At 39.8% G+C, this 137,517-nt stretch overlaps 4 protein-coding genes across 6 annotated transcripts; 1 reads left to right on the forward strand and 3 right to left on the reverse strand.

Moving 5' to 3' along the window:
* Positions 1–306: 306 nt before the first annotated feature.
* Positions 307–32,776, forward strand: LOC125412829 (uncharacterized). 2 transcript variants are annotated; one of them, XM_048453695.3, is made up of 23 exons: positions 307–457; positions 3,132–3,340; positions 5,657–5,784; positions 6,191–6,300; positions 7,041–7,237; positions 7,585–7,827; positions 8,383–8,663; positions 9,258–9,470; positions 10,225–10,327; positions 10,612–10,805; positions 12,942–13,035; positions 14,061–14,203; positions 15,282–15,362; positions 18,633–18,825; positions 19,710–19,837; positions 22,462–22,571; positions 22,761–22,957; positions 24,598–24,843; positions 26,077–26,357; positions 28,086–28,298; positions 30,324–30,426; positions 30,731–30,924; positions 31,754–32,776. In XM_048453695.3, exons 2-23 carry the CDS (start codon positions 3,151–3,153, stop codon positions 31,958–31,960), a joined length of 3,849 nt encoding a protein of 1,282 aa, XP_048309652.3. In that variant the 5' UTR covers positions 307–457; positions 3,132–3,150; the 3' UTR covers positions 31,961–32,776. The 2 variants fall into 2 exon arrangements, with proteins under 2 accessions (XP_048309652.3, XP_085533740.2); XM_085677614.2 differs by having other exon boundaries at positions 404–457; positions 3,033–3,340.
* An 18,460-nt stretch (positions 32,777–51,236) lies between these two features.
* LOC125412832 (guanylate-binding protein 7-like) lies at positions 51,237–69,156 on the reverse strand. The gene is made up of 8 exons (XM_087897513.1): positions 69,014–69,156; positions 59,331–59,527; positions 58,555–58,682; positions 57,372–57,478; positions 56,936–57,150; positions 56,363–56,593; positions 54,271–54,551; positions 51,237–51,936 (listed from the first exon to the last, which is right to left on the reverse strand). The coding sequence occupies exons 2-8, from the start codon at positions 59,506–59,508 to the stop codon at positions 51,688–51,690; spliced, it is 1,389 nt and encodes a 462-aa protein (XP_087753639.1). The 5' UTR covers positions 59,509–59,527; positions 69,014–69,156; the 3' UTR covers positions 51,237–51,687.
* Positions 69,157–75,938: 6,782 nt separating this feature from the next.
* Positions 75,939–92,310, reverse strand: LOC125412836 (guanylate-binding protein 2-like). The gene is made up of 11 exons (XM_087897508.1): positions 91,301–92,310; positions 88,067–88,270; positions 87,460–87,587; positions 86,499–86,608; positions 84,175–84,371; positions 83,597–83,839; positions 81,888–82,168; positions 80,421–80,633; positions 78,641–78,743; positions 77,748–77,941; positions 75,939–76,568 (listed from the first exon to the last, which is right to left on the reverse strand). The coding sequence occupies exons 2-11, from the start codon at positions 88,254–88,256 to the stop codon at positions 76,458–76,460; spliced, it is 1,770 nt and encodes a 589-aa protein (XP_087753634.1). The 5' UTR covers positions 88,257–88,270; positions 91,301–92,310; the 3' UTR covers positions 75,939–76,457.
* Positions 92,311–97,882: 5,572 nt separating this feature from the next.
* LOC125412834 (guanylate-binding protein 2-like) lies at positions 97,883–116,675 on the reverse strand. Of its 2 annotated transcripts, none has more exons than XM_087897501.1 (11): positions 116,464–116,675; positions 111,803–112,013; positions 111,150–111,277; positions 109,551–109,660; positions 106,815–107,011; positions 106,250–106,492; positions 104,762–104,913; positions 103,464–103,676; positions 100,326–100,428; positions 99,438–99,631; positions 97,883–98,266 (listed from the first exon to the last, which is right to left on the reverse strand). In XM_087897501.1, exons 2-11 carry the CDS (start codon positions 112,005–112,007, stop codon positions 98,153–98,155), a joined length of 1,659 nt encoding a protein of 552 aa, XP_087753627.1. In that variant the 5' UTR covers positions 112,008–112,013; positions 116,464–116,675; the 3' UTR covers positions 97,883–98,152. The 2 variants fall into 2 exon arrangements, with proteins under 2 accessions (XP_087753627.1, XP_087753626.1); XM_087897500.1 differs by having other exon boundaries at positions 103,464–103,674; positions 104,631–104,913.
* Positions 116,676–137,517: the final 20,842 nt, after the last annotated feature.

Genomic DNA, 137,517 nt, shown 5'->3' on the forward strand with positions numbered 1-137,517 from the left:
CGGACTGCAGTGAGCACAAGTACCAGGTGCTGAGTGTTGAGGAGGCTGGAACATGTTTCCCTCCATCAACTCATCTCTAACAATATGCCCAGTCCACTGCATGAGTCTCTGGTTCTGGAAAAAATATGCTATCTCATGATTTATGCTGCTCCAAATGGCAGCATACATGAAAATCATACATATTCTAGGTCTTATGGGAGTGCTTTTGAAAACAAATACAGGTCAAAGATCTCTTCAAGATAAATATTTGAAGATTCTGCATTGAAAATTCTTTGTGTGACTGTTGACTCATTGCCTGGACTGGGTGGTTTCAGTTTCATAGCTCTTTGATCCACTGCAAAGATTGCCGGGATTTCTAATCCTATTACCTGGGGAAATACAGAAAGTCTCCCAGCATTGCAGGAGGAAATAACAGAGAACAGAAAGGATTTTTCACCCACAGTGGGATCAACAGCGGGTAAGAGACTGAGTTACTTCTCTTTTCAATGTTCTCTCCAACTATGAAGAGCTCTAGGGTTATAAGCTGGGCAGCGGCGAGAGGGCATTTATAAGGGTTAATTATTTTCTTAAAAACTACTGAGCTAGGAAAGGCTGCTCCTAGGCATGGGCTGGAGCAAGGCATCAGATGAATCCTGTGTGGCATTATCAAGGCAGCCAGTCTCTAAATGCCACTACTGGGCTTGCTTTGAGTTAAGAGACCAGCAGACATGTTGTTGAAACAGGGCAAGGGTATGCATCAGGATTGTCTCTCTCTGTGTTCACCTTGTCTCTGCTGACAGGGACAACATTAAATAACTATGGTCAGTGATGGAGCTTAGTCCTACTCCTACAGAAAGGGCTGCCTGCAGCTGATTTATGTGGGGAAACAGAATGAGACACAGAGTAAGAGCCATTGCCATAATGAAGGACAAAGAGAGGAAACATTTTCTAGGTGTAAAAACACAGTTCCAACTTAAAGAGAATAGCAATTTATTCTGGAGTCAAATGTGAGTGATGATGACCCAGAAACATAGATTTATGTCATCCCAGACACCACATTATACCTTGGTGAGTCTCCAATTTTTATAGTTGTAGAGCAAAGAAAAATTTGGCCCTTGCCTATTTAAAATGTACTGTAAAATGTGATAAAGTGAGAGAGCCTCAGATGCTATCAAATCTAACCCTTTGGGGGGATGAGAATTAGGGGTCTCTTTGTACATTCTAGAAAGGATCTGATAATCACAGGAGGTTAAGCCAAGCACAGAGATTCGCAAATGGCCATGGAGGCAGCTAAAGGTAAACTAGGAAAATCTGGGTCCAGACTTAACAATATTCCATGTAAGTCAGTCAGCCTTGTGGGTTCATTAACACAAGTGGGGCTATTTTCGGGGGAACTTCCGGTCACAGCAGATCTCCTCTTTCAGCAGTGTAGAGACACTCAAACCTAGGACCCACTCAGTCCTTACCCCTCCCCTGCTCCTGTGGGAATCAGACCCTGTGCTTTACCAAAGGGTTTCCTTTCAGAGTCCCTCACAGGGCTAAAGATTATGTCTCATTTGCTTTATCTGCCACCTGCTCATCTCTCAGTCAATTATTCCAGCACTTCTGAAAACCCCCCTCTAAATTTCTGGCCACCAGCCTCCCTCCCTTATTTAAAAATTGTCACCATTGTTGGTTCCCATCTTCTATTTTCCCCACTCTTTCGCTTCCTTTTCTTCTTATTTATTTCTCTCTTCTCTAATAAGCAGGAAATCGAAACAAAAACACCTAAGGGTGTACAGCAGGAGGTAATGAATTTCCTGTGACCCTGGCTTCTCTGGGTCTTGACTTGCTCCCTGCTCGCTTACTAACCACATCACAGGTGCTTTCAGCAACATCCAATGTTTAAAATTTCTTTTGCAAATATTGCAGTATTTTCAATATTTACTTTCTCATCTTCTCTGATTTAAGTTCATTTAGTGTATAGTTAATGAAGCTTATGTTTTTTTTTATTTTAAATTTCCTTTCATTTTACATACTAACCACGGTTTTTCCTAACTTCCCTCCTTCCATTCTCCCCCTACCCCTGTCTCCACTCCTCAGAGAGAGTAAGGCATGGGGAGTCAACAAACCCTGGCATATCAAGTTGAGGTAGAACAGAACCCCTCCCCATTTCATCATGGCCGAGCAAGGTATTCCACAATAGGGAATGGGCTTCAAAAAGCCAGTTCATGCACCAGGGATAAATCTTAGTTCCACTGCCAGGGGCCCAACAAACAGAACAAGACACACAGCTGTCATCAGCATTCAGAGAACCTAGTTCCGTTCAGCTGTCAGTCCAGAGTCCATGAGCTCCCACTAGCTTGGGAGCTGTCTCTGTGAGTTTCGCCATCATGGTCTTGACCCTGCTCTCTTGCTCATATGATCCTTCCTCCCTCTCTCTGACTGGGCTCCAGAGGCTCAACCTAGTGCTTGGCTGTGAATCTCTACATCTGCTTCCATTAGCTACTGGTTGAAGGTTCTTTCATCTTCTCTGGTTTAAGTACATTTAGAATATAGCTAATAAAGCTTATGATTCAGGGTATAACTTTCTTATTTTAAAATATATATCCTGACCACAGTTTCCCCTCTATCTACTTCTCCCAGCCCTTCTCCCCCATATTCCTTCTCTTCTGTTTCCCTTCAGAAGAAAGCAGGCCTCCCTATTAGCTGAACATGGCATAGCAAGTTACAATAAGACTAGGCACAACCCCCAGATCAGAGCTGGGTGAGGAAGCCCAGTAGGAGGAAAACAGTCCCAAGAGCAGGCAAAAGAGTCAGAGACACCCTCCCCTGACTCCCACTGTCAGGAGTCCAATAAGAACACCAAGTCACATAACCATAACATAGAAGCAGAGGTGTGGCAAGATGAATAAAAACCCAGAGACAGAAATTAGGGTTCATTGTGAAGGTCAGAAAGACAAAACAGTCAGCCAATGGAATATTTGAGTATGGGAGTTGTAGAATGCTAAATCATTTCTTTGACATTTTACATAAAATTCTTAATAGTTTTATAATTTTCTAAATGAAAACAGATTTTCACTCACTAGCTCACTGATACATACAAAACTGAAGAATTTTAGTTCTTTGCCTTCGGGCTGCTACAAACTAATTCGGATCCATCCTACTTGAAGACAGGAGACAACCCTGAAAATGGCCTCAGAGACCTGTATGCCAGACCCCATGTGCTTGATTGAGAATGTGAAAGGGCAACTGAGGCCTAATCAGAAGGCCCTGGAGATCCTGTCGGCCATCACACAGCCTGTGGTGGTGGTGGCCATTGTGGGTTTCTACCGCACAGGTAAATCCTATCTGATGAACAAGCTGGCTGGGAAGAACACAGGTGAGTGCCTCCAACACAGCTGTGCTGGGTCCCCTCTGTCTACCTACATCATCAGTATCAGTGTCCAACATACAAGTGTGAAGATTTAATATTTCAGCCACAGCTGAGTTGTTTGTTTAGTTGTTGTTTGTCTTTGAGACAGGGTCTTGTTATGTAACTCAAGCTATCTTTCAACTCATGATTCTCTTGTCTTAGGCTCCAGAGTGCTGGGACTATTGCCCTGCACCATCACAAGAAGTTCCCATTTTTCCTTTTAAAAATCATTTCTTTTCCTAGATGAAAGCAATAGTAAAAATGACTAATTTATGTATTAATAAACTTTAACATGTTATTATGTTTCTTTCTATAACAAGAAGTTTCCACTGGTGTCTAAATTTTAAAAAGTTGCAATTCATATTGTCTACTTTAGATTTTTTTGTATTGTTACAAAATATCTGACATAAAATTTACAACTATTGTTAAACATACAGTTTTGTGGCAGTAGGTATATCTATATTTTTGTGTATCCATCACCCCCATCTGGAGTGGGACAATGGTATGTATTCTGTCAATTATATTTTAAATGAATGCTGATTGACCAGTAGCCAGGCAGGAAGTGTAGGCTGGACAACCAGACAGGAAGTAGAGGCGGGTCAATGAGAAAAGGAGAATTCTGGGAAGAAGGAAGCAGATTCTACAGTCCTGGCCCTGTCACAGAAGAAGCAATATGTGACCACCTCACTGAAAAAGATACCAAGCCATGTGGCTAACATTGACAAGAATAATGGGCTAATATAAGTTATCAGTTAATAAGAAGACTGGGCTAATGGGCCAATCAGTTTATAACTAACATAGACTTCTGTGTGATTTTTTTTGGGAGACTTAACGATTGCAGGAACCGGGTAGGACAGAAAACTCAGACAACACCCATCTGTCTCTAGTACTATTTCATTTTCCCCTAGAGAAATGAAATCCATCTGGAACTGATCTCTTAGCATTATCTGACATTTTATGTTTCTAAATTTGACAGCAGTGGGAAAGTCACATAAGTGGACTCATTAGAATTGTTTTTGTAACTTTGTAACTTATTTATTTTATTTAACATGATAGTGTCAAGACTTACCATTATTAGGGCATGTAGCAATTTTCCTACTTTTTTAGAGTTCAATAATTGTATGTGCATAACAATTTTGTTATCTATTCATCTACACATAGAAACATTGGCTTCTATGATAAATGCTAATATGAATGGTATAAAACTCTGTTTCAGTTTATGCAATTATTTTAGGTTGTATTCTCCTTGTTGCACTGATGAAACACCTGAGTGAAACAACTTTAAGAAGAAGGATCTACTCTGACTCACAGTTAAGGAATATCAGTTCATGACGGCAGGGAAGACTTTACACAGTAGTTTCATCCCTTGCAGTGGAAGCTTACAGATTGTTCACATCACACCTACACAGCAAGAATTACAAGACCCAAGTTAGAGTCACTGTTAACCGCCAAGGGCCTTCTACTAGTCTACCTCTGCCAGTCAATCTTCACCTTCCAGATGTCTACATTTCCAAAAGTTAGCACTACCCACTAGGGACAAAGTACTAAAACATATGAGTCTCACAGTAATGGTTCACACACAAGCCATAACATTCTGCCTTTGGTCTCTATTGGCTCTTGGTTATCTCAGAACACAAAATTCATCCATTTCCAAAATCCTCATAGTCATGAAGTTTTAATGGCATATAAAATTCCAATGTCTCTTCTGAGATTCAAGGAAAATTTTTCGCTGTGATCTCATGGAAAATTAAAATGCCATTTAGACATTTCCAATATATGACAGTATAAAATAAAAATTCCCATTCCAAAGATAAACAGGATAGTTGGGAAGACCATACCAAAACAAGAATAAAGTCCTGACAAAGACCAAACCAAGCTTCATATCCAGCAGTCACAGAGCAGGTAGAGGCTTCAGGTAGATTCCAATAGGTTGTTTAGTTCTGCTCCTAACCATATCCTCCATCTCAGACTGGTGACACTCAGTCCTCCTAGCTTTTCTCATTGTATGTCACAGAGTCCTGGCATCTTCTGCATCCCGGGGTATCCATAACAACTGACACTTCACCTTCACAGCTTTATTCAGTGTACTCAGGAATTCAATTTTTTTCTGCAACCTTGGTGCAAGTCTTGCACACTGAATGACTAGACTGGAAACTAGTTATTTTTTCTGCTGAAACTTTAGTGTCAGTTAGCTGTCCTGGCCTTTAATTTACTAATTTATATCAAGATCTTGAAATACTTCTGCTAACTGTATTACTTTCTTCTCTCTTCTCTGTTTTCCAGGCTTCTCTCTGGGCTCCACAGTGCAGTCTCACACCAAAGGAATCTGGATGTGGTGTGTGCCTCATCCCCAGAAGGCAGACCACACTCTAGTTCTGCTTGACACTGAGGGCCTGGGAGATATTGAGAAAGTAAGAATTGAGGGCTCAGTTTGCAATTTATACCCTCATCTCCTACGTTACATAGTTTTTAATGACATTTTATTTATCTAACATGTGTGTAAGTTTAGCTATCAGAGTAGAGGAAAAATGTTTACAAGAATCATAGAAGAGCAATGTAGTTAACACACAGTGTTCATGGGACGAACAACAGGTACACAGCATTAATGAGAATCATTCCAAACAAAAATGCAAAAACCTTGTCATTTTCGTTGGACATTTATGCTTGAATTTGGATGCCTTGTATAGATAGTAAGCATTATATAAGTTTTTCTAATTCTTTTAGAAACACTCAAGGCGATCATACTCTTGTTACACTTGGTCTGGAAAGTGGCAGAACCAAAACATATTTCTCACCCACATGTGTTCTGACTTCCAGGGTGACAGTGACAACGACTGCTGGATTTTTGCCCTGGCTATACTTCTAAGCAGCACCTTTGTTTACAACAGCATGGGAGCCATCAACCAGCAGGCCATGGACCAGCTGCAGTATCCTTGTTGTAGCACAGAGCAGAAATACACACACACACACACACACACACACACACACACACACACACACACACACACACACGCAAACACACACACACTAGGGGGGGGCAGGGAAAGTAAACGACTGAATCTCTTCTGTTCACAGGATAGTGGCCTATGTGTTTGTACAGTTAAATTATATGTATGTATGCACGCACATGCACACATGAGCACACACACACATTTATCCAAGTGCAGAAGTACATGATAGTGTCAATGTCATGTAAACAGAGACTGCTTGTTTCCCAACTACTCAGACCCAAATAATCACACAGTAACTCTATTAATTAAAACACGGTTCAGCCAATGATGCAGGCATATTTCTAACTAGCTCTTACATCTTGAATTAACACATTTCTATTAATCTGTGTATCACCACGAGGTTGTGGCCTACCAGTAAGATATGACATCTTTCTCTTTTAGTGGCTACATGGCGTCTCACTGACTTTGCCAACTTTGTCTCTATACCTATGTTCAGATTTCCCACCTGGCTTTATTCTATTAAGCCATTGGCTGAAAGAGCTTCTTTAATAACCAATATATTCATAGCATACAGAAGGGAATCCCACAACAAAGTCATACACCTATTAATCGGTTGAAAATTGGGTCAGAGAAAGGCAATGCAAGGTGTGGGGATAGAGGAGACTGATGTGAGGATTTGGACCCTGTTTTTCCACCCCTCTTCCTTAGCTTCTTAGATATGTGACAGAGCTGACCGATCGGATCAGAACAACATCTTTACCTCATAGCAATGGGACTGAGGACTCATCTGAGTTTGTGAGCTTCTTCCCTGACTTTGTGTGGACTCTCAGGGATGTGACTGTAAGGCTTGAAGCAGATGGACAGAGCCTCACAGCTGATGAGTACCTGGAGAATTCCCTGAAGCTCAAACAAGGTACCGTCCTGAGTTGTGACTGGATAATAGGGAGGAGAGTACCAGAAACTGCTTTTTGTTGCAGATGTTAATATTCACTATTTTACTTTCCTACATTATTTCTAAGAAGTGGTTTTTGTATCTGTCTCAATATGCCAATTTTAATGATAGTGTTCCCTGGCAATGGAGGCACATTGACTTTGTTATTTGGTCAGATTATTTTAATAATCCTTTCAAGTTATATAGAGATTCGTACTGCCAAAACGGAGTGGAAAATGGAACAGAAGGAACATTTATTAGAAGAATCCCCAAGGAAACACATTAACACCCTACTAGCTGTGGGGCTATATTTTCTTTAATTTCTGCAGGTACCAGCAAAGAAGATAAAAATTACAACCTGCCCCGACTCTGTATTCGAAAGTTCTTCCCTAGGAAGAAATGCTTTGTTTTCTATCCACCCACTGAGTGGAAGAAGCTCTCTGAACTTGAGAACCTGTGTGATGATGAGTTGGATTCTGACTTCGTGCAGCAGGTGGCAGAGTTCCGTTCCTTCATCTTCAGCTCTTCCAAGGCTAAAGCTCTCCCGGGAGGTGTCAAGGTCAATGGAGCTCGTGAGTCGCCTGCCCAGTCCTGCTTGATAGTATGAGAGAGTACACTCTTTGGTGGTAAAATTACACCCCCCACACTTCATTTTTGTCAGGTTTTCCAAATTCTAGATATCCTAAAGCAAATTCATAAATTTGCAGGTTAGAAAATGACCTGTCTTTGAAAAATATCTGTAAGTTAAAGCAACCAGACTCTATACATATCATTTCTCTATTAACATGGACTTGCATTGTGCAGTTTGGCATCCAAAGACATATACATCTACATTTAGTTTAAATGTAAGTTGATTTTAAAGAGTACAGATTTTAAAGAGTAGTATCTCTTGAGAGCAAAATAGCTTTATGAGGCTAGTGATAATGGGAGCCACAGATACAAAACATTTTGTTTACCTTAAGGTTCTGTTGTACAATACTGAGCTTGGCTAGATTGGAAGTATGCATTTGCTATCAGGCTTCTGGTTAATATTCATGCTACTGAAGAGTGTACTGATTATGTGTGGACATGCTCAGAAAATACGGAAACTACTTCACTCTAAAACAAACATCACCACCTGTTTGCAGGACTAGAGAAACTGGTGCTCTCATACATCGATGCCATCAGCAGTGGGGATCTCCCCTGCATGGAGAATGCTGTCCTGGCCTTGGCAAAAATAGAGAACTTGGCAGCAATGCAAAAGGCCATTGCCCACTATGACCAGCAGATGAGCCAGGGAGTGCAGCTGCCCACAGAGACCCTCCAGGAGCTGCTGGACCTGCACAGGACCTGTGAGAGAGAAGCCATAGAAATCTTCCTCAGGACTTCCTTTAAAGATGAAGACCACGCATTTCAAAAGGAACTATTGGTAATTTTGTGCCATGTTTAAATAGATAGGGATTGTGAAATTTAGAAAATTATAAGGAAATGTCAGGCATTTCTTTTGAGAGGCACTTGTTACTAGATAGTGACTGTATCTTTTCATAATTATTAAAAACAACTTTCTTGTTTTGGACTCAAATTTTGAAGCTTTTGAATGAATTTTACATTTGTATTTGTATAAAAAATGTATATTTACAACATTCATCCTAATTGTACACATATAAGAGATGGGTGGAGGCTCCAGTTTGATAAGATGTCTCCTGTCATCATACTGATTTAAGGTCAAAACTAAGCAAAAGCAAAGAAACTTGGCCAGGCCGATGTTGCATCCCATGTATTCCATTTGTGGTGATGACTGGTCTGCTTTAAGAGGGAACTATTTCAACTAAGTGTTGTAGAAGTAGATGTAATTGTATTAAACACCCTTTAGATGGGCTGCAATAGGAAATCCAGGCTAAGAGCAAAAGATTAGGCCCTGCCATAGGTAAAAAGAGCCTTCATTGAGAATTGCTTCAAGTTCTGTGGATGAACTAAAGTTTTCCCGTGACTCCTGTTTTGCTTTTTTATTTTTGGATTAAAGACTCAGCTAGAAAAGAGGTGGAAGGTCACCTGTAACAAGAACATGAAACTATCATCGGACCTGTGCTCAGAGTTACTTCGGAACATCTTCAGCCCTCTAGAAGAAGCAGTGGCAAAGGGTGCTTATTCCCAGCCAGGTGGATATCTTCACTTTGTTGAGAAGAGAGAAGAGTTGAAGAAAAAGTACCTTAGGGAACCCAGAAAGGGCATACAGGTAATCAAGAGCTTTATCCATTAACAGTGAGATGCTACTGACATGCCTGCATGGAACACCAGTGTGACCAGATGTGATTGCACATGGATCTGAGGTTTTGTATGCATAGTACTTAGTTTCTAAACCAGTCAGAAAAATAATAAAACACCAAGGGAGTCCATTAATGACATAAGATGAGTTCCAAGTGGTCACAAATCAGTGCATTCAAATAACATGTTTTATGAGGTAACTCACAGTTACTGCTAGACATGTGATGTTATAGAGGACAGAGATACAATGGTAGTTGCTTAAGTAGAGATGATACTTTTATAAGTTTAGCCTTTAAGCTGGCTTTAAGAAAAGCAGGACCTATGAGCGCAATGAGGGTCAACTATTCTACTTGTCAGGTGTTACCCCTGCTTTCAATTCCCTTCTGTCTTGGTCTATTTCAATTCCTCTAATTTGCTTTCCCCATAAGGCCTCATTCTTGAGCATCTTCAGCCTACATTGAACCATAGTTCTAGTGTTTCCAGTAATGAACATGACTCTCCATTTGATGGGAGCAAATTTGTTTCGATGTCCCTATAACTTATTACAAGACTCTTTCTAGAAGGTTTCACAATTCTCTGTGTGGCAGCATGTGATAAGGAGATATGAGCTCCAGAATTACCCAATACAAAAAGCATAGCTCCTTTATGAAATGATGGCACAAACAGACAGAAACAAACACTTGTACCATTTCCTTCTGTTAACATGTGTTCTTGGGAACTCCAAGGCTGAAGAGATTCTGCAGGCATACTTGCAGTCCAGCGTGGCTATGGCAGCGACAATTCTACAGAGAGACCAGGCTCTCACAGTAAAGCAAAAGGAAATCGAAGGTGAGAATTGACCCAAGAACTCTATGTCCTATCTCATAAAAGTTTTCGCAATCTTCACTAAACCTGTTGCTATTAAAACCACAACAAGAACAGCAAGATTGTCTTGGCTTCTGAAGTCATTGCTGAGTTTGGCAAATACACTCATCAACATTATGGTTACCTCAGAGGACAAACCCTTCTATGTGGTTCCCTCGTAAAAGTCACACAGCTTGCTCTTCAGAAGTGGAGAACAAGGAAAGAGATCATAATGAAGAGGTACTTACTCTTCTTCCCTTTTTCTCTAGTGGAACGGGTAAAAGCTGACTCTGCACAGGCCAGTGTAGTCTTGCTGGAGGAAATGAAAAAGAAGCATGTGCAGATGATGAAGGAGAGAGAACGACGTCATCAGGAACGAGTGAGGCAGTTGACTGAGAAGATGGTTGGTGAAAGAGCTCAGATAGTGAAGGAGCAAGAGAGGATTCTGGCCCTTAAACTACAGGTACTGAGCTGGGTCATTTCAGCTCTGTCATTCACTGTCCTCACTCCAAAGCACAGCAGAAGGCTAAATATCACAGTCTACCTTAATCTTCCCCTGTAATTTGCATGAATTATTAATCCAAAACGCAATTCATTTCATTAAGCATTGCAGAAACCCCTCCTATGTCCCACCATCGCCCCTACTTCTGCCCCAGTTTACCCAGAAGGTCTCTTCTATGTCCCCTTCCCAGGAAAATCCATACATCCCTCTTTGATCCCTCTTTGTCATCTAGCCTCCCTGTGGTTGTGGATTTTGTTATGCTGTATTTACTGTTAATACTCACTTAAGAGTAAGCACATATCGTTTTTGTCTTTCTGGATCTGGGTTACCACACGCAAAATTATTTTTTTCTAGTTCTATTCATTTGTCTGAAAAATTCAAGAGGTCATTGCTTTTTTATAGCTGTATAGTCTCCATTGTGTAATGTAGCACATTTTCTTTATCCATTCTTCAGTTGAGGTGCAATTGGGTTGTTTACAGGCTTTGACTATTATGAATAATGATTCTATGAAAATAGTTGGGCAAGATCTTTGTAGTAGGATTGAGAATCCTTTGGATATATGCCTAATAATGGTTTAACTAGTTTTTGAGATAGATTGGTTCCCATATTTTTCTGAGAAGCCGCCATATTGATTTCCAAAGTGTCTTACCAGTTTACACTCTTACCAGCAATGCAGGAATGTTGCCCTTACTCAATTTCCTCTCCAACATAAGCTGTCTTCAGTGCTTTTGAACATAGTCATTCTGACAGATGTAAGATGGTATCTCAGATTCATTTTGATTTGCATTTTCCTGATGTCTAAGAATGTTGAACAATTCCTTAAATGTATTTCAGTCATTTGAGATTTTTCTCTTTAGATCCAATGAGGGGTTGGTGAAAATCTTTTCCCATTATGTATGTAGACATATTAACTATGTCTATTGCCTTACAAAAACTTTTCTGTTTCATGAGGTCCCAATTTTAATTGTCAGTCTCAGTGTCTGTGCTACTGGTGTTCTATTCAGGAAGTGGTCTTCTGTGCCAATTTCATTCAAGACCACTTTCTACTTCCTCTTTTGTCAGGGTCAGTGTAACTAGATTTATGTTGAGGTTTTTGATCCACTTTGACTTGAGTTTTGTGCACGGGGATAGATATGGATCCATATGCATTCTGCAACATGCTGACCTTCAGTTATGTCAGCACCATTTGTTGAAGATGCTTTCTTTTTTCCATTGTATAAATTTTGTTGAAAATCAGGTGTTTGTAGGTGTGTGGGTTAGTGTCAGGGTCTTCAGTTCTATTCCTTGATCCATGTGTCTGTTTTTATGCCAATACCAAGTTGTTTTTATTATTATAGCTCCATAGTGGAGTTCCTTTATTGTATAAAATTGTTTTCACTATTGTGGAGTTCTTTGCTTTTCTGTATGAAGTTGAGTATTGTTTTTTCATGGTCTGTGAGAATTATGTTGAGATTCTGATGGGAATTACAATGAATCTGTAGGTTGATTTCGATAAGATTGTCATTTTTACTATGTTAATCCTACCTATCCAAGAACACAGCAGATCTTTGCATTTTCTGACATCTTCTTCAATGTCTTTCTATTCCTATTGGGTTGACCTTTTTCATATTAATGTTCCCTCGGGTAAAAGTAAACCATCTGAATGGACCAATGCAATCCTACGCATTGTAATACTGGACTGTCAGTATTTAGGTCACCAAATTCAAGAATGAGTTTTGTCAACCTTGGGTGCTCTCTCTTCTCTCTCTCTCTGTATCTCTTTCTCTGTCTCTACCTGTCTCTCTGTATCTCTCTCTGTCTGTCTTTCTCTCTCTTTCTCTCTCCCAAGGTATGTATCCCATACCTTGAGTTCTAGAGAACCATCCACGTTAACAATGGATCCAAACTATCTCAGAAAAGGATGAAGAGGATAATGGGTGATGAAAATGACTATAATTCATTATATACATGCATGACATTGTCAAAAAATAACTAACTATAGCAACAGAGAAAAAGTATTGTAAGCTGACTGTAAAAAAGGGTGTTACTTTGGCAGCTAAGAATAAATTCATCCATCTTGTTATTCTTGTACTTTTATTACTCAATTTCCTTCTTAGGAACAGGAACGACTGCTCAAGGAAGGGATGAAAGAAGAGAGTAGAAGGCTTCAGAATGAGATTCAGGTTATGGAAAAGAGAAACAAAGAAAAAGGTATTTTGCCTACTTGTTGTTATATTCTATGAATTCAAAAACAGAGTTTTCTCCTGTACACTCTTTCCAGGACACAGATTTAAGACCAACTCCAAGGCATCAGATGATTATCACTAAATGAACGTCTACTCTTGATGCTTGCATATGTATTTTGCCTTCAAGTTTATAAAGGTGAAGCACAAGTAGAAAGAAAACATGTTAGCCACTAGTCACACACAGTACTGGCTAATACAACCTTAACAGAATCCTTTTGTGAAAAGTCCATCATAAGTTGAGGTGCACTTTCAATTCTATAATCAAGATGCTATTTAAAATAGGGAGTTACTTGCCATAATCTGCATTACTTCCTTATTATCACCATGTTTCTAGATTTCTTCAATCCAGAGCACTTATTCAGAGTTTACCTGTACCTTGGTATGCACCTGGAGTGTTATGCATTATAGAATGAATCAGATGTGACTGAAAAATGTCTTTTCGTGCAGTTCAGAATCTAACCTGCTTTGTGATAATGGTCATGAGAAGAAAGTACTCATGTTCTCCAAGTTAGGAAAGGAGTCTGACTTTGGTGTGTAGACTGTACAAGTTCTTAGCTGGGTCAAGACAACATGGTATGTAGCCAGTGTATCCCAGCCACTGTCAGAAGAATGCTCACATCAGTCCATCACTAACTTTTTAGTCATTGAGTTTTAGCATCTGATGTCTTTATAAAAGACATGAGATGGTTAACTACCTTTGGCTAACTACCACAGCTTTTCCTGCTCTTACACATATAATCATTCTACTACAGTGGTCTCAAACACACAGACACACTAGTGTTTATATAGCAAATGTGTTCTGCAGTTTATAAAACTATTCATGAGTAAGGATTAAATGCAGTCAAGAGAAATGGGATTTTTTTTTTCCAGTGAAAACTTAAGGTGACAGAATTCTTCTGTCTAACAGCAACAATAGCAAAAAGAAGCAGCTGTCACAGAAACGCTACATTAATGTTCTCATTCATTTTTCCTTCTCAATCACATATGAAGAAGCTGAATATGCCCAAGCTACCATAAAAATGTTAGAGGATATGCGCAAGATGGAACAGTATGTAATGGCCGAGAAAGGGGAGCATCATCAGGAACGCATGAAACAATTCACTGAGAAAAAGAAAGAGGATCTTGGATGTCAGGTATTCTACCCCACAATATCACACAGAATAGGTAGAGAACACAAAAATTACAAAACTGTGCCTACTTCATGTTTGGAAGGTGGACTGGTTTGATGTTTAATAATCTGTGCGGCGTCTCAAATTGATAGAAGGGTGATTATTGCTTTATACCATTGTCTTCTGGTTTCTACTTCTGTAATAAGCACCAGAAATGGCTTGGAGAGAATGGGATTATTTCATTTAACAATGCTTAGGTCACACTCCATTTTGAAGGGAAGTAAGGGCAGGACTTGAGTTAGGAACCTGGAGGCAGGCAGAAACTGAAGCAGCGACCATGGAAGAGTGCTGCCTACTGACTTCCTCCATGGCTTGCTCAGCTTGCTTTTGTATAGATTCCAGGACCACCTGTTCAGGGTGGCATCACTAATTAATCACCAATCAACAACTAATTAAAGAAATACCGCACAGGCTTGGCCATAAGGTAATCTTACAGAGGCATTTGCTCAATTGTGATTCCTTCTTCTCAGACAACTTGTCAAGTGGACAAGACAAACAAACAAACAAAAACAGGGTACCCAGTCAGCTGTAGAACTGTGTTGTTTTCCATCAACACAGTGGCTACACCAGAATCTACTGCTGCTTCAGCTAGTAATGGCAACTCTGCAGTTACCGGCTGACTTCTGAGGATGCAACCTGGTGGGACTTCTGCATCCTGTTGGATTTGCCTCCAAGCATTGGAACCAAATGTAGAGGGATCTGGGATTCTCAGGTCCACATTCCTACACAGCAAATCCTCTTACTCCCTGAGTCATCTCACCTACCTTTAGTTCATTTTTCATTCAACTCATACTTGATTACTTTCCTTTTTACTCAATTATAATCCTATACATAAGTAAATATCTGGTAACACACACGCACACACACACACACACATATATATATATATATATATATATGGCATATATAAAATGATATTTATCTGTTTTTTACTATATACTATGAGATATTCATGGTTAATTTGCCATAGTTTGATGTTCATTTTCATACAGCAATTCTTTCTTTCACTGTCTATCTGTCTTTCTTTTAATATCTACCTTAGCACTTTGGAGGAGAGATTTCAATGAGACCAAATTCTTGCAAATGGGGTATAAACAGAAATGTGCATGAAGATTCATCCAAGGTATGTCCTTTGTCGGAGGAGTCATAGACTCTTTTCTTTTCCCTTCTTCTACTGGGTGGAATGCGCTATGATGGAGACTCATTGTGAAACATGAGGTATGAAGAAAGAGAGCAGCTAAGCAAAAATAGAATAGTAAGATGCCCCTTTGTAAAACATAACCAAGTGCTCTTGTCTTGACCCCTATAAATGGCAAACAAACTATCAAATGCTAAACCACAGTGTTCTGATCCTAGTTGGCAAACATTCCAAGACATTTTTGAATTCCACATTGACTATGGCATTATGATCATCAAATATATAATAAATAAGCAAATCATGGTATTAAATAAGACTGGATAGAATTGGATGATGTGAATCTCACTTGATGAATATTGAGCCAAACTTTCTAAGACTCACTCAGCCTGTTCATTCTGCATGCAATTCAGAGTTTACTATATGACTGTAGGAAAACAGTTCCTATGCAGATCAGAGCACATACTGAAAACACGTGACTAGCAATAAGGAGCTCTAGCAGCTTCTCTATCAACAAATCTATCATATAAAACTGTTATAAGAAAAAGGAGATTGTGACAAGTCCCTTTTTATGGTAGATAACTTTGGTAAAAATCAATTCTTCAAATTAGACTTTTCCATGGATGGACTTTAAAGTCTCATATAATTCTTTTAGCCTATCCTCTACTGCTTTTGCCATTTAAAATTAAAAGGTAATTTTTTTAAAAAAAAGTAATTTTTGGTCTCCTCTCAGGATCAGTAAGACAATGAACATAAGCTTTCTATACCAGACATTTCCATATAGATACATTCATTTACAATAATATTGTAGAAAATAAGACACTGGATATTTGGTCATAGACTGGAGTTTTGGTTGCAAGGAGCTCTGGACTCATATGATACTCAAGCGCCGTGATATATTTGAACATTTATAACTAGTTAAGTTTTTCAAAATGATGCCATCTTGGAATTTGAAGCAAGAATTGTTATTACCTCTAAATTGCTTGGAAGAAGATCACATCCTGTATATAATTTTGTATGTCTGGCTTCCAAGATATGAGAGGGGTTTTCCCCATATTTCAAGCAACTTAATTTGGCATTTTGTTGAGGTAAACTTAGAAATTAATAACACTTAGCCACTGAAATATGGCATGGTACCATAACAAATACTTAGACTTACAGAAGTAACTTAAGGTTAATAATCCAGAAGAATTGTAAAAAGCACAGTAGGAAAATTCTAGATTGCTTTGAAAGGAATGTTGATGAAATTTGGACACTGGATTTTTCTGGTGAGGGTTCAGAAGGAATTGAGGAGAATGTCACAGAAAATACCTGCCTTCCTAAGTAATGGACACATATTATTACAAATAAAAGAGTGATAGGAAAATGAATATAAAAGAGACTTTTACTAAGGCACAGGATCAAGTGAGGAGTATTTTGACCATGTGGGCAAAAAAAAAATCTTTTATGCAGTGGCAGAAAATGTAGCTAAATTCATTCGCATTCATGCAGATAAAAGATTCTTGCAAGAAGAACTTGAATTTCAGTGGGGATGATTTGAAGGGGAAGTCTGGTTTCTTCTTTCTGCTTAGAGAAAATGTGTTAGGAAAGAAATTAAACAGGAACCGGCAGGAGATTTTTGACCTGCACATGCAGATTGCTAAGGATGACACAGTCAGGAAAATCCTCTTGGGAAAGGAACTGTGCACAGAAAGCCAATTGTGTGGGTAGAGAAATTTGTGTTGAGGACTTGGGCATGTGATACATGGATGCTCTCGGGACTTCTGCACAAGACAGAAGTGAAAGCGGGCTGCAGAATCAGCAGCTCACCATCCTGAGTTATTATAGAGAACCCTGGTGTGTACACAGAAGACTCATGGGTGCTCTGGGAATGTTGAATCAGCAGCACTTTAGACAATGGTTTAAATAGATTCATATTTATAATTGATGCCTTTATGTCTGTGTTTAGAAATGGATCTTATGCTACATTAGCTAAAGACTTTCACAGAAGTTAGAATGTGTAGTGATATCTCATTTGTGTTTTAATAAATAAAGCTTGCCTGATGATCCAAAAGTAAAACAGCCACAGGGGTCAGCCATACAGAGCAGTCAATGGCAGCCCACACCTTCAATTCCAGTAGGCACACTAGTTTGTCACAGAAGCCGGGCAGTAGTGGTGCACACCTTTAATCCCAGAACAGGAGAGGAATATAAGATGGGAGGAGACAGGTCTCATCTCAGTTTCCTTTTGAAGATTCCTGGAGGCAAGATCACCACTTTGGACTGAGGTAGAGGTTAGAGTCTGTGGCTGGCTGCTCTTCTTTTCTGACCTTCAGGTTGAACCCCAATATCTGTCTCTGGGTTTTCATTATTCATGGTACAAGAATGTAATGGATACACTTTACATTTGGGGCAAATAGGAACCTCACAGATCCAGAAGGCATTCGACAGAAATCCTGCTGCTTCAATTCAGCAAGTCTAAAACAGGGCCGTAGGATGACTCATCCCAACAAAGGCGACTCTTCAAGAGAGAAAGGAACGGTTGCCTTCCAGTCTTCCAAATTAGTGTCCACATCCTGGCCACCAGAACCAGGTTCTCCCGAATGTCACCTCCAAGTTTATTTATTTATTTATTTATTTTTATTTTTATTTATATACTTTTAATTAATTAGTTAATTAATTTTCGAGACAGGGTTTCTATGTAGCTTTGGAGCCTGGCCTGGAACTAGCTCTTGTAGACCAGGCTGGTCTCGAACTCACAGAGATCCTGCTGCCTCCGCCTCCCGAGTGCTGGGGTTAAAGGCGTGCGCCACCACCTCCCAGCCCCAAATTTATTTTTTTAAATGGCATAATTAAGTTATAGGTCTTAAAATGAGACCACGCTGGTTTCCTTTCTTGTGGGCACTTTGTCTAATTGACTTAAGTACTATAAAAAGAGAGGCAGAGGGAAATTTCCAAGAGACAAAAAAAAAGAAAGAAAACGAAATTTCAATGAAATGACAAATGCCATGAGAGGCCTGAGTCAGCTGGCACTCAGAGATGAGCATTCACCCCCAGATCTTACCCACAGAGCACACTGCTGTGCCCACTTACCAAACATGACATTTGACACAAACATGGGACAGAAAACATTGGTGTGGTTTTAATGTGTAGTTTCATGGTTTGATAGAGAGCGGCCCAGGAAACCAGTCCAGCCTCACAAGCAGCAAGCTCTGATGGACATGCCTTGAGTGCCTTCAGGATGCAATATTGTTACTGACAGCCTTTTCGATGTGACAGGTTGTCATGGCATCAGAAACCATGGAGGCCCCCATATGTCTGGTGGAAAATAAGAACAAGCAGCTGTCGGTGAATCGAAGAGCCATCAAGATTCTTAACAGTATTTCCCAGCCTGTGGTGGTGGTGGGCATTGTGGGCATGTACCGCACAGGAAAATCATACCTGATGAACTGCTTGGCTGGACAGAACAATGGTGCGTGTTGTACCGGATAACAGCCAATTGCTTGAACTCCTTGTAGCTTAGGTTCTTGCTGTGGTAGAGTCACATGTAGGAATGCCAATCTAGCTGAAGAAGGAAAATAAACCTTAACGTTGAGTTAATGATAGGCATCCACTCCTTTTCCTTGTTTGACTTCTATCAATGGAATAACTCATGCTGCTCCTCCGGTTCCAATTAATTTGTTTAACCTTCTTTCACTCAACAGTTGTAGATGTTTCTCCTCTTTTTAGAAAATACTTTGCTTGCTGTGTGGAATGTGCCCATCACATTAAGGTGACTTTGGTACCTAACATGGAAAAATCCTTCTGGGCTCCACATTCCGCCATGAGTACCCCATACCTCATTTACCAATTTTTTAAAGTAAAATTATCTTCTTTCAATTTCTTTTCCACCCCCGATAACCTCTATATCTTTTAAGTCACCAGTCTTCTATTTTACTTAAAAATTTCATTTAAACATTTATTTACATATACATTTCTTTCTTGTGTCTGATTATTTCAGGTGTAGCAGGCTGGCCTTACACTCACTGTGTCGCTGGAGATGATGTTAAATTGATCTTCCTGTCTCCACTCAGGCTTTAAACCCTATTTGTTCAGACTTTTTCTTCAGTAACACCCTTCCCTTCACTTAACCCAGAAGATCCTCTTTCACTTCCATCTTGGACCCTTACTTGGCATTGTCCACATAACTGACTTCCTCTTGTTTCTTGATATAGATGGTAAATGAAGTCAGATGCTTATGATGAGATAGAGACAACATTTTATTTCCTGGGATGTTCTGCCATGTAGAAATAGAACAGGTCCTTAGCTCTCTCGTCTATCTGCAGATATGTATCTTTATTCCACTCTTCCCTACAGGCTTCCCTCTGGGCTCCACAGTGCAGTCTCAAACCAAGGGCATCTGGATGTGGTGTGTGCCCCACCCCACCAAGGCTAATCACACCTTCATCCTTCTGGACACCGAGGGTCTTGGGGATGTAGAAAAGGTGAGTCAGAAAGGGAGTGGCAGATGAAGTTACTCTTGATTTTTCATTGTGTATCAATACCCTCCTGCAATTCAACATATAGAATGTAACCTTCTGCCTAGAAACAAAACTATAGAAGTTGAGTTGAACTTGATTCTTTCAGTCACAATTCTAGAGAAAAGAACACCAAGTATTGTATACCATTAGATAAGGCATTTATATCTTTTCAAAAAAGGGAATAATTAGACTTCACTGAACCAAAAGTCTTTTAGAGGCTCAGACTTAGTCCTTTGGTACCAGCTCTGAAAACACTGGTAAGAAGAGGAAAAGGCTGTGCCATGATGCAGTTCTCCTCATCACGTGTATCTGGTGGTCTTAAACTGATGCTATTGATGCATCAATATTTAAAAAAGGATAGGCTCCCAAGAGAGGAAACACATAGTGGTGTTTTGTTGGCATAAACCCCTTGGCAAAAACCTGTGGGAAAGGGATCTGTAGGAGAGGAGTAAGGTAGAGGTAAATGGGCACATTCTCAAAACTTACTCAATTCCATGGAAATCATGTTTCAAAAATGATGTCTCTGCCTTGAACTGGAGGAACAATTCATAATTGAACGTTTGTCATGGAGACATTTCTCATCACCTGCCTAACACCTGCAAGGTGTCAGTCATTCATCACCACTCATCAGAGCTTGCATGATAATTGCACTTCTGTTACCAGCTGCCCAGACCTGAATAATCACACAGAAGCTATATTAATTACCATACTGCTTTGCCAATGGCTTAGGTATATTCTTACCTTGCTCTTATATCTTAAAGTAACCCCATTTCTAATAATCTGTGTATCACCATGTGTTGGATTCTAGGGCCAATATAAATTATTTCTTATACCAGAGGTGTGGAGGTGTGGGAATCAAAACACTATTCACATGAAAGTATCAGGAGGGAGTTCAGGAATCATTCTGATCCTGAAAATCTGAAATCACATCCTAAAAGTCACCCATCTTTATTTTCTAAACAACTTTCATATCAAGGTAAACTGAAGGGGGCAGGTAATACAAACTTCCTTAGCATTCTTTCCTAGGTAGCAGGGGAATGACTTGGGTCACGTCCTGCCTATGTCTGTTTTGTCATGTCCTGAAAACACCTCTTCCACAGGCAACCTAATTTATAATAAAAGGAGCAGAATAACATTAGCATATCCTGACCACTTGTTAGGTTTGTGTCAGGTTGTTTTACTTTAAAAGAGATAGGCAACCACCTCCTGTGTGGAAGGTGCAAATTGTGCCTTGTAATTTGTTCAGATTCTCTGACCACCAGACAATGTAAAATATGGGCCTCCAAAAGTTGGCCTCATAGGCATGAGGCTTACCAGAAAGGTTCCTGGCATCTTCCTTCTTTAGCAGATACATGGCATCTCTCTTACTCCACCTACTCTCTTTCTCTATCTCTTGGAGCCTGTCTTTATTCTGCTCTGCCATAGGCCAAGGCAACTTCTTTATTAACCAATGGTAATAAAACATGTTCATAGCATACAAAAGAGAATCCCATATCATCTCCCCCTTTTAGTCTAAATAAAAGGAAATTTTAACTTTAACGCAGTAATATTACATATAACAAAACAGGTATCAAGCAAAACTTATAGTTACAATATTTCTTTGTGAGGCTAAAGTTTCATATATAATTTATCTTTTATCATAACTAAGGAAAACTATAACTATCTGTCTTGAACACCATCAAAGACCCCAGAAGGATATAATATCACCTAAGTAAACAGGAAATGCATTGTAAGCAACTTCCAAAACTCTAGAATTATCAGAGACATCTCATTACCTGGACAGTCACCCAAAGTTCCTCTATAACATTGGGAGAGACATCTTCAGCCTACAGGCCCAAAGTATCAAGCATACTTTTCTATGAAGCAGGAAATTTAAAAGACTGTTTCATCTAAACACTGGTAGTTTGTCAAGCACTTTCTTTTGTGTCTTGTAGAATGTCTGGAAGGCTCTTTCATGAAGTAGGAACCCTGAAGGAATGTCGCACATTCAATTTAGTGTATAAATGTCTTATAATCCTTGTGCATTGTTAATAAAAAGTTAAAGTTTGTTGAATTTATCTTCTAAATTTACCATTAAAATTACTTTCAGTTTTTGTTCAAAGAGTATATGGATGGTATGAATCATCTAATTGACACAGATAACTCCTTGTTGTTTTTAATTGGATATAAGTAGAGTTCTCAATGGTGACAAGTGTATGGTACAAGACTCAAATGTATTCTGAAGGAATAAGTGTTAGTACCTTCCATTGAACATCTAATTTTACTACACATACTGTGTTGGGTTTTTCTATGGATAATATATTACTCCATCTTATTGTTTATGAAACAAGGAGAAAAAGAAAGAAAGGAAGGAAGGAAGAAAACAAGAAAACACTGTAAAGAAACACATCATTCAAATTCTTTTATCAAGAAAATGTGATTAAAAAATCCCAATGCAACAGTTAAAGATGAAATGTATGTTCATGTCCTTAGAGCTCGTTCCTCTGCAGAACTAATAAATGAAAGCTCAAGAATACAAAGGTTGGATGAGCTTTAAATGAGAGTTAAGAAAAGAGTTAGATCCAAAGACTTACCCATGTGCCTTCTAGGGTGACCCTACAAATGATGCCTGGATCTTTGCCCTGGCTGTTCTTCTCAGCAGCACTTTTGTCTACAACAGCATGAGTACCATCAACAATGATGCCCTGGAGAAGTTGCAGTATCCTTTAAAGAGCCAATGTACTATCTTCTATTGAAGAACTTTTAAGTATGTGACTCAGGTGTGGATGGGCTGCTATTGGAGGGTCAGATACTATAGAAAACAAAGCAAAATGTTTATACTTACTTTTTAAATGAAGAAATTGTGGGGATTGTGATTTTGGATGCCTCTTCCTTAGTTGAATTTTAGTTATGTGACAAAACTCACAGAGCTCATTAGAACAAAGTCCTCTCCAAGATCTAATGCTATAGAAGATGCTAGAGAGTTCATGAGTTTCTTTCCGGACTTTATCTGGACTGTACGGGACTTCACCCTGGAGCTGAAGTCGGATGGCCACTGCATCACAGAAGATGACTACCTGGAGAAATCTTTGAAGCTAATTCCAGGTATCAGAGCTTGACTGATATAGAGTATCTTAGTATGGGGCAGGATCCACTGGACACTACCCATCATTTATATAGTAACTGGCATTAGAGGCTAGACTGAAGTCCATAAAAGGGGGAACTGAGAGTTGAATGGGAATGCTCAATGTTAGGAATTTAAACTCACCCAAGAAGAGCAGAGCCCAACACCAAGCAAGAATACTTAAAGTCAAGTTGTACTTTATCTAAGATGTACCTTAGAATCAGATGAGAAAAAAAAAATGGGAAAGTTTTGAAGACTGAACACTTTCATTTGCTATGGTGGCTTCTGTTTTTGTTTGCTGAAAACATAGATGCTTAGTTGTTAGACACAAAATCTCAATAAAAAGATGCCTATTGGAATAATCTATGTCACATACTAAGTCTAATTTTTTTAAAGTAGAGATACAACTTTATAAAACTGGTACTGGCATATTCTCCATACATGTTTTAAAAATAAACATGAAGAAAACTATCTCCTCAAACGATGGGAAGGAAAGTGTTGGGGTGCTGTTACCCTGATTGTGATATGACAATTGAAGTCATGAACTCAATAGCAATAGTGACCGCATGCATGGGACCCAAAGAAAAAAACAAAGGGAAAATGAGACATAAGAGTGGGGAAGTATTAGTTTGTAATGAGAATGGCATTGTTGGGAGGAAAATAGTCTGTGAATATTGTCTTATAGCCTTGTATTTGATACCTTCAAAAATAAATACTCATGCCCAGAAATACATGGCCAACACAAAATGAACTTATGGCCTTTTTTAAAAGGTTTTTTGGTTTCACAATGCCTTGTCTGGGCATTCTTTTAATATTACAGATCTTTTACTTATATATTATGGTTCTCAAGTTTTTGTGTGGGTTTTCTGTGTGCAAAAGTGTGTGTCTTGGTGTCTGTATGTGTTTCTTGTGCTTTTTCTCTGAATCTTTTGTTCTATTTACTTATTTTGTCTTGTTCTAGGTTGTTGGGAGGGGGCGGATTTTGAAACAGGGTTTCTCTTGTTTAACTCTAGCTATCCTGATCTCACTCTGTAGACCAGATGGGCCTCAAATTTACAAAATATTTCTGCCTCTACCTCCTGAGTGCTGTGATTAAAGGTGCATGCTACCACCTTCCAGTTCTAATTTATTTTTTATATTGTTATTATTATTATTATTATATGTCTGTTTTCTAATGAGGGAAGAAAAGAAAGTGTAAGAATTTGTGTAGGTAGGAAAAGGCAGAGAGTCTGGAAGCAGCTGGGGAGAAGAAAGTATAATCAGCATATACTGTATGAGAACAAACTTATTTCAATATATAATAAATAAAATAAAAATTATGTAAATCATTACCTGCTTGGGTACTTGCCTAAGGCGTGGAAAGCTCTAAGTTTGATGTCTAGTACCTTCTAATCTAAGTCTGCTAGCACACTCCTGCGGTCTCACATTCAGCAGGTGAAAGTAGAAGAATCATCTGTAGTGATATAGTGAGTCCTAGGCCAGCCTAGACTGGGATATTTAAATCCTTGTTTAAAAAGCAAAACAAACCAAGAAAAAAGAAACCAAAAAACATTAAAAAGCTGTGACTTTTTTTTTAATCCATCAGATATGTCCCTATAACTATCTGTTTTTTCTCTCACAGGGCAGAATCCCCAAATCCAGACATCCAACTGGTCCAGGGAATGCATCAGACAATTTTTTCCCAGGCGGAAATGTTTTATCTTTGACAGGCCAGTGAGCGACCCACAGCTCTTAGCCAAGATTGAGAGCATACCAGAAAGTCAATTGAATCCTAAATTCCAGAAGCAATCGAAGACTTTCTGTTTTCACATCTTTACCCATGCAAGTACCAAGAAACTCCGAGAGGGAGTCCTGGTCACTGGGAATCGTGAGTCACTATTCTTCTCGGGGTCAGTCCAGAGTGAAGTCTGGTTTCTTTGGTAGGATTGTCAGTACTTTTATTTACTGTATTATAGGAATGGGGGAATGCAGAAGTTTGTATCATATATGGAAATCCACACTTTTTAATTAAATTTTCTCTACTTAGGAAAGAGAGATTTAAAAACAAAACAAAACATGCTTTATGTTGGATGTTTTGGTACACTATTGTAATGTCAGCTATGTAGGATGCTGAGTTAGGGGATTCCCTAGCTTGATATCAACCCAGTCAACTTAGCAAATTGTCTCAAGATAATAGGCAAAATAAGGTAGACCTGAGCTCAGTGGTACAAAAGGTGCTTACAGTGGTCAAGGCCCTGGCTCAGTTACCAGAATCATAAAAAAATTAACTAGTGGGTCAATTATTTAAATTAACAAATAGATATAAAACAGGGATGTAGACATAGTTCAATGGGAGGATTCTTGACCAGCATGCAGTAAGTATACCAGTAATATAATGCTCAGAATCACAAAACATAATAACTAATAAATAGGTAAATTAATAAATATTAAGCTAAGCTGTGGATGTAGCTCAGTGGAAGAATGTTCACCTAGTAGCCTGCATATAGGAACATAGGTTCAATCCCCAGATTCACTGTCCATTAGCCAACCAACAAAAGATTTTAGCTGATTTACATGTGTCAGAAGAAGAAACAGCAGACCTTGAGTGCTATGCATGGTTAATGAATGAGTGTGAAACAAATTTGAACTTAATCGTCTTTACAGAGCTGACTTTGTAGACACGAGACCTCTGCGATAGTCCATGCTAAGATGGGTCCATGTTTCCTTAACCTCTGTCTACTGCCCTCAAACTCCTGACCTTTTTAGACTGAAGGCTCTACATTTTTATTTGAAAATGGGGCTCACAAATTAAAGATTTTTTTTCTGTGTCATAAGACACTTCATTTGTTTCTATGGGGAAGTATTCTAAGAAACCATTGGTCATACTGCTTTAATCATTTTAATTTTGTTATATGGCGAAGAACAATGAAACCAAATAAATAAGGAATACAATTCAGATTTTTACATGAAAATGATTTCATAGAAGCAGGATGAAGATGGGGACAAGGAGGAAAATAAAAGGAAGAAGAGAAAACTTTATATTCAGTATAATGGGTTTTTCAGGATCTTGTAAAATGGAGTGAAAATTTTCTAGTGGGCCCTAAATACCACATCTCCTTAGGACTGGGGACTCTAGTGGAGACGTATGTGAATGCCATCAACAGCGGGACAGTTCCTTGCTTGGAGAATGCAGTAAAAACACTGGCCGAGCGTGAGAACTCCATAGCTGTGCAGAGGGCAGTTGACCACTACAGTGAGCAGATGGCCCAGCGAGTGAGGCTCCCCACAGACACACTCCAGGAGCTGCTCGATGTGCATGCAGCCTGTGAGAAGGAAGCCATTACTGTCTTCATGGAGCACTCCTTCAAGGATGAGCAGTGGGAGTTCCAGAAGAAGCTTGTGGTGACATGCCTTAGCATTTGTCCTTACTGGTGCCTGTCCTTCTGCCATAAGGCTCTATGCTTTGATCCCACGCTCCATCTTTCCTATCATTTAGGAGACAGGGTTCTTATGGGTAACAGAGTTCTTTAGCACAACTCTATTCTTTTCTCTATTAGATGTTTTTAGTTTTTAACAGTTCTTTTAAAAAATTAAAACAAATACGTGTAAGGGTGTTTTGCCTATTGTATACCTGTGTATAAAATGTATGCAGCGTTCATGAAGTCTAGAATGGTACATTGGATCTCCTGTATCTGGATTAAAGATGGTTTGAGCTCTCATGCAGATGCTAGGAATTGAACCTTGGTCCTTTGAAGAAACAGTCATTGTTCTTGACTGCTGTGCTCTAGTCCAACTTCATTTTTATTGCTATTAAATAAGTTGTTATGTGCTTAGTGTCTTTAATAGTATATTTATATGTCACAGTTCTTCAAGTCAGGTGCGGCATTGGGTATATGGGTCTCTGCTCAGTGTATCCCAATCTTAAATCCAGGTGCCAAGTAGTCTTAGTCCATGTCTAGAGGCTCTGAGAACCCCTTCTGTCTTTGGTGTGTCAGTGGGGCATTCTGTCCTTTCCTCACTTCTCATCTCTGAGTTTTCCTGTCTATAGTCAATTGTAGAAAAATGTTTTGACAGGATCCTATGGTCAAGTAAACATATCTTTTTTTCACCTTTGACAAAATTTAAATATTAAAAACATGTTAAATGCTTCCTAAGCAGTCTATCAGACAATAATGTGATATCTGTCGATCAGAGCTGACCAACTGTTATTTCTCTTTAAAGTACCTCTATAAATTAACAAGTTCATGTATAATTCAGGGAGTGGACATACTGAAGCTCTTTAGGTTCCGGCTGCACTTTTTGGTCAGTAAACTCAATTTCTTGAAGTTGGGCTGTGCTGTATAAAGACGCAGTCACAGGATTAATGTCCATCTTATTCTGGGACAATGAAGGATGTAGATACCAAGTTGGGAACCTCTTGGAGAAGTAGCATCATTCTGATGACCAGAGATGCTGTCATAATGTTTCTCTTTTTCTCTGTCTTTGACCATTCAAAACATGACAAACATCATCCATACTGAGAACAGCAGCATGATTATAACTTAAAAGTATAAATATTAAAATTTGAGTTTTTTTAACTTCATACTCCTCACCCTCATTAAAGGAATTCTTGAAGCACTCACTACTCTGTTCAGAATGAACCTATCCAGAACTGACAGGTGAATTTGCTGTGCAGATATTTTCTCCCACACCAAAGCACGTTCTCCGAGGAAGTTGTGTCCCCTCCTGGTTCAACTTTGCATAATCTCATTTTATCAGAATTTTATTATTTGTAAGGCTGGGATTATAAGAGCATTGTGCATGCTAGGCAAGTAGTGTACCAATAGAGCTACAGCCCTACCCGCTCCATTATCATTCTTATTTATATTGTTGATGCATAGACACTCTTTATCCCAGCCCACAAAGAAGAACAGAGATGCTATGCCTATTTGTCTCCCTTTTATAGCTTTTGAGCTCGAGGCTAAGACAATTCGGAAGGTTTCCCAAAGTCACTCAGAGTTCACCAACCCAAGGCTCAAGCTCTTCCTCTGATCTTCCTCCTGTCACACTGCTTCATCCAAGACTATCACAGTGACACAGTGACACTTTCCTTCTAACAGCTTCTTTCTTGTCTTCCCTACTCATGTGCAGGCTACCATAGAGAAGAGGAAGGAGACATTCATGCAGCAGAATGAAGCAGCATCTCTCCGTTACTGCCAGGCCAAACTGGAGAGGCTTTCAGAGTCACTGATGGAGGACATCTCGTGTGGAGCCTTTTCTGTTCCTGGTGGGCACAGCCTCTACTTAGAAGTCAGGAAAAAGGTTGAGCAGGCCTACAAACAAGTACCTAGGAAGGGAGTGAAGGTGAGGAATGGGGGTGAGTAGGGTGGGTGTGGTCCTACAGCCAGGGGCACAACTAGAGCAGTAACTGCTGCTCCCGGAATCTAATCATCTTCTCTGGAGAGAAATCAGACAATCTTGTATCTTGAACATTCTAGTCTTTACATCCACAAAATACTGTATGATACTAAACAGTTAATAAATAGTCATTTCCTCAGAACAGATTTATAACATAAATCCAATTAAAGAGTACATTAATTTACTTAATAATTTACTTAATTTTTGATAATATTATATATGTTATTACAGAATGAACTTTCATTCTCAGGAAGCTTATGATTTTAGCTAACCGGGACAAATAGAACATGCTTGTTAATTAGGAACTTGTTAATTATTAAATGTAAAGAGGTGGTGGTAGAAGTGGAGATGATGGTGGTGGTGGCAATGATGCTGGTACTACAATATTGAGGACTCATTTTTTAAATTAAGTTAGTATTATTTTTCTTGGTAAAATCAGTTTGTTACCAACGAAAGAACGAATCCGTTTCTAACAGTATCTCTACTGTACAATTGAGGGTGTGGTGAACAGATCAACTCCCACAGGTTTGCAAAAGAAGCAAGACAACTTCACTCAGAGCAAAGCAATCATACAGATAAAAGAGGAGTACACTGTTCAGATTGACAGAGGTCATATAGGTGAGGGTATTCAAATGACCCAAGTTCCACCCCGGGTCACTTTGAATAGCTCTAAAGGCAGAGGCAGTTACTGTGGTCATACTTTGAGTTGTTTTGTACATTGAAGGATAGACTAGGCCATACATTCAATTTCCCTAATGCACATGCCTGTTCTCACAGATAGTGCATCTGATTTTAATTATGTGAATGCTCAGTAGTGCACGGGCCTGATAGTCCTGTGTATGCACTGAAAGCTACCTGAGACCAGATCTATTCTATAGGATGCACTGGCAATATACTTGAATCTAATCTGTCAAAACTTGATTAATTTAGGGGTGGATACTTATACTATTGTTCATAGGGAAGTGTATGCTGAAGTACTGGACGGATTGAGGAATTGGGTGAATTGTTTGGAGAGGGGTATGTGTGCATAGTACACACAGGTAAAGAAATAAGTTTTCAGAGTGCATTATTACAAGACAGGGAAGGTTGTAAACCAAATAAGGTCTAAGATTATTAATATATTCCCTAAGCCTGCCTGCCTCATATGTTTTTGTGGGACTGTGTAGATTTTTTTATATTCTTACTCTTTTGACTCTTTGCTCATTTGGGGGTCTGTCACCAAGCTCCAAGTAAATACACAGAGGCTTATTATTATTTATAAATGTCCAGCCTTAGCTTGGCTTATTTCTTGCCAACTTTTCTTAGCTTAAATTATCCTATCTACCTTCTGTCTCTGAGTCTATATCTTTTCTTACTGGCGTATATCTGACTATCACTCTTACTCCATGGCTGGCTGTGTGGCTGGCCTCTAGTATCCTCCTCTCCTTGTTTTCTTGCATCCTCTTTTCTATTCTTTCCTCCCTTTAATCATTTTCTCTGCCTGTCAGCCTTGCCTATCCTTTCTCCTGCCCTGCTATTGGCTGTTCAGCTCATTATTAGACCAATCACATGTTAGACAGGCAAAGTAACACAACTTCACAGAGTTAAGTAAATGTAACATAAAAGAATGCCACACATTTTTGCATCATTAGACAAATGTTCTACCTTGTAAACAAATGTAAAACATCTGAAAATAATGTTCTACAGGAGAACTGCACACAATTCCGGTTGGGGCTGGTACCCGGACTGGTTAGTGGGTGACATCCCTGGAAAACAAGGTTGGAGAGCTAGGAGGAAGCTGTTACGGTGAGGGGTGGGGTTTATTATCAGCAAAGAGCATTGACTTTGTTACAGAAGCAGAATTAAAGGACTCACATGACAACTAAAACAGGATTCAAATATTGCAGCCAGGTTAGTAATTTCATTGAACAATAACTCTTCATCACAAGAATACATCTTGCCACTTAACATTTTCTCTCTTTTGGTACCCAGGCAAATGAGGTGTTCCAGAACTTCGTGAAGTCACAGATAACTATAGAAGATTCCATCTTGCAGTCAGATAAAGCTCTCACTGATGGACAGAAAGCCATGGCAGGTACAGAGATGGGCTCAGCTCTCAAAGAGTTCCTGTAAAACCCTCTGATTTGAAGACAGAAACATATCCAATACACACAAACATGGATGTCTCTCCTGTATCTTCTTCCCTATCTGAAAACATAATTGGCACTGGTGTTGCATGGTTAACCAGTCAGTAAATTTTTATCATGTATGGCATCAGTGCCAACTGATGGGAAGATGCAGAGAGTTCCTATGGGGAAATCAGCTTGGTCTCTGGCATCAGAATGGTAGCTCTCAATTCTAATTATCGTTTATTTCCTCTGCAATACCTTGTGTGACAGCTGAGCAGGCCAAGAAGGAGGCAGCTGAGAAGGAACTGGAGCTAATGCGGCAGCAACAGTCAGAGCAAGAGCAAGCAAAAGAGGCTCAAATGAGAACTTTGTCAGAAAACATGGCCCAGCTGCAGAAGAAGATGGAGAGTGAAAGGGGGAACCTACTGAGAGAGCAGGAGAGGGTACTAGATCACAAGATAAAGGTGAGGATAGATGGGGATGGAAGTGCCTGGGAGACCATGGCACCCCAGGAAGGAAAAGTGTGTCAAGGAAACCATGATCCCAGAGAGAATCCCCAAGGGCACATGATCATGAAAAAGTCAAATCCACCTAGATCCTGGTGAAGCCATTGATTCTAAAAATGCATTGCTTCCTGTAGCATTAGCAATCTAAAGGGTGATGGGGTGAAGAAGAGAGAAGCATCCACAGGACTGTTCTTGTATACTTTAGAATAATTTCATTTTACTCTAAATGACAATACCTCAACGCACCACCACTCCTAAGAATTCTTGCAGAACTGTCCAGGATACCCGTTTGAAATTATCGGATTAGTTAGTATATGAACCCAAAGATCTGAACCTGGCAGTGTCTTTTTCCAGATATGGTTGGTGTATTCTACAGAACTAGAGTAAAGTGTGGTCTTTCTCCCCACCCAGAGCTTGGCAGCTCTGCTTTCAGGGCAGCAGTTAGTTACCATCATGTGTTACACAGATGGGGTCAGCTTAGCTCAATGATATTGAGACTGAATGAGAGTTAAAGTCACAGACCTCCAAAACAGCATTGTGCTTTACTCTATAGTTCTCAGGGCTATCCTAGTACCAAATCTCCTTCATCCCAGAAAGAGAATTGCAAGCAAATATCAGCCATAGCTACTCTCACTTTTTGGTTCCAAAACTGTGAGGTGTTAGGCAAACGTGTCAAATACTATTTTTTATAAATGGAGGAAACATGTACATGTATGCTCAGCTGCTGATGTTGTTAATTATGAAATATTAGTCGTGTATATTTTTAAAATGGACTCTCTTCTTGTAGGCTCTAAAAGAACTAATTCTTGATGGAGTTGAGGAGAAATATGATGATTTAAGAAGAGAAATAAAGCTAAAAGAAGAAGAGATTGAAGACATTAAACACAGCTCCATTCAGAATATCCTTGACATTGCTAGCAATGTATTAACTGAATCACTTCCTGTGTTTTGTAATATAGGGATGCAGATTCTCAGCTCCTATGTCCTAGGTTAAGGTTTCCTATGAAGTATAGCACGAAAGCCTCTTATGTGGTAGTAATGCCACTTTTTATTATTGATTTTTATTGAACTCCACATTTTCTCTGTTTCCCTCCCTGCCTAATCCCGCCCCACTTCAACCCTACACACACGTTTTTAGTGTGTATGTCATAATGAATTTATTCCGCAGATATTTCAAAGTAAATAATTACCAAAGAAGATCAGAAGCTGACAGCTTCCCCACCAAAACGTAGAAACTCAACTAAAATTTGATTGGGTAAATAGGAATCATTTATGAAAAAGGTGTAGCTAAAGCACAAAGGAAAACAGTCTATCTAAAAATTCTCACCAACATGGCTGCTCAACCAGGAGCTGAACAAGTACAATAAACTTGCCAAAGTAGACAGGAAAAAACCCAAGCGTTCTACCCTATGCAAACAGCTACATATAACTAAAAAATGTTGAGAGCAAGACAAATACTCTTCTTCAGAAAAGAGCACACCAATTGCTTATCCAATATCAAATGGCGAACACTGAAAATATACACACAAATAACACTGTACAGACTGAACAGCTTACATTTAAGAATATACGTGTATATATATATATATATATATATATATATATATATATATATATATATGCATGCAATAACAATTAATGAAAAGAAAAGCCATGAATTTGAAAGAGAGCAAGAAGTATATTGGGAGGGGTTGGAGGGAGGAAAGTAAAGGGATAAATGTAATTTCGAATTAATTAATTATTATAATGTAATTTCTATAATTGTAACCTCAAAAATTAAAAAAGGTTAATAAAAAGTAAATATTTGCAATGCCTGTTTCAATCCTGTGCATTATTTATTATAAACCTTTGGGAGAAGAGACTGTCAACTACATTTTTAATAGGCATAAACATGAGGAAAGTATATGTTTTGATTAAATAAAATCCACAAATTATAATAAAGAGGTTCATGCTTTACTTGTGTTTTGAGCGAGAAAGAAGCATGTTGGCACAGCATGAGTTATGTAGAATTTTATGGAGTTGACAGTCTCTCATGTTTGGTAGAAAGGAGGGACATATTGGAATTATACATCAAAATTTAACATGCATATAGTTCTGACCCGTAAAAATCCACATTCTTTAATTTTCATAAGTCATTTCTCCAGATGAAAATGACACTTGTAATGATAGATGTGTGCCTTAATTAGGATTTCTATTGCTATGATGAAACACCATGAACAAAAAGCAAGTTGGGAAGAAAAGGGCTAATTGGTTTTCCCTTCTATACTACTGTTCATCACTGAAGGAAGTCAGGACACCAGTTCAAACAGGGCAGGGACCTGGAGGCAGGAGCTGATGCAGAAGCCATGAAGAGATGCTGCTTACTGCCTTGCCCCTCATGGCTTACTCAGCTTGTTTTCTTATAGAACCTGGGACCACCAGCCACATGATAGCATCACCTTCAGTGGGCTGAGCCCTCCCCTGTTGATCACTAATTGAGAAAGTGCCTTACAGCTGGATCTCATGGAGGCATTTCCTCAATTGAGGCTGTTTCCTCTCATGACTCTAGCTTGCTCGCATCAAGTTGACACAAAATCAGCCAGGACAGAGATGTGTCACAGGATTAGTGTCTTGTCAAGATTCTGGAACACCTTTAGTGCTCATCTGTTAGATCTTGGTGATGAACATAAGTGGAAAGAGATACTCTATCTCTACCCAAGCTAAAGAGAACCATGATCTGCGCTGATATGAGAAAGTCTTCAGGATTTGCTATCATTGGAAATCATACACACAGTTTGTAATTGCTGCACTGAGCTAAGAAAAGAATGAGTATTTGAATGTATCATTATCAGTGTACAGTAAAATACAAAATAAATTAGTATTTACATCTACCACATGAGTGGAGATAGCTGAGGCAAGATAGAAGAGAACCACCAATGTTCTTAGCTATTCTTTGTTTCACATTTCTCATGAATTTATTACTCTTTCACTCAAATATTTAAAAATGACAAGCATTAAAAATGCAAACAGATGCACAGAATGAGAGCATTCAGGACAGGATGGAAATCTTGAATGTGACTACAGACAGCTAGAGTCAGCCTGTAGGACCCAGAAAGCTTGTGCCATGTCTCATTCTGTTTCAGTTCTGTCAGCGAGGACTTGAGATTCTAATTCCTATATTTTATAATATATGACACCCGTATTATTGCTGCAGTGATCTTTAAATCCATGTTTATACCATTTGTAAAGATGATGAATCACAAAAGACATTGTTTTCTTTTGTATCAACTCAACATGTTGAGAGTCTTTTCAGAGACATAGTGGTCGAGACTATTGTAGAAGGATAAAAGTCAAGTAATTTCCACTTTTGGAAGCTTTCCCTTGACTGTGAGCAACTGCATGCAGCTACGCACACACACCTTGGAACAACTAAGCTTCTCCATTCCATGCTCTTAATTTGAATTTGCTTTTCTTTAAAGTCTTTCATTTCCTGATTTCTAGAGACAAAGTGAGATGGCCTGCCTCTGTGTTGCCATTGTGCCGGCTTGTCACAATTATAAAATTACCTACTTCTATGGCATTGAAAAGCAAAGCAATCTGTGTCCAGCTTTTTTTTCCTGCTGTTTCTTATTTTCAAGTGTTGATCATATTCATAATCATGCCTGCGTGTGTGAGTGTGGATGCATGCATGTGTGGTATGTGTGAGTGTGGATGCATGTGTATGGATGTGTGGGTGAGTGTGTGGGAGGAGGAGTCTGTGTGTGTGTGTGTGTGTATGTGTTGGTAGGGGTGGTTGTGGTGTGTGTGTGTTCCTATGACAAGTTGGGTGCGGGTGCCATGGTGTACTTTTGGAAGGTAGGGGAAAACCTTGGGTTTCAGTCTGTCTTTCACCTTGATTAAACAGGTTCCCATTTTGCTGTATGTACCAGGTAGCTGATCTTCAATCCTCCAGGGATTTTTGTCTCTGTTTTACATATCTCTGAAGGAACATGGGAATTACAGACAAGTGCTCCAGATCTGGGTTGACATGGGTTCTAAGAATCCAAACTCAGGTTGCCATGCTTGCAAACGTCAGCAAGGTGTAGTGAAACCACCAAACAAGACCACTCCATGGATAGAAAGAACACTTTTTGGGCAAAACTGCCAAGCTGCCTCAGCCATTAGAGAACAGCATCTTGGTGAGAAAAGTCCTGTCAGTTTTACCTGGGCAGGTAGCATGAGAGGTGAGTAGGGGTCAGAACAGCTGGGGCTTTAGTATGAGAATTTGAACTCATACCTGATTTTGGGGATAATTAGAAGCTAGATACACATTGCTGTTGGTGATGGAGAAAGGAAGTAGATGCTTTTCTCACAAAGAGAAACTTAACTTAGAGCCATGATTCTTAACCTCTATGTCACAACCTTTTTGAGGGTCAAACCACACCTTACTGGGGTCAGAACTGCTGTCCTAGAGAATACTGAGGAAAGCCTACTTTCGGTTTCTCTTTACCTCATTACCGTCCTTCTCTTCACCTGTAAGACCCTGACCTGTTTTGGATCTAGGTTTCCTCTTAGAAAGCCGTAAGGGGCACTACAGTTTTGGAGCCTGCTTTGTGACCTACCATTCCAGCCATTCGTTGATAAGGGTGATGACAGTCCTCTGTCTACCCTCAGCTCTGAAGGGATATCACATCGGATAGGTGGATGACGAGTCTCTAATCCTTGTCCAAAGTAGGGGTTCAAGTCTGCATGTAATGGTAGGAGACTTGAGGAAATTCTACCAGAAGTGTCTGTTGTATTAACTGTCCCTTGGAAGAACCTGAAAAGACAGGAGCAGTCATGATTATCAAAAATATAGGTAAGAGTGAGAAAATATCTCAGCCTCCAAGATAGGCAGTGGTCTGGAGACCATAAACATTAGTGGTCACATCAACCCAAAGGAGCACTTATCAGGCAAGGGGCCAAGAGTTCATTTGAATGTTTATAGATAGAGCCATATCTCAACTCTCTGAAACTCAGCTGCTCTTGGTATGTTAAGGATTACCAAATGTGGACCCATCCCATGTTGGTCAAGGGCCTTGTGGATGCCCAAAAATGTGAACCTATTCCACATTTTCTGAAGTTCAGAGAGTTTTAGCTTGCTCAAAGTTGTTGACAACAACTCTGACTACAAACCCTGACCTAGAGTGTGGTTACTTGGTGTTTTGGAGATTAAGACAGCCTACAGAGGTGTAGCCTCTCCACTATGAGACCAAACGTATAATTTAAGCACACTTCTGTTCCTTTTGAATTGGGAGGTTTGACCTAGGGAGTGGCTTCTTTCAAGGTACTTGATCTAAGGTAGCTTCACTGTCTAAACAACAGAATGCTTTTCACATGAATTAAACACTTAATGGCTCAAAGTATTGAAGCAAAAAAACTGTTTTAGTTGTTCTTTGTATCATGTTAAAGCAGTCTTTTGCCATCTTCTCCCCTGTGGTATTAGTGTATAAAAGTATGAAAAGTTAAACACGGGTGAACTCACAACTGAGAACTTCATATGTATGAGACACTGAGTGGCCTTCCTGACACGATCCTATGTCTGTGACATTTTTCTTATTCCAGTCCCTCTTACCTAACTTTTCTAATCCTCATGTCCCTCCCTACCCTGGAACGTATAGACTCACCATGACTAGGAGCCCAGCAGAAGTCATCCCAAAAAGGTGGGCCATGATAATATGTCAGCCCAATTTGGCATGATTTATGACATATGGCATGGGGCTGAGAACTCAAGACAGATAACACATGCACTTACATTTGGCCAGCAGTACAAGGGGAAAATGTGATGGATATCACCCACAAATAAGATACGACAGATAGGGCTGGAGAGATGGCTCAAAGGTTAAGAGTACTGACTGCTTTCCCAGAGGTCCTGAGTTCAATTCCCAGCAACCATATGGTGGCTCACAGCCTTCTGTAATGAGATCTTTAATGAGATCTGATGCCCTCTTCTGGCCAGCAAGCATACAGACAGACAGAATACTAAATACATAATAAATAAATAAATTTTTTAAAAAAGATACCATAGGTTTAAAAGTAAGAGGTGAGTACTCATGTAAATAGAGAAAATTAATATAAAGAGGCAATAATTATGTCAAGGGTAAAACTGTAAATATGGGACAAAAAATAGTATTCAACTCTCTGTGCGATTGTTTGGATGTATTTTGATAACCAGAGGAGCTGGGGCAGAGCAGAAACAAATGCAAAGATTTTTAGAGTTTGTCAATACTGTAAACAGTATACTTCCTGCTCCTCTGGCATCGTATCTGCAGCTGCCCTCAGGCTGGTCCTGGACTTGGAGAGGGCAAAGTGTGGTCCCTGCCTTCACCCCCCCAGCAAATGGTGGTACTGGAGTCATGGAATTACAGACTCTGGTGCTGCTGAGCCGGTGGGAAGACTAAAGGGAGCTCAGGGCATGTGTCCCAGCAATGGCCTGGGCTACTGCTGAGACTGTGAAAGCAGAGGTGTACAGATTGTAGTAGGAGAGGCTGCTTGTTCATTTCCTGAAAGCCCAGACTCCTGAAATAACCACACAGAAACTGTATTAATTAAATCACTGCTTGGCCCATTAGTTATAACTTCTTATTGGCTAGCTTTTACGTCTTAATTTAACCCATTTTCATTGTTTTATATTTTACCATGAGGCATGTGGCCTACCAGCAAGGTTCTGGGGTGTCTATCTCTGGTGGTAGCACCATGGCTTCTCTAGACTCTGCCTCCTTTCTCCCAGCATTCAGTTTAGTTTTCCCTGCCTAGCTCTGTTCTATCTGATCAGGCAAAGCCAGTTTCTTTATTCATTAACCAATAAAAGAAACACATATACAGAAGGACTTCCTGCATCACACACTGGAGCCAGCTGAGTGAGTCTTGCCGGCACTGCCATGTGAAGCCAGGAAAGGCAGAAAACAGGAAATTCTGGATGACTATGCCTCCCACAGTCATCACCCCGAGCTGGTCAGCAGGAAGAAGTATGGCTTGATACAGGAATTTCCGTAATTTTGTGATTACAAGATTTAAAATAACCTAAGCTTGTGGACGCAATAGTCTTGAAGCTGCAGTAATGGTGAACACCTGGGAGCCTGTAAAGTTGCCAGCTGCCTCTAACACTGGCCTCTGATGGGACTGCTAAGCATAAAAATATTAGCCTATGCCCAGGCACAGCAGGCAATGAGGGACTACCACCTCCTGGGCCCAAGCACCCAGGCGGGACTGCCAAGTGTCAGAGAGAGCCATTTCCACCCTGCCCTGCTCCCAGCCGAGCTACTAGCTACTAGCCAAGCCAAACAGAAGCCAGTTCCCAGTCTGACACTCAAGCTACAAAAATGTAGCCTCGAAAAGACTGCAGCTAGCTAACATCAAATTAAGTGGAGAGAAACTCAAAGCCATTCCACTAAAATCAGGAACATGACAAGGCTGTCCATTCTCTCTATACCTCTTCAATATAGTGCTTGAAGTTCTAGCAATAGCAATAAGACAACATAAGGGGATCGAGGGGATTCAAATCGGAAAGGAAGAAGTTAAACTTTCATTATTTGAGGATGATATAATAGTGTACTTAAGCAACCCCAAAAACTCTACCAAAGAACTCCTACAGCTGATAACCACCTTTAGTAATGTGGCAGGATACAAGATCAACTCCAAAAAAATCCGTTGCCCTCCTATACACAAAGGATAGAGAAGCAGAGAGGGAAATCAGAGAAGCATCACCTTTCACGATAGCCACAAACAGCATAAAATATCTTGGGGTAACTTTAACCCAGGAAGTGAAAGATCTATTTGACAAGAACTTTAAGTCTTTGAAGAAAGAAATTGAGGAGGATACCAGAAAATGGAAAGACCTCCCCTGCTCTTGGATTGGGAGGATCAACATAGTATGACGCGACCGCCTTGAACCAGCAGTGACGATGCGACAACGGAGCTCTTCTTGTGTGGTTTATTTAGGACCTTGAACAGTTGTTTCTCTCTCGCTTCTCTCCTAAAACATGAGGGCCGGCTTGTTGGGGTTTCTATCCCGCCCGGTACCCCACAACCGGCAAATCCTAAAGAAAATCACACAGAGGATTCCTAAGATTATAAAGCTGATTGGCCCGTTAGGCCAGGCTACTTATTAGTTCTTATAACTTATGTTATCCCATTACCCTTATCTACATTAACCACAGGGCTCAGTGCCTTTCTCAGCTGGGCAGCTTACATCTTTCCTCTCCGGTGGTCTGGGCAGAACTTGGAGGGAGCTTCCTGCTTCCCAGAATTCTCCCAGTCTCTTTGCTCCACCCCTACTTCCTGTCTGGCTTTCTCACCTATACTGCTTGCCTGGCCAATCAGCGTTTTATTAAAATATGATTGACAAAATACAGACAATTCTCCCACACCACTCTCCCGTTTCTCTGTCTGAGGCAGACCTCTCCCAGCCTTTATATAGGCTATGGTCACCTATCCCGGAGTGCCACGTGGACATTGCCCATAGGCTCAAGCATATGCAAGTGACACATGATCATAGCAGGTCACGGGCCATCACCACAAAAGGAGTTGTTTATCACAGAGAGCGCTCACTTTCGGGCTTGCGGAGGGCGGCAGCTGGTGCCATCCTAAAGGCGCAGCTCCACGCAGCTCTCTACAGTTCCCCCTTTTTTGTTTTCATACAAGCAACAGTTAAGAGTAGAGGTCTGATCTCTGTCAAAAAATTAGGAGCAATATACTGATGTCTAGCCAGGTGCTGTCCACCCAGAGAAATGCCAGATCCGCCCGGTGCCCTTTATGCAGAGGTGGGAGATCAAGCACCAACCCACATGCAATCAGACTTGCTCTTCTTGAGACCAACATTACGAGCTCTCAAGTGCAGTGCACAAGCCTTGCAACCTGTGGCAGTTTCTCAGGAAACTGGGAGTCAACCTCCCTCAGGACCCAGCAATTTCACTCTTGGGAATATACCCTAGAGATTCCCTAACATACCACAAAAGCATTTGTTCAACTATGTTCATAGAAGCACTATTTGTAATAACCAGAACCTGGAAACAACCTAGGTGCCCCTCAATAGAAGAATGGTTAAAGAAGGTGTGGAACATATATACACTGGAGATTTACTCAGCGGTAAAAAACAATGACATCTTGAATTTTGCATGCAAATGGATGAAAATAGAAAACGCTTTACTGAGTAAGGTAACCCAGACCCCAAAAGATGAATATGGTATGTACTCACTCATAAGTGGATTCTAGCCATAATTAAAGTACATTGAGCCTATAATTCGTGATCCTAGAGAAGCTAAATAAGAAGGTGAACCCAAAGAAAATCATATAGTTATCCTCCTAGATATTGGAAGTATACAAGATTGCCAGGAAAAACTTGGGTGCACGGGGGTGGGGGTGGAGAGTGGATGTAAGGGGAGATGGGTAGAGAGAAGGGAGAAGGGGAGGATTCGGGAAAGCTTCAGGGAATGGGATGGGTGGGACGGAGGAAGGGTGGATATGGGAACAGGGAAGTAAGTATCTTAATTAAAGGAGCCATTTTAGGGTCTTGCAAGGGATTCTAGAGAGGTTCCCAGGGACAAGAAGAAGTCCCCAGATTGTTCCTTGGGCAGCAAGAGGAGAGGGTGCCTGAACTGGTCTTGTCCCATAGCCACACTGATCAATATCTTGCATGTCATCATTGAATCTTCATCTGGCGATGGATGAAGATAGAGACAGAACCCACATTGGAGCACTGGACTTAGCTCCCAAGGTCCAAATGAGTAGCAGAAGGAGGGAGAACATGAGCAAGAAATTCAGGACCGCAAGGGGTGCGTCCACCCACTGAGATGGTGGGACTGATCTAATGGGAGCTCACCAAGGCCAGCTGGATTGGAACTGATGGAGCATGTGATCAAACCGGACTCTCTGAATGTGGCTGATGATGGAGGCTGACTAAGAAGCCAAGGACAATGGTGTTGGGCTTTGATTCTACTGAATGGATGGGCTTTGTGGATACTCACCTTCCCGGACCTGGGGGGAGTGGGGAGGACCTTGGACTTCTCATAGGGTAGGGAACCCTGACTGATCTTTGACCTAGAGAAGGAGGGGGAGTGGGAGTGGGGGAAGGGAAGAGAAGTGGGAGGAGGGGAGGAGGTGGAAATTTTTTAATAAAAAAAATTATAAAAAGAGAAAAGACTGCAGCTCCAAGCCCAGATAGATGTCTGTGAAAATGTAAATGAACAAGTTAAAGACTGTCAGTTAGGCAGACTTTCAGCTTAGATTAGAAAAATAGCTCGTAAACCACAAACTTTTAATAAAATATCCAATGGCTATCGTCCTATTTATTGTTGTTCACAGGGGATCTAAGCCCTTCGGTGAGATTATTAAAGGGGTAATGATTGTAATTGCCTCAAGCAGCTCACAAAAGCTGACAAACAAAATGCAGTCTCTAAGAAGGTGTGCAATTAACGTGCCCATACTATATGACTTCAAAAAATAAATAAATTAGGAGGATTATACCCTCAGTTGCCACATAATGCCTTAAATCAAGCCTTTTTACTCTAAACTTCTTGAATGTGGATGCCCACGAGTAGTGTGCCACAGATAGATTTTGGTATGATAGCACCAAAGTGATGTTTGCTAAAGCAAGGTGGAAAGACCCTTGCACTGGATTATGGAAAGGACCCGACGCTGTATTAATTTGGGGTCGAGGTCATGTCTGTGCTTTCCTCACAGGAAAAAAATTAAGCTTGATGAGATGACAATGTGTACAGCAGAAGGAGAATGTCAGCCCTGATGACATCGCAGCCGCTGGTGACTCTGTAGAAGAAACAGAAAGGGATTCCTGAACTAGTGTTCCTGACTGGCAACATCATGCTGCAGTCTGAGAGGGGAAGGGAGATTGTGGTGATGACTGGTGAGTCCTAGTTTCTTGATGGACCTACTGCACAAACTTCCAGACCATGGTGTGTCTTGTTTACTTATAGCCAGTCCAAAGACATTGACTGACTATTTAACAGTTTATCCATACTATATCTTAGGACACAGAACTCACTTTGCCAATATGATATTCAATCAGCTGTTGAAATAAAGGACCCAAGAACTGAGACTTCAATTTTCCCCTCTTGGATGAAAAAAGACTCATCACAAGGAAAAACTATAGGTCCTCTTCAGAGATGAGGAGAATAGTCTAAGGGTTTTTGCTACTGCTCAGAGACTGGGACAAATACTTAAAAGCAGCATTGCAATTGGACTCTCACTCATCACAGAAACCTTTTCTTGTCTTGTGAGTAGAACAGATTTAAGATAATTGTGATTTGGCAAATGGTGTGTTTAATGTGGATTGAAGGAAGGAGCAAGTCACACGGCCATCTGTGGGAAGGTTTGAGTGAGAGCAAAGCATCCTTGGGTAATAGCCCTAAGAAGGGTAGAAAGGCTGGGGTGGTAATAAGATGTTGGGGAAGTCATACAGAGGTCTTGACCCAGTGTGAAAGGACTTGTGAATAGCTGTCAAGAGGGGTTTTACCTGGGTGTCAGGGAGACAGTACCTGTTCTGTAGAAGAAGCCACTCCTGGGGGCGATAACTGCTTCTATAGCCTGCATGGGGGATGTGCTTGGCCTTTGAGTCTTAAAATATGGAAGAATCAGGCTTGGAGGAGTCAAGAAGAGGATAAAGGAAGGATATTGGGGGTGTTGGCTGGCCTCTTCAGCAGTCTTGTCAGCAAAAGCATTTTCTGAAGGTATATTAGGAGTAGAGGACTGGGATATGGCAGAGTATAACTACTGCTTGCTTGGGGAAGTAAGAGGTTTACAGAAACTTCAGGATTAGAGGCCTATTGGTAACAGATGTGCCTTTGGTAGTGAGAAATCCCCTGTCTTACCAAACGGAAGCATGCTGATGTTGGATTTGGAATGTATATTTTTTTTAAAGTTTATTAAATTATGAAAGTTTCCGTTTCCGCCCCTCCTCCCAACACCCTCCCACTCCCCCCTCCCCCTCCTCCTCCCTCTTCATCCCTAAGAGCAGTCAGGGCTTCCAGCCCTGTGGGAAGTTCAAGTTCCTCCCCACTCCTTCCAGGTCCCTGAAGGTGAGTATCCGAACAGACTGGATCCCAAAAATCCAGCATATGCAGAGGAAACAAGTCCCAGTGTCATTGTCAGTGGCTTTTCAGAAAGGCTCCGGACCAGCCACATTCAGAGATCCGGCCACATTCAGAAAATCTGGTTGGATCACATGCTCGTTCAGTCCCAGTCCAACTGGCCTTGGTGAACTCTCATTAGATCAGTCGCCTTGTATCAGTGGGTGATCGCACCCCTCGCGGTCCTGAGTTTTTTTCATGTTCTTCCTTTTCTGCCCCTCATTTGGACCATGGAGGGCTCAGTCCGGTGCTCCAATGTGGGTATCCATCTGTATCGCCATCCATCGTCAGATGAAGGATCTATGGTGATAAGCAAAATCTTCATCAGTATGGTTATAGGCCAAGGCCGGTTCAGGCACCTTCTCCTCTGTCTAGAGAACAGTCTGGGGATCTCTCCTTGGACCTGGGATCCCATTTATAATCAAGTCTCCTGTAAACCCTAAAATGACTCCCTTAGTTGAGATATATTCTTCCCTGATCTCATATCCCTCCTTCCTCCCTCCCCCCATCCCAGTCCACCTAGCTTTCCCCATTCCTCCCCTACTCCCTTCTCTCTAACCCTCTCCCCTTCCAACAACCCTCCCACCCCCCCATGCACCCGAGGTTACCTGGGACTCTTGTCTATTTCCAATCTCCAGGCAGATAGCTACATGATTTTCAACAGGTTCACCTTCTTATATAGCTTCTCTAGGATCACGAATAATAGGCTCAAAGACCTTTAATTATGGTTAGAATCCACATATGAGTGAATACATACCATATTCCTCTTTTTGGGTCTGGGTTACCTCACTCAGTAAGGCGTTTTCTATTTCCATCCATTTGCATGCAAAATTCAAGATGTCATTGTTTTTTACTGCTGAGTAAAACTCTAATGTGTATATGTTCCACACCTTTATTAACCATTCTTCTATTGAGGGGCACCTAGGTTGTTTCCAGGTTCTGGCTATTACAAATAGTGCTGCTATGAACATAGTTGAACAAATGCTTTTGTGGTATGATAGGGCATCTCTTGGGTATATTCCCAAGAGTGGAATTGCTGGGTCCTGAGGGAGGTTGACTCCCAGTTTCCTGAGAAACCGCCACACTGATTTCCACAGTGGCTGCACAAGTTTGCATTCCCACCAACAATGGATGAGTGTTCCCCTCATTCCACATCCTCTCCAGCATAGGCTATCATTGGTGTTTTTGAGTTTGGCTATTCTGACAGGTGTAAGATGATATCTCAAAGTTGTTTTGATTTGCATTTCCCTGATCGCTAAGGAGGTTGAGCATGACCTTAAGTGCCTTTTTTTTGGAGTTGATCTTGTATCCTGCCACATTACTAAAGGTGGTTATCAGCTGTAGGAGTTCTTTGGTAGAGTTCTTGGGGTCGCTTATGTACACTATCATATCGTCTGCAAATAACAAAAGTTTAACTTCATCCTTTCCAATTCGAATCCCCTTGATCCCCTTATGTTGTCTTATTGCTATTGCTAGGACTTCAAGCACTATGTTGAAGAGGTATGGAGAGAGTGGACAGCCTTGTCGTGTTCCTGATTTTAGTGGAATGGCTTTGAGTTTCTCTCCGTTCAATTTGATGTTAGCTGTCGGCTTACTATATATTGCTTTTATTATATTTAGGTATGATCCTCGTATACCCAATCTCTCCAACACCTTTATCGTAAAGGGGTGTTGAATTTTGTCAAATGCTTTTTCAGCATCCAATGAAATGATCATATGGATTTTTTCTTTCAATTTATTTATATGATGGATTACATTGATAGATTTGCGTATGTTGAACCAGCCCTGCATCTCTGGGATGAAGCCCACTTGATCATAATGGATAATTTTTCTAATGTATTCTTGAATTCGGTTTGCCAGTATTTTGGTGTCAATGTTCATGAGTGAGATTGGTCTGTAATTCTCATTCTTGGTTGTGTCTTTGTGTGGTTTTGGTATCAGGGTAACTGTAGCTTCATAAAAAGAGTTTGGCAATGATTCTTCTGTTTCTATATTGTGAAATACATTAAGGAGTATAGGTATTAGCTCTTCCTGGAAGTTCTGGTAGAATTCTGCATTGAAACCATCTGGACCTGGGCTTTTTTTGGTGGGGAGGTTTTTGATAACAGCTTTTAATTCTTTGCCACTAACAGGTCTATTTAGATTGTTCACCTGGTCTTGATTTAACTTTGGTAAATGGAATTTATCTAAAAACCAATCCATTTCTTGTACATTTTCCAACTTTGTGGCATATAAACTCTCGTAGTAAGATCTAATGATTCTCTGAATTTCCACTGTGTCTGTTGTTATGTCCCCCTTTTCATTTCTGATCTTATTAATTTGAGTTTTCTCTCTCTGCCATTTGATTAGTTTGGCTAGGGGTTTGTCAATCTTGTTGATTTTCTCCAAGAACCAACTTTTTGTTTCGTTGATATTTTGGATTGTTTTCTGTATTTCTATTTTGTTGATTTCAGCCCTCAGTTTGATTATTTCCAATCTTCTACTCCTCCTGGGAGAGTCTGTTTCTTTTTTTTCCAGAGCTTTTAGGTGTGCTGTTAAATCTCCAATATGTGCTTTCTCCGTTTTCTTTAATTGGGCACTTAGTGCTCTAAACTTTCCTCTTAGCACTGCTTTCATTGTATCCCATAGGTTTGAGTATGTTGTGTCTTTATTTCCATTAAATTCAAGGAAGACTTTAATTTCTTTCTTTATTTCTTCCTTCACCCAGGGATGTTTCAGTAGTTGACTGTTCAACTTCTGCGCATTTGTAGGCTTTCTGGTATTCGAATTGTTATTGAATTCTAACTTTATTCCGTGGTGATCCGACAAGACACAGGTGATTACTAATATTTTTTTGTATCTGTGTAAGTTTGCTTTGTTACCGAGTATGTGGTCAATTTTCAAGAAGGTTCCATGAGCTGCAGAGAAGAAGGTATATTCTTTCCTTTTTGGGTAGAATGTTCTATAGATATCTGTTAAGTCCATTTGATTCATTACCTCTAGCAATTCTCTTATTTCTCTGTTGAGTTTCTGTTTGATTGATCTGTCCATTGGTGAGAGAGGTGTGTTGAAGTCTCCTACTATTAGTGTGTGTGGTTTGATGACTGCCTTGAGTTCTAAAAGTTTTTCTTTTACATAAGTGGGTGCTTTTATATTAGGGGCATAGATATTCAGGATTGAGACTTTCTCTTGATTAATTGTTCCTGTTAAGAGTATGAAATGTCCATCTCCATCTCTTCTGATTGATTTTAGTTTGAAGTCAATTTTGTTAGATATTAGAATGGCCACACCAGCTTGTTTCTTAGGTCCGTTTGCTTGGAAAACCTTTTCCCAACCCTTTACTCTGAGTAGATGTCTATCTCTGTGGTTGAGGTGTGTTTCTTGTAAACAGCAGAATGTTGGATCCTGCTTTCTTATCCAGTCTCTAAGTCTGTGCCTTTTTATAGGTGAGTTGAGTCCATTAATATTAAGTGATATTAATGACCAGTGGTTGTTGACTACGGTTATTATTTGTGTGTGTGTGTGTGTGTAGTAGAGTTTGTGTGTTTCTCTTCTTTGAATTGTGGTTGTGAAGGGTCGCTAGATGTCTGGGTTATTGAAGGCAGTGATGGCAATGTTGGATTCCTTGGGTTGCGATTTTCCTTCTATTACTTTCTGTAGGGATGGATTTGTGGCTATGAATTGTTTAAATTTATTTTTATCCTGGAATATTTTGTTTTCTCCATTGATAGTGAATGATAGCTTGGCTGGGTATAGTAGTCTGGGTTTGCATCCATGGTCTCTTAGTTTCTGCAGTACCTCTATCCAGGATCTTCTGGTTTTCATGGTTTCCATAGAGAAGTCTGGTGTAAGCCTGATAGGTTTACCTTTATAAGTCACTTGACCTTTTTCCTTTGCAGCTCTTAATATTCTTTCTTTAATCTGGATGTTTTGTGTTTTGATTATTATATGGCGAGGGGACTTTTTTTTTGATCCAGTCTATTCGGCGTTCTGTATGCTTCTTGAACCTTCATAGGAATATCGTTCTTTAGATTGGGAAAGTTTTCTTTATAATTTTGTTAAATATATTTTCTGGGCCTTTGATCTGCAGTTCTTCTCCTTCTTCAATCCCTATTATTCTCAGATTTGGTTTTTTTATTGTGTCCCAGATTTCCTGAATGTTTTGTGAAGAGAATTTGTTGAATTTGCTGTTTTCTTTGACCAGAGCATTTATTTTCTCTATGGTATCTTCAGAATCTGAGAATCGTTCTTCTATCTCTTGTATTCTATTGGTTATGCTTGATTCTGTAGTCTCCGCTTGTTTACCTAGGTTTTCCATATCCAGCCGGTTCTCGTTTTGTGTTTTCTTCATTGCCTCCATTTCAGTTTTCAATTCTTGGACTGTTTGCTTTACTTGTTTGATTGTTTTTTCTTGGTTCCTCAGGGTATCATTCACGGATTTACTTATTTCTTCAAACTTTTTGTTATATTTCTCATCCATTTCTATACTCATTTCTTAAAACTTTTTGTTATACTTCTCAACCAGTTCCTTAAGGGAGTTATTCATCTTCTGTTTAAGGGACTCTATTGCTTTCATAATGGCACTTTTTTCCACTTCATCTGGATTAGAGTGTTCAAATCCTTCTGTTGTAGGGTCGTTGGGATTGGTGTTTTCATGTTGTTTTTCAGATTGTTGGAGGAGGTCTTGCCTTGGCGTCTGCCCATCTCTTCATTCAAATGCTCTATATTGGAACTTCTGGTAGCGGGTCAGGTTCCCTTGTTGGACATGGAGTTCACTGATAGAATGCCCACCTTTCCTCAGGTAGGCTATTGAAGCACAGGCACTCCCTCTTTCCGGGATGCGCCTACAGAGCAGGCCCAGTGTGCAAGGCAGCTGAGCTGGGGAAATTTTATGGCCCCAGTGGGAGGGGAGAAATATAGAAATTTGTACCTGGATGGAAGCTGGGATGGCAGGCGGGAGAGCTTAGCAGGGTGGAACCATCACTGCAGGTTGACCTGGGAGTCTATGGGGTCGGGGAAAGTCTGAGCTCCTCCTCGCTGGGCCCCTGCCGCTGGCCTGAAGCAAACTCACCCCTCCGATGGCCCACTGGCTGGAGGCTGGGATGGTTGGCGGGGATGCTAGCAGGGTGGAGCCAGCAGAGCAGGCTGACCTGGGAGTCTATGGGGTTGGGGAAAGACCGAGCTCCTCTTCGCAGGGCCCCTGCCGCAGGCCCAAAGCAAACTCACCCCTCCGATGGCCCTCTGGAAGGAAGCTGGGATGGTTGGCGGGGATGCTAGCAGGGTGGAGCCAGCAGTGCAGGCTGACCTGGGAGCCTATGGGGTCGGGGAAAGTCCGAGCTCCTCCTCACCGGGCCCCTGCCGTAGGCCCGAAGCAAACTCACCCCTCTGATGGCCCTCTGAATGGAAGCTGGGATGGCTGGCGGAGGCGCTAGCAGGGTGGAGCCAGCAAAGTAGGCTGACCTGGGAGTCTATGGGGTCGGGGAAAGTCCTAGCTCCTCCTCGCCGGGCCCCTGCCGCGGGCCTGAAGCACACTCACCCCTCCATGGCCCTCTGGATGGAAGCTGGGATGGCTGGCGGAGGCGCTAGCAGGGTGGAGCCCTGGAATGTATATTTAGGATGTGTTTTTGCATTGAGGGTTTCGACCTGTGCTAAGGTGACAGCTCTAGCAATGGCTCTGTCTTCTGTGACGCGGTGCCTGGTGGTAAAGGGACAGACTCTGTAAGTTAGTCAGAGGAGAAGAAGGTACAGCCCACTTGGCAGGAACCAGTGGAGCTAAGAGATGAGTTTCCATATATGATCCAAGGACAGGCAGGTTGTGGCAGGGGGCAATAGTAAATTGTGGAGTTTTGTAGGCAAGGGATGTTAGGCAGGAATGAGTGAGGGTAGTGACCTTGGGGAGGAGTGTGACAGGGTTGAGAGGAGGGCAAGAATCAGGTGAGATACCAGGATTTCCTAAGGAGGTGATGTGGAAAAATTGAAGCTTAAAGGGGGAAAAATAGAAGCTTTTGTGTGAAAAGGGATCTTTGAAATGGTGCGGTAGGACACACAGAAAGAGGTCAAAAGTGAGTTTAGTGACCTCCTGTGGCAATGAGGAAGCTGTTTCTAGGACACATATTCAAAGTTGCTGTCACCTAACTGTGATATGAAGCTGTTTAGAAAGACACGCAACAGGACCTTTCACCTATTCCCAAACCACACGTCCATTCACCAGTTTTCAGTGGTATAAAAAAAATAAAGGGTTAGTCACGATTTCAGTGGTATAAAGGATAAATGGTCTTGCACAAAGCTCGAGGAAATAGCAGAGAAAAGAGGGTGTTACAGGTCTCAGGGTGGGTGGTCCCCGTTACTTTCAGGCATTGTGTTTAAAAGGTGCTTGTACAAAGGCTTTCCAGCTAAGAAAAAAAAATCCCTTTTTGGTTTTCAACTTTTTGGCTTTTCTGAGCCAACCTGGACAGAGTAGAATTGTTTCAGGCCTCTACATTAACTATACAAACACTAATGCAAGCTGAAGAGAGAAGGGTGGTTGTGCATATTTTTTTATGTCTGCCACTATAGATAAGAAAAAAAAAAGACTTTAGATAATAAGGGCTGAAAATCCATGCAGGTCAACTAAAGGTTGCTGGAAATGTAAAGTTCTTCATCTGTTGCTCACAAACATCCAGAAAGTGAAAGCAAAGAAGAATGACTCAGGTAAAAAGAGTAAGAATTTTCCACTTCTGGAAAATCTGCTCCTTTTGTTAGAGCAAGACAGGAACTTGCTTTTAAAAATGAAATTCCAGGGGGCTGGAGAGATGGCTCAGTGGTTAAGAGCATTGCCTGCTCTTCCAAAGGTCCTGAGTTCAATTCCCGGCAACCACATGGTGGCTCACAACCATCTGTAATGAGGTCTGGTGCCCTCTTCTGGCCTGCAGACATACACACAGACAGAATACTGTATACAGAGTAAATAAATAAATATTTTAAAAAAATGAAATTCCATTGCTTATTTCATAAGGAGCATCCAAGGAGAACTAGCATACTCTACACTTACTCCATGTTGAGAAGAATGTTCCACTAACACTGTACTAAATACGAAACCATTGATAGGATGAGGTCTGTCATTGATATTTGATGTAATGACACCTACGGGCCTTTGAAAGGAGCTGATTCCTGGGACACTCAACACTGCAATGGTGAGAGAAGTGTAGTTACTAGAAAGGGAAAAGAAAGGACTGAGTGAGACAAGGAGAATGTAGGATAGAATGTCAGGAGATGAACGAGAGAGCGCAGACCTGCTCACAAACAGCAAAGATCTCAAATGAACCATACAAGTGGTGGAGAAGATAGGCCATTTTAAACCCAAGAAACCAAGAAAGCCGGTGGAGTGATTAAAACATGTGTGAAGAACTGAGAACATAAACTCTAGAGTTCAAACAGTTCTGAAGAGGATCCATAAGGTAGCATGGAAGTCCCAGGGCAGAGAAAAGGAGGCATCTGTGTTAGTGCTTCTATTGCTGTGGGGAGGAAAGGGTTTGTACAACTCTTAGGTCACACTCCGTTAATGAAGTCTGGGCAGGAACGCAAGGCTGAAACCTCGAGGCAGAAGCTGATGCAGAGGCTATGGAGGAGTGCTGCTTACAGTCTAACTTTATCATGGCTTGCTCAGTTTGCTTTCTTATGTCATTCAGGACCAACTGTCCAGGAGTGGCATCACTCACAATGGGCTGGGCCCATCCACATCATTCATCAGTCAGCCAACACAATAACCTTACAGATTAGCCCACAGATCAGGCCAATCTTAGTGAGTCATTTTCTCAAGGAAGATTCCTTTTCCAAAATATATCTATAGTTTTGTGAAATTAACAAAATATACTAACACAATAGACAAGTAAAATTCATCTCTCTCTCTCTCTCTTTCTCATGCGCGCGCGTGCACACACACACACACACACACACACACACACACACACACACTCCAGTTTGTAAATGGAATATTTTTATCATGATTATTTCCTGAACTTTTCTGTGGAGATATTTCAATTATAAGTAGATCTTCCTCTCTGAAATATGAAATATCAATGAGGATGTGAATAAGTCAAACTGCAACTTCTCTCTGGTGAGTGCTAGGGCAAATGAGTTGTCCACTGTTCAGAGATGTCACTGGTAAACTGCTGTCAGGTGCTCAACCTTGGTATCAGACAGTAGTGGTTCTCATGAGATGACCACACAGTATGCTGGGCATTTGCTTTTATTGTATACATGTAAGGTTTACAGTTCCATAACTGATGTACATATGTATTATAAAATAAATGCCATAATGAGTCTTATGAACATCTGTCACTGTATAGTTAGCTTTTTATGAAGAGATTACTTGTATAGGCTTCCTTAGCTGTCAGTATCCGACATTCTTTGATAAACCTTAATTAAAAACTACACTTGAATTAATCTATTGACATACACACTAAAAACATAAGTCACTATGTATGCTACAGATGCTTTATCCACCTCTTAATAGTTGAGCTGAGTACATTAACTGGTTCAGGGTATACATCCCTCCCCTTCTTGTAATGATGCACTTGCCAGCCTTGTTCTAGACTAGAATGGCCAAGATAAAAGTTATTCTGATTTCTTTCCAGAGAACGTTCTTAGATTCCAGGAGCAGCAGTTACTGCTCTTGTGGTACTCATGCTTTCTGACCATACCTGCCCTCATTCCTCACCTTCACTCCCTTCCTGGGCACTCGCTCATAGTCCTGTTCAACTTTCTTTCTGGCCTCTAAGTAGAGTCTGTGCCCATCAGGAACAGAGAAATCTCCACATGAGATGCTCTCCCTCAGGGACTCTGAAAGCTTCTCCAGTGTATCCAGGCAATAACTGCAAGATGCTGCTTCATTCTGTTGCATGAAATCTTCCTTATATTCTTCTATGGTAGCCTGCCATTTGAGTAGGAAAGACAAAACAAAGAACCTTTTAGAAGAGAGATACCACTGTGATGGATGAAGAAATGTGACAGCCCCATAGCAGACTTGGACAGAAGGAAGATTGTGAGACTTGCTTTATTCCTGGTTTGACCAACTCTGAGTGATTTCCAGAGACCTTCCTAATTTCCTTGGCCTCAAGCTCAAGAGCTATGAAAGTGAGTTGGGTGGTCATGAACTCTGTGTCCTTCAGAAGAAGAGGTTTCCACACATCAATAAAGAACACAAAGTCCAACCAGGAGGGGACACAGCTTCTTCGGAGAATGTGCTTTGCTGTGGGCGAAAATATCTGCACACCAAATCCACCTGTCAGTTGTGAGTAGGGTCATTCTGAAGAGTGGTGAGCGCTTCATGCCTTCCCTCAGGGAGAGTGAAGGGTATGAAGGTAAAGGATGAAGATACTAAAGTGAATCCTTATAAACTGCAATCAGACTCTCTTCTTCAGGATGAATTAATATATTTTTGTTACTTGTAAGATATTCAAATAAAGACTGAAAGATAAACTCTGTGTGTCAGTGTCTCTGGTCATTAAAATTAAGAGGAACTCTTTTCCTTTCCTTGGTGACTTTGATTCATAACATGCCATAAACAGTGATTCTCAACCTTACTAATACTGCAGTCTTTTCCTACCGCTCCTCATGTTGTTGTGAGCCCGAAACATAAATTTATTTTTTGTTGCTACTTCCTAACTGATTTTCTACTGTTATGAATGGTAATATAAATAACTGATATGCAGGATATCTGATATGTAACCCCCTGTGAATAGATTATTCAACCCAAAGGGTTTGCAGTCTACAAGTTGAGAAGCACTGATATAAATGATACTCAAATTTATAAATTTTGTGTGATCTGAAGACAAAGAGCTTATTTAATTATACTAGTCCTCAAAAATCAGTTGTCTATAGTTGATTGTAGACAAGGGAATTCAGAGGGATAAGAAACAGGGAAAGATAGAATACATTTTTCATATTTTGAATATTGAAGGAGTTCTTAGAGTCCCGAGGTGAAAACCCCTTTTGCCCCTTGCTTTAGCTAGGTATACAGCGATGCCTTGTGCTGTATCTCAACAGCATGACCCAATAGATTCACATTGTTTCAAGCTGCTGATGAAAATTAAGTGTCACATTTTACCTCCTTAGCCACTTCACCTTTCCAAAGTTCCTTGACAAATCTTGTTGCTCTTAAGAACCCTACCTCCTTCCATGATAAGAAATACACAACATGAGAAAAAATCCAGGGTCTATGAGGGTGACCCTAGCCCAAACTCCTAGTAATGGTGGATATAAAACCTGAACCAGTAATCTCCTGTGAACAGACAAGACTTCTAGTGGAGTTATCGGGACTGAAACCCAGCAACATAACTTTTCACCTACAATTTGTCCTACCTACAAGATATGCAAGGGTAAAGGTGGTACAGAAACTATGGGAAGGGCCAACCAGTAAGTGGAGAAGGCATCTCCTTCTACCATGAGAAGGAATCTCACCCCTGACATTGCCAGGACAGCCAGAACCCAGAGGTGGACAACTCAGAAATTTAGGATAGAACCAAACATGACTGGCAAAAAGAAGAACATAGTCATTGAAATGATTCCTAATAGTATTCTGCTGTATGCATGGATTTATGCCTAACCCAGTTGTCATCAGAGATTCTTCACTCAGCAACTGATAGAAACAGATGCAGAAACCCACAACCAAACACTAGGTGGACATCGGAATCCTGTGAAAGAAAGGGAAGAAGGATTGTGGAAGTCAGAAGGTTCAGGGATACCACAAGAAAACCCACAGAATCAACTAACATTGGCTTACAGAGATTGAGCCAACAACAAGGGAGCCTGCATGGGGCAGACCTGGGCCCTCTACACATGTTAGTTACAGTTGGGTAACTTGTTCTTCTTGTTGAACTCCTAACAGTGGGGGCAGGGGCTGTCTCCAACTCTGTTACCTGCTTTTGGAACCCCTTCTTCCTACTGGTTTGTCTCATCCCCCATTCAGTCTTAACAGGAGAGGAGGTGCTTAGTCTAATAAACGGTAGTGCTAGTCTAGTAAGGAGTTTAAACTTGATATAGCATGACTGGCTGTTACACACGGGAAGACTGACCTCTGAAGAAAAAGGAGGAGAAGTGGGTGGGAGAGAAGTCAAGGGAGGGACTAGGAGGAGATAAGGGAGGGAGAGGAAAATGTGATAGGACTAGAAAAAATTAATTAAATATTAATTTTTTTTAAATGCAGGGTCAAAGTCACATTGAAGAAGGGCAGGCAACAGTAAGGAGAAATGTTAAGGCATATTACCACAAGTTTCTTCTGAAACTCCCACTTGTCATCCTTGAAGGAGTACTTCATGAAGACAGCAATGGCTTCCTTCTCACAGGCTGCATGCACATCCAGCAGCTCCTGGAGTGTGTCTGTAGGGAGCCTGAGTTTCTGGGCTATCTGTGCATTGTAGCATGCAGTTGCCTTCTGGACAGCTTCTTGGTTTTTATGCTCAGCCAAGATCATCACTGCTTTCTCCAAACAAGGCAGAGTCCCACTGTTGATGGAATCTATGTAGGTCTGCACTAGAATCCCCAGTTCTGAAAAGACATGACAGGTACGATTCCCATTTGTATTTTGTTTTATGGTCTACATGCTTAAATGGCACATTATACTAAAGACACCTTTTTCATTTTTCTCTCTCTTTCTTGCTCTTTGTCCCCATGTACATCCTGTTTCTATGAACCCTCTTTTATGGAATATCATAACCATTTTCTTATTCATTTTGTGTTATATTGTTCTTTAATTCATTACATTATAAAATTAAATGAATGATTCAAGCATTATGTTCAAATGTCTCTTAGAAGAACATTTTAGCACAGAAACTAAATAACGTGGCTTATTAAATGCTTTAATTTGTGAACCCTCTTTCCAAGTCGAGCCCACATCAAAACTCTTTAATTACAAGGCAAAGAGACAACAGTTAATGGACAGTGAGCTTGTTAGAGTCATGGGGCAGCATAAAGGGACAGAAGACAGACAGAGACCATAATCTAACCTACAACAGACAGCATTATTTTTAGTATCATACATAGTAAGTTGTAACCTCTCTCTCAGGGGAAACTAAGGAGTCTTCCAGGAGAAAGAGCTTCCAAGGACTCTTTATAGGGGTGCAGTGGGGGGCTTGGGAGTGAGGAAATTATTGCAACCACAGCCTACATTTTTCTACTTCAGCCTCCTTCCTGAAATTATTTGCCCAAGGTGAGATGAAATGTCTTGGGAGATGGGTTGTATCTACTAACACTCCTTTCTGTGCTGACCACTAACACTGGGCAAGGCCACCAGCAATTTCATAGGAATTCTGTTCTATCACCGAGGCACTCTAGCAAGACCAGCTTCAGTATGGTCACTGCGACACCACAGGGGTGTAATGTCTACAGAGCCAACACTGCACAGAAGAGTTACTCTAATTTGATTCTCAAACATGCACTGAACTTTCAGAACACTCATGGCCTGCTAATTTCTGACTGATGCAAAATAGCAAAATGTCTATTTGTATTGACTGTGTTGCCGGTGACCAGTTTCTCACATGCTTGTGAGGCAAGTGACCATTAATTGAAGTATACCCTAGCTATTTTGTATTTATCTGCTAAATTAATTAATTTTCTTGTTAATTATTTGGTGTCTGTGTTTCTGGGTGTTGAATCAGGTTCTTGTCTAATCTAAGCATCTGTTCTGCCTCAGAACCTTCCCTTTAGCAAGCTACTCAGGTGATTTGTGAGCAGACTTATTTTAATATAAAATAAGTCTGGGTTATTTTGTATCCAGTTAGACTTGGGACCCTTAAAACAAGATTGTTCTCTCATCATTAATGTGTGTATCATCCATCCTTTAAACATTGGTTCTGGTAGGATTTAGTCATTGTGTAAGGAACACACAATACAATCTGAGTCAAATGAAGTGTGTTACTTGGTTTGATTAAGCTCAGCATTGACAAACAGAGCTTGAAATTAAAGAATCTACTTTATACCTAGGATTCCCATAATTATTGGCACAGTCTTAGATAATTACTGAACATTCAAAGTGGGTACATGATCTGAATTTTTAAATCTATTTTAATTAAATGAAATTTAAGCTGAGTATACATGCATATGTCTTTTGATGCCCAATTTGATAGTTTAAATACCCAACACTTACTACAAGTAAACATAGAAATATTGAAGGTAAAATATCTTTTCCCCTATCAGTATAAATGTTCCCAGCCAGAGTTCTGATTTACAAAGGCATTAAGTATAATCTGAGATCATCTGGAATTTAATAAAATTATTAAAACTGAAGTTAGGTAGATGTTATATCATTTTCCAAATGTGTGCTCTCTAAAGCTATCAAGAAGGACTGACAGGAAACTCACGAGCTCCATTGACCTCAACACCTCCCGGGAGAGCTTTAGCCTTGGAAGAGCTGAAGATGAAGGAACAGAACTCTGCCACCTGCTGCACGAAGTCAGCATCCAGCTCATCATTGTTTAGGCTCTCAAGCTCAGAAAGCTTCCTCCAGTCAGTCGGTGGATAGAAAACAAAGCATTTCTTCCTGGGGAAGAACTTTCGAATACAAAACCGGGGCAGGTTGTAATTTTTATCTTCTTTGCTGATTCCTGGAGAAAGTAAAGAAAATATAGCCACACAGCTAGCAGGGTGTAAATGTGTAATTTATGAATATTTCCTAACAGATGTTCTTTCTGCTCTATGTTTTTGGTGGTGTACTTCTCTACACAACCTAAAAGGGAGATTAAAACATTCTGATAACAGTTTAGAGTAAATGTGTCTCCATTACCAGGGAACACAACAATCAAAATTGACATATTAAGACAGATACTAAACAGGAATCACTTCAGAAACAGCCTAAAAATCCAAGAGAAAGTCAAATCCAAGAACCTGCATAAAATGCAAATTCACGGAACTTTTCCCCTCTGTACTCCAATCACCGTTCTCTGTACCTTGCTTGAGCTTCAGGGAATTCTGCAGGTACTCATCTGCTGTGAGGCTCTGTCCATTTGCTTCAAGTCTTAGGGTTATATCCCTAAGAACCCACACAAAGTTAGGGAAGAAGCTCACAAACTCAGCTGAGTCTTCTACCTCATCCTCCTGGTCAAGTGAGGCCTTTGCTCTGATCCGATCTGTCAGCTCTGTCGCTGGGTGGCTAAGGAGAAGTGGTGAATGAGCAGGGTCCCCAGTCTTCTCACCTCACACTGGTCTCATCCATCCCCACACATGATTTTGCCATGATCTGACTCAAGTGTGAACTCATTAGTTGGTATATGAGGTCTCCCTTGTACTAGGATTATTCTGTCTCCTATCTGTCAACACTGACTCTGCAGCATTCCCAGGCTGGGATGTTCTCCATCACAGAAAGGATACTGCAGCTGGTCCATAGCCTGCTGGTTGATGGTTCCCACGCTGTTGTACACAAAGGTGCTGCTTAGAAGCACAGCCAGGGCAAAGATCCAGCAGTCATTCTGGTTGTCACCCTGGAAGTCAGAACATCCCTTTCTAGATGAAGTGTTCCAAAATGTTTTTTGATTCTTGTTTTTGTTTTTTTGTTTGTTTGATTTTGTTTAGAGTAAACTAGAGCTATGCACTATGAGAAAAAAGCAAACTATGGAGCTATGTTCCTGTTAGTAGAACTCAGAGTATGTGTCATTTCTTATTAGGGTCACTGGTAGAACTCACTCATATTTTGCCAGCTTAATAGGATTTTTTATGTCCATTAGTGAATAGTTTTGATTAACAGTCCACATTGGTGGAGATTTCAAACTCTTACAGAATCTTAAAAGCTTCCCTTCACGTAAGGTTTAAGTGCCCCATGTAAGAGTAATAATCTTAAAGTTCTGAGAAATTATTACATATTTAAGGCTTTAAATTTAACTCATTTTTTCAACCACAAATAAAACCAATTTGGAACCTATTTGTCCCCCTTATCCTCTCTTGTCCCTGTCCCACCAACCTTCTTCTTCCTGACTTCCCTTTATTTGATGGGGTACATGAATGTGTATTTTCCACTGCTTAATTAGGTTCATTTGTAATCTTATATAACAACATATTGGGTTATTTAGCAGTGTATGGCAATCTTACTACCCACTACACTATACTGCTAGTCTTACTAAAGGAACAGTGCTATAATTGTGATAGAGACCTATCACAATCATTTTACCCAAAAGTGATAGGTATACATAACTTATATGCATGGCTGAAACCACAGGATTTGTAAGGGGCAGACTGTTTGCTGAAAATAAAGTCTCAGTACTTCAGAAGTACTTCAGAACCTCAGTTATCCTTAACCAGCATTCTCTGTGGGGAAACACTCACAGCATCTTTACATATCTGCATTAACTAGATTAGCTCCCTTAATGATGACAGTCCTGCCCCACATCTGAATATCTTCTGAATATCTTCTTCCACATTAGTTATCAAACTTTTCACCAGTAAACAGAATCAAAAGACACATTGTGATTAAGAGGGAGTTCTCATGTAAGGAAAATCTAGGTACTCCAGAGGCCAACGAGAGTTAAGGAACTTAATCCAATTTACTGTTCCCCTTCCTTACTTTCTCCACATCGCCCAGGCCTTCTGTGTCAAGCAGAACTAAGGTGTGGTCTAGCTTCTGGGGATGAGACATACACCACATCCAGATCCCCTTGGTATGAGACTGTATTGTGGAGCCCAGAGAGAAGCCTACAAAGGGAAGAGTAGGGACAAGGGTAGAGATTTCCTAGCTGGTGCTTCTGGAAATAGAAACAGTAGTTAATGTCAATCACAGTTTAAAAAGAATGTGACATCATGGCCAGAGTTGGTATAAACAGGTAAAGTTGTAAAAAAATGAATAAAAATATTAATCACTAAAAAGAAAGAAAAGAAAAAGTGAAAATGGAATATTCCATTTACATTGAAAGTTTTTGTGTTTCCTCCACAGAGGGTGGTCGCTTACTGTTGATACATGAATATCTTACTATTTTTGTGACTTTGAAATGTATGTAGAGCAATAGTCTGTATTATCTACTGGCTTATTCTACTAAGCAGCAAGAACATTACACTTTTTAAACAGGAAATTAAGATAAATTGAGGAAACAACATCTGACGCTTCTTTTTCTGATTATAGTAAAGTGCACAAAACTGATCTGATTTTCAGATATAGCCAGCACATGGAGCTCTTTAAGATAAATTAATCTTAAGCATAATTTCTCGCTTGTCTCCCCTATGGATTAACAATTACCTTTCAGTTTTTATCTTTGCCTTGAACTTCCTGTTCTAATACCCTATGCTGCAATATGACAGTGTGGGTAGACCCAGGGGACCCAGCACAGCTGTGTTGGAGGCACTCACCTGTGTTCTTCCCAGCCAGCTTGTTCATTAGGTAGGATTTCCCAGTGCGGTAGAGACCTGCAATGGCCACCACCACCACAGGCTGTGTGATGGCCGACAGGATCTCCAGGGCCTTCTGATTCGGCCTCAGTTGTCCTTTCGCATTCTCAATGAGACACACGGGAACTTCTGATGCCATGTCCACTGGGGTTTCTTGACTGCAGAGGAAAAGACGAGGGATTAATGAGAATGCTAGGTTTTCAGCCGAGAAAGCACCAGTCTGTCTGCCTTCAGAATGCTATGAGATTCACCAGACCCCAAGCTATGCACCAGGGAAAGAAATGAAATGAACACTTGTATAATTTCATAATGACATAGTATACTTCAAAAGTAGTCAAAAGCCAAATAATTTAATGGAAACATTTTGTCTGCATTAGGGAATTCTGATGATCCAAAATATTTAGGCATCTTACAGTAAAAAAATAAAATTTTTCTTTGAGTTTTCTCATTGAACAGTTTACATTATTAAGCAGAAAGTAGAATATCTTTTAGTAAAATTCTTATCAATCTATCTATCTATCTATCTATCATCTATATATATATATATATTTATCTTGAATCTTTCTATGTATTATCTCTCCATCTATCATCCATTATATATATGTATGTATATATAAGATATCTATGTTTGTGTATTCATTAAACTAAAGTTTTTGTTTTTAATTTTAATTCTGAATGTTTGAGTGTTTTTCCTGCATGTTTGTCTGTATACCACTTGGTTACCGGATAGGAGCAGATACTAGAAAAAGGCATCACTTCTTTGGAACTGAAGTTTCAGATGGTTTCACATTACCATTTAGGTTCCGTGAATTGACCCCAGGTTCTCTAGAAGATCAACAAGTGCTCTTTTTTAAAAAATTTTATTCTATCTTATTTTATTTTATTATCGTTCTTTAGAAGGCTGTTTATTTTCTAATGTAAGACAAAAAATGGGTGGATCTGGATGAGAAAGGAGATGGGATGGAACTGGGAGGCGTATAGGGAGGAGAAACCATAATCAGGATATATTATGTAAGAAAAGGTGTAGTTTTTGGTTTAAATAACCATGGACGTTACTCCAAAGTCTATTTTATGGAATCAGAAAATTGTTAATCTTAGATCCCCATTTATGTCCTGCCTAAAAATTCTTTATTAACAACTGTATCCAAGCCAAAATAAAGTAAATTTAAAGTGTTTGAAATTTTTAAAAAAAGGCTTATAAAGAAGCATGAAAGGGAAAGGGGTGTAGATCTATAGCAGAATGCTTGTTTCCCTCTCAAAAGACCAGAGTTTGATCTCCAGCATTGAAGAAGAAGTCAGAAGGATGACTACTCACATTGAGTAAGACAGCACTTATGCAGGTTAGAGTTGTTTTTCAATTGGTTATTCAATATAAAATGGTTTGCCTGAAAACAACATATATCAGTAATATTTATAGACTGAGGTTTTATTTAGGAATAGATATAAGTATAGGTATGGGTCTAGGAATAGATAAATGCATATATAGATGCACATATAACAATCAATGATAAAAGAGAACATGAATTGTAAAGAGGGCAAGAAAGAGTATATGGGAAGGTCTGGAGGGAATAAAGAGAAGGGAGAAATGATATGATTATATTATAATCCCAGCAGTAAAAGGAAGTTGTATTTGTTGGCTGTGAGGAAAAAATAACAAGAGTAGAGAAAAACATGTCAAGAGAAAAAAAATCAAGGACTAAAACTAGAAAGAAAATATCAAGAAGCCTAAAATGTAAGTGATCTCCTTACCAAAACAAACAAACAAACAAAAATTTGTGTTTTCTGATGTACATATCTTTCTCAGGTTTTCTCTTTCCTACTGCATTTAAATTTGAAGTGCAAAGAGAATGAGGAAAAGGAGAAGTTGGAGAATAAAGAGGACAGAAACAGAGAACGAGGAGAGGAGAGAAGGAGAAGAGGTGTGTGTGTGTGTGTGTGTGTGTGTGTGTGTGTGTGTGTGTGTATCGAATATATGTGGAGAGGGGGCTCAAAGAAGTAGGTGGTGAGTGAAGCATATACCACAAAATGCAGAAGATAAATTAACAGGCTAGAGAATCAAATCTGACCGTGGCTACAGACTGGTCACTGTGACTACAGCAACAATTGCATCTAGAGATGAGACAGTGCTGTGTGCAGCCTGAAGCTGGACTTTCAAGGTAACAAGTAAGTCCTAGGAGTCTGCTTCTGGTGAAGCATGGCTTATTTCTAAGTAATCAACTTTCAAAAAAGAAAGTAAGTACATAAAGCTATTTCTACAACTCCTTCTGATAAGGGGAAGTGTATCCCTTCTGTAACTACTTCCTACTGAAATTAGAATGTCATTGTCACGATGCTATTTCTACAACTCCTTCTGATAAGGGGAAGTGTATCCCTTCTGTAACTACTTCCTACTGAATTTAGAATGTCATTGTCAGGGTCCAGGAGTCTGGAACACCAGTCAAAGACCAGGAAAGGAGAGAGTCAGGCAATGACAAGAAACATCTATTTTGCTGTTTGCTAGCTCTCTGCCCAGGATCTGCAGTACAGCCTGAGGCCAGAAAAGTGCAGCATGCTTTGGAGCAGTATGGGATTCAGGGGTTCAGGCTGGTTGGAAATTCCCTCAGAAGCATTTAGTACTTCCAGGAAGTCCAAGGTTCACTGGTTCTGATTTAGAAAAGTTTGCAGCCTTCAGTTGGTTTGAAATTTGTCAGGATAAGTATAGATTATGGATAGAGAGTAAAGTTAAGGAAGGTCATCAGAAGAAAATACTTGAGTGAATACTTGAAACTTTAAGGCCTGTGATCCTGGTAGTTGCAAGTATTGAAGTACTTCCAAGACTATGGGAAGCAAAGAGAGGAAGGGAGAGAGGGAGGGAGGGAGGGAGGGAGGGAGGGAGGGAGCGAGGGAGGGAAAGAGAGAGAACCCATCCTCATGAATAGACACTAGGCAGGGAATCTTAGATTGTTAATGACAGGAATACTTATTTTGAGAATCACTTTTACATCTATACTTAGAAGACAACCAAAGGAAATTTAAATTTTTGAACTTGTGATATGATATTAGTAATCAGCACATTAGAATTGCTAATATTATAACTGAACTTTTGAAGTATTAATGCAATAATAACAGAGTGAGAGAAAAAGAAATCTGAAACTTTTCTCAAGTTTTATTTACTATAGATCACTTCTTCAAACATTTATAACTTGTACTCACATACCATAAATTACTTTCTTCAAGCCTTACAACTTACTTAAACTTCAACCATTTTCCTTTTCCATTCAATCATTTACCATTAGACACAAGTGATTGATTACGAGAGCAGTCATTGTAAAGCAAATTCCTTCAAATAAAGGAATAGTTAAGTTGTGCTGAAACTTGTTTTGTGAGTTTATCTCTTTAAAAGGAAGTCTACCAGGAAGGTAGCTGTCTGTGAGATTTTTCCTTATGAAATGAACTGACCAGAAAGCTGAAGCCTTGTGGGAGGAGTTGGGTGCTTGCTGCTGTAAAATTGATAAAGATACTGCTACCGTCAAAATCATCAGAGATCTGAGAAGGATAAACTAAAAGGAAGTATAATCCAAATGTCCTCTGTATCAATTAAAATGACAGACATAGCTATTTGGTTACCCTAGACTTACCTGTTGTAATCTTTTGAGGGGGAAGTTTGTTGGTCTTCAACTGTCACTTGTGACAGCATTAACCTTCAGCTACCAAACTCAGAAGGTCTGAGAGATTTTTTCCATGAAGGAAAAACTTGAGAAAACCTTAGCAAGGAAGAGTAGGGAAGTCAACACAACTGTGTCAAGAGTTTGGGCAGGAACCTGGTGGAGGGTGCAGCATTGGGCAGTTCTTTCTCCAATGGTTAGCTTTACCACAATCCGGGTGGAGTTATCTGTGCCCGCATTGTCTTCTTTGGAGACTTTAGGTAGCAAGGCCTGTCAGAGGAGCTGCAGTCAGCAGTGGAGCTTATGGAGCACAACCCACCACAGCTATGATGAGTGCACCCCAGAGAAGCAAAGTCCCATAGTGATTGTTTCCAAAATGTCCCTTACTTCTGTACCTTCTCCTGCTTGTTGCTGTCATGTTCTTACTGTATTTGGCATGGTGTTATTACTATATGAAAGAATCCCACTGTGTCTAGCATAATGTGATTGTTTCATGGAAAAATCCTACTCTTCATTGCACAATTTATTTGCAGATAATAATGGAGATGATTTTTATCTTGTTTATCATTTTAACAATGCTTAGTTGGATCAATGACTAAAGATACCGGTGTTTAGGACAGTTAGTAAAGATGATTCAGGAAATGGTTTAGGTTACTCTGCCAATTGCTTCAATAAAAGATACCAAAAAAAAAGGCAAAAACAGGCTAGACATCACATTCCATTTTGCCCAGTTTTGATATGAGGGGTTGTGCCTAGTCTTATTGTAATTTGTTATGCCATGTTTGGTTGATACCTATGTTTGGGTTAATATCTGAAGGGAAACAGAAGAGGAGTGGATCTGGGAGATAGGGATGTGGGAGATAGGGGCTAGCAGGAGTGGATAGAAGGCAAACTGTGGTCAGGATACATATTCTAAAATAAAAACACTGCACCATGAAACATAAGCTTCATTAGCTATATACTAAATGAACTTAAACCAGAGAGGATCACAGAATCTTCAACAAGTAACTGCCAGAAGCAGATGCAGAGATTCACAGCCAAGCACTGGACTGAGCTCCTGGAGTCCAATCAATGAGGAGGAGAAGGGATTATAAGAGCAAGTGGGGGTCAAGATCATGAAGGGGAAATCCACAGAAAGAGCTGACCCAAGCAAGTAGGAGCTCGTGAACTCTGGACTGACAGCTGAGAAGCCTACATTGGCTCAAACTAGGCCCTCTGAACGTGGATGACATTTATGTTGTTCGGTCTGTTTGTAGAGCCCCTGGCAGTGGGACTAGGATTTATCCCTGGTTCAAGAGCTGGCTTTGGGGAGATCACCTTGCTCAGCCTTGATGCAGTGGGGAGGAATTTGGTCCTGCCTCAACTTGATTTGCCAGGGTTTGTTGACTCCCCATGGGAGGTTTTACCCTCTCTGAGGAGTGGATGGAGGTGAGATGAAGGGATGTGGGCAGAGCAGGCTGAGCGGAGGACGGGGGGGGGGGGGGGGGGACTGTGGTTGGTATGTAAAATGAAAGAAAATTTAAAATAAAAAGAGTTGCACCCTGAAACATAAACTACATGAACTTAAACCAGAGAAAACGTGAAAGAAAATATTGAAAACTGCAATATTTGAAAAAAATATGCTGATGGTGTTTTGTCACCACAGTAATAACTCCAAGATACCATCCTAATCCAAAATATTTTGGGTACTTTCTGTTGCTTTCTTAGTTTAAAAGGAAGATGCAACAATAATTTGAGGGCTCAGTAGGACTAAGAAGTTTTATGGGTGTTGTCTTAGTTGGTTTATAGTAGTTGGTCGTTTTAATCAAGTTGGTGAAGTTACATGGCAAGTACTCTTTTTCACCTTAGTAAATATGGTTGCTTTACCAATAAATTGCTTATCCAACCATGTGACTTACTTTATACTCACTCTCTCCCTCCTTCTCTCCCTCCTTCTCCCCTCCTTCTCTTCTCTTCTCTTCTCTTCTCTTCTCTTCTCTTCTCTTCTCTTCTCTTCTCTTCTCTTCTCTTCTCTTCTCTTCTCTTCTCTTCTCTTCTCTTCTCTTCTCTTCTCTTCATCTCTTACTCTCCCCACCCCCCAAACTCCTGGCATGGCCTGGTTCAGTCTCTGGGACTGAATTTCTTCTACTTCCTCTCCCAGCTCTGGACTCTTCCAGATGCCCCTGACTGTTCTCTCCATCATATCTACAATAAAACCTTCCCCTCAACCACACCTTGGAATATGGTTGGAGCCACAGGTATTGAGTGAGGTAAAGGCCAGCAGACACTTTGCTATGCTAAATACTCCCACAGTTAGCTGTTTGTCCCAGTTTCTTTTGAACCTGATACCTGACACCTCTCTCCTGTCTCTGAGTTTCACTTTCCATTTCTCTCTCAGGGGCCTGTTTACCCTGAAGCTGACTAATACATCCACATGGTTGTTTCTGTCCTGAAAAGGTCATCAGCTAAGATGAAGGAGAGTCACATAGTTGCTATTTTAAAACATCTATTCAATCCTAACAAGAATTGAATCGAATCCAAGCAAATAAACCATAGATCTAATCCAAGCTGTAGCAGATTTGGTTTTCCAAATAAGAGTTGAATCCAAGTTACTTATATAATAATACTGTAATAAATTAAGATTGCATATGTATAGATTTTTAAACTATCAGCCTTAAAGTAGAAGTTTTAAGTTAACATTTTGTTATAGATTTCACAGATTTTAGAACATACCCAAAGAACTTAAAAAATCTTGAGGTAAATGAGTTTATACCATAGTCTTAAAAGATTTCTTTCAGAACAGAGAGAAAAAAAATCATAGATATAAATTTTTTCAAGTCTGAAAAGTAGAAAAAGCTTAGAGATTATAGAATTTTGGAAATGAAGAGAAGAGAAAGTTTAGACATAAAAGATTTGGGGATCATTTGTTTGTGTAGCAGCAGAAGTGGTTACAATATGAGAGAATTTGAAAATCAAGTGTACCAACTTTTGGTCATTCATTGAACTGTACTGAGGCCAAGCAGTTTGCAGTAAGATAGCAGGTCTTTAATAAAATCTTTTGAGTCTGAGGAGGAAAGGAAAAGGACCAGAGAGAGAATGCCTGGAAGGAGGGTTTCAATAGAGGGAGAAGGCAGTGGCTTTTATCAGAAAGAGCGCACAAGATGGAGTAGAAGATTCCAGGAGCCAGAGAGACTAACAGATGCCCTTAATCACAGTGGAGAAGCATAGCAGATAGAGGAAAAGAAGAGCTAGACTCTAGAATCTGGAGTAGAATATGGTGGGTAGCAGAAGCCAGCAGAAACCAATGATCAGTAGATACCTTAGGAGGGCCAGAGCAGCAGCTTGGTTTGGTCAAGAGGCTGGGCCCAATGAAAGGGGCTCATTTATGCCCCCTTCATTGTGGATTTTTACCTCAGAGTAGAAAATGAGAACATGAATGCTCCAAGGCACAGTTGAGGGGAAGGGTTTTTTGTAGCAATGGCAGAAAGAACAGCCAGAGACATCTGGAAGAGTCCAGAGAAGGGAGAGAAAAGTAGAGTAAACATGTGCAGTAGACTGAACCAGGCCATGCCAGAATTTGGGGGTGAGCAGAGTGAGAGAGGAAGAGAAGAAAGACAGAGAACAGTGAGAATGGGCCAAGAGGGAGGCCGTCAAGCCTCTCTCCTGAGAGAGGATCACGAGAGAGGGAGAAAATAGGACCAAGAATGACAGGGCCAAGAGAGAGGGAGCCAAAAGGGCTCTTGACTGAAAAGGCAGGGTTCTATAGGAAGGAGAGGCTGGGGAAAGAGAAGCCCATGAGTTGGAGAAGTTTAGGGTAGGGAATCAGAGTGAGAAAGGAGGAAAACAGACACTTTGCTATGCTAATTGCTACTTCAGTTAGCCCTTTGTCCAAGTTTCTTTTGGACATGACACCTGACCCCCCTCTCCTGTCTCTGAGTTTCACTTTCCTTTTCTCAGTCAAGGGACTGTTTAATTCTGTTTCTAACTTACTATTTTTACCTTCTCCTTAAAAGAACATATTCATGTTCCTTTCAGTTTCTTACCTGCAGTTTGACCGAACTCAGCACATTCCCTCAATGACAATGACAATGAAGCCCATGTCCCTGAAAACACTGAAAGCTCTAAGAAAAGACAATCCAGAGACATTTCAGACTTTTAGCTCAGCCAAGCATCTGTCGGAGTGAAGTTTGATACAAACCCAGACTCTGGGGACACCCTGCTGCCCGATAATGTTGAGGTATGCGCTGAACTCCTTTCCCAGCATAGCCTCCATTGGTTTCTATCACTTTTTAAAGAAATGAACTGAGCCTTGTGACTCCCTGCATAGATCTCATCACCCTCACTCCCTCTCAAAGTGCAGGTCTCTGGTGATAAGCAAAATATTCATCAGTATAGTCGCGGGCCAAGGCCGGTTCAGGCACCCCCTCCTCTGTCCAGAGAACAATCTGGGGATCTCTCCTTGGACCTGGGATCCCATATATAATCAAGTTTCCTGTAAACTCTAATATGACTCCCTTAGTTGAAATATATTCTTCCCTGATCCCATATTCATCCTTCCTCCCTTCCCCCCATCCCGGTCAACCGAGCTTTCTCCATTCCTTCCCTACTCCCTTCTCTCTAACTCTCTCCCCTTCCAACAACCCTCCCACCCCCTCCCCCATGCACCCAAGGTTACCTGGGACTCTTGACTATTTCCTACCTCCTGGCAGATAGCTAAATAATCTTCATCAGGTTCGTCTTCTTATTTAGCTTCTCTAGGATCACGAATAGTAGGCTCAAAGACCTTTAATTATGGTTAGAATCCACTTATGAGTGAATACATACCTTGTTCCTCTTTTTGGGTCTGGCTTACCTCACTCAGTAAAGCGTTTTCTATATCCATCCATTTGCATGCAAAATTCAAGATGTCATTATTTTTTACCGCTGAGTAAAACTCTAATGTGTATATGTTCCACACATAGATCCTTCATCTGGCGTTGGATGGCGATACAGATGGAGGCCCGTGTTGGAGCACCGAACTGAGCCCCCCCAAGATCCAAATGAGGAGCAGAAGGAGGAAGAAAATGATGAAGGACTGCGAGGGATACTATCACCCACTGATACAAGGGGTCGGATCTAATGAGAGTTTACCAAGGCCAGATGGACCGTGACTGAACGAGCATGTGATCCAACCAGATTCTCTGAATGTGGCCGTATTTTCTGAATGTGGCTGGCCTGCAGTCTTACTGAGAAGCCATTGACAATGACACTGGGACTGGTTTCCTCTGCATATACTGGATTTTTGGGATCCAGTCTGTTTGGATGCTCACCTTCCTGGACCTGGAGGGAGGGGGGAGGAACTTGGACTTCCCACAGGGCAGGAGACCCTGACTGCCCTTGGGGACAAAGAGGGAGGAGAAGAGGGAGGGGGGGAGTGGGAGGGTGTTGGGAGGAGGGGCGTAAATGGAAACTTTTTATAATTTAATAAAATTACTTTCAAAAAAAAAACAAAAAACAAAAAAAACAAAAAAAAAGTGCAGGTCTCTTTGGAGTGGGAGAGAAAGTTGCTTTGGTGAGAAAGTAGATTTCTCTACTTATTATTTCTTTTGTTTTGTTAAATAAATAAGTATTTATTCACTTTCAGGATGGGGTTTCTCTGTTTCATAGGGGAAAAAAAATCACACCAGAAAAGGTTGACATATTTGTTTGTATTAAAACATGAGACCCATAATCATACAAACTCTCACATCAGGAAACACACATGCCCAGCCATCCCAGAGTGGGAGGAATGGCTAATTACAGTCATCAACAAGCAAAGAATCAGAAGTCAACACAGGATGTGACTTTGGGAGTGAATTTTGCTTGGTGCTGTGGCTCTTATCTGCAGGAATAAGAGCTTCTTTTCTGACTCTGGTACCCAGTATTAGCAAAAGGAGAGAAGTTCTTTTTTTTTTTTTTTTTGATTCATAAGGTTCATGCCTCCAGGCATGTCATTTTTTAAAAAGTAATTTTATTAAATTATAAAAGGAGAGAAGTTCTTACCTGCTTTTGTCCACCACTGAAAGGTAGATTTCCACTACTGTCTGTCTCTGCCTGCTCTTCCTCTGATTCTGATGTCCTTCAGACACCCGAATGACAGAAGGAAACACGAAGCACTGTTTTCTCTCTGTGAAACCAAAACTATGAGAGCAACATCTGATCTAATAGCTATAAAAAGATTTCAGAAAATATTGCCAGAAGACTAAGTATTTAGCCATGGTGTCTTGGCTCAAAAGTTTAAGTCTGGGGAGGGACCCCACAAAGTGAAGATTTGGGGTAGTCTAAGAAAGCAAGAAAGAGGACATAATGCATAATTTTTATGAATTATTAAAATAGACACACTTAAGTTTTCTGGGTGTTCCATCAGACATGCAGCAAGCATGTCTAAAGGGCATTTTATACACACAACATCTAACCCAGCACCTGACACTTAAGTTCCTACTATTTTCTTAGGAGAAGCCCCTAGTAGAATACAGATGTTCCAGCTCAATGCTGGCTGCTTCACATGGATTGCATAACATATGCATAACAAATATTTCTTCACAGAAACTCAGGCACCGAGGGGGGAAAAATATGTTCTGTTTGAATCAGGAAATCATTTCGAGGCACTCAGTCCTCTGACAAGGACTACACTCCTCTCCTCTCCTCTCTTCCACTTCTCATCTCTCCTCTCCACTCCTCTTCCAATTCTCATCTCTCCTCTCCCCCACTTCTCTCCTCTCCTCTCCCTCCCCTTCTTTCCTCCCCTCCTTTCCTCTCTTCCCCTTCCTTTCCATTCCCTTCTTTTCTCTCCTCTACCTGTCTCTCCTCTTCCCTTCCTTCTCTCTTCCCCTCTTCCTGTTCCTATTCTATTTATTCTCTAACTCTTCCTTTTCCTCATTCTCTTTATTCTTCAAATTTAAAAGCAGGAAGAAAAAGAGAAAATATGAAAGTGTGTATAAATCAAAAGCACGTGTTTTGATCCCTTACTCTTTAGCTCTCTTGGTCTTTTCTTTCTAGTTTTAGTCCTTGAACTTCTACTTATATTTTGTTAATCCCCAAATCCATGAGAGAAAATCCAGTTCCATAATTTTGAGGCAAACTTGAAGCAAGGTTTAATTAAATACTGGCCAGGTAGATGGACTCTGAACAGGTCCACCACCCCTGGGTTTCCAGGGAATGGCCATGAGTCAGTTTGTGGGGGTTTAAAAAAGCAAAACCTATAATTCATTGCATTTCTCATCAGGTCAAATCAGGGAGAAGCATAGGTCCTGACATTTCCTGTCTACATGTGATGAAGCTCATCCAGTGTAGTTGGTTAAAATAAACTTGCTTAGGTGAGTGAAAACATGTGGCTTGTTATTTCCCAAGAACTACAGCTCCCAGCATTCCAGGAAGTTACTTTGTCCTTGGCCAGGTGGGGTTCACAGGTTGACTTTGACTCTAACAGTTATTCTTTACTCTTGCTAGTCCTCCTCAACAACCAACAAATAAGGCCCTTACAACATCCTTTAATTCTGGAGAATATTATAAAATCATGCTATTTCCTCTCTTCCCTTTCCTCTCTCCAAACCTTCCTATATTCTCTTTTTTGGTCTTTTTAAAATTCAAGTCCTCTTTTTTATTTACTGTTGTTATATGAATATAGATAGATAGATATCTTTATGTGTATATTTATACATATATTTCTAAATATAACCTGTTCATTCAGTATACTATTATTTATATATGTGTTTCTGAAGCTTTGAGACATCATATGATTCAAAAACAATTATTATCATGCATTGTGACTCTTACAGATTCCGATATGATAAAATAGCATCACAAAGTGGAAGAAAATAGCATTAGCATCCTTTATTGATTACTGAACTTAACTTGGTACAGATATGAAGTAAATTTTGATAAGACAGGAAGCCTATGGCAAGCATAGAGAAACAATATGAAGATGACTGAGAGGGCTGGAGTGATGGGTCAGCAGTGAGAAGGCCCTGTTTTGTTCTCAGCACCCATGCCAGGCAGGTCACAACTATTCTCAACTCCAGTGCTAGGGCACCCTTTTTCGAGCCTGGAAGAGAGTTGTGGCTAGTGTTCAAAATCGCTTGTGACTCACCTCAGGTTTTCTTTTTCCTTTAATATTTGTGCACAGAATTTCTTTATTCATAAATGGTAAATGAAAATTTGCAAGCAGCATTCACAAGCACATGCCCACATGCAGACACACACACAATTAAAAATAAAAATTAAACCATTTTTAAAAAGTGAGTATAACTGAAAATGGCATCACAAAGAAATCCCAGAAGAAATAAGATGTAAAAATAAAACACCATCCACTTCAGTCAAAAAAAGAAGATAAAGGATACTCAAGAAAAAAAACATACATGAGAAACACAGAAAGCAAATTTTTTACAAAAAGCAGGTGAAAGTGAACTCCATTCTAGTGAATTTAACAACACCTATTAACAGTCAGTTTCATCTAAAAATGCCCACAACTTTAAACATTGTTTAAAGAAAGAATCTTTGACGACATGGGGAGTTATGAGAGAAGACCATTCGGGTTCACCAGAGTAAACCACAACATGTCCTTGTCCAATTCATGAAACCAATTCATGTCCTTGTATGAGAGACAGAAGAGGAGGTGCAGACACAGGGTTGGTGGCCAGGTAACGATGGAGGCGGAGACACCAGGGAGTAGCTGAGAGCAAAGGAAAGCTGGCAGCCCTAGAACCTGGGAGAAACGTGGCATAGAATCGTTCTTTCTGGAAACATGGAGGGAGCATAACCTGTGAACTCTTGGCTTAGGCACCACCCTACACAACTGTAGGAGGATGATTTTGCTATTTAAAGACACCACATTTGTGACACAGTTTTATGAAATCTTTTACGTCTTTACTTAGTGTATGTATATTTGTATGTGCTTATTGTATATGCACACTGAGTGTGCTATGCCTTATTCCTTTGAGACAGGGCCTCCCAATGGACCTGGACCTTGACTGGCATCAAGTCACAGCAATCTTCCTGTCTCTGCACCCCTCCTCATCACTAGGGTTACAGGTATGAGAATCCACATTCTTTTTTCAGCATGGGTAAGTGGGATTGGGATCTGGACTCAGGTCCTCATGCTTGCATAGCAAATGCTCTTATTCACTGATCCATATCTTCAGACTTGTACTGTATTTTTTTTTAAAGCTAGCATAGAAAACCAACACATATAACTGACTAAATATAGAACCATTCGAAAAATGAACCAATGGTCAAATTGTAGGGGCTAAAATAACTAAAACCTTAAATAATAACACAGGGTCATATTTTGACTTCATCAACAGCTTCTTGCATAATAGAAAAAAATCACACCACTTGGAATGCAGAGGCAGGTGGATCTTTATGAGTTCAAGGCCAGCCTGGTCTACAAAATGAGTTCCAAGACAGCCAGAGCTGTTACACAGAGGAAGCCTGTCTCAAAAAAAAAAAAAAAAGGAAAATAAATTAGAAAAAAAATCACAAGAAATAAGAACACAATTCAAGCTAAAGTAAGCACAAAACCAAGAAAGTGAAGAAATACAGATCACATATTTAGTGGGAACATACAAGCCAGCCGTGTGAGCCATGTGAGGTACTAAAATGGAAAGATAAACTCAAACAAGCAGACTAGAGTGTCAAAAGCATTTTAGGAGATATCTCTTTATGTGACTAAGCGACACAGAAGCATATTAAGACTCTAGGTTTTGAAACTAAGGACATTCAAGACAAAACCACAGGCATTGTCTTCCCTCCTACAAGGGTAAATGCACTTTCTCAGTGGTATTAGTGAAGATGCAAAGAAATCAGATCACATCCATCAGTGAAGAATGTGTAATGGTGCTGGCACTTTGGACTGGTATGCAGTTCCTGAAACTGTTAAACAGAATTACTACTGATCCATCAGTTGCCCCCCTTGGTGTGTGCTGAAGAGAAATACACGTGCCCACACAAAACCTGATGTAAAATACTATTTATAATAGCTAGGTGGTTAAATCAGAGCAAAAGATGAACTGACAAATGAATAAATATAATGTGATGCTAATAACATTTATTATTTGTCAACAAAATAAAGAATCAATACATGTGAACATTAGTAAAACTCAAAAGACTGTGATAAGATTAGAGATAGAAGGAGAGTATGCATTTTATCTTTTTATTTATATAAAATGTAGTAATCAGCTAAAATTACAGAATTAGAAAGCATACTAGAATTTTCCAGAAGCTGGGGTGGGGTGACAGAAAAAATATTATACAAAAACTCTTAATGGCTTGGGGGTTCTGTTGAGGTAGAATTTCTTTAATAAGCATGCCAACACCATTGAGAGTAGCGGACAGGACATGTCCCTCCCTGATGAATCCAGGAAACTCCTGAAAGGCTTCTGTGCCAGGTCAGGTTTGAATTCTCACGTTAACTCTAAAACGACAAGGTAAGGCAGAAAAGCCAGTGAGACTTCACAGGAGCGCATGTGTCAGTCAGTCTTTTGTCTTAAAGGCATTGGTCAACTTGACAGCTGGAACCTTTCAGGGTCAGGGTGGTAAGGCCAATGACCTGTTGTTTCAACAATTTCTCCAGGTTGTTCTGTTCCAGGTAGCAACTGAAGTCATGCACGGAAAAGAGCAATATAAACCATGTTTTAAGTAAAACTACTAATTGGTTTCCTAACTTATTCTACTTTATTTCTATTTAGAATGTTGGAAAAATTAAAACTAAAGAGCTGTGACATCACACAGTATTTCATGCCTAGAGATTTTATCGCTAAGACTTTTTAAATGATACATTTTATGTTATGTCTATGATAGCATGGTAACTTTGACAAAACTAAAATGTGGAAACAGATTGGAGCAAGCCCCAAATGCTTCTCTAAAATGGTCACATTCTCTGTTTACATTTTCAAAGGACTGACATCCTTGTGTTTAGTTCTAGAAAACCACAACTGAGAAAGGGGCTGATGGCCTGGGATGCCCCCTCAAGTTTTACCAGAACATATTCACTTCCTGTTATTCTGTCTGAAATAACAGAATAACTGCACACTGGCTTAATGCTGCTTATCACGGTCTTCATGGATGTGTAATTTAGGCTGCAGTGGAATGCCTTGAAAGGCCACGTAATAATTGGCATGCTCTAAAAACCACATGGTCAGATGGACCCCAGCAATGGTGCCCCTGTGGGTACCAATGTTCTGTAATTGTTATTTTTCTTTCTGCTGCAACAAAATATTTTACAAAGAGAACTTGAGGAATGGAAGGTTTACTTTGGCTCTTGGTTACAGGATACAGTCCACCACAGAGAAAATGTCATAGTGGCAGGAGTTTGAGACTGTTGGCACCTTGCATCTGCAGCCAGGAAGCAGAGACAGATGGAAGCTGGAGTCCTCCTCCGTATTCATTCTGAGAATCTCGCCAATGTAATGAGACTGACCACATTCAATGTGAGTGTTCTAAACTCAATTAGCCAGTCTTGAAATCCTTTCACAGACAAGCCCAGAGGTTTGCCTCCCAGGGGATTCTAGACTTTGCCAAGTTGACACACATTGTTAACCGTTATATCCAGGCAAAGACAAAGTTGAATGCAGTCTATGGAAATTACAGAAAATTATTCTCATCAATAACTGAAAACTTCCTCTCAACTCACTGCCCACTAGAACTAGACACATATATTCGCTAAGCAAATGGTTAAGCATTAAGCATAAGTGATTATGGTTAACCCACTCTCGGGATTTCCACTACAGCAGCCTTTAATAAGAAAGATACATGAAGTTTCCTTTCACTGTGTGGTTTTTGTATTCCTCTGCCTGCCACTGAGCCTCTGTGAGATCCCAGTGGTAGCCAATCCCTCGCTATCAGAATCTCTGAACAAACCAACACCCCTGCTCTTCTCTGTAAGGCCTTCAGTTACTTGCAGTTTCCTAGAGGTCCCACTGAAGCATTTAGCAGTCTGTTGCTATAGATCCTGGTCTGTAAGCAGTAGCTGCAACCCACTTGTCTTGCTGCTCAGTTTGTCCAGACTGTGATGGTAAGACAATATCATCCCAAGCATGGAACTCCTGGTTCCATTACTCCCTCCTGGGAGGTGCCATGGACCAACCTAAGTTTCAGGGCTTGATACATTCCTGAGTTCAGACTCTAGCCTGAATACATGACTCACAATGCCCTCGTTCTACTTCATCACTATCAGTAAAATATTTTAAACATTCCAAAAACATTCTGTATTCTTCCTTACTCTGCTTTGAAAGGAATTTTAGCAAGCTGCAGCTGAACCTACTGGTTTTCCTACTCATGCAAAATGATGAACAAGAAGCTTAGATTGCTTCAGCTCATAGCTTTCATCCTTGTGTGCATGCTTGTTAGGAACTATACCAACTGAGCTACATCACCAACGATATAATACACACTTTGAACAAAGGAAAGTTTTGGTGTATGAGTCAACCTATAAACTCTAATTAGCTGAAGATTTCATTACCCAGATGTGATTTCCAATGTTAAACAGTAAACTCTCCTCTTGTGCTACCCAAAAGGCATTGCCAACCTGTTAGATGCCGAAAAATTCTTGATTTAGCCATCAGAACAGATGCAACTAATACTATAATGTAACTCTATCTCTTTCCAGTTAGAATCAGCATTACAGAATAAATAACTAGCGTGTGCTGGTGAATGTTGGGAGAAAGGAGGCAGAGGCAGAGAGAAGCCATGTAGCCCAGTTGGAGCCAGACAGAACTTTTCCCAGTAAGCCACAGCCATGTGGCAATACACAGATTACTAGAAATGGGTTAAATTAAGATATAAGAGTTTGCCAGAAATACGGTTGAGCTATTGGCCAAACATTATTGCAAATAATATGGTTTCTGAATGATTATTTTGGGTCTGAGCAGCCGGGAACTAACTAGCAGCCTTCTTATAAGAAAGTACAAATTAAATATATATTCTGAAACAATTACAGTGGGCTAATACTTTTTATTAACTTGTGTAAGACATTTATCCTGAGAAACTTCAGGACATGATGTCACAGGCGGAAAATAAAAGGCAAAATGGAGGTAGGGTTTAGTTTTTGAAGGACTGTAGGAAAAAAATCAGAGTCCTCAGAAAAATGAAAAGGACTTCATTTTGAGAGTTAGCAAAAAGTTGCCTGCTCTGTGATTGTAAACACTATACTGTAGGAGAGAAGAAAAGATAAGATTATAAAGGAGAAACATATGTGGCCTGGGGATGGTGTAGGTCAAGGAGACCTCTAAAACACAGAAGCAAAGTCTCTACTCATACATGCATTCTTCACAGAGGGAGACTTCCTCTGACATTGCCCAAGGGTCATACAGTGATCATAGCCTGGAGTGGCAGGTGATTTTGAGTTGACGTGAGTTGAGTTTAATAGCAGTTGTTTCAAATGCTGCAGATTCTCAGTCAAGGTACTCCTTGATAAAGGATTGCTTGGCAGAGCAGTTCAAAACTCAGACCTTCAGAGTATGGTGCAGCCTGGAGATGATTCATAACTCCTGAGGCCCTCGATCTCTTGATGAAGTCTCCTGCTCTCATTCAGGAATCCTTCCTTGAGAAGTTGTTCTTGTTCCTAAAATGGAGATGGAGACTGAACTCAGACAGCGTCCCATATTTCACAGAGTGTCTCACAGACTCTCTGGTAGTTATATTATTTTCTGGAGGAATTTTGGTGTTTTTCTTGAAGCCACAACTCTCCTGTGACTTAGTAAAATACATTTTTTCTATAAAAACACCAGCTTCCCTCTTCTTTCTTGCCTCATCTCTGGTTTGTGTTATTTGAACTCTCAAACACATCTAAGATGGGTATAAACCAAGTGAAAGGTTACTACTTGGTTCAGAACCAGGGCAGTTATTCAATCAGGGAATTTAGAACATGTCCAAAATTTTAATAACAGAGAGAAATGACAGAAATATACAGAAGCAACTGTGGTCTGCGGTCCTAATGGGATATTCTGGGATACCACTGAGACTCAGAACTGATATAGAGGAATTTATGAATAACAGGACAACCTGTAATTTGAGTACTTAACCAATGTGTTTGAGTGGGTAGATGGTTAGAAACTCTTGCTATTCATTAGAATACTTCCAAACACAAGGTCATATTAGGTGTGGCAGAAAAGAAATCCCTGTGGGTCCCATTTAGCAAAGAAAATAAGCTATATATTGTATCATGTATTCTGCTAAAATTGCAATGTCTTCATCTAGCACAAAATAAGAGACCCGAGTTATTAAATGGAAATAAGTAGGAGACATGTAAGTAGCACTGAGTAATTCCTAGCCACTATCTGTGAATAGCCTAATAAAGGATTTCATCCATCCATAAACAGCTCTCATGACTAAAGATAAGCTGTGAGGGAAGGGAAATGTATCAGAGCATCTGAACCATTTATGGCATGGCAAGAGTCATAATCCAGGCTGACTTGAACCAGTCATCTTCCTGCCTCAGCCTGATGAGCTTACGTTTTGGTTTTCTTGTTTGATTTCCAGATTTATTTGTGTTAAGTGCATGAGTGTTTTTGCGTGCAGTGTTTGTAAATGTACCACATATGTGCACTATCTGCAGAGGCCAGAGGAGGGACTAGAATTATGGACTGTTGTAAGTCACTGTGCAGGGTGCTGCTTCTCAGACCTGGGTCCTCCATAAGAGCAATAAGTGCCTTTAACTGCTAAGCTGGGTTTTTTTCAGTCCCCTGCTGCTCTTATTTTTTATTGGCTCACAGGAACTTACTGAGAAGATGTAACTAAGTACCTGAAGTTTGAGAGATATAATTTTGTCCTGTTCTATTATTAACTGTTCCCGTTCCTGCTGCATCTTCATAGTCAACTGCTTCACATGCTCCTGGTAACTCTCTTCCTTCTGCTGCATCATCAGCTCATACTTCTTTTGCCTCTCTTCTAAGTCTCTGTTGGCAGCTTCGGCAGCTACAGCCTTTATTCGTTCCACTGAGAAGAAAAAGCAAAGAATCCAAACATTAAATTTTATGACTTTACTTTTGTTTCTTTTTCTCTACTTTAAAAAATTCTCTTGTCTTTGATAAAATTTCTTGTGATGATTTTTGCAGGAAATAACTACTTAATAGGGAAACAAATAACTATATATATATATATATATATATATATATATATATATATATATATATCAGTGTAAATACAAAACACCATGAATGATACTTATGATCCTTTCTCTGCAATGATGATTTCACATGTGTTGGCCGAGGCTGTTTGCTCATTCCTGGCCACCCAGACCCAAAATAATCACACAGAAACTATATTAATTATGATACTGTTTGGTCTATTAGTTCAGACTTCTTCTTAACTAACTCTTGCATCTTAAATTAACCCATTCCTATTATTTTATATTTTACCACAAGGCTCGTGGTTTACCAGAACCTGGTTCTGGGTCATCTGTCTCCTTCGGCTGCTACATGGTGTCTCTGTGATTCCACCTATTTTATTCTCTATCTTGGAATTCCCACCTTGCTCCATTCTGCCCTGCCAGAGGCCTAAAGCAGCTTCTTTATTGACCAAAGGTAACAGAACACATTCACAGCATGCAGAGGGGAACCCCACATTGCATATGGATCACAACTGCTAAATGTGGCAAGAGTTTCCAAGCACTGGAGTTTCTTCAGCAATTCTCACCTTCAATCTTCTTTGCTGCTTCTGTGAGTGACTGATCCGCCTTTAGAAGTGTTTCAGCCACATCGTCCTTGGAGTCAAAGTACTTTTTCAACATGTTTTCTGCCTGGTAGTATAGAATAAGTTGAAGACAAGCCAATGTGTCTATTAACTGACATTCGTGTTACCAGTTAAGTAGCAATTCAAATAGCTTCTTATGTTTAATTGACCTAAAACTGATTTAGAGACCCCTCTCCAAATCCTAAACTTTCCATATCCCTGTCTTTTAGCATCTAGAAAATCTTTGGAACTAGTTGGATCTTTGATCTCTTTTCTTAGTTGCTTCACATATCTCATATGTGACCATGAGCTGATTGATCATGTTGGCTCTAGTTTCAAACATTGCAACCTCGGTCTTTTGCTTTTCATCTGTGGCATCCAAGTCTCACAGTTCCAGGTCTTGCTTCCTGACTGCTGCAGATAATTCAACTCACAGTAGCCAGAACTTTGCCATGTTACATTAAGAACACTCCTATTATGCCAATGCTCTAAGATGACTTTATAGTTCCTCCAAATGAGCAACAAACAGTTTTCACTGTCCTTTAACATTCACCTTGTCTGGATTGTGACTTTTTTCATCTCTTGTTAATCTTTGCTCTGCCCACCATCTCCCAGAGCATCAGGTTTCTTGTTGATCCTCAAATACACATTAATTTACTCTCATAAACTAGTTCTGTTGCTTGAAATTTCCAACCTCTACATAGCCACTTGTCTTTCTGTCTAGTTTCTTTAACCAGTTTGCTAAATCTTTAACTTATAGTTTATCAAAATAGTAAAATACTGTATCTCTTGTAAGTCTGGAATGTTCATAGGATTAAATTCTTATAAAAGGTATACAGTCAGAAAAGTGTCGTGGTGGGCTTTAGAAATTTTAAAAAGAGTTGATGTACTATTTTTTGTCCTTTTCCCTTCTCTTTGTTTCAAGGTATAAATTTGAAGTAAAACCTGACTCTCCAGCGGCTATTTCAGGGCATGAATGCAGCTCATACATAGAGTCCGTGGACTAATGTTCTAGAGAACAAAAGAAGAGACTTGGGAACAATTAGGTGGTGGAGCCACCACAGCAGCCCTGGGGTCTTCCTGTGTGACTCGATACCCAGAAAAAAAAAACCAAGAAATATTCAGCCATTTAAAAGACATTGATGTTTGTAAATAATTCAAAGTCAAACCTAATCTTACACTCTATTATCAGCATAGAACAGTCTGGAACTGAGGGATACAGATGATACCAGCTGGCATTGCATTCAAGAGTTACTGGTCCTTAGCTGTGTGGTTTTAAGTGAGTCTTGTGCTTCACTCTGCCTCATTTTCTGTTTCTCTTTATGACATACTAACAAGGCATGATTTATGTGAGGATGTAAGAATTAAGAGAAAAAACCTCTAAAGCCCAGGGGGAGCTATCTAAGTGCTGACAGCTATAGGTCATTTGTCCAAGTACTTTGAATGAACATAACTTTTAACTAGTTTTCCTTTTTCGTTAATCCTCTTGTCTCTAGCAACCTGAGAAACCCTTGTCACACAAAACCAAATAAATCAATGAATGAATTCCGCAAACATTTCTGAGATATCCTGTTGTGTTTCCAAGCAGAAAGGTGCTGGTTATCTCCTGTTTTGCTCTCTGCCGAGAAGAATGTAAGACAAGGGCACTCTCCACCAATACCAGGGCACCTTCCTTGCTCTCACTAGCATTCAGAAGAGATTCCTCACTAAGCCACCTTTGCATGGTACCAGCTACTCACTTTACCTGCAGCCCCTTTCCAGGAATCTGGTTATACTTTTTCTCCAGCTCTTGCTTCTTTTGAAGAAAGAGGTAGTAACCTCCCGGTTTAGAGAATGTCCCCTGTTTTACTTCTTTTTCCAGAGGTCCAAAAATAGCCTCCAGCAAATCTGAGCAACGAGCTGAAGACACGTCCATGTTCTTCTTAATAAAGGCCTCTCGCTTGGCATCCAGCAGGGCCTGGGTAAGAACAAAATCACACAGATGGTTGAGAGGAGGGAGATAACACAACAGACCACTGGAGAATGTCTAAATGGGGCCATGCTCTTCACTCATTGTGAGAGCCAATGTATTCCTGAGGAGGGTGCTGGCTACAGAAACTGACACTTCAAATTTTATTTCCTAGAAGCCTTCTCCCCTTTCTCCTGCTTCAGAGAGATTCTCAGAGCACAGACACTGTTTCACGGCAAGTCTCTATCTACTGAAGTCCCTAATGAAAGAAGCATTTCAGATTAGAAAAATTAGACCTAGGCCAGCCTGTGTAGATTTTGTGGCTTCATGAACATGTCATTAGTGTACTAAGGTGTACTAAGGTTTCCTTGTCTATAAGGATGGGGTAACACCACCAGTCCCAGACATATCTTTTCAGGCTGTATAAGTTGATACAGAATACTAGGCCCAGAGTCTCTATAAAAACACTCAGTCAAGGGCAATTGACTATGAAATGTTTCCCTGTATTTTCTCACCATCAGTTAATGAAAGTATTGAAGATAGCATGATGAGTTCTTCTGTGTTTGGAAAGGATAACGGAAGAGTCAGCTCTCCATATGACATCAAGCAAGTAACTAAGTATTAACTCCTGTATTTCCTTTGTGTTGGAGAGTACTCAACTGCTTGTTTACATTGACTACCCTGTTTTGCCAGAACCTCTGAATGAAACCACTTGTCCTTTGTGAAATCCAGCCTTGGTAATCTGAGAAACATTGCCACTGATCAAATGGCAAAGCGTTTGTAAGCATTCTTACAATTGGTTTGTCATTACAAGTGGGGAGCATAAAAGCAGTGTAGTCCTGGACAATAAAAACTACGTTAGAAGTGAATATGATTAAAAACACATTATGTTTAAAATTCTCAAAGAATAAAAATGTTATATTATGTAAAAGTAAATGAAATGATCCTTTGTAAATGCAAAATTTGTGTAATTAATTTCCTCAATGACTGAGATGATCGTTTCCAGAGTGGGGAAACTAACAAAAATGGAATATGTGTAGGTGTAGGTATGTGTGTGTGTGTTTGTGTGGTGCGTGTTTGTGTGTGTGCATGCAAAATGTGACTAGTTATAGTGTCATGCTTTTTTAAATCAAAGTCCAGAAGAATCTAGTCTTTCAATAACCATTGCAAATCTCTGCATATCATGGGGTATCACTGAATAATGCTCATCCCAGAAAAGGTCCAGGCTTTTCTTTGTTTTATGATTTGCGGTACTACACATACCCCTAGTTCCTTCTGGAACTTTTGGTCTACATCCTTGAAAGAATTCTTCATGAAGATTTCAATGGCCTCACTCTCAATAGGTCTCTGCAGGTCCAGCAGCTCCTGGAGGGTTTCCGTGGGCAGCTGGGCCTTATGGTTCACCTGTTCTTCATAGTGCTCAATGGCCTTTTGCACTGCAGCTGAGTTCTCTATCTGGGCCAAAGTCAGGACAGCATTTTCCATGCAGGGTAGTTCTCCACTGCGGATGGCATTGACATAGGTCAGCACCAGGTTCTGTAGACCTGTTACAAAAGTTAAGAAAATGACTGTCATTTGGTAGAAAAAGCATTGTACAGTTTTCAGGATTCTCTGAGGAACAAGAACAGCATAATAATTTATTAACCTTAAGATCCAGAGGATATTAAGTCCTCTTTTTTACTCTCCTTCATTTTTTTCAAAGATAGACATTTCATTGAGTAAGTTCTAGTATTTGGAGAGAAAAGTTGTGATACCAAACCTTGTTTCTTTATTACCCTTTCCTCTCTTCCCACTCCGTTTCTTTCTTCTCATTCATTTACCCTTTTATTCTTTATTGATTTTTTAATAGCCAAAGTAACAGTTTTGCTTTTTATGCCAGTGTTTTGTAGTTATTTTTAAAATGATGCATCATTCTAGTACTTTCTCTAGTCTGTATAAAGGTATCATACCAGACACTCCTCCACAGAGCTGTAAGTAGATAAGCAAAATATCTAGGTTTGCTCATAGTTTGTTGATTGATTGAAAGCATCACACTCCAGTATTCTACCCTGCTCCTTGATAACACAACAAGGTGTTGTATGCAGAATACTCCAGGGAGTGTGGCAGGTAAACCAGAAAACATTACTTTGTCCTCCAAAGTTCCTGCCTGCCAAGTCCTCCATAGAATTTAGAACCAATTGAAATTTCTGGAAATCGTGTTCCTGTCTTTTCAGGATCTCACCATTGCACACATCTCCAGTTGGAGGACTCTCCCATCCACTGTCCTCTTTCTATCACCCGACTCTGACTTTCTTGAAGTCAGAAGGTTGTGTGCTGCTCTGGGCCTCCCTCTGTTGCACTGTTACCTCGGGCATTACCCTCTCTCCTTCTGGGTAAATGCTACCCATTTCTAACTTCTCACCTCACTCAGGTTATTAAACCAATGTGTTCTCTGACTCCCTGGACTTAGATCCCACTTGCATAGACCTCTTGTTACCATGTAGCAACTTCTTATTTTTTATTAACTATATGAATTACTATTTATCACTATGAATTTTGGGGTTTCTTGTTTATTTCCTTTTAACGTGTCCTTTTATTGCGCTGTGCAGGAAGGAGGATGGAAACCACATCTCCTTACCCCTCATTAAACACAATAGTTAGATTTTTAGTATCACTACTAAACATTTTTCTGTACATGAAAGTTTGAAGTAGCAAACTCCACAAATATGGTATTTTCACTTTCCTGACTTTTATTAATTTTTTTAAGTGGGAACCATGAGTGAGAGGAAAAACCTTCTAGGGTTGGATTAGATTCTAGTTCATTTCTCTTTTTCCTTTTTGCTATTACAGATATGAGATGGTGAGAAATGACTTTAGTTCCCAAATAAATTCCATCATGTGATAAACACACTACTTTTTCAATGACAACATCACTCAGTATCCTACAATGAGCAGAAGAGAAGCCCACGTAAGAAGTAGAGGGGATGACATACGTGGCCCATTGACTACGATGCCACCAGACAGAGTCTTGACATTGGCAGAGCTGAAGATGTATGAGGTGAATTCTCTAACTTGTTCTACAAATTCTTCACTCAGATCTTCCTCTGGAATTGTCTCTAGTTTGGAAAGATATTTCCTCTGAGCAGGCCTGTCGAAGACAAAGCACTTCCTCTTTGGAAAGAACTTCCTGATGCATAGCCGAGGCTCATTAAAGCTTTTACTTTTCTTATCAGATCCTGCAAAAATGAAAATTAGATATAGTAAAACTTCAAATGAACTACTTCAATGTATGATACTTCCAATTCTATAACTTGAATGAAGTCTATGTAAGCTGAAAAACACCTAATACAGACAAGTGATACAAACTTAAAGGAAAAAGAAAGGAAACATCCTTTCGCTAAGAAGCAGCAGCTTGTGAAATTTCAAATGATTCAGCGAACCTGTGTTTCATTTCCTATGACAACTGTCAGGATAACACACTAAAAAATCAAGACCTTTGTCAATCAAGCAGAAATGGCATTTATGAAATTGTTTTCCCTTTGTATTAGATCATTCCACCAAACTCGGGTACCTTTTTTCAGTGTCAGTGAGTGTTCCAGGTATTCATCAGCGGTGATAGGTTTTCCGTTAGCTTCCAGCTCCAGGGAGAAATCTCTCAGTGCCCACACAAAGATCGGGAAGAAGCCTACAAAGCTAGCTGAGTCATCTACCCCACTCTGCTCAGGTGACGACTTTGACTTGATAAGATCAGTCAGCTCTGTAACATAGCTGAGATGTTAAATTAAGAAAACTATAAAAGCAAGTTCAGCATTTTTATGATAAACACATTACCAGTGCCTCCCCAAATTAATTTTTTTTTGTTTTTATTTTTAGCTATATTGGTTAGTTTTTGTCTACTTGACACAACTGGAGATTCCTCAACTGAGGAATTACCTCTTTCAGTCAGGCCTGTGGACATGCCTGTGGGGACATTTTTTTCAACTACTAATTGATGCAAGAAACCCCAGGCCATAGTGTGTGGTTGCAATCCCTAGACAGGTGGTCTCTGACTGTATAAGAAAAGTAGCCAAGCAAGCCACAAGAAGCAAGCCAGTAAGCAGAGGTCCTTCTCTGCCTCTGCTCTAGTCTCTACCTCTCAAATTCTGTTTTGATTTCCCTTGATGCTAGACCGATTTCCCTTGATGCTAGACTGTAACCTGTAAACCAAACAAATCCTTTCATCACCAAGTTGCATTGGGTTATAATGTTCACCACAGCAACAAAAAGAAAACTAGGGCATTAGCACATTCATTCACAGAATTCAGCCATTTGCAAACATCTAGTGAACCTCTGTTATGAATCAGGCACAGCCCCGGGGAATAATTTTAAAATAGATGAAAGTATTCTACCATCATAGGGCTTACAATGTAGCAGATGAATATTAAAAAAAATAAGTAAATAAAATATTTTAAATTCTCAGATATTTACTATTATTCTTGATGCAGCAAAAGGCCTTAGCCAAAAATACTAGAGAATAACTGCCTATGTCTAGTTACTCAGAGAATTTCATGTGCTTTCTAAAGTCCTTGATTAGCAGAAATCTACAAGAATTAGAAGAGTCATCTGTGAAAGTTCCAGTGGACATTGCCTAGAGACTAAGAGCAGAGAGTGAGGAGAAGTGCAGTAACTAGGGAGCTGCAATATTCAGAGTCCACACAGGCAATGGAATAGCTTGTCAGAGAAGAAAGTAGAATATTAGGAATTTTGAAATTCTAGACGCAAGAACCTAGTGGCTCGGAAGAGGAAAGAACTGATTTTTGAAATGCTGCGGTGAGACGAGATAATACGACTTCTGGAAGAGCACAGTGATAGGAGAAAGAACACAGCACGACACCCAAAGTTCAGTTCATAGAAATTCTTGCAGCACTGATAATGGCATGGGTGGGTAACTGAGAAGGTAGGGGCTGAGCACACAAGGAAAACGAACTGTGGGAGAATAGTGAAAACCCGTGTCTATTGGTTACCAGTCTCCAAACAGTAGGGGTTAACATATGCAGCAAAATAAGGCTGTGTGGACGGAAGGACTAATCAAAGACTACAAAGAACGGTGATGTGGTCTGTGCCTTGGCTCCAAAGGAGTCTTTCCAATGAACAAGCGACTGTGAGCTGATTGGAGAAACATAGAAGACTGACACGGGGAGGCACGGGCTAAAAAGCAATCACTGTCTCAGATCCCCTGATGAGTTTGTGAGGCAGCGCAATAACATAAGCACAAGCAAGCACACAAAAGCTCATGATGGATAAGCAAAATTGGCCAAGGCAACCGGTAAGAGGATCAAAGGCATGGTAAGTAATGACGTGTGCTTCTAGCCCAACACAGCACACCGGCAGTGAGCGCCAGTTTCAAAAGGACCACCCAGAAACATTCCTGCGACAGCTTCTACATTGGAGTCTCCTTGGTCTGGGTCTGTGCCATTGCCTCTGCATCTTCTCAGCCCTTCCCCCACCCCCAAATGGTGACTGCACAACAGGCAGCAGCAATAAGCCTGCAAAAACTATGAGTTTGGGGATAAATATTACTGATAGCATTCTGTGGGTAGTTAGGAGATAGGTAACATATAGAGATAATGATAATAGTGATTATTGAGTATATGAGTTCTAAATCGTGTTGAGGATTTGGACAAATGCAGGATATTGACCTATTAGATAGTGATGTTCTCAACAGTGTACCACAGGCAATGGGTGACTTAAGAAGTCTGAACTTGTAGCGAAAACAGGCAAAATCACATGATAAGTATAAAAGGATTGGTTAATGACTTAGAATTAGTAAGGTCCTTGCCTGCCTGTCTACCTGATGAAATAATAAAGCTGCTCTTCCTAGGTTTAGTACTGTTCTAGACCACACCCAAAGGATACTGCAGTTGGTCCATGGCCTGCTGGTTGATGGTTCCTATGCTGTTGTAGATGAAGGTGCTGCTGAGGAGGACCGCCAAGGCAAAGATCCAGCAGTCATTCTGGTTGTCTCCCTACAGGCCAGTGAGTGAAGAAGAGTAGCTAAGAGACTTTCCAACAGCTCAAGTAGCCAAAGATGAATCTTTGTTGTATCCCATTAGCTATGGATGGCATCAAGAGTAAGTATTTTCTACTACATAATAACTTTTTATCTGTGTGATGATTTTATGAATATTCAATTCGTGCCAGTTTGGATTTTAGTAACTAATCACCATTATGACCTTTAAGTGTGAGTGTCCTTCACGCATTCATACACATGGATGTATATCATCTTTTTTAAACTGGCAATGCTAAGCTTTATTTACAGGACATACTATGTATGGTAAGGGTCATTTTAGCACTAGTGTTAGCACTAGTGAAAGAAAGGTCCTTCAATAAGAGTTTTATTGATCTCAATAAAACTTGGGAAGAGTAACACATGACTCTCCCTGAACAAAGAGTTGTTGCAGATCTTGCATTGTTGTTCTCTTACTGGCAGTCCTTTGGAGAATTGGCCATTCTTTTAAAATATATTTTATTATTTTTTTGAGAATTTCTGAATTCTCAAAAATAAATACAGAATACTGTATTTTTATTAGGGTCTCACATTGAATAGTCAGTCATGTTTATAATGTGCACAGGCAAGTACATGGTATCATTAGCAGTTTTAACCAAAATATTTGGTGTAGAAAAAAGACTAAAATATCATTATCTATCATTATTATAATATCATCTAAATGCTGATTCATTATTCTTGGTTCTTAGAACAACTCGAAGAATAGAACATTCATTTAATTATTTAGAAGCATATATCCAGGAGTGAAATGGGTTCTTCGAGGTGAGCTATTGAAAAGCTATGAGTAGAATTTGAAAGATCTATTTTTACCTTCTCAATATCTTCAAGGCCCTCAGTGTCAAGCAGAACTAGAGTATGTTCTGGCTTCTGGGGATGAGGCACACACCACATCCAGATCCCCTTGGTGTGAGACTGCACTGTGGAGCCCAGAGAGAAGCCTGCAACGCAGAATGGGCATGGGATGGAGAGGGGAGTACATAATGGTGCTTCTGGTGTTGAGTTGAAAACCAATGCAGTTACACTTGAAAGAGTAAAACAACTGCACGTATTGATTTCAATTACTACCCCAGAAATAGAATACTGATCAATGCATTCATTCCTTACAGCTAGACACTTACCCCTACTATGTGGACAGTCTAATAAACGTTTTATAATTCATCATTAAGGAAGTTAACTTTCTCAAATGTATTTGTTCTTTCTCTAAAATATACATTTAACTTTAAATTTGAAAACAAAGGTGTTGTTTAAAAACCAGTGAGTAGCAATAATTCATCAAAGAGAAATTCCACTAGTGGATAGACATTATCGTTTCTTATTCCTCCCTCTCTCTGACATTCTTTCCTCACATTTGCTTTTAAGATTCAGGCTACATGGGTGGACAGAAAGGCCCTAGCACAGCTGTGTTGGTTTCACCCACCTGATTTCTTCCCAGCCAGCTTGTTCATCAGGTAGGATTTGCCTGTGCGGTAGAGGCCCACGATGGCCACCACCACCACTGGCTGCTTGATGGCAGACAGATAACCCAGAGCCTCCTGGTTGACCACAAGCTGCTCCTCAGTGTTCTCAATGAGACACATGGGTTCCAGCATGTGGATGTCTGAGGCCATGTGTTCTTTTGTCTCTAAGGAGAAGATAATTGGACAACAATTTCTTGTCAATGAGAGGAATAAAAGAGTATGTGCTAAAATATTCCACCTTTGAAATGTGTTCTTTTTACACTTCTAAATGTTCTGGGCTCTTTATGATTGTCCTAAATGCTAGACACTACTTTCATTTAAATGCAACCAATTGAGGTCCATAGATAATCAGAAAAGTTATATAGTGGGTTCAAAAGGCTGAATATACCATTTCTCCATCTTTTTCCAATGTCAGTATCTTATATCTTACATACCCTCAGTAGAGTAACTGACTAGTCTTTCAGCTGTCCTATAACACCCTTTTTAAATCTGCATACCTTATACCTCCTCCCTTTCTTAAATAAGATTTTGATGATGTCCCTTTTCTGCATTATGATGTAATCCAGGATCCCTCCCTAATCCTCACATCTCTTTACCTTCCCCTCATCTTCAGTAGATTCTTGTTCTTTCTTTATCCTTCATTACTTTAAATCCTAGAAGAGTGTATCACATTTATATTGTAGAATATTTTCAGTAATATTTTTAGTTGTTTTTTAAATGATAGAATGAAATTATATTGGTACATACTGGGCAAAAAGGTTACAAGGCTGATATTCTGTAATCTTCGTCGATCACATCAAAGATTAGTGCTGCTGACATGACTTGCTCTGAAAATACTCTTTGGAATATGTTCTCTTGGTTAAGGGGCGACCTATCAAGAACTGTTTACTAGTTTGTGTTTAAATGCACTATTTGAATAGCAGATAAATATTTTGGGGAAATGTCTAAGATTTTATTGACCCAAGAAATACAAGTTTAAAATGTATCAAGGTTCCCATCTCTCCACTAAGAATGTGTAGCCTAAAGAAAAAATTAACAAGTGCTTCCAAGGGTGTGAGAAAGAGAACTCTTATGCATTGCTGGTGGGAATGTAAAGTGGTGCATCCACAGGAGAAAGCAGCATGGCAGTGTCTCCAAAAACTTAGAACTATCAAATGACCAGATACCACTCCTGGGTATGTATGTATGTATGTACATATATATGCCTACACATACATATATATACATATATGTGTGTGTTTCTAAAGGATTGTATGGCAAAGATACTTGCATCTTCATTTTATTGCTGCACTGTGGAACCAGTCTAGCTGTCCATCAGCAGATAAATGGAAAACTGACACATAGTACGTATACCCAGCAGAGTTTTATTCAGCCATAAGAAAGGATGATGTTATATCATTTGCAGGAATCATGGATGGAACTGGAGATCACCATGTTAACCAAAATAAGCCAGACTCAGCAAAAGAAACCTTTTATATTTTCTCTTACGCAGGAAATCTAAATTTAAATATATAGTTAAATGCATATTTGTAAATATGTATTCAGACACATATAAAGTGAGAACAGCAAGAATGAGAACACTAATTAAAATTGCTTTTTAAGTGTGAAAACAAAAATAAGGAGAAAATTTTGAAGTTTCCATTTGGAGAGACTCTAGGACTCAGCACATGTAATTTTATTATACTTCATGGGCTTTGATCACTATTGTTAGTGCACGCTTATAAAATAAAACCACTATAACGTTTGCTTAAGATGACCGTCTACTCTTATCATGCCACTTACTTTTTAATTGGAGGTCTACAGAGAGTAGGAGTATTGTTCCTACTGTCAATCACTCATTCATTCATTTGGCTACATCAGTACAAACTCCTAGGTATTTATTTTATTCTGTGTGCCTTTGAACTGCATGATCATTCTTTGTTTTATTGATTGGCTTATCCCCTTTGTTTACTGAGGCACTTTCATCTGGATTCTCTGTTTGGCTGGAAGACTTCCATCATATCCTCAGTGCTGCAGTACTTTCCCCCACCACAGATCCTTCCAGAGACACCTCACAATTTTCCTGTGTTGCCCTAGAGTTGAGCATTCCTCCCAAAGTTTTGATTCCTTTCAATGCACAGTAGTACTTATACCAAAAATATGAATGGAGTACAGTCTTTGCTTCAAGGAGAAAGATTATCTTCGAAACATGATAGGGTCTTTGAACTCATGAAGTCACAGTAGCTGTGGGTGCTTATAGAAAATCTGCATAAAGTCGGACAGTGGTGCCACTTGCCTTTAATCCTAGTCTTCAGGAGAAAGAGGCAGGCAGATCTCCGAGTTGGAGGCCAGCCTGGACTACAGAATGAGTTCCAGGACAATTTGGCCTACATAGAAAAACCCTGCCTCAAAAAACAACAACAAAAGAAAAGAAAGAAACAAACCTGAATAAAATTCAGCAGCTAAAAATTCTATTATGGATGGGTAAGAGGCACAGGGAGTCCCATGGTGTAGTTTAGGAGTTTGGCACTGATGACTGACTGCTAAGGGAGAGATGGTTGGTTTTCTTCTGTAATGTGGCCCCTGGTAATTTACCCAACCTCCAGTAGATGGCTTTATGCACATGCCCAAATGACCCACAATAACCTGACTCAATGAGGACAGAAATTTGTGAAATGAATAGAGCTGGGGGCTGGAGTGGAGGAGATGGAGGAAAAAAATAGGCAATACACGCAATCTAAAACACACTACATATATGAAATTTTCAAAGTGTAAATACGCACATACACACGCACACAGAAATATTTTAAAAACATACAATGGTTTTATAACTTCCTTAACTATCACCAGGAGAATTGTCTCTTTTTACAAACTCCAAGCAGTCTTACTTACTTTACCCATAGGCAGACATTGGCAACAAGTAGAGGGATTTTACCTCAGTTTCAATAGACAATAAAGATGATCTACAATGGTCCCACGAATGCAGTATCAATCTTCAAAGACTCATACATACCCTCTCCATGGACTCTTCCTTACTAGAGTTCATTTAACTCTACATAGTAGGGACCTGGGCTCTAACAGTAAAACTACCTCTGACAATCAACCCTGTTTTTAAGTGATCTCCTGTTCCACTTATGCCTGTCTCCCTTAGAGAGGTCTTTTTAGGGCAATGCAACAATCTGGTACAGCCTTTCCCACCCCCACCTCTGTCTTACCGGAAACAAAATCCTTTAGTGCTTAAGAAAGCAGCCTGTGTGAGGTGTTGAATGCTGTCTGCTTTGCTTGTGAGTCTGGTTGTTTGTCCTTTGTCCTCTCTCACAGTTGCTGTGACACCTCCGCCCTCTGCAATAGCCTAAGATGTTCTGGGGTTTTCAGCAGAGAATTTCTGGTTCAGCTCAGTAAAAGAGCAGTGTTTAGAATATGAAAGTGAAAGTAAAAAAATAACACTGAACAGGAAGAAACGATTCAACCACTTGACAGGAATGAAGGGCGTGCTAACAGAAAGGCTTTAGGGGGGTTCTCAACTAGAGACTTACAAATGATACAGTTTAACTCCAGAGTTTCTGTGGATGTTTAGAAAGCTAAAGTGATGCATTTATTGAAGAAGACATGGTTTTGAAGTCACTCTCTCTTACTTTTCTGTCTTTGGTCCACTAGTGTTTGGTTTGTGAAGCTGCCCACCCCACTGAGCTGCACAAAGGCAGGAAGAGATTGCGCAATTCAGAGTTGGACCCGAATTTGTTTGAAAGCCATTTCTCTATACTGCGAGAGAATAGAGACGAAAAGAAATAAAAAGGTGGAGTTAGAAGGAACAATAAAGGAGGAGGGAGGGAAGGAGAGACAGGTAGCAGGGAGGGAGGGATGGAGAGAGGAGGAAAGAAGAGAAGGAGGAGGGAGAGAAAATATTACTGAAAGTGAAAGTGAGCCTGAGTTCTTCTAAACAAATCAAATGCTGGAAATCAGCTGGTTTGCTCTCCTTTCGGGCAGTAAACTTGTTATCATTATAATCTGTTAGCATCTACCATCCCCCAAACAATTTAGCACCTGTTGAATATTTGTCAATCATGTGGAACTTAAGGGTAAACGAAAAGGATTTTTGTGTTTGTTTCCAGCTCAGGGACTGGGAGTTTCCCAGTCTGTGCAGCAAGTTTGTTTCTAAACTGGGGGGCGGGTTCTCCAGTCTTCTTTGTATTCTGTTTCCTTACAGATAAGTAAGCCAGAGTCCTTTCAATGAACCTCTGAGGGTAAATAATGTCTGAAAAGCCTAGGAAAGTCACTGCCAGTTCTAAATCTGAGATATCTGTGAGCCTTTGAAATGTCCCAGCAGGCTGGGAATGAACAAGGCATTGACAAGCTGCCCTTGGGCTATGAACAGCAGCTGAAACAGTGGTTTGAAGTTTGGGAGACATTTAATTAAACCTCACGCTGATCAGCACTTAAAACTTTGACATGGACCAGCACTCGAAGGAGGGAAAACATGAGCAAGGAAGTCAGGACCACAAGGGGTGCGTCCACCCACTGAGACACTGGGACGGATCTAATGGGAGCTCACCTAGGCCATCAAAACTGGGAGTGATGGAGCATGTGATCAAACTGGACACTCTGAAGGCTGACTGAGAAGCCAAGGACAATGGCACTGGGTTTCAATTCTACTGCATGGACTGACTTTGTGGGAACCTGGTTTGTTTAGATGCTTGCTTTTATAGACCTGGATGGAGGGGGGAAGACCTTGGACTTCCCACGGGGCATGGAAACCTGACTGCTCTTAGGACTAGAGAGGAAGGGGGAGGTGGGGAGGGAGAGGGAAAAGGGAGGCAGGGAGGAGGTGGAAATTTTTAATAAATGAATAAATAAATTAAGAAAAACTTTCTGTCTGACCTAACACAAATCAGACAATGGGCCTGATTCTTAATTTTTCCAGCTACAAGAGTTGAGCCATTTCAACAAGTCCACATGATACCAATGTGCACTCAAAAGTATATTGAAGAAACACCATACCACTGCTGTTATTCTCTCAGTTAAGTATCATCAGAATTACATCTGTCAAAGCCTTAGGTTTGATGCCAGCACCAGCAAAAGAATTACACAGAAAGTATTTTTGTGTTTCTATATTCCATGAGAATGACGAGACCCACAACTTTGACGGTCTCTTTTTGTGGTGCTTTTATTCTGAATGTGTTGATGCAGAGCCAACGCCCTTATCATTGGGAGACTGTGTCAGCTAAGTTTTCAAATTAGCTCTCTTCTTATAGAAATTTAGGAGAGGATTCTATTACTTTTTGAACAACTTGTACTTACAGCACACGCTTGAAACAATTACAGCAGGGTGATCCTTTTTATTAACAGATTTCACTTACCCTGCGTTTCTGCTGTGGTGTAGAAGGCATTTATCCTCAGAGATTTGTAAATGATTTCTTTTTTACAAAATTTGCAAATTTCCTCGGATTTATGTCGTAGTAGTTGTTATAGTGAAAGTAAAACTACACCATTCCCTGAGTGGCTGCAGCAGGCAGTGGAAGGGAAGACAAGGAGAAAGGGAGAGAGAGAGAGAGAGAGAGAGAGAGAGAGAGAGAGAGAGAGAAAGAGAGAGAGAGAACCAGATAGGGGGAATGGAGAAGTGGGAAGAAGAGAGCAAGGCAGAAGTTGCCTCTTGGGGGGAAGAGACAGAAAAGGAGGAACCCAGGCTGGAAGCAGAAGAAAGTTCTGCTTGCCTCAGCAGGTTGGGGGTTGAGAGACTTGTCTCTTAAAGGGACAGGACAGACCATAACATTCCCATCTCTTTTTTATAATAAAAAGGCGTGAGGTTAACCACAACAAGTTAAAGAAATTGGAATGACAGATTCTCAAGACTTATTTGTGGGTGTCTTCTTAGGTGAGAACCTGAGAAAGCTGGGTGCGGGTCACATCCTGAAGTAGCTGGTCTCTTTGTTACTGTCTGGTGTTTGTGGTATGGAAATGCCTGGTGTCTCTTATACATGTTTAAGGTGGATCCTTCAATTCGGCTCTCTGGAACTCATGAGAATTCTTTGGGTTTGTAAAAACCTAAGTTTTAGACATATGCATTGTATAAATAGTAGCACATTTATGTCAGAATGTCTGTGACAAGATTTTTTTACATAATAAAAAGTATCTTTAAGACTATGGGAGGCAGCATGAGAAAGAGTTTTGATAGCTTGTATTTGTCCTCACACCTTTATAACTTGCAAATGTACACCTTAGTAACTTGTATTTGTGTTTTACTGAAATTTCTTTGGTGAGGTTTTCCTTTTAAACTGACAAAACCACTCAGCAGTCAAACTGCATTAGAGATCTTTGAGAAGGATAAAATTTTACTTGAGTTATTGATTAAAAACCACAGAGAAATTACTTGGTTGGTACCTAGAGCTACTCTTCAGGGTCCTCCATGATCACTGAAGGTCGTATTTGCCGTCTGCTGATGAGCACAGGACCTGTCAGGCTCCAGAAGATCCTGTGGGCTAAGAAATCTGCAGGAAGACAAGCCTACATTGACCTGAGCAGCTAGGCTGTCGATTGCAGGGATTCTGCCCACTGTCTGGTGATCTTTAGTTTAGATGAAAGGCAGTTTTTCCCAGTGGTCAGTGCTTGGCAGTTGAAGAGAATTGCAGATGGATGTTGTTGTGTGCCCATTTGTCTTCTGTCTTCTTGGGAGGAAGCAGAGTGCTACTGCTAGGAGCTAAGCTGTCTCTTTTTGTTATGAAAAGTTTTTTAATAATTAAATATTTAAATGTCATATTTCCCAGATCTCTGAGCAGGTGAAGGCTGTTTACTAGGTATAGATAAGTTATATAATCTGCCTGGAGAGCTAAGTTCAAGCTTGACTGTACTGGCTCTCAACATAACAGGTAAGATTTATACTCATAAAAAGACAGAAAGAAGAAAAAACTACTTGTAATAGAAGGCTAACAGCAGAACTTACAATAGTAGAGAACAGCTTAATATATCTTAAATCAGGGTTGGATTACATATATAGTATTTTTTGTAAGAGACTTAAAAGTATGTACCAATTTAAAACATGAAACTTGCTGTTTGTTAGTCTTGAATGAGATATAATGGGCAGACAATTATATATTTAACAATAAACATAAGTTCATTTAAGATACATGTATGCATATACACAAACATACACACATGTAGTGAACAGGAATTGAACAAAGTGGATGTTCTTGGTGGGCCTTATCAAAGGCATGGCCCTGCACAAAACACACATGCAACAGAGTAAGCACAGGGGTAAAGAAGGCAGAACATGGACACCTGACCTGGGTCTCAGTTAAGATGGCAGTGAAGTCATCTGATCTCAGTTAAGATGGCGGTAAGGTCACCTGACCTCAGTCAAAATGGCAGCGATCACGTGTTGTACGGAAAAGCCATGATCTTTGAGCTGCGGGAGTTTTTTTTTCCTGATTTTTATTGAGTTCTACATTTTTCTCTGCTCCCTTCCCTACCTCTCTCATCCCCTTCAGCCCTCCCCCAAGGTCCCCATACTCCCAATTTACTCAGGGGATTTGTCTTTTTCTACTATCCAAGTAGATTAGATCTATGTATGTCTCTCTTAGGGTCCTCATTGTGTAGGTTCTCTGGGATTGTGGTTTGTAAGCTGGTTTTCTTTGTTTTATGTTTAAAAACCACTATGAGTGAGTACATGTGATAATTGTCTTTCTGTGTTCGGGTTACCTCACTCAAAATGATGTTTTCTACCTCCATCTTTTTTTCTGCAAAATTCAAGATGTCTTTATTTTTTTCTGCTGTGTAGTACTCCATTATGTAAATGTACCACATTTTCCTTATCCATTCTTCAGTCGAGGGTCATTTAGGTTGTTTCCAGGTTCTGGCTATGACAAAAAATGCTGCTATTAATATAGTAGGGCACATCCTGCAGGAGATTTAAGAGAGGCCTAGAGGCAAGATCGGCCATGTTGCCAAGTTGCCATGCCACAAGCCAGGTTGGAAGCCAAGGCTGGACCTGGAAACAGCTGCCTTGTGGATCCTACCAATCTTGTTTGCAGTGATAGCCGTGACAGATAGCAGTTTGAGGAAAAACCGAGCTGGCAGGACACCAGTGGAGCATTTACAGGTGGATGACTGATAGTTTGAGGATTTATACCATAGCTGAAAATATAAAAATTCATGAAAACACCAGAGGGCCTATAAAAGAGTGTCCTCTCTCTATAGGTGGGGTGTGAAATGGTGGTGACAAACCACAAAGCATATAGGAGGATGTCCCTTCTATACAGGCTGGGTGTTAAAGCCTGACTGGCTCCGGTCCGGGCAACTCAGAAGCCAGAGGCTAGAGGCTGCTCTGAGAAGTCTCTCATGGTGGGTACCACTTACAAGTGGTCCAAAAGAAAAGAAAAATCTGGGAGACCCTGGGCCCCAAATCGATTGTACCACACAGTGTGTGCAGTGCTATCACGAGAGGACCAAACCTGTCTGGTCACGTTTTTAGTTATGGAAAGCAACCAGAGATGAATGTCAGAGAAGGACTCAACCATAGCCGTGAAGATTGTAGTTGGGGGCTGGAAGGGCAAAACTCAGCAACGAAACAGCTGGTGTACATAGAGGCTGGCAGTTAGGCAGATACAATGCAGGGCTGTTGTAAAGAAATCTGGTTCTCAAGTCAAGGGTTTCATGCATCCTCAGCTGGCCCACAGGCAGGCAGGAGGTAGCATGGAGAGCCTGGTCGAGTCACAAGCTATGGTAAAAGTAAAATGATGCCATTCCCCAAGTGGCTGCAGCAGGCAGCGAGCCAAGAGGAGCAGAGAGCCACAGGGCGGGTGAGAGAACAGAATGGATAGGCACACCATCCAGAGTGAGGTTGGATACTTATTTGTGGGTTATGGAAAGGGAAGAAGGGGAGAAAAAGGCAGAAGAGAGAGAGGGAGGGAGGGAGGGAGGGAGGGAGAGAGAGAGAGAGAGAGAGAGAGAGAGAGAGAGAGAGAGAAAGAGAGAGAGAGGAGAACCAGAGAGAGAAAGGAAGGGAAAAAGTGGCGAGAAGGGAGTGAGGCAAAAGCTGCCTCTTCAGGAGGAGAGACAGAAAGGGAGGAACTCAGGCTGGAAACAGAAGGAAAATATACTTGCCGCAGCAGATGTGGGGAGAGAAGTGGCAGGGCTTGCCTCTTAAAGGGTTGGGACAGATCATTACAGTAGTGAGACACAGGTAAAAATGGAGATAAGTTTCAGAACAGTTGGGGCTGTGGTCATAATCCTTAGAAGAATACAAAGGAATTTACTTTGAGTTCCCCATTCTGTGACTGTAGAAGTCATTCTAAAACTGTAAGAAGAAGAAAAACTTTTAAAATATTAAAAAGAGGGAGATTAGAAAGGAAATACAATTCACTGGAGCATAATTCAAGCCAAGACAGCCTCAGCTCTAGGAGGTGAAGCTTCCTCCTGCAATGCATTCTGCATGAAGAGAATTATTTTCTGCTGCCATCCAGTGGTCCTTCTCTGCACATCCAGCAGCAATGCAGCCTACTGACATTGAGAACTGCCTAGTGTCTGCACATGGAACAAATGTCAGGGTTCACAGTTCCTTTGTCTGTAAATAGCATGAAATCCAAGGAGCACAGAAGAGTTGTGAAACTCCACTGTGTCCTATGGGTATGTTCATATTTTTCTCACATTTACAACATGCCACCCTCAGCTTAGGACAAAGTTAAATTTGAATTACTTATGAGCATGCAGCAAAGAATATCTAGAAAAAGATGTGTATGATACAAAAAGGTATACCCAAAGAGATGTCATACCACTTTAGTTTTTAAATAAATCCAATGACACAATTTAATATCTCTGTGTAGTCCATATTTATGATTTCAAATATAAGATCCAATTAAAGATAACATTACTCTTTAGTTATAAAATAAATAAGAACTGATTCACTTAATAAGCAAATCACTATTTTTATACTTAAACTTTACTTTGCTAATTTTATTTCGATCCTCCTCCCAATAGAGCACCATAGTTTCAAGTGTAGTTCAGTGTCAAGTTGCTTCATGGTACAAAGTTGACCCCGTAGAAAATTTCTTGATGTCAGACCTGGGTACAGAGGTTTAGTTGGTTTGAAGTTTAGAGCATGGAGAATGATGATGACATTCTGCTCTTGATTTTCTCCATTCAAGAAGTTTCTTGCTCCCTTTTTGAAATCCTTCCTTGAGAAATTTTTCCTGTTCCCAAAATAGAGATGAAGAGTGAACTCAGACAGCTCCCATGTTCCTCATGTGTCTCACAAGCTCTCCTTTGGAAGTTATATTAAACCTTAATGGAATTTTGAAATTTTTCCCACAACCGTTTCCTTCCTCAACTTCTATATTTTCTTCCCCCATCTCCTCATATGGCAATAAAATTCCTGTGCTTTCTCCAGCTTTAGAAATGTTGTCTACCAGTTCCTAAAACACCTGTGGCCCATAAGTCTGATTCCAATTCTCAGATCCTTTGGCTCATGTAAAAAACCATTTTCAATAAAATCAGCACTAGCTTCCCTCTTTCTTGCCTCATCTCTGATCTGTGTTCTGTGGACAATCAAATACAAGCAGTAAAGTGATAAGACTGGCAAAAATCCAAGTGAAGGTCATTACCAGATTCAGAATTAGGGCAGGCATTCAAGTAAGGAATTTAGTACATTTTCAAAATGTTTAGTGTCCAATACAGGAGACAGAATTATACTGAAGCAACTGGGGTCTTGAGTGCTCACACAACTTTTTATTAGCAACCATGAAGCCTAGGTAAAGATGGGGAGGGATGCCGAGAAAATAGGATGTTCCTGGCAATGTGAGCATTTAACCATTTCTTGATGGTTTGAGACTTTGTCTATTCTTTAGAATGATTCCAAAAATAAAGTCATGTGAGGTGTGGCAGGGACAAAATTTCTATGGGTCACATTCGGTAGAAAAGATCGGAGTTGAATATCACATTATATAGATTTATGCAAAAATAGTATAACTTCTCTGTCTAGCACATGTGAAAAATTAATCCTTGATGGGTTAATTGAAGATGTGGTCACAGAAATCCTACAAAACATGTGAAAAGAATATGCAATTCAAAACTACTGTTTAACAGAGATACCCTGATAAAGGATTTCATCCATCAATAGGCAGCCTGACAGAGTCAGAGGTGGCCAGAGAAAAAGCAGCAAGGGGTTGAGACTGTAATAGAGAATTAAACAATTCGCCCCACGTTAGAGGATCTTGTGTTATTAGCAAAGTATTTTGGAGTAGGGTGGCACAGAGCTTTCATTCACAATCCAGTCAAGCCTTGTTCTTGTGAACAAAATACCTAAGGCGCCTGATACACATTGTTGATTGGACTGCAGAAAATTAAAAGGGTGCAAAAAGGTACCTTAAGTTTGAGGCATACAAGGTTTTGTTGCTCAGTCATTAATTGTTCCCGCTCCTGCTGCATCTTCTTCTGAAGCTGCTTCATATGCTCGTTGAAGCTGTTTTCCTTCTCTTTCAACATTAGAACATCCATTATTTGCATTGCTCTCGGTTCCCTGTCTGAAGCTTCAGCAGCTTCAGCCTTTAAACGTTCCTCTGAGAAAAGGAAAACAAAAGGCATGAGAAGTGAAATCTATTAGCTGCATTTATCTGTAGTCACTGTAGAAAAAAAAATCCTACCATAGACAGAAATTTCCTGTGGAATCTTTGCCCTATAAAAGCAGTTAACAAGGATGGAGTTGGCCACATCTACCAGCTAAAAAACAGTCACGAAGCTAAGAGAGACATTTGTCATCTTTCTCTGTAATGACAACCTCATATGTAAATAATCCAAGAACAAGAATAGAGAAATATAGGTTCCAGAAATAAAGAAATATAAAGTTATAAGCCAGGGAGAATGAGAGTAGACTGTCAGCAGCTTTCTCAGCAACTTAAGGGATTAACTATGGGCAGTGCATTACCTTGCTTTATAACTGTCAGCTCTGTCTACAGCCCTTCACACCCTGGCCACTCATGACCAACAACTGACTAGAGCTGAGTTAACTTTTAAATGATGGAGATGTGTGCAATTTTTGGTTTTGCATTGTCCCATACCCTTCGCTGCTATGCAAAACTGGTTGTGTCAGGGGAGGGCAGAGCTTCAGTTAACACCATGGAAAAGTGCCAGAAAGAAACAATGGACTAAGTACAAACACTAGTTTAACTGAAAACCATGTTAATGGAAAGTATAAAAAAAAAAAGAAAAGAAAAGAAAATTTCCAACATCTGGAGCCTTCTCAGCAGCTCTCACCTTCAATCTCCTTTTCCTTTTCTGTGAGTGACTGATCCATCTTTAGAAGTGTTTCAGCAACACCTTTCTTGGACTCAAAGTACGCTTTCAGCATCTTTTTAGCCTAAATGCCATAAGAAATTACAATAAGGAAATAAGAATGTGAGTTGAAGACAAATCATGTCATGCATCTCTTAATTCAATTTAATGCTACCAGCTATAAACACATGCTTTGAGATTCAAACAATATTTCAAGTTTAAGGTTTTAAAATTGACCGGAGGTCCCATAAGACTCGATCACTTTTAGTTGTTTAAACTTTACTAACAGGTGACTCCATTCCTCTAGCTGTATCTTTGATGTCTTATTTCCCTCCAAGTATTTATTCTATATGTTACAATAAGCTAATAATGTTGACTTTGGCTTCAAAATGAATTTTTAATTGAGAAATTTTTGTTATACGATATATTCTGAACACCCATGTGATCTTCCCTCAAGTCCTCCCATACCTTACCCATCTCATACCCACCCAACTCTGTGCTTTTTCTTTAATCCCTCTTTATAAAACAAAAAAGTAAACAAAAACCAATCCCAAAAAAGGAAAGAAGAAAAAGAAAACCAAGAAACTGACACACATACACAGGCAAAATTCACTAAAACACAAAAGTGGAAACCATAATACAAGCAAATGACCAATAAGACTTTTTACAAAATGACCTAACAAAAACAATATGATACAGAAAGTTGACAATAATACCATTGAGCTTGTTTCGTTTTAGCTATGTCCTTCCTGGCATGGAGCCCACCTAGAAGGGTTAACTAGGAACTTTTATTGGCCATCTGCTCCTTCTAAATCTGCTGACCTGAGACCTTCCCTCCTGCCAGAATGACTGCGGCAGACCATTCTCAAAGCATCCAGAATATTGTCATAAGAGTTCAAGGAGGGCCATTGTGGTGGTTTGAAAAAGAATGGCCCCTATTGGCTCATATGTTTGAACTTAGTCACAGAGGGTGAAAATGTTTAGGAAGGATGAGGAGGAATGGCTTTGACGGAGTAGGTGTGGACTCTTAGAGGGAGCAAGTCACAAGAGCTGGCTTTGAGGCATGAAAAACCCATGCCATTCCCAGTGTGTGTCTCTGGGTCTGCTGCCTGCAGCTCAGGATGTAAAGCTCTCAGCTACTTTTCCAGCACCATGCCTGCCTGTGTGCCATCATACTCATCATCATTATGATAATGAACTAACCCTCTGAAGCTGTAAGGAAGCCACAAATTAAATGTTTTCTATTAATTGTTGTGATCCAGCTGCCCTCACTCCCCCTGACTGACAGCAGAACTTTCTTGTGGTCTGTAATTAACAAGGATGTTTGTGTTCTTTCTGGCTGAGGGTCTCCACAGAAGGAGTATAGGTATAAAATATTGCTGGGCAAAATAAAGGTTGCTGTTCTTCCACCTGAAAAGAAGCCTCTGTGTCTCAATTCCAGGACCACCACTCCCTCCCGCCAGTCTTGGCTATACAGGCTGTGTTAGCTGCAGCATTAAAAACACTTCCCTTGGTCATGGTGTCTCTTCACATCAACAGAGCAGTAAGTACGACAGTGATGCTAAAACCCCTGCTGACTTTCTAACTTATCCAAATAAATATCTGGTCTTTTTGAGTGTTCTCCAAGATACCCACTGTTTTGTCCAACCTCTGGTCTGTCACTTTATGCCCTGAGAGTATTTTTTTTGTCACCCATTAAACAGAACCTTTATAAAGCATCAATTTATTCTTACAGAATGTTTCTGGTTCCAGATATTTCCATTTCCTTCATAGCTACTTGTCTCTCGGTCCAACTTCTTTTTCTGCTGAACTTTCTCATTGCCTCATATCAAGGTGAAATATACGTTTTATATATATTATTCTTTGTACAGCAGGAGGAGGACTAAATGCTAGTTAAAATCACATAACCACATAATCACTAGCAATGGCTTCAGAGCATGAATATGACCTGGAAAAGGTCACCACAAACTAAGGTTCTTAAGCACAGAAAAAACCCAGAACACAATCAGTTCATTAGAGTGACTTGGTTCTTTCTATCTCATTTCTTGTATCCAAAAGGGAAGAAATATTTAACACCTTTAAAGCCATTAATGTTCAAAAGTAATATGTAAATAAATCTAATCTTACCCGCTATTGACTATGTAGAACACTTTAGAGTCATTAAAGGCAAAACTATGTAACCTGTATTTTCATTCAGGCTTTAGTTGCCTCGTTGACTATGTGATCTTGTGTGAGGTCTTAACTTCACTCTTCCACAGTTTCTTTTCTCTTCATGAGAAAATAATAATAAATGCTTAGTAGAATTGTTGTCAGAACTCAGTGGATTAACTTCTCGAAAACAATAGGACAATCTATGTGTGAACTGCCATTACTACCATTACTAGCATCACCTGGTGGTTGTGAGGGAGAATTTTTTATCTGCATTTGGTTTGGTTTGTTTATTTTGCAAATTGCAGTAACTCTAGCACCCTGAGAAGTACTGGATACATGAGAATAATAAATCACCGTGAGATGATTAGATAAGTGGTGTGGGAGGTCCTTCTGTCTATGTGTTGCTTTTTTTGGTTAATGAATAAAGAACCAGCCTTGGCCTGTTGATAGGGTAGAACTAAGGTAGGCAAAAAAGATGGAAATGAATGCAGGAGGAAGAAGGGCAGAGTGAGAAGCTGCCTGGGAGCTACCGCCAGAGTAAGACATGCGATCTTTGCCAGCAAGCCATTGCCATGTGGCAATATACAGATTAATAGAAATGGAAAGCAGATTAATAGAAATATAAGAGTTGACCAATGAGAAACTAGAACTAATGGCCAAGCAGTGATTTAATGAACACAGATTCTGTGTGGTTATTTTGGGGCTAAGTTAGTCGGGTGGCCAGGATGAACAAGCTTCTTCTCCTATAGATAAGTAAATGAGTGAATGAATGAATTACACAAGCAAAATTGAGAAGTCCAGTTGTACTCCCAAGGAAGAAATGCTCTCTGTATCATGATTGGCTCTCTGTGGATGGATGTAAGGCAAGAGCACTCTCAACCAACACCTTTGTATCTTTGTTGCTCTAACTAGCATTTGAAGGAAATTCCATATCAGCCTCCCAAAATGGTTCCAGCTAACTCAGTTTACCTGAAGCCCTTTCCCAAGTGCCTGGTTATACTTTTTCTCCAGCTCTTGTTTCCTTTGAAGAAAGAAATAGTAACCTCCTGGTTTAGGAAATGTTCCCTGTTTCACTTCTTCTTCCAGAGGACCAAAGATATCCTGCAGCAAATCTAAGCAATGAGCTGATGACATTTCCATGTTTTTCTTAACAACTGCATCTCGCCTGGCATCCAACAGATCCTGGACAAGGACAAAATACACAGATGGTTGAGAGGAGGGGGATAACCCAATAGAATAATGGAGAATGTCTAAATGGGGCCTTGTTCTTCACCTCACTGTAAGGTCTCATTGTGTCCATGCAGAAACTGGTCTTTTGGTTTGTGATTTCCTGAAGGCACCTCCCTGTACCCCTCCTGCTGCCCACCTTCCTGATTAGTATGTAACTATCAAAGCACGGACACAATTTCATAGGAAACCTTTGTCTATTCAACTGTCTAATTTTAGGGACAGTTCAGATCAGGCTCCTGTGGGAATTCCTGAATGCAACACTCTGTTGTGTTGGGGTCTTAATGTTCATGGACTGATGATCTCTTGTCTCTGAAACAGGATGAACAACTCCAGTTTCAGAGGTCTCTAATCAAATTATGAGGTAAAGAAAGACACTAAAGCCAGAGACTTTGCTAGAAGTACTCAGCAAAAGAAAAAAAATACTTTTTGATATTGTAACATTTTGTTTGGTTTTTGTCACTGCCTGTAAAAGGAATTGTGAAGATGATAATGATGGACATCTCAGCACTTAGGAAGCAAAATGGAGTAGAAAATCTACATATATTACTCCCTGAAAGTAATTTCGAAATGAAGATGCCTATTTCCTACTGAAACTATCTAGCTTCATTAGACCTCTTGAACTCAACTATCATACCTAACTATCAGTAAGTTTTGACTTGCTAATGAGGAAGGGTTCATCATCAACTAACCATTCATGTATTTTTATAATAAACAGAATGAAATTTTGTGGAAAATGTGGTTAACTATATTGCTATCTTTATATCAATGTCTTGCAGAATCTAATCTTTCAACAACCATTGCAAATGTATGTACATCGTAGGATGTCACTGTATTAGAGACTAAAAATAATGCTCATCTTAGAAAAGGTCCATGTGTTTCTTTTTTAAGATTTTGACTATCACACATTCACTTAATTTTTTCTGGAACTTTTGGTATATATCCTTGAAAGAATTCTTCATAAAGACCTCAATGGCCTCTCTCTCAATAGGCCTGAGCAAGTCAAGAAGCTCTTGGAGGGTTTCCGTGGGCAGCTGGACCTTTTGTTTTATCTGTTCTTCATAGTGCTCAATGGCCTTTTGCACTGCAGCTGAGTTCTCTATCTGGGCCAAAGCCAGAACAGCATTCTCCATGCAGGGTAGTTCTCCACTGTGGATGGCATTGACATAGGTCACTACCAGGCTATGTAGACCTACATAAAGGAGTTTAAAATGACTGTTAATTGCTGAATAGAGTACATAGCTTTTAGGATTTTTCTGAGAAAGAACATCAAGGGAATGACATATTAACCTCTAGATCAGGAGGATCTTGAAGCCTGTTTTTTACTGCTTCTACATTTATCACACAGATATAATTTGTATTGAAATGATAACAGGTTAGGATGACCAGAACACTCTGCCTACTTGTTATATCACTGTTTGTTTTCTGTTCCTTTCTCATTATCTTTCCTTTTTCTATTATTAAATGGCAAAAACCTTACTCTTTACCTCTTCTTCTGTTCCTGTTGCATGGTTTTTATTTCTCATTTTCTTTCTTCCTATTTCTAATTTTAATGGCACAACTTACTAGTTCTTTTTCCATACTATGTAAATGGCTCTATCCACCTTTTTTTTTCACAAAAGCTTTAGAATAACCAAGACATCTAGGTCTCCCCCACATCTTTGTTGTTTTCAGGCCTGAAGGCACCACATCCCAAGAACCAGTTTTCAGACAATTTAGATCAGTTTTAGGCCCTTCCTACCCAAAGTTCTCTATGAGTGCATCCGGTATGTTTATTCCTGTTTCTATAGTTGAAATGAGTCACAGAATACAACGTGAAAAAGTGGTGAGCTTCAATCTTCCATCTCAGTCCCACCACGCTGTCATATTTCAGTATAAATGAAAAACTTTTGTATTTTATATCAAAATATATTAGCTGACATCTCACTTTGACAATTTCTACTTCCATAATTTGAGCCTAACTGAATGACCATTTAATTCTACTCCATTAAGCAGAGGGTTCATCTTCTCAGTCTCTCTTTTTTAGAACTGCAAAATATCACACACAAAATACTGCAGAGTTATGTGTATAATTAGAGACATTCCCACAAAACTTGGAGTCAACTATAGATTTCTTAAGTCACATTTCTGACCCACCGTGGCTCTGGTCCCATACTTCTCCAATGAGAGACACTCTTATGCATTCTCTTCTTTCAGGCACATAACTCTTACCTTCCTGAAGCTTAAAGGTTGTGTCTGGCCTTAGGCCTTTCTCTATGCATTAATTCCATATGTTGTTTTTTTGTAACTTTCAGGTATTGTGCTCATTAGTAGGAATCATTAACAAAAGAAAATTATTTCTAGGGCATCCTAAGATTCCGTGACCCCTCCATTACTATCACAGATATGAGACTATAAGAAATAGATTTAGTTCCCAAGTAAGTCCCGTCATGTGATACACACATATTACATTTTCAATGACAGCATCCCTCAATATCCTGCAATGAGCAAAAGAAAATCCCACGTAAGAAGTAGAGGGGATGACTTACGTGGCCCATTGACTATGATGCCACCAGACAGAGTCTTGACATTGGCAGAGCTGAAGATGTATGAGGTGAATTCTCCAACTTGTTTTACAAATTCTTCACTCAGATCTTCCTCTGGAATTGTCTCCAGTTTGGAAAGATACTTACTCTGAGCAGGCCTGTCAAAGATGAAGCACTTTCTCTTTGGAAAGAACTTTCTGATGCATAGCCGAGACTCATTTAAGTTTTTATGTTTCTTATCAGTTCCTTAAAAAGGATGAATTAGGTAAAGAAAATTTCAAATAAATTACTGAAAATTTGTGACCTTTTCAATGTTATAACTTTCCCAATTAGGGGGGAATGTGATAATGTGAAATGAGCAATACAAAAATTAGAGTAATTGGAAAGGAAAGCTCCATTCTCTAAGAAGTACTGAATGGCACAGTTTAAATTCAGGCAGCTGTTTTATCATTTGCCATAACAGCAGTGAGGATGGCACAATTATAGGATGAAGAACTTCTCAAGAATGCAGGAGTGACCTCATGCTATTGTTATCATTGTATCTACAGCTTCCATGGAGACCATTTACCTTCTATCAGAGCCAGTGAACTCTCCAGGTACTCATCAGGAGAGACAGACTCTCCATTAACTTCCAACTCCAGGGAGAAATCCCTCAGAGTCCACACAAAGACTGGAAAGAAGCCCACAAAGTTAGCTGAGTCAGCTATGCCACACTCATCAGGTGATGACTTTGCTTTGATTAGATCAGCCAGTTCTGTCACATAGCTGGGATGCTAAGTTAAGAAAACTACAGGGAAAATGCCATTTTCATGATGTTGATTCCACCACTACCCATCAAACTAACTTATATTTACTTGTTACCTTATTCATTTTCAATAATCACTCAGTCACAAACATCTATTTAATGTCTTCTAGAGAACAAGCACTATCCTTTGGACAAAATTTTATAATCAGTAACAGAATGCCAATACACAAAGTTTATATCTGCTGAAAGAGACAGGCAATAAATAAGTGAATGAAAATACAAAAGAAATCATTAGATACTTCTAAGAATTATGATGCAAAAATGAATGAGAAAACAAATAGTGAAAGATGCATGCATAGTGTGTGGGGATTGTTCACATGGAAGTCTTCAAAAGGCCACTGTGTTCTCTAAGGTCCTAGGTTATGGGGAATCCAAATGAATCAACAGATATAACCATGGAGAGTGTAGTTGAAGAATATTACAAACAAGGAGGTCACATCACTTCCAAATCCTTAAACAGAAAACATAATTCTATAGTGAGTATAAATCTTGATTACTGGTGTGGTGGGACAGAAGGCCCAAAAAGACGTACATGCGGGACATTTAAGTTAGACAGACCCAAGTCTTCAGTTTTATTTCACTAAATGAAAGGCACTGGTAGACTTTATGTAGAGAAGTTATGACCTAGCATCATTTCTGAAGATCACACTGGCTGGAAATATACCTAGGAATCAAAAGTTCAAGCAAAGAATAATTTGGCAGTTGACATGTCCAAGACACAAGACAAGAAAAGCTTAGACTAGAGTGTTTTTGTAGAAGATATGAGGAGACTGTGTCAGTCTAGGGAGATAGATTTGCTACTGGAACTGAGAACATTTGTGCAATAATGATTTCTAGTATACTAGAAAATGGTTGTATCAAGTGAATACCATATTATGAATCTGAACAATTTTGCAAATGATGAGAAATTCTAATGTAATAAGAAACATGGAGGAAAGGAAGATTTTGTACATTTTGACTTTGAATTGTCTCTTGCATATCTACATAAAGGCAGCTAAATGCAAAAGATTGAATGTTTCCATGACTATAAACATGCCACATAGATGACCCAGAAGGCCTTGAGGTTAAATGACAGCACCTAGATACAAAAAGTCAAACAAGGGTAGCAGAGGCACAGCAACTGAGTTATACATTTAGAGGCCACAGAAAGAAGAGAATGTAAACAGAAAGAACTTACTGGTGTGGTAGGTAGAATACCAGAGAACTTAGAAACATTAGATCTAAGAGACAAGTCACTCAGAAATAGGAAGAGCTCAGTTTATAACATCTGATGTGAAAACAAATAATGTGATTACCCACCAGGTGAAAAAGTTTATTGAGCTCAATATTTGATGACAAGGTCATGAAGATGGAGCAAGCAGTGACAATGACATAGATGAGGTCAGGATGGAAACAGTGGAAGAAGGGGAAGGGATAAGGTACTATGTGTAAAGAGTGACTTCTGGTTTCTAGTCTTTAGGAAGTTAGTAGAGATTTAAAATTTTGCCAGAAGAAAAATCTTGTGTTGAGTGGGTGGATGGAAAAATAAGGCTGGACATTGAAGTGCTGTGCACTGAAAGCCTCTTTTTACTGACTGAAGAATGAGAAACTGCAGCACAGTCTAAATAGAAGGAAGAAGCATGCCTGTCTCTTCTGTAGTTCCAAGACATACAAACTGTGAGCTAAATAAACAAAAGAACCAACCAACAAACAATACCTCAGAGCACCTGAGAGATTGCAGGATATATCACCGACAGCACGTACCTGGGCAGTTTAGTGGTATTTCTTAGAGGTGTTGACAACACGTACCTAGGTCGTTAAATGGTAATACTTAGAGATGCTGGCAGGAATGCTGATTTTCAGGGTCATAAGTTTTAACTAATGTTGAAGACTTGGACATACATGGGATATTAATCTAGAAACGGATTTTCTGAGCAGTGTATGTCTGAGTTTAAGGCCATATGGGCCAGGAAATTTGAACTTATGGTAGAGACCAAGATAAACCCAGATGGTAAGGAGGAAGGCTTATCCAAATCCCTTAGTCCTTCCCTGCCTGTCTGTAAAGCACAGCACCCCATCTGCTCTTCGAGCTATTCGTTATGCATTATGGTACAGTAGGTCCCCGTTTTACATGACAGTTCGCCAGTCTTGGGCAAGGGCCTGGAGACTGATACACACAGAGACAGAGACACGGGGACACGGGTCATTCTTGAATTCACCAAGAATGCCCCTCTTATTTTGGTCGAGGGCATCTTATGTAGAGATAACTAAGCCCCAGCCAAACTCACAAGAAAACATTCCCCTGCCATCAGGAATGCCTAAGGGTCTCTTGCTCAGAGCAGCTGCAAACACGGGAAAACAAATTGTTACGCTCAGATCGGCTAAAAGCATTGGAAAACAAGTTGTTTACAGGAAATTCAGGGTCTGGAAGTCCACAGCCCCAACACCTGTCTATCTCATGAAATAAAGAAGCTGTACTTCCTAGGTTTACTACTGTTCAAGACCACACCCAAAGGATACTGCAGTTGGTCCATGGCCTGCTGGTTGATGGTTCCTATGCTGTTGTAGATGAAGGTGCTGCTGAGGAGGACCGCCAAGGCAAAGATCCAGCAGTCATTCTGGTTGTCTCCCTACAGGCCATTGCGTGAAGAAGAGTAACTAAGAGACTGTCCATCAACTCAAGTAGCCAAAGATGAGTCCATGTCTGTCTCCCATTAACTATGATATCAAAAGTAAGTCATTGATTCTACATAATAATTATACCTGTACAATGATATTATGATTGTTCAATTTATGCTCTATAATTTAAATAAGATGATGTACACCCATGTATAAGAGACCATGAAGGAAATTCACACTTGACAGTCATAATGGTGATCAGTGCCTAAACTTCAAACTGGACTGCTGGATTTCTCTCACAGAACATATGGCAACAAACCTTTGTAGTCAGGGTTTCTATTCCTGTAAAGATACACCATGACCATGGCAACTCTTATAAAGTAAAACCTTTATTGGCCTGCTTAGTTCAGAGGTTCAGTTCACTATCATCATGGTGGGACATGGCAGTGTGCATGCAGACATGGTGCTGGAGAGATAGCTGAGAGTTCTACATCTTACACAGGCAGCAGGAAGTGGTCTCTGACACTGGACATGGCTTGAGCATATATGAGACTTCAAAGAGTGCCTCCACAGTGACACATTTCCTCCAATATGGCCACACCTAATAAAAAAGCCACATCTCCTAACAGTGCCAATCCCTTGTGGGTGGGAGGGCATTTTCTTTCAAACCACCACAGGGATATTTTAACACTAGAGAAAATAAGGTCCTTTAGAGCATTTGTGTCTCTCAGACTGGAAAGAGGAGCAATGTGATCCTCCATGAAAAATAATGTTATTGCAATTTGGGGTGTTTTCAAGGCAATGACCTCCATAGACTCATATATTTAAATGCTTACTTATCATGGATGGAGTGGGAAAGTTCAAAGGAATCAGAAGGATTAAGAGATGAGGCTTCATTGTGTCACTTGGGATGGGATTTGAGGTTTCAGAAGCCCACAGCAAGACTACTCTCTCTGTCTCTTTCTTTCTCCCTGCTACCTAGGGATCAAATTCTAGTACCATGCCTGGCATTCTGCTACCTTGGTCCCTGCCATGGTGGTAAAGGACTCAGAAACTGTAAGAAGCCCATAGTTAAATGCCTTTTTTAAAAGATAATTGTAACCCTGTTTATGGTGTTTCTTCACAGAAATAGAGTGCTACCTAAATTTTGCTTTCTCTCACTGATAATGCTCTATAGGAATTATAATTCTTAGCATTTCCAATGGCTCACACTTAATAATCGGGCATGTTCAGGAAATATATAGCCAAGTTTAATTACATCATTAAGAGTCTCACCAAAACTTTGTGAGATGGTGTAAAAGAAAAATGCTAAAAAATATTAGAAGACTGGCTGGCTACTAATCAGTTGACTTTAGTGTCTACTCTTGGATCCTGTGTCAGGTGAGTTAAAGAATGATATTCAAATAGATTCACCAGGGACATGAATGAAAGATTGGGAGTGAAGAACACATGGTGAGCTACTGACACAACATGATTAAAATTTGAAAAACTATATTGTACCTTTTCTACGTCTCTCAAGCCCTCAGTATCCAGCAGAACTAGGGTGTGGTCTGCCTTTTGAGGATGAGGCACACACCACATCCAGATCCCCTTGGTGTGAGACTGCACTGTGGAGCCCAGAGGGAAGCCTGTAGAGTGGGGAATGAAATGGGGGGATAAACAGCACGTGCTTCATGAAATCTCATTGAAATTAACATATTTATCACTAACAGGAACCCAGTTAACATAGTTATCATTAGAGAAGCCCAACAAGGTATAAGTAGTGCTTTTAAATACAAACCCAGAAAAAGGGAGGACAGAACATCCAATGCTAATCAGCCATTCATTCGTACCTTTGACATCAGTGGACACTTAATTTTCCTAGATAAACACTGTAATAAATATTTTATAATTCATCATAAGTTGACTTTCTCTATGAATATATTATTTCTACTATTAAAACATGCTTTTATCTTTAAATGATGAACTAATGGGAGTGTGGGAGGAACCAGTGAGAAGATTAATTCAGAAAAGAACAAGCCCGCTGATGAGGACAAATCATCTCACATCACCCAGGTCTCTGACGGTTTCTCCTTCCCTCTGCTTGTTGAATTCTGAGAGTGGGAGTGGGAGGGGCCAAGAGGACTCATTGGAGCTTTGATGATGTCACTCACCTTTCTGCTTTCCAGCCAGTTTGTTCATCAGGTAGGATTTTCCTGTGCGGTAAAGACCAACAATTGCTACCACCACCATAGGCTGCTTGATAGCAGACAGGATGTCCAGTGCTTCCTGGTTGGCCACCAACTGCTGATCAGAATTCTCAATGAGACACACTGGGCCTGGCATGTTGATTTCTGAGGCCATTTGCACAATACACATATGTTTCTAGGAAATGATAAAGCACGAAAACGTTCTGTGTTGGTTAGAAGAACTCAACTCAACAACATGGACCTAAGGGTGCAATAGTGTCATGCATGCCTTTCCTGGGAACCTATCCAAGTACCTCATGCTAATGAGGCCATGGATCTTAGAGGAGACCCTACTACTGCCACTTCACTAAACCAACATCATTCTTAACTGCATTTTAAATATTTATCTTTATACCATAGAAAATGCAACTCTCATCCCTCATCCCATAGAATTCACTTAAAAAAGCAACGAATCAAAGCCCCAAGAACAAGTGATTGTCTGGTACTAGGCCCAGTTGATACATCTACAGCCTAACTCCTGTACCTAAGGTCAGGGAACATCATGGACTGGGGAAAGGCGGTGAAAAGATTTAAGATTCAGAAAACCAGAAAGTCTAGTGTGACATTGAGGCTCCTAGAATGACAGGGAAGCTACAAAATCGCAACAACTTGCCCTCTTAAACAAGGTTGGAAGAAGTACACCAATATCCAACATCGAAGAGGAAAATCTCATGGGGCCTAAACCTTAAACAAAGCATTGTGGACAACTAAAATGTGATGAACTTGGGATAAATAGTCTTCCCCATGCAGGAACTGCTCAGTTGTTTATCCAATACCAAGTGGTCAGTCCTGAAATCATATACATGCAAGTGACATTATAAAAATGGAGCAGATCGTGTTTACAGATTTAGGAATGTGTGTTGCGTGCCTGTGTGTGTGTGTGTGTGTGTGTGTGTGTGTGTGTGTGTGTGTATCAAGGATTAAAGAAAAACAGGCCGTGGATTTGAGAGAAACCAAGGATAATTCATTAGAGAGGTTGTTGGATAGAAGAGAGTAAGGGAGGGAAGGGAAAAAGATACAATTATATTTTAATTTCAAAAACATTCTTAAACATTGCATGAACCAAAATGCTCAATACTTGAAACTTGTTCTTTGCACATTTTTAAATGTTCTAGAGACACTTATGGCTGTCCTAAAGGTTACCTGCTTTAATTTAAAACTACTAGACTGTCTGTCCTGGAGATTCTGAGAGGAGATGGGAGAGATCCTTGGACCAGAAGGACTGCTGTATACCTGACTTTTGCCTTGGAAGTTGACCCCAGCTAAAGATGTGTTTCAGGCCCCAGAAAAATGTAGGCTGATCCTAGAAACTTGTGTGACATCTCATTAAGAGCAATAAACTCTTAGACACAGGGTGGAGGAAGCAACTCAAGGCTGGGAAAGGATTTCCTAGAATCCCACTCCAGACTGCGGACCCTGGATGGGTTGGATTAGAGCAGCAGATTTCAAGCAATACAGATAGTGGAATTAGAAGCATAAGTATGGCAAAGAAGTCCAGTGTAGTAAAGATGCCCAGAGCTAAAAGATCTTCAATATCTTCTACCCAAGTCATGGCAGGGCCAGCTACATGGGTCACAGGAAATTTGTGATGGAACTTGCTACAGTAGAATCTTGACAGTCAGACTAAAGCAAACATGGGGATGAGCTATACTACAACCAGAAGCCTTGACTAAGAACCTAGTGCATTCTATTTTGTTCCATTACTCATTTGTGGTGTATCTTTTTAATCTCTAATTAGTTATTACATTTTAAATTTTATATCCACATATACAGATATTAAGGATATATAATATATTTCTTTGGAAAAATTTGTAAATTGATTACCTTCTCCCCCTCAGTGTGTGTGTGAGAATTGTCTGTATTCTGTCAATCATGTATTTTAATAAAACGCTGATTGACCAGGCAGGAATTATAGGCGGGTCAACCAGACAGGAAGCAGAGGTGGGGCAATGGGAATAGGAGAAGGCTAGGGAGGAGGAAGCTCCCTTTGCCATTCCTGCGCAGGTCACCGAAGAGGCAGGATGTAACCTGCCTAGCTGAGAAAGGTACTGAGCCCTGTGGCTAACGTAGATAAGGATAATGGGGTAACATAAGTTATAAGAGCTAATAAGTAGCCTGACCTAATTGGCCAATCAGTTTATAACCTAATGTAGACTCCGTGTGATTTTCTTTGGAACTTACTGGCTGTGGGGTACCAGGCGGGATAGAAACCCCAACAAGCCGGCCCTTCATGTTACAAGTGTGCATGTGTTGTAACTTGTGTCTTGGTAAATGGTTTGCATCTTCCATTTTTTTCTCATATGTGATGAAGAACCTTTCTCACTGCTCTTCATGCATGATGAACACTTTCTCTCTGCTTTTTATATGCAAAACCAATTGCTTTTTAGGCATTCTTACTCTATTTACTCTAATTCATTATCCCAGTCATTGTTCCCTTCATTACTGTAATATATTACATTTTCCCCAATCAGGGTACCACACTGCTCTCTTAAATCCATGTCAACAAGAGCATAGTGAACATAGTATCCCTTCCTGCAAGGAACACTAGGATGCCAAGCAAATTATCACAGCTATTTCTGCTGCTGACGTTTGCCCTCAATATAAACATAAGGGAATACAGGTTACTAGAGATCCATATAAATCTTAAAATTGAAAACAGAAAAGCAACAAACCAGGGAAAACCTTCCAACTGGTACAAGAGAAGGAGCCATCAGAAGGACATCAGGTCTGTAAGCAATTCCCAAATCCAAGGAAGCATGAAAAGGATGCCGTGAAAGTAAATAATGAACAGCCAAAGTGCTACAGTCATAAATATTTCCACTAAAATAGAAACATGTCAAGACAAACACAAGTTCCATAACTTTATGAAACTAAGCTAGAAGAGCTGAAAGTTCTAAAAAGAGCATGATCACAGAAGAATAAGAGACGAGGAGGAGGAAGAGCAGAAACAGTTTCACTAAGAGCACACAGGAAGGAATACATTTCATGACAAAAGAGATGAACAAAAGACAAGTAAGTCGCAAAGAATTAATCATGTGTGACCCTGCATACCCGATACTATGATGTTGTTGGAGAGAGTGTCCCTTTGTTCGTCCTGGCCACCCAGCTAGTTTACACCCAAGATAACCACACAGAAACTGTATTAATTAAAACACTGCTTGGTCACTAGCTCTAGCCTCCTATTGGCTAACTCGCATATCTTGATTTTACCCATTTCTGCTAATCTGTGATCACCATGACTATGGAAAGGAAAAAAGGCCCACAATCTGGGGCAGCAAACAAGATAATGAATAACAGCAAAAACCCTTCTTAACTATGACATTAACAGCAAAGGACCTTAGTCTACAAGTTAAAAGATTCAGATTGAATGACTAGCCAAAACAAAATAAAACAACCAAAACCAAATTCTGGCTGCGGTAAAGCTGGCCCAAGGGTTAAGAATACTTGTTACTCTTCCAGAGTTGGGAGTTCAGTCCACAGCATTCATATAGGGCAACTCACATTTATGTGTACACTCCTGGAGATCCAAAACCCTCTTCTAGCTTCTTCGGGCATATGTACGTGTACGCGCGCACACATACACACACACACACACACACACACACTCATGCACATGCACATGCACACTCATATACATAAGTATAAAAGTAACAAAACTTGATCTTTAAAATGAGAAATGCTGAGTTTGTTAAAAAAAAAAAAAAAACCTCATTGGGGAACCACTTCAGAATAGGCAGGACACTTCTGAATAAAATCCCACTAGCGTGTGTATTGACTCGAAGCATTTCACATGAGAGTACCCAAGACTTAAACACTTCTGCCCTTTGGTAAAGATTAGTAATAGAGTTAACACACAGCCTACAAAATGGGAAAAACATCTTTGCTATCTGCTCTTATGTGTTATGCAAAAAATAAAAACTGTTAAAAAATAAACAAAAAAGCACTGTAATTGGGTCAATGAACATAACAGTTAATTCTCATAGGAAGAACAAATGACCAAAAAAGATTTTGAAAGTGTTCAACATCTTTAATCTTCAGAGAAATGCACATTCAACCAACTTTGAAATTCTCTCTCATCTAGTCAGAAGGGCTATTATCAAGAAAGCTAAGAAAAGGAGTGGTTTGTGTTCGCTAGAGCACTTATGACTTCTGGAAAGAAACCAATAATATTAGCCCAGGAAAAGTGTCTGCAGAAAAGTTCACAATCTCCTGCATTGTCAATGTGTCCAGGGTCTGTTTTCCATGCTCCAAGTTGCCTAGCTTCATTTTTTAAGAGGTGGGCTAACCGGCAACAATGAGTATGAGATGTATGAGAAACTTTACACAGAGATTATTTAAGAAGCATCCAGGTGAAGAACAATGAACCCTGAAGCCCTGCAACCCTCTCTGGGCTCCACTTGCTGGAGCCTATTGAGCAGAGTGGAAATGGGGGCGCTGCAGGGACACCTTCCCTCCTCCCCACAAACCCTGGATTATAAGTGCACTGCTGACCCACATCCAGAGTGCAGCATCCTCCCATGGAGAGTTTGTTTCACGGGAAAAAAGCAGTATCCTGAAAACCTTCCCATGCTGGTCAGCTGACTCACCTGGAGCAGGAATCCTTGTTTTCAGAAGAAAGCCTTTGAGGGGGGAATTAAGAGCACTAGGTTTCCTCAGTCCTGAATCTGGATCCACTGATTTATCCCCTCTTGCACATGGAGTTTGTACCTCCAATTTCCTGGGCAGTACAGAGCTTTAGCAAATACTTTCTGCTAAGGCAATGAACAAGAGGTATGTTAGTAAAGGCATTTATAAAGGAGAAAAATGAAACTAAAAACACCCATGGGTGACTGGCAGAATTCAGAGAGAGTGTTCGCTGACAGATAAATGTTATCAGATTTCTCAGAATTTTCCAGCTGAAAGAGAGCTAAGAACCTGCTGATAGTAGGGATGGGTGGTTAGATTTGAAGCAATAACTTGTATCCCATGTTTGGGAGCCAGTTTGAGAAGCATAGGAAAAAGATGCCTCAAATGATATTATTTTGGGTTCATTTATTTTGAACGCTAAAGTCACAGAGGATTTAATTACTCATGCTAACTCATCACAGAGTGTAAGAACTCTGAGACAGAGCCCAGGTTTATACAATTCTGAATTCTGTAAACCAAACTCCTTTCCTAGAACTTGGAATTAAAGAACAAAAAAGTAATAATGAAGATAGCTGCCACATGTACATTTGTGAAATGCAAAAACTTTTAGCATAGATAATACCATCTCCTCACAAATAGTATTCTTACCACAAATAAATTTAGTAATTCATTAAAATAACAGGATCACTAAGCAAAATTTGACTGGATGATCTCTTGTTCCTAATCATATACATACATACAAACATGCTTACCTACACACACACACACACACACACACACACACACACACACACACACACACACTCGCACACAAAGGCACACACATACACACAATATTAAGATAAAAACAGTACACTGAGTTGTCTTAAGGTGTCCATGCTTAAAGTGTCAACACCACTGTAAATCAAAGGAAAGACAAAAGTCATCAAAAAAGTTTTGAAGGCAGTATAATACTCTGTCCCTATATTTTGTTTCTTGCACCCCAAACCACGATTTGTCTCCTCTTGTTACTATGCTACTAGATTTTCTTTACTGTAAATTTTAAATGACTTTTTTTTCTCCATCTTGCAGTCATCTGGTTCTGTGTACAAATATTTTCATTACAGAGTCATCACACTTCTTATCTCTTGCTCTTTTCCCCTCCATAACATTTTTTCTTTCCATTTTAAAAAATTTGAGTTTCCATCTAAATTTTCCCTTTCTTTTTCATCTTCCTTCGTTGCATTCATTTCCCAGTCCTTCATTTACTCTAAATAACAATACACTTGAAGAGTTCTAAGAAGCATACCACAGAGCACCTTTGCACACCCATGTTTATTGATGTACTAGTCACAGCAGTCAAGTTATGGAAGCTACCAAGATGTTCTCCAACAGCTGAGTGGTAAAGGAGGTGTGCACACACATAGCAGGGTTTTAGGGAAATGAAAGGAATTGTAGCTTATTGTGTTCAAATAAATAAGACAAATATCTTATGTTTCCCCTCATATATGATATTTAGTATGATATATGTGTATATGACATGCATGGCATAGAAGTAGGATGGAGGAAGGAGGAAGATAGTGAGAGGAAAGAGGATAAAACTGTGAGAGGAAACAAGCTCAGAAAACAGAGGGACAAGAGATGGATGAAACCAATGCTTCTCTAAACTAGACTGTTAAAGAGAGAGGGAAAACTACATTAAGCGAGTGAGAGAAATAAGAGACATCTGTGTGTGCTGGGAGTGGGGAGAGGAGACATGGCTGAAAGTGAAGGTGGATCTGAAGTTCTCTGAAATGTATCTAAATGCTAGGAAACCAGATGGTGTTTTCTCTAGACCAGTAAAACCCGTTAGCATTAGATAACCCAAAACTGCTTGTATCTTGAATGTTTGAGACTCTTGTAGAATTTAAGGGCCAAAAAAATGAGTTTTTCTGTTTCTTAAAAGTTTAAATGTCCTCTTTGTAGCATGTTTCTTGACACATGACTATGTCAGTATCCTTTCTTTTAACTACTAAGTATTAATAAAATTTCTCAACAGCTAAGGAAAACCACAGGTATCTTCACTTTCACAGTGTTTGAGTGTCCTAGAATAGTGACAGTTGGGACACATTGTGATTACTAAGGCCTTGGCCTTGAGGATGTCCAAAGATGACTGGTTCCTGATAGAAAGGCCAAGGATTCAGAAGTTACTCAGTCCGAACAGTCCCAATGGTCTTGACCTGAGTCAGAAATTACCTCTATAACCCATTGTACTATGCTTGGCATCCCATTTTGCATCTGGGGCTTGTTATGATGAACTCTTCTTAGGAGAAAACTGTCACTCTCAGAGGCAGCAATGACCTTGCTCTGAGTCCAACCTGAAGTGAGACAAAAGCAGCCTTGTTTTCAGGCTCAGCAGAGCCAAGCTTCCTAGAATCTTCTCCACAAACCCCATCCCTCTGTATAGGAACTGCTACACAGGCAGAGCTCAGTGCTGTCTGTCACTTAAGAGTCACTCACACATCTGTCATGTCTGCAGTAGTATGTTCTCTCTATCCTTCATCTTTCATATGTGCTATTTTTATTTTGAAAATATTAACATATGTTCATTATATTAGTACAAATGAGTGAGATTCACTTGTGTGTGACCACCATTTACGCTTCTGTTCTCACTGCTACCAACTTCACTCACAGTGCCTAATAATCAGTTTCCTAGTTTCAGATTAACTACATACAGTGCAATAGTCCCCAGGGTAATGACGTTGTGCTCTGTCTAAAGAAAGACACAGAGAAGTTAGTCGTGTAAGAGCCTACTTAAAAATCAATTTCTTTTTTTAATTTCATATACATTAAAATTTTATTCATTGACAATTTTACACATTTATATATGTTCTTATCATATTCCTCCTTCTACCACTCCTTCTTGTCTTCTTTTCACCCCACACCCTACTTCTCACCTCACACCCTACTTCACCCCACTTTTGTAATGAAAATGTCATTTTTCATTTTTGTTTCTGCTCTGTGACTTATTGCGTTTAAGCAGGGTCACTTGTGTGAGTAAGAAGTGGAAGGCAGCCAGTGGAGCATGAATAATTCAGCAGAGGCTGAAGGACCAAAGACTTTCTCTCCAGCAGCTCTCAAGAACCAATAGGTTTTCTGGGCAGGGTTGGCTCTATGATCCCCTCCTCTACCTGTGATTGTAATAGAACTCCAATTGTGTTTTAACAAAGAAAGCTTTTCTGAATATCCGAGAATAAAACAGCCCACTGGTCAGTCTTACAGACCAGGTAATGGTGGCATACACCTTTAAATCCAGTAACCACACTAGTTGCCATAGACCAAGTGGTGCAGGCCTTAAGTCCCAGTGGTGCAGGCCTTTAATCTCAGAACTAGAGAGGGTTATAAAATGGGAGGGAACAGCTTTCAGACATAGTGTCATTCTGAGATTTCTGGAGGCAGGTTCGCTATTTCAAACTGATGTCAAGGTAAGAGCCAGGACTGGTCTTTGCTTTTCAGATCATCCGGTTGAACCTCAGTATCTGTCTCTGAGTTTTTATTAATTGTACTCCATGTGACCGAATGTATATGGCCACAGTCTTGTGTGAAAATCCTATGTTGGCAACCACAGGTGCTTTGAACTTATTAAAGTCATGGCCATGTCATAATCACTGGACAGTTTTTCATGACCTCCCATCCCCAATGTCTGACTATGACATTCTTTGTACACCCTTTGTGGGAAAATATGGTAGCCTCCAACCTGGAGCAGTATGCCCCATGCACTCTAGAAATGTTGCTAATGAAAATGGTCCTTCTATTTGGATAAATCAGCAGTAGGAAGTGCCATCCCAACTCTCTAGCCACTGCCTGCCTGCACATACTCAACTATGCTTTGTTTATAATGAAATATCATTCCTGTCTATATTTTATGCAGTGGACACTTTTGTTGGTAAAACATAAAATTGTTCTGAAATGTAGGTTAATTTTATATCATCTTTCCAACCCTGTCCTAAAGAAGAAATTTGTTGGCTCCTCTAGAAATTTGGATGTGTTGGTTGAGAATGATCCATTTCAGAGTCTATATTAAATTGTCCTATTAATAAATATCTTATAAATCAGTAATAAGACATAAAGAGGTAGCAGAATGCATGTTGTAGGACTAATAGTATATGTTGCTTATTCTTGTGGATGAATTTTTTAATATTATATTTTGCTTAGCACAGTGAATATTTTCCATCATTTATTTGTTATATAAAATTTCCAGAGGGTTTATTCTGTAAAAACTACATGTTTAGTCTTTAGTAGAGTATCTTTCACATCTTCTCCCTCCCTGCTTTTTTCCTTTTTCCCCCTTTTTTGATCTTGGTTGTTTGATGTGCAATATGTTTTTGTATGCAGGTAGTAAATAAACTTTGATCTTCAAAAAAAAAAAACGCCTGAATTGTGTGAAGTAATTTCCCCTTTGAAAGAATGAACCACATATTTTAAATGTAAATCTTTAGTTTTTATTTATTTGTGTATGTGCAAATATGTATGTGTGTGGACATATATGGACAACAGAGCCTGCATGGAGTTCAGAGGAACACTTATGGGAGACAGTTCTCTCCTTTCATCATGTGCGTCCTGGTGATCAGGAGTCAGGCTTGGTGACTGACTCACTGAGCCATTTCTCTGGTCCTCAAGAAGTATTCCTGACAGGTATTTTTACAATCCCTAGATTAATTGTTAGATACACATTTAATAATTTATGATTGTATACCAACTGCCATGATATTAATGTTCAAGTATTTATGGTTCTTACAATAAAGGACAAAGAGCAGAGTGTGCTTAATAATTCCTGAGACTTCCTTCACATTCTGTGGTCTGCAGCTGTTGCTCCATGACCGCCACTCTACAGAGAATGCTATCTCTCGTCTGGTGTTTACACTGAAGAAGTGAGCACAAAACCTACAAATACCTGCCTCTACTGGTCTTTGCTTCATGGAGGTCTCATACCATCTGCGGGCAGGGGCTCAAAAGTCCTTCCTTCCTCACCTAAACAATGCCTGCCTACATGGAAAAGTTTAGTCTGAAGACAGAGAGACTGATGGAACTAGGCTGTGCTGCCTCCTTAGGTTTCCTGCTTTATCCTTTCTAGTGTTCCCTAACAATCTTGTAACCCATTTTGGTTTGCAGTAATCCACCTACCTCTTCTCTCCAAGCATGTGCTATGCCACTGAGCTTTAACTGTTTCTTTGCATTTCTAATGATTTCCTCCTCCAAATTTCAAAACACAGAAAAGGTTTTCAATAAATCAGTTCTGCTGGGGTACTGAAATTCACTCTTAAATGTGAGAAGGTAGCACTTGTAAGACACACTCCAGGCAAAGTGTGAGAAAATAAACCAGGTAATATATGCAAGAATACTAAATCTGACTTCCTACAAAACTAATTAGAAAGTGATTAAAACTGATATGCCATATCACCAAAACAATAATTTTTCATGAATTTTCAAATGGGTGAGAGGCCTTTTGCCTGGAAACTTCACCCAACAGATGACAAGGAACAACTGAACTTCCAACAGGATGGAGACTGATTTGACCATGTTTTTGTTCTTTAATTTTTCTCTCATGGTCATCCCTTCCTAGTACATAACCAGCTGTAATTTCATGCCAATAATCTCTTATAGGTGGGTCCATACACCTGTTGTTAGACATGTATGTTTGGGAGACTTCAAGGAGGAGGAGAGTGTTTCCAACATCTTTGTAGAACTCATTTTTCCTGCAGTGAAAAAAAATTTCTGATCAAAGAAAACCAAGGAAGAGTGCATTTTAATTCATAATCTGAGATGTTTATCATGAAAGGGAAGGCATGGTGGCTGAAGCATGAGATGAAGCCTATATCGAGCACCCATCTGAAAGCACAGAGCAACTATTAATGCTTCTCAGTTTGTTTTTTCTTCTTTATTCAGTCCAACAACACACCCAGCACATGGAATGAGGCTTTCCACAGTTAAGGTGAGCCTTTCCACTACTACTAATCTAATTGAGGTAGTCCATCACATACATTCCTAGAGGCTGGTTGCTTAAGCAATTCAAGAACCTGCCAAACTGGCAATTAATATAAACTTCCAAAGTCCACCCCTTGACAACTTGATGCACGCACATCATTTTAATTGATTATCTTCCACTCTTTATCCCCATTTTTCATGACATCATAGAGTGCAAAAAATGAGTTCAGTTCACTCTCAAATGTCTTTAACAGTTTCAACACTGCTCAGAGTGCAAGTATTACCTGAGATTCTATTGTAGTCGCTTAACTTTGATATATTACAACATAAAAAAACTGTAATTCCAAGATACAGTAGCACAGAATAGAAATTTTTATTCTAAAATGGAAGAATGGGAGTGCAGCAAGGAGTGACTATGTGAAAGCAAGGTTAATACCCACAGGGAAAACTAAATATTCTGTACCACATAAGGATGAAATTTGTGATGCCATCCTCTGGTTCTGAAAAACCCAAACAGTCCTCTCCCACCAGCTCTGAGACTGTAGAACACCTAGCATTTCCCTTGGCCTGGATTCATCCATGACTGTATCTTTCCTCAATGGATGTCCCACCTCCCTGGAATCTACAACATCTCTACTGCAATCTAGGTATAATCTTTACAGTGTCATGGATCTCTTTTCACAGACTGTAACACATTGGCTGCCCTCAAAAGTTTTCTAGCACTATGCAGCAAGACTGTATGACTCCCTTTGTAAAGGAAAAGAAAAATATATATAAATATCACTCTTGATGCTGGAATGCAGGGCTTAGAAATAAAACAATTCAGCCCCCTTGCTGTAAGGGAGGGGAAGGGAGCCTTTTGTCCTGCGACAGGATGTGAGTCAGGATATTTACAGTCTCCAGCTAGGAAGGCAGGAAGAGATAAGAAAAATAGGTAGCACAAGTCAGGATATTTACAGTCTCCAGCTAGGAAGGCAGGAAGAGATAAGAAAAACAGGTAGCACAAACCCCTCCTATCCAGGTGGGTCTCCAGCCAGGACAGGAAGTCCCTGAACAACCCCCCCTCCTTGGTATTTAGATGAAAGGTCAAGAATGCGCCACTCAGCTTAGCCTTATTTAAATTGACCAATGGAATGAATCCCTGTAACCACGCTTTTTTTGCTTCTGTACCCGCGCTTTTGCTCCCCTATAAGAACCCCTCACCCCCAACCTAGGCGCGCAAGCTCTTCGAGAGACTTGTCACCCAGGTACCTGCGTATCCACCAATAAACCTTCTGCTGTTTGCATCCGGCTGCGTGTTTTCGACTGATCTCTGGGCACGGGGTCCCTCCCGAGGGAAGACGCCCGCGAGGGAGCCTTTCACCTTAAACTTTCATGCTTGCAAAATCAATGCCATATTGCTGCCACCAAGATCTGCTACTAACTTGAGATGTAGCCAGGTGCTGCTTGCACTTTTCTGTGAATCCCCACACCCGATTCAGGTGTGCGCCTCCCGAAATCAGGTTCACGAGAATGGATGAATATCCTAGGGGTTGAACGGACACACACACACACAGAGATCGGATCATCTCTCTCATTTACCAAAGGGTAAATGTCAATCTTTATTCAGCACACATAGGCTTATATACTTGGAGGCAAGAGGATGAAAGCCCCCCTCCCACCTGGGAGTGAGATCATAGTGTTGACCTGGCGCCAGCGGACTGAGCCTCCGTGCAGGGTGTATCAAGCTGGGAACCCTGACAGACAGATGGAAGGAGATTTAGGGCGCCTGTGAGGATCTTCCTTAGCAGGTGAAATTATCATAGCAATGACAGAAACAAGGCTTTTAACTAATTCCCTCCAGCTGCCAGAATGAGCAGGGAAAGTTAAGCTGGTTAGCATAAACAATTCTTGCATCCTGTGCTTTGGCCTCAAGGAACAGTGAAGACAGGGCCCTACAGCCAGGTTCCATTGAACCACAGTGGGAAAAACTTCTCTATGCTTTGGTAGATGTATCTACAAAAATAATTTCTAAGGTAGTTTGTTGATGGCGTTGTTTTGGTTTTGGTTGCTGTTCTTAAAGTAGGAAACACTTTCTGAAATACACTTAGGACAGGATTCATCTCTCAGATGAATTTGTATTTTCTATTTTTATTAGGTGGTTCCCTTGATAGGACTGATTGTGCTTTCTAGACTAACCTCTTATCCTAATGAAGAGACTGGGATGTCTCTTTCACAAGGGCAGATATCCATCTTTTTCTTGCCCGAATATTTAAAGCTGCTTACAGATCTTATCCTTTGTAAACTTAATGTTTTCTTTACTTTAAAATCGTCCTTCAGATCTTAATAAACAGCACTCAGCAACAGTCATTGCAAAGTCTAATTGTTGTAGTGTCTTGTGATCTCCTCCACCAAGGAATTTATGCAAGTACTTTCAAATTCTCATCACAAACACATGCGGTACGCGGGGAGAACGCAGCCAACTGTGGCAAGAATGGAGCAAGAATGACCTAGAGTTCCCAGTGGAGTCCTTGATTTCCTCTGAAACCCAAAGGGCCTTGCCTCCACTGTACAACTTTCTCTAAGCATTCTGGCCTCCCAAACTAAATGTGCATTAAGTTCTGCTCACAGCATTCCAGGATTTTCCTATCCTGGAATTCATCTATATCCCTAACCAAAACTAGTTCAAAAGGCTCAATGTCAGGATTCTTGGTTTCTCTAGAAAATAATAGTCACTCTCCATTACAAAGACTCCATATGGGCAAGAGTCCTGTCACAAAACAAAGGCAACACAAAAAGTCTCACAAATTTTAATCTGCACAGCTTTTATTACCAATCAGACTAACATTTTCCTCATATGTTGTCCTTGAAAAATCTAACTTGTAATTTTTTTCAGGAGTTCTTCACAATGAATTATCTGTATAAGTGGGGTACAATTGTCTTGCTTCTCTATTGGACCATTTCTATGTTTTACTTACTCACATACTTTCTAGAAATAATGTCACTATATTCTGACTTATTTTCCACTTTATTGTATAGATTCTGTCAATGATATTTGATGGGATTTATGGATGCCATTCTCTTGTATTTTTCAGCCAATGATTTGTATTTTTAATCTTGATTTTAACTGTTAATGAACTGATACTGACACTCAACTCCAATAAGGTGGTGTCTCATTATTTAACAAATAATGGGAGTTCAGACCTCATATATAGCACTGGTTATTAAATTAACACATACAGCTTAAATACAAGTCATATAGTTGTGGTATCAAAATAATAGAATCATAGCTTTTATAAATTTCTTCCCAGGAACTCTCAGACTACTTCATAAATGAGCTGAGAAATTTCATTCCTGCACCCAATATTTTACCAGCTCCTTGTAAAACCATAACAAATACATTGCCAAAAGTGCCAAGAGTATGAGCAAACAGTGACGGTTTCTTTCTAGTTCTCTCAATCTCTTCTCTCAGTTAATTTATTTCATTCATTAACATTTCAGATTTCTTTCTAAATCTTTCAACAAGTAGTTTTTCTTGAATCTGTATAAAGAAAAATTTTCCATTACTCACAGGCACAATTTTGCATTTAACTTTAATTTATGTACATTATCTATTTGACCACCACCTAAGAAGGGTCTTTGATATTTTAAGACCTTTATACCTAAAAAGAGTAATGTCTATGGTTTGCACATAACTAGGGAGAATTTCTCAGGATATTTCCATGGAAACTAAAGAGTTTTGTCCCAATTCACATAAAAAATGTTTCCCTTTGGAGAGATTGCAGAAGGCAGGTGAACTGAAACTTATTCACAATTCCAGTGAGGTGTCTATTTGATTATTTCATGAATTATTGGTATGTTGACCTTGGATAGAACATTCTTTATTAACTCTAAGATGAAACTGAAAGACCTGGATAAATCCAGATCCCCCTAGCAGGAAAACAGAGCCAAAAATCTAGCAGGAAGAGAAGAATCAGAAATCTAGGATTAACCAATTTCAGGGTTTCAGGAACTAGATGAAGATAAAGGTAGATTGTAATCTTGAGAGTAATCTTGAGAAACAGAGAGATTCCCTCTAGTAATTATCATTGGTATAGAAACTAGCTGATTATAACCTTGAGAATGATCTTGAGAGGCAGGGAGTTGCCCCCTTGTAATCATCACTGGAATTTTCAGAGTTTTCTGTGACACCGTCCCTGCCCCCCTTTCAGATTACTGGGCTGTGTGGTTTCTTCCTATAAAAACTACTTCTTCAGGTCACTCGAGGTCGAACTCTTCCCCTGTGTGGGTTATGAGTCTTGGCCCCAGGGCACTGGTCCCCGTCTTGTCTTGTCGTCTTGTCATTAAACCTTGTGTGATTGCAGAAGGACGGTCTCTCGTGAGTTACTGGGGGGTTCGCGTCATCCCGAGGCTTGAGTGAGAGTCTCCCCAAATCGGTGGTCTTACAAGACAAATAGCTTATTTTATATCTGCTTACATTATGAATCAAACAGCCATAAATAAATAGAATAACTTATGAGATTGTGTAAAGTATTGTTTTATTGTATCATTTTATAATATTTTATTTTTCAATTTAATTAATTAATCTCACTTTGTGCATGCATGTGTGAGCACATGTATAAATCCATGCAAATGTATGTGTTTGTATATATCTATGGAGGTGAAAGGTTGATGTCATGTATGTTCTTCAAATGCTTCTTCCTTGTTTTTTTTTATTAAATGTATTTTTTCTTTCACTTTATATATTTGATGACTTTGCTTATATGTATATGTACCATGTCTTTGCCTGCTGCCCATGGATATCAAAAGAGCATATCAGATCCCTGAAATTCTAATTCTAGACAATATAAGGTGACATGTTATTGATGGAAACTAAACCTGGGTCCTCCACAGGAACAATAAATACTCTGAGCCAACTATACAGCCCCATTTTAATGATAAAGTTTCTCTTTAATTCTATAGCTAGTTGATTCTACTGGGATGGCTAATTAGAAAGCTCCAGGAGTCCTCCTGTCTGTTTTTTGAAGTCACTGGAACATGTCTCTTCTTCCAGATTTTCTCCACGGATTCTGAAGGTCTGAATTTGTTCCTTGTGCATGTACAATGAGAACTTCAGTGAATGAGCCATATTTCCACCCCATCCTCCTCCTCTCCTGAACTAACACTGATATATTCACACTAGATGGATATACTTCATTTACTTTGAAGAACAAGCCTAGAATCCTAAAGACTATAGGAAAGGGTCAAATGCAGCACAAGAAGATCATCCTAGAAATTCAACAAACATCAACTCAAAACCCAGGGGACAATATTTATACAGCTGAAAGTCTAAACCTATGCAGATACTGGCATATTATGTGCTCAGAGCTTCAACAAGACTCATATGATCTTTGACGCAACTTTCACAGTTGAAGTTATATGTGAGACTAACAGTTCACTGTTCTTGGAAGTCAGAGCACTATTTGTCTGGCACTGACAAACCCCATCCACATTCACCTTCAGCTTGTGCTCCAGCATCTTCTCCTGTTCTCTCAGAAGAGTCTCTCTTTCCTTCTCCATCTTCTCTTGAAGTTTAGCAGTGTCCCAACTTCTTAAAATATTTTATATGTCATATTCTGAACATCTCTGAATGATTTGAAGAATACCTGTCTAACTGAAACAATCTCTATATAGCTAGAAAATCTAACTAACATGACTAGAAGCTTGACTATTATAGGTGGTTATCTATTAACCTATTTTTGCTTATAATTCATAATATTTACAAATGAGCTATACAAACACTATACCTTAATCGAGAGCAGAAATGTACATATATACAATATAGCAAAATTGGCATTAAATTTGCATCAATAAACCAAAATCAGTACCAATGCAAATCCTTATAACATATATTCCTTTAAATACAAACAAACATTTATAAACAATCATTTGGGAATCTGGGCATAGTTCTCTCCAAACTGCTTCCTGCTTTTTGTTGGGCAAAGTAATTTTGGGGGGAGTTGACAGTGACCTTTCAGGGGGTCTTGTAGATCAAACCACATTAGCATGGAATGAATCCACAGGTTCTTAGCCTCTGTCGAAACAAAGCAGAGCCTCTTTTCCAAAGCAACAAATCCTTAGACCCAAATTTTTGATTCAAGATACTTTTAAAATGTATTAGTAGGTTTTGTTCAGCAGACCATACAATGAAATGTCTCTCTGTACTTAGCTCCTTCACAGTCAAAACATTTAAAGAGAAAAAAATAATATACATAGTCCAGACTCTATTATGAATTTTCCATCTTTAGATGGTTAATTTTCTTACTCTTTTAAAATATGACTCTGTACTCTGTCTCATTAAAGACTGTGTCTTTAAAAAAGCCATGTACTTCTTTTTATAACTTTCTATATTCTTTTCCGTACTCTCCCAAGTCTATGTAAATTTATGCAACACTGTATACCATTTAGAGGTGTTTTCCATCTGAACTCGTCTTTATTGTTTATATATAATTACATTCTGACCAGGACTGTTTGCTTAAATGCTAAGCACTTCTTAAAAACCTAAGCTGTGACATATCTAGGGGAAACAGAGCCCTGCCTGCTTACTCCATCCAGTCTAAAATGATGAAAGTCCATTTACCACCTTTGCAAGCAGCACGTGTTGCCTCAGTTTCAGGTATACATTGGGTCTATGTCTCACCAGTAAGAAAGTTGTAGCAATCTGCTCACAAATCCCATTTAAATGCTCCCATTTAAAGGCAGGATCTCCTGAAAAAGCCAGAACCATTTGTGCTGGTGAACAAGAAAGTTGTTGGGTTTTGTTGTTGTTGTTGTTGTTGTTTTTGTTTCTTTTTTTATGAAGTCATGCAGTTTTCACTGTACCTTTTTTAGAGTAGCCATAGCATCCCTACACACTGAAAACCCATCTAGAAAAAAAATTGTGACTACCAAAAGTTATGCTCAACTCTGTTCTTTTGTGTCTATAATTCCTTTTTATTAAGTTTTATCAGGTTTTTATGTGGATGTAGTTATCCACGTTGGAGTGCCAGTTTGTAGTAAGGAGGCTGCTTGTTTGTCCTGGTTGCCCAGAACAGAAATAAAAACACAGAAACTGTATTAATTAAATTACTGCCTGACCTAATAACTCTAACTTCTTAATGGTTAGCTTTTAAATCTTAATGTAATACATTTCCATTATTTTATATTCTACCACAAGGCTTTTGCCTACTGGTAAATTTCAGCATCTGTCTCTGGCAGCTGTTCCATGGATTCTCTCTAACTCTGCCTTCATTCTTTATCCCTGCATTCAGTTTAGTTTTCTTCACCGAGCTATACTCTACTCTATCAGGTCAAGCCAGTTTCATTATTAACCAATGATATTTAAGCATACAGAGAGAAATCCCACATCAATTATTATATTAAGTTAAGTAATATATTTGAAAAAGTTATCTATCAATTGCCTCAAATAGTTACATTTGTGTTGTAATAACACTTGAAATCAACTTTCTTAGCTTTTAGATATATATCAGAGTATTCTATGTATATTCACGATTTGTCTTTCTAAACTAATATGTCTTATAACTATATGTTCATATCTCTTGATGAATGTTTCCCTTTTCTCCTTATTCTCAGTCACAGTAATCACCATTATACTCTATGTTAATGTGGCTGTTTAAATGAAAATGGTTCCTATAGGCTCATATATGTAAATGATTAGTCCCAGTTGGTAGAAATGTTTGGAAAGTATTAAGTGGTAAGGCGTTTCTGGATCAGGTGTGTCACTAGGGGTGGGATTTGAGATTATAAAAGTCCTCACCAGTCCCAGTATCTTTCTCTGCCTGTTTCCTGTGCACAGAATGTGAAGTTCTCAGGACCAGTGCCATGCCTGTCTGCTTCCCTCCATGATGACTATATACTTCCCCTCCAAACTGTCCTAAGTACCACATTGGGCTGCCATAACTCATGAACCACCTTTTTTGTGTGACCTTTGCCACAATCCTAGCTTTAGCAAGGTTGTATGTTCCAGGGTTGAGGTGTGAGTATTAGAAATGTTAGGCAAAAGGAACAGCGATAAGAAAGAAACATAGAGACTCGAGATAGTAATAGAAAGGCAACTCAGAAAATACTGAATGATGAATTTTGAATACTGATTTTGTCCACATTTATTTTTCATACACTTTTATGCCCCAATACAAAATGGAGGTTCAAGAAGGCAAAAGACTGCTTTAACATGATGCAAAGGAGAACAAGTACAGGTAATTATTTCAGTACTTTAGACCGTAAGCTATTATTTCCTGAGGAAAGGATTTGATGTTTGGAAAACTATACACACCATAGACCAAGTGATTTAGGCAGCCACTCCCTAAATCAATACTCCTACTACAAAAGAGGGAGAAGTAGTCTTGAATTTTCTGACCTTAGGTTAGGGTGGAGCAGATCTACTTCTATGGGCTATCTTAATATCCAAAACCTTCAGACAAGGAAGAATAGGTTCACATTTTGGGGTCTCAACACAAAACTATAAGCAAATCCCCAATAAATACTTTGTTTTATAAGACTTGCCTTGGTCATTATGCCTATTCAAAGCCATAGAAAAATAATAACAAAGTTAATATTAGTTTATCTTTAGTTGTTTCTCTCTCTATCTTTCTCTCTCTCTCTCTCTCTCTCTCTCTCTCTCTCTATCTCTCTCTCCATGATAGCAAAGAAAGTGAGCCACAACATGCAGTATTTTGTTCCTGTGCCAGGTTTGTTTCCATGAATATAATCCAGGAATATAATCTTTTCTATATCTATTCATATTTTCATGATTGGAAGCATTGTTATGGTTGAATAGTGATTCATAATAAGGACATGAAATAGATAGCATATAGATGATAGAAAAGCAGACAGATAGATAGTGGGAAAGATAGATAGATAGATAGATAGATAGATAGATAGATAGATAGATAGATAGACATGGTTGGTATTTAAAATAATATAATACAGTGTTATTAGTTTGATATGAAAACAACATGGTCCTGTCATAAAAACAGATGTGTAAACCAATAGAAGAGAATTGAGAGCCAAGACATAATGAAATTTCTCTGTATTATATTATATTATATTATAGTGAAATATAATCACTGTATTATATTTCCCACATAAACAAACTAAAAACCAATTAAACCTAAGATGGGGTAATTTAAAATTCTTAAAAAAGGGATAGGTGAAGAATATTTGAATAAAGTTGGGAGAAAAGCCATACAGCATTGGCTTTGTGATAGTGTTTTTTACTAAGCAAATAGATAAGTGAGACTATAGCCAACTATAAACTTCCTGTATAGTAAGGAAGAATTTGATAAACTGAAAGGGGACATATAAAATGAGAAAAAAATGTTTGTAACCCATATGCTGATAAGAGGTTAAATATGAAGACAATGAAAAACTCAAATAATACAATTGGGAAAAGTAGTTTGCTTAAAATAACATGCAATTGCCCTGAGGGATAGTTTTAGACTTGTGGCAGTGAACACAGCTCTGGCTGGTATCTCAGCCATGAGGCTGGAAAGCTAAGGAATGGGCTGGATCTAACTGTCAAAGCCACACGGCTCAGTACCTTTTCCAATGGGTCAGCTTACATCTTTCCTTTCTAGTAGTCTGCGCAGGAGTGGTGGAGGGAGCTTCCTGCATCCCAGAATACTCCCAGTCTCTTTGCTCCACCTCTACTTCCTGTCTGGCTTTCCCGCCTATACTGCCTGCCTGGCCAATCAGCGTTTTATTAAAATATGATTGACAGAATACAGACAATTCTCCCACACCATTTCCCTCTTTTTTTTTAAACAAAGGAAAATACCCATAGTCCATTTGTTGGGAATGTGGGTGTAGTATTCCAGGCTACTTCCTGCTGGTTGGGTGCGCTGATGATTTTATGGGTACCTAATGAAAATTTAGAGTTATAATCAAGTCCTGACTGGAGTATCCTGTGAGTCTTGATCATCTCAGGCAGCAGTCTTGAATCTGTTCTGGATGTAGAACTCTGTCATCTGGGCCATCTGTTCCTATCGGAGATTTCTCAGGTGGTCTTCCTTTTTCGAACCTGATTTTTCTTAACACAGAATGAATCCACAGCTTCTCATTTTCTGTGGAAACAAAAGCAAAATCTCTTCTCCAAAGTAGCATACCTTTTGACTTTAATTTTGAAGCCAAGGTATTTTCAAAATATCTATCTTGGATTAATTCAGCAACATTTATAAGCAAATATCTTTTAGCAGCTGTTGCTCCTTCCTCAGCATTCAAACAATTCAAAGAAAGCATAATAACACACAGTATCAAGATTCTCTGTGTATTTTCCATCTTTATGTGGCTTTATTTTAACCTCTATTTCTTTTATTTTTTTCTTTTCACTTTTGGCTTTTTGAGACAGGTTCTCTGTATATATCTTTGTCCTGGAAAAACTCTGTATACCAGACTGTCCTTGAACTCACAGAGATCCCTCTGTCTCTGCCTTCCCAGTGCTGGGCTCAAAGGTGTTTGCTACCACACCTTGAACTCACAGAGATCTGTCTAGTGTTACATTATTGTGATTTTTCTGAATGAAGCAAGGAGACAGCCCCAGAGTGAACTGGTAAAGCAAGATGGTCAGGAATCCCAACATAGTTGATTCTGGGTGACTTCTGGAAAGTCTGTCAGCTTCCTGGGGTTCATACCCAACAGCTGTTAATCTAGTTGGAAGACATAAGTCTTTTGTCTCTGCGAAATGAGGTTGGTGTAGCTGACAAACCAATTCTTCAGAGCTGAAATTACTGTATTCTTTTTTTTAAACTTTATTTATTTTTGTTTCTTTATTAAAAATTTCCACCTCCTCCCATCCTCTTATTTCCCTGTCTCTCCCTCCTCTCCCCCTCTCCCTCCCTCTCCAGTCCTAAGAGAAGTCAGGGTTCTCTGCCCTGTGGGAAGTCCAAGGCCCTCCCCCCTCTATCCAGGTCTAAGAAAGTGTGCATCCAAACAGACTAGGCTCCCACAAAGCCAGTCCATGCAGTAGAATCAAAACCCAGGGTCATTATCATTGGCTTCTCTGTCAGACATCATTGTCAGTCACATTGAGAGAGTCCTGTTTGATCACATGCTCATTCAGTCACACTCAAGCTGGCCTTGATGAGCTCCCATTAGATCACGTCTCCATGGGTGGATGCACCCCTCGCAGTCCTTACTTCCTTAGTCATGTTCTCCTTCTTTCTGCTCTTCATCTGGGTCTTTGGAGCTCAGTCACATGCTCCAGTATGTATCTCTGTCTCTATCTCCATCCATCGCCAGATGAAGGTTCTATGGTGATATACAAGATATTCATCAGTGTGGCTATGGGATAAGGCCAGTTCAGGCACCCTCTCCTCTGCTGCCCAAGGACCTAGCTTGGGAAATCCCCTTGGAAACATGGGAACCCCTCTAGAGCCAAGTCTCTTGCCAACCCTAAAATGTCTCCCTTAGTTTACATATCCACTTCCTTGCTTCAATTTCCACCCTTCCTTCCTCCACTTCAACCATCCCATTCCCCCAAGCTCTCCCCAATCCTCTCCTTCTCCCTTCTTTCTCCACTTCTTTCCTTCCCCCCAACCCACCCCCACCCACGTCCCCCATATTTTGCCTGGTGATCTTGTCTACTTCCAATATCCAGAAGTATTAATATATATTTTTCTTTGGGTTCACCTTTTTATTTAGCTTCTCTAGGATCATGAACTATAGGCTCAATGTCCTCTGTTTATGGCTAGAATCCACTTATGAGTGACTACATACCATATTCCTCTTTTTGGGTTTGGGTTATCTCACTCAGTATAGTGTTTTCTATTTCCATTCATTTGCATGCAAAATTCAAGACGTCATTGTTTTATTACCGCTGAGCAGAACTCTAATATGTATATGTGCCACACCTTCTTTATCCATTCTTCTATTGAGGGACACCTAGCTTGTTACCAGGTTCTGGCTTTGACAAATAGTGCTGCTATGAACATAGTTGAACAAATGCTTTTGTAGTAATTGGGCATCTCTTGGGAATATTCCCAAGAGTGAAACTGCAGGATACTGAGGTAGGTTGACTCCCAGTTTCCTGAGAAACCACCACACTGATTTCCAAAGTGGCTGCACAAGTTTGCATTCCCACCAACAATGGATGAGTGTTCCACATCCTCTACAGCATTGGCTATCATTGGTGCTTTTGATTTTAGCCATTCTTACAGGTGTAAGATGGTATCTCAAAGTTGTTTTGATTTGATCACTAAGGAGGATGAGCATGACTTTAAGTGTCTTTTGGCCATTTGAAATTCTTCTATTGAGAATTCTCTGTTCATTTAAGTACCCCATTTTTAAGTGGGCTAATTAGAGTTTTAATGTCTAGTTTGTTGAGTTCTTTATATATTTTGGAGATCAGACCTCTGTCTGATGCTGGTTTGGTAAGATCTTCTCCCATTCAATAGGTTGCCTTTTTGTCTTAATGACAGTGTCTTTTGCATTACAGAAGCTTCTCAATTACAGGAGGTCCCATTTATTCATTGTTGCTCTTATTGTCTGTGCTACTGGGGTTCTACATAGGAAGTGATCTCCTGTGCACATGTGTTCCAGACTACTTCCCACTTTCTCTCCTATTAGGTTCAGTGTGGTTGTATTTATATTGAGGTCTTTAATCCATTTGTACTTGAGATTTGTGCATGGTTTTAGATATAGATCTATTTTCATTCTTCTACAAGTTGATATCCAGCTATGCCAGCACCATTTGTTGAAGACACTTTCTTTCTTCCATTGTATACTTTTAGCTCCTTTATGAAAATCAGGTGTTCCTAGGTTTTTGGACTAATATCCGGGTCTTCGATTCGATTCCATTCGTCAATGTCTCTGTTTTTGTGCCAATACCAAGCTGTTTTCATTACTGTATCCCTGTAATAGAGTTTGAAGTCAGGGATGATAATGCCTCTGGAAGTACTTTTATTGTATCGAATTGTTTTGGCTGTCCTTGTTTTTTTTTTCCCATATAAAGTTGATTATTGTTCCTTCAATGTCTGTGAAGAATTTTATTGGGATTTTGATGGGGATTTCATTGAATCTATAGATTGCTGTTTGTAGAATTGCCATTTTTACTATGTTGATCCTCCCCATCTAAGTCCAAGGGAGATCCATCCATTTTCTGGCATCCTCTTCAATTTCTTTCTTCAAAGACTTAAAGTTCTTGTCAAATAGATCTTTCACTTCCTTCGTTAGAGTTACTCCAAGATACTTTATGCTATTTTTGGCTATCGTGAAATGTGATGCTTCTCTGATTTCCCTCTCTGCTTCTTTGTTCTTTGTGTATAGAAGGGCAACTGATTTCTTGGAGTTGATCTTGTATCCTGCCACATTGCTAAAGGTGTTTATCAGCTGTAGAAGTTCTTTGGTAGAGTTTTTGGGGTCGCTTATGTACACTATCATATCATCTGCAAATTGATTTCTATTTCAAATCCCTTTGATCTCCTTATGTTGTCTTATTGCTGTTGCTCAAACTTCAAGCACTATTTTTACGAGTTATGGAGAGAGTGGACAGCCTTGTCTTGTTACTGATTTTAGTGGAATCGCTTTAAGTTTCTCTCTTTTTAGTTTAATGTTAACTGCCAGCTTGCTTTATATTGCTGTTATTATATTTAGGTAAGAACCTTTTATCCCTAATCTCTCCAAGACCTTTTTCATAAAGGGGTGTTGAATTTTGTCAAATGCTTTATGCAACAAATGAAATAATCATATGGTTTTTTTCTTTCATTTTATTTATATGATGGATTACATTGATAGATTTTAATATGTTGAACCAGCCCTGCATCTCTGGGATGAAGCCTCCTTGATCATAATGTATATTTTTTGGATGTGTTCTTGGATTTGGTTTGCCAGTATTTTATTGAGAATTTTTGCATCGATGTTCATGAGTGAGATTGATCTGTAATTCTCTTTCTTGGTTGAATATTTGTGTGGTTTTGGTATCAGGGTGACTGTAGCTTCATAAAAGGAGTTTTGCAATGACTCCTCTATTTCTATTTTGTGAAACACATTAAGGAGTGTAGGTATTAGCTCTTCTTGGAAGTTCTGGTAGAATTCTGCATTGAAACCATCTGGTCCTGGGCAATTTTTGGTAGGGTAGTTTTTGATGACATCTTCTAATTCTTTGCGACTTACAGGTCTATTTAAATTGTTCACCTGATCTAGATTTAATTTTGGTATATGGTACTTATCTAAAAAAAGTGTCCATTTCTTTCATATTTTCCAATTTTGTGGCATACAGGCTTATGCAGTAAGATCTAATGATTCTGTGAATTTCTTCTGTGTCTCTGGTTATGTCCCCTTTTTCATTTCTGATCTTGTTAATTTGCGTGTTCTCTCTGTTCCATTTGGTTAGTTTGGATAGGGGTTTGTCAATCTTGTTGGTTTTCTCCAAGAACCATGTTTTTGTTTCATTGATTCTTTGAATTGTTTTCTGTGTTTCTATTTTGTTGATTTCAGCCCTCAGTTTGATTATTCCCAGTCATCTACTCCTCCTGGGTGATTCTGCTTATTTTTCTTCTAGAGCTTTCAGGTATGCTGTTAAGTCTCTGATATGTGCTTTCTCCATTTTCTTTATGTGGGCATTTAGTGCTATGAACTTGTCTCTTAGCACTGCTTTCATAGTGTTCCATAGGTTTGGGTGTTTTGTGTCTTTATTTTCATTAAATTTAAGGAAGACTTTAATTTTTTCTTTATTTCATCCTTGACCCAGGGGTGGTTCAGTAGTTGACTGTTTGGTTTCCATGAGTTTGTAGGCTTTCTAAGGGTAGAAATGTTATTGAATTCTAACTTATTCCATGTTGACGTGATAGCACATATGCGGTTACTACAATTTCTTTGTATCTATGGATGTTTGCTGTGTTACCAATTATGTGATCAGTTTTAGATAAGGTTTCATGAGATGGTGAGAAGAAGGTATATTATTTTCTGTTTGGGTGAATGTAGAGAACCTCATGATGCCATGCCTTACAGGTGGCACTGATTCCTGCCTTCCATTTTTCCAACCGTGAATGCTCTCAGGTGTGAACAACTCCATATATGGCTACCGCTAAAATTCTGGCTTGCTTCTACTTTTTTGAACC

Source organism: Myodes glareolus, chromosome 17 (genome assembly GCF_982192425.1).
Source record: "Myodes glareolus chromosome 17, mMyoGla1.1, whole genome shotgun sequence".
Classification (NCBI taxonomy): Eukaryota; Metazoa; Chordata; class Mammalia; order Rodentia; family Cricetidae; genus Myodes; species Myodes glareolus.

Excerpts from the sequence above, each read along its gene's own strand:
- LOC125412829 (XM_048453695.3), top strand. The coding sequence starts at position 3,151 with ATGGCCTCAGAGACCTGTATGCCAGACCCCATGTGCTTGATTGAGAAT. Across the intron at positions 5,785-6,190 it reads GCCTGGGAGATATTGAGAAA|GGTGACAGTGACAACGACTG; the intron begins GTAAGAATTGAG and ends TCTGACTTCCAG. Across the intron at positions 7,828-8,382 it reads TGTCAAGGTCAATGGAGCTC|GACTAGAGAAACTGGTGCTC; the intron begins GTGAGTCGCCTG and ends ACCTGTTTGCAG.
- LOC125412832 (XM_087897513.1), bottom strand. The coding sequence starts at position 59,508 with ATGGCATCAGAAGTTCCCGTGTGTCTCATTGAGAATGCGAAAGGACAA. Across the intron at positions 57,151-57,371 it reads CAGCAGGCTATGGACCAGCT|CCACCCAGCGACAGAGCTGA; the intron begins GCAGTATCCTTT and ends ACTTCTCCTTAG. Across the intron at positions 51,937-54,270 it reads AGTTTCAGAAGAAACTTGTG|GCTACCATAGAAGAATATAA; the intron begins GTAATATGCCTT and ends CTCAAATGGCAG.
- LOC125412836 (XM_087897508.1), bottom strand. The coding sequence starts at position 88,256 with ATGGCCTCAGACATCCACATGCTGGAACCCATGTGTCTCATTGAGAAC. Across the intron at positions 83,840-84,174 it reads CTCACTGACACTGAAAAAAG|GATCTGATAAGAAAAGTAAA; the intron begins GTACCCGAGTTT and ends TCATTTTTGCAG. Across the intron at positions 80,634-81,887 it reads AGTTCCAGAAGGAACTAGGG|GCCCTGCTGGATGCCAAGCG; the intron begins GTATGTGTAGTA and ends GTTCTTACCCAG.
- LOC125412834 (XM_087897500.1), bottom strand. The coding sequence starts at position 112,007 with ATGTGTATTGTGCAAATGGCCTCAGAAATCAACATGCCAGGCCCAGTG. Across the intron at positions 104,914-106,249 it reads CATCATAGTCAATGGGCCAC|GTCTACATAGCCTGGTAGTG; the intron begins GTAAGTCATCCC and ends TCCTTTATGTAG. Across the intron at positions 99,632-100,325 it reads AAAGGAAAAGGAGATTGAAG|AGGAACGTTTAAAGGCTGAA; the intron begins GTGAGAGCTGCT and ends TCCTTTTCTCAG.